This window comes from Neoarius graeffei, chromosome 11 (genome assembly GCF_027579695.1).
Source record: "Neoarius graeffei isolate fNeoGra1 chromosome 11, fNeoGra1.pri, whole genome shotgun sequence".
Taxonomy (NCBI): Eukaryota; Metazoa; Chordata; class Actinopteri; order Siluriformes; family Ariidae; genus Neoarius; species Neoarius graeffei.
Window position 1 is genome coordinate 45,934,833 of NC_083579.1, and position 144,179 is coordinate 46,079,011.

Below are 144,179 nucleotides of genomic sequence, written 5' to 3' on the forward strand. Positions count from 1 at the left end.
CACATAGCCTAGCTGCTGGTAGGCTGATAACTGATAAGTAGCTGATATTCTGAACAGATTAGTGATCCTTACCTTAAAAAGTCTGTGACTTTAGGCAACGATTCTATCATTACCTGCATCTCTCTCTTTTTTTTCCTTTTATGCGCCCTGCTAACATGTGAACGCTTCATCTTTCAAAGCCTCTAAATTTGTGTCTCAGTAGTCTGCAGTCTTTGGCGCGCTTTCGTGCGTGACGTTACATTTTGTTACATTTTATTCTGGTACAGTTGTGGGTGTTCGTTTCGCGAACCACATCCACCATGTCTCTTACAGCAGGCTACTGTGCGCTCATTTATTTCTAACCTTATTTCTATCCGTACATTAATGTAGGCCCACGATTCCGACAGTTTATTATTTTATTAATATTACAAGGCCCCTGATTGGCTGTGGTCCAGGGGCTTGAGCCCCCCCCCTTAAAGCGCCGGTGCATGTCCGCCATCGTCTGTGTGAGACTCGCGCGTGCGACAACTGTCCTTCCCGTTATTCATTTCCAGAACGCATTTCCCCTTCTCCGTTTTAGCCTTTTTTAATTTTTTATTTATTTTACTCAGTAACAGTTGTGATGTAAAATGTACCGAAGTACACTACTTAAAAGAAAACTTAAGTAAACTTAAGTAAAAGTACACTCTTTAAAAATTACTTGAAAAAGTATAAGTACACAAAAAAGCTACTCAAGTACAGTAACGCGAGTAATGTAATTCGTTACTTTCCACCTCTGCTGTGCTTGGTGCGGTGCTCCGAGCGATGCTGCCTGGTGGCATTGCAGTGGCTGTGCAGGTGGTTTGGGACATACCAGTGCTCTGTGCGGTGGTACTTCTGTGCTTGCTTTGTGGATTCATGGCGCAATGTTGCCTGGCGCCATCACAGCGGCTATGAGGATGGTGTGGGACATACTTTTGTGCGCCTTTTAGTGGGACTGCGGGTAGCTACGCCATTGGAATTACGTTCTGACCCTCTTTTGGTGGATTTATTTATTTATTTATTGTAATTGTAAAGTGACCTTGGGTGTGAGAAAGGCGCTATATAAGTTGAACTAATTATTATTATTATTATTATTATAGACACATCCACAAAAAAAATATGCAAGTTAATCAAAAGAATTTTAATTTTGAAACGGTCTGCCATTTTGACAACATGCATTGAGTCAGCGGGAAAACACTGGGAGTAACATCATCGGAGTGAAATATCTGGAATTATTATACATCTCATCTCATCTCATTATCTCTAGCCGCTTTATCCTGTTCTACAGGGTCGCAGGCAAGCTGGAGCCTATCCCAGCTGACTACGGGCGAAAGGCGGGGTACACCCTGGACAAGTCACCAGGTCATCGCAGGGCTGACACATAGACACAGACAACCATTCACACTCACACCTACGGTCAATTTAGAGTCACCAGTTAACCTAACCTGCACGTCTTTGGACTGTGGGGGAAACCGGAGCACCCGGAGGAAACCCACACGGACATGGGGAGAACATGCAAACTCCACACAGAAAGGCCCTCGCCGGCCACGGGGCTCGAACCCGGACCTTCTTGCTGTGAGGCGACAGCGCTAACCACTACACCACCGTGCCACCCCAGTGTGCTACCTGTAGTGTTTAATTATTTTTTGCAGTTACTAATGAAAACTTTGACCTGATGCTTTGGTTTACTTGACTTCCACTGAAATTGATCCAAAATACTGTAAATAGCTTCAGCACTAGTTTCTCATGCTGTTTAAACAGGTCTATTATCAGAGCAAACCTAAGTGAGAAAGAAAGAAAGAAAGAAAGAAAGAAAGAAAGAAAGAAAGAAAGAAAGAAAGAAAGAAAGAAAGAAAGAAAGAAAGAAAGAAAGAGCATACTTTTGAACTGAAGCCACTATTAAAATTACTTTGGATGATTTTTTTTCCTACCCATAACCACAAAAACATGTGTGATTCTCCTATTTTAGAATTAAGTGAAGACAACTGTAATTTTGTTAGCAGATGCCAGTATGCAGTAGCGATGGAGAAAAGGAGCATTCCTGTAGGAGCTACATCCCAAACTGTGTTCATGTGCATTCCACTACTGAGGGGTGGAGAGCGCCACCGAAACTGTGGCCAGGACATAGAGTTTAAACATACATTCCAAACAAAAAAAACCAAACATTTTTTTCCCCTGAAATTATTCAGTGACCATGAACATTCTGAATGCTTTCTCCTGTATGCAGTGCAAATCCAAAAGATTTAATCTGATTCATGGCTTTGCATCCAGGTGGAAAATTACAATACAATACAGTATGACACAATACAAAAGTACAATACAAGCATTTTGGCAAATAGAAAGACACAGTCAAAGGCAGGATTTATAAACAGCAAGACTGATATAAAATAGACATCTGTATTTTGCATTATGATGCTGCCTTGTCTTTGTAAAGCAAGTATTTGCAATTTGCATCCAAGATAAACTGCCTCGAAATTATGTTATCCAAATTCTCTCTCTATTGCACTCATCAAGTCTTCCTCTGAAGCATCATATGTCACAGGCAGAGCCATCGAAATGTCATCACAAATGCCAGGAACACTGTAGAAGAAGAAACAGATGGACTTTCAGTGGACTTTATGAATAGTTCAAATTATATCAAAGTGGACAGGATGTAAAGTATGGCGTATTTTGCAAAGGAGTCATTATTAAAAGATCTGAGATTCTTGCAGTGCTGGAATGGAGCCCAGTTTGACTGATATACAGTGGTGCTTGAAGGTTTGTGAGCCCTAGATTTTTTTTAGATTTTTCTATATTTCTGCATAAATATGACCTAAAACATCATCAGATTTTCACACAAGTCCTAAAAGTGGATCAAGAGAACCCAGTTAAACAAATGAGACAAAAATATTATACTTGGTCATTTATTTATTGAGGAAAATGATCCAATATTACATATATGTGAGTGGCAAAAGTATGTGAACCTCTAGGATTAGCAGATAATTTGAAGGTGAAATTAGAGTCAGGTGTTTTCAATCAATGGGATGACAATCAGGTGTGAGTGGGCACCCTGTTTTATTTAAAGAACAGGGATCTATCAAAGTCTGATTTTCACAACACATGTTTGTGGAAGTGTATCATGGCACGAACAAAGGAGATTTCTGAGGACCTCAGCAAAAAGCGTTGTTGATGCTCATCAGGCTGGAAAAGGTTACAAAACCATCTCTAAAGAGTCTGGACTCCACCAATCCACAGCCAGACAGATTGTGTACAAATGGAGGAAATTCAAGACCATTGTTACCCTCCCCAGGAGTGGTTGACCAACAAAGGTCACTCCAAGAGCAAGGCGTATAATAGTTGGTGAGGTCACAAAGGACCCCAGGGTAACTTCTAAGCAACTGAAGGCCTCTCTCACTTTGGCTAATGTTAACGTTCATGAGTCCACCATCAGGAGAACACTGAACAACAATGGTGTGCATAGCAGGGTTGCAAGAAGAAAGCCACTGCTCTCCAAAACGAACATTGCTGCTCATCTGCAGTTTGCTAAAGATCATGTGGACAAGCCAGAAGGCTATTGGAAAAATGTTTTGTGGACGGATGAGACCAAAATAGAACTTTTTGGTTTAAATGAGAAGCATTATGTTTGGAGAAAGGAAAACACTGCATTCCAGCATAAGAACCTTATCCCATCTGTGAAACATAGTGGTGGTAGTATCATGGTTTGGGTCTGTTTTGCTGCATCTGGGCCAGGACAGCTTGCCCAATGGAACAATGATTTCTGAATTATACCAGCAAATTCTAAAGGAAAATGTCAGGACATCTGTCCATGAACTGAATCTCAAGAGAAGGTGGGTCATGCAGCAAGACAACGACCCTAAGCACACAAGTTGTTCTACCAAAGAATGGTTAAAGAAGAATAAAGTTAATGTTTTGGAATGGCCAAGTCAAAGTCCTGACCTTAAGCCAATCGAAATGTTGTGGAAGGACCTGAAGCAACCAGTTCATGTGAGAAAACCCACCAACATCCCAGAGTTGAAGCTGTTCTGTATGGAAGAATGGGCTAAAATTCCTCCAAGCCGGTGTGCAGGACTGATCAACAGTTACGGGAAATGTTTAGTTGCAGTTATTGCTGCACAAGGGGGTCACACCAGATACTGAAAGCAAAGGTTCACATACTTTTGCCACTCACAGATATGTAACATTGGATCATTTTCCTCAATAAATAAATGACCAAGTATAATATTTTTGTCTCATTTGTTTAACTGGGTTCTCTTTATCTACTTTTAGGACTTGTGTGAAAATCTGATGTTATTTTAGGTCATATTTATGCAGAAATATAGAAAATTCTAAAGGGTTCACAAACTTTCAAACACAACTGTAATAATTGTTAATAAAACACCCTGAGTTGTTCAGCTCTATTAGAACCAGGAATCTCCAACTATCTAAATCTATGAGTATCTAGTATGCTTCTAAATCCTTCAGTCTTTTCTGAAAGACAGCACTGAATATCAGGCAAATCGAGCACGTTGGTCCGACCATATCAGACCTGAGGCATCATTATCAATAATTGATGGAAGTGTAAGCTACTTACTCTGTTGTTTTTGTGCACACTCGATCTGCTCTCAGTGAGGTCACTGCAGTCTGTTGAGACAAGCATGATACAAATTTATACAAATGTGTCTTATAACAATCAGCATCAGCTTTTATTTTAAACATTGATCTAGAACGGAACACAGAAAGTTGCTGGGTTTTTTTTTTTAAAGGAACTCCAGCACTGTTCAAATGTAATCTTCATCCACTGCAGTTGGAGCATATGGACAAGTATGTTACAAAAGACAAGTATCTGAATGCTGTTGACCTGATACTCACTTACAATGCATGTGTATGAGCAGCTGTTGGGGCAGGCAATAACTGTCACAAATTATTTCCATTCTGTCTTCTGTATCAATAATCTGCACTCTCAGAAAATTGGGAACTTGAACACACACCTTTTGTAACTTTAGTATGTACCTATAGCTTATCTAACTTTAAATTATTACTCTAAATGGTAATTTATAATCCAAATATGTACCTTATGAAACACTATATTTACACTTATGGGTGAAACACACATACAGTGTCTTGCAAAAGTATTCATCCCCCTTGGTGTTTGTCAATGTTTGTCGAATTACAAGATGGAATTAAAATGGATTTTTGGAGGGTTAGGACCATTTGATTTACACAACGTGCCTACAACTTTAAAGGTGAAAATTGTTGTTTTATTGTGACACAAACAATAATTAAGATGAAAAAAAAAACAGAAATCTGGAGTGTGCATAGGTATTCAACCAGCAAAGTCAATACTTTGTAGAGCCACCTTTTGCTGCAGTTATAGCTGCAAGTCTCTCAGGGTATGTCTCTATTAGCTTAGCACATCTAGCCACTGGGATTTTTGTCCCTTCCTCAAGGCAAAACCGCTCCAACTCCTTCAAGCCAGATGGGTTGCGTTGGTGTACAGCATCTTTAAGTTATGCCACAGATTCTCAATTGGCTTGAAGTCTGGGCTTTCATTAGGTCATTCCAAGACATTTAAATGTTCCCCTTTAAACCACTCCAGTGTTGCTTTAGCAGGATGTTTAAGGTCATTGTCCTGCTGCAACGTGAACCTTCATCCCAGTCTCAAACCTCTGGCTGACTCAAACAGGTTTTCCTCCAGAATTGCCCTGCATTTAGTGCTATCCATGTTTCCTCCAATCCTGACCAGCTTTCCTGTCCCTGCAGATGAAAAATATCCCCACAGCATGATGCTGCTACCAACATGCTTTACTGTACGAATGGCGTTCTCAGGGTGTTGGGTTTGTGCCACACATGGCATTTCTCATGATGGCCAAAAAGATCAATTTTAGTCTCATTTGACCAGAGAATCTTCTTCCATGTGTTTGGGGAGTCTGCCACATGCTGTTGGGCAAACTCCGGATGTGTTTTCTTAAGCAATGGCTTTTTTTCTGGCCACTCTTCCATAAAGCCCTGCTCTGTGGAGTGTATGGCTTAAAGTGGTCCTATGGACAGATACTCCCATCTCCGCTGTGGATCTTTGCAGCACCTTCAGTATTATCTTTGGTGTCTTTGTTGCATCTCTGATTAACGCCTTCCTTGCCTGGTCTGTGAGTTTTGGTGAGCGGTCTTCTCTTGTCAGGTTTGTAGTGGTGCCATATTCTTTCCATTTTGCTCTAATGGATTTAATGGTGCTCCTTGGGATATTCAAAGTTTGGGATATTTTTTATGACCCAACCCTGATCTATACTTCTCCACAACTTTGTCTCTGACCTGTTTGGAGTGCTCCTTGGTTTTCATGTTGCTTGCTTAGTAATGTTGCAGAGTCAGGGTCCTTCCAGAACAGGTTGATTTATACAGACATCATGTGACAGATCATGTGACACTTTGATTGCACACAGGTGGATCTTAATCAATTAATTATGGGACTTATTAAGTGAATTGGTTGGATCAGCTCTTATTTAGGGGTTTCATATGAAAGAGGGTGAATACTTATGCATACTCCAGATTTGGGTTTTTTTTCATCTTAATTATTGTTTGTGCCACAATTAAAAAAAAAAAATCACATTTAAAGTGGGGGCGGCATGGTGGTGTAGTGATTAGCGCTGTCGCCTCACAGCAAGAAGGTCCAGGTTTGAGCCCCGTGGCCGGCGAGGGCCTTTCTGTGTGGAGTTTGCATGTTCTCCCCGTGTCCGTGTGGATTTCCTCCGGGTGCTCCGGTTTCCCCCACAGTCCAAAGACATGCAGGTTAGGTTAACTGGTGACTCTAAATTGACCGTAGGTGTGAATGTGAGTGTGAATGGTTGTCTGTGTCTATGTGTCAGCCCTGCGATGACCTGGCGACTTGTCCAGGGTGTACCCCGCCTTTCGCCCGTAGTCAGCTGGGATAGGCTCCAGCTTGCCTGCGACCCTGTAGAACAGGATAAAGCGGCTAGAGATAATTAGATGAGACATTTAAAGTGGTAGGCATGTTGTGTAAATCAAATGGTGCTTACCCCCCAAAAAAATCCATTTTAATTCCAGCTTGTAATGCAACAAAACAGGACAAACACCAAGGGGGATGAACACTTTTGCAAGACACTGTATTAAAAGGTACAAAAGATAAGTTTATCACCAGAGTGACAAGAACTGGGACAGTTTAGTACCTTTTTTCTGAGTGTGCATGCAAAAATTCTCATCCTTGGAAATTGCACTTACATAATAGCTTTTGGGAAACTTAGCACTGAAATTAGGATTTTTTCACCTTTCAAAGAACCACTGCAACAAGTTTCACTTTCAAGGTTCCCACCAGACAGACAATGCAAAGTATCCCTTTGTCTCACAGACTTATTTAGAATTACAAGTTGAAAAAAATAAAATGCTCAGGACTATTATGTCCCACTGTGTTATTCCTCCTAATGCAGGGATATCCAACATTTCTGTCAGCCTTAAGTAGGTGAACCTGAAGTGAAACTTTTGTAATAAATGGCACGTGCAATTTTCTTTCCACTTTGTGAAATACATAATCATTATTTTTTCAGATTTGTATTAGTGCAACCTTAACTTGGAGAATCGTTTTTGAAAATTTATCCTGGTATAATGACATTGTCAGCCTCACGAAACCCATGTTGAGAGTTAACTCCACTGAACAGTGAGAACATAATTAATAAAAACAAGATGTTTACAAATTAAAGTCACCTGTTTCTGGAGCTTGTTTAGTTTATTGAAGGTACAGATGTCCTTTTTGTCTTCAGATCCACCAGGCTTGAGTAGATCAGTGTGTAGAATAACATCAGCAGTGTGTGCACGCTCGGTATCTGTGTCATGTTGATCTCTTAGATTGTAACAGAAGGCATAATTTTCACACATATATAGTGGACTTTTTGGAAAACCCCTCTTCCTGTCCTCTGTGTTCTTGCATGCCTTGAGAATCTGGTCCACTTCCTCTGCCAGGCTTCTATCATCTGCTGAAAACTGCGTAGCTTGCCTGTTGCTGAGATGATCCTTCTGAGTGCTTTTCTGAGAAACACTAACGCTGAAGGTTTGATACCCGAGTGTTTGAGTGCTTGGGTCTTCTTCTGCCACAGACACAGGTGCCACTTTCTTCCCTTTGCACCCAGAGATCCCCATGGTTGTGTTAATGTTAGACTACAGAGCGGAGCATTGCTGGCATTTTTAGCTTGGCCACGCACACAGACAGTTACACTTTAACCGCTCCATGCAAACCCCAAAACACGTCCAGGACTCAAGAGAACTGTCACAAAGCTGAACTCAAACTTCAACTGAAATCATTCAGATACTTAGACATCAGACATCCAAGAAAATGTGCACATGATGTATTCTCAGAAGTGGCATTTCTTCTCTAGCCTTCCTCTCTCAGTCATCTGGATGCGTGCTTGTGAACAGGATCTGTGTGTGTGTGCGTGCGTGTGCAAGAGCAGCTGTGCACAACATTATAGTTACACAACACCAGACTTCACATAAAACTCTAAAGTGTAATGCGGAAGGATGGAAAACACTCAAAATCCTGATATGTTCTGTGAAAATACTGTCACGGTATTAAAACATCACCAAATATAAAAAATTTAAAGGCTCCAACATACTATAATCCCATAAACTGTAGCATGTGTTTGGCTACAAAACCTTGGCATCCAGAGACTTAAAACTCATGCAGTTAGAGAAAACAAAATCCTGGTCTTCAGATATTAAGCACATGAGCAAATGTGTGCAATCATTTATTTATTGAAGCCATTCGCTTTATTTATTTATTTTTACTTTTTACTTGCTAACCCACAGAACCAAACCACTTTCACTGTGTCAAAACACTCAAAACCTTGCGCTTAATGTTACACGCACTTACTGTATGGTGCTGCTACATGTTTATTTCACATTTCTGTAAGGAGGCTCTTATGTCAGTGTTTTGTAACCATCCGATAAAGCTGTTGCTTAGTGTCCACCATGGGAATGTCTTTCAGACAGGGCATGGGAAGCATTTCTCATCTCATGAACTTCAGAAAAAACATGAAGTGCGGCTGGTGAAGGAACAACTGTTTATAACTACTTAAGCAATATCGTGCGGGCAAGAGTACAGTTATACTAAAGACACAAACATTTGGTCATACTGGATATTGGCAGAGATGTGATTAGCTCATACCTACACCAAATCACAGCTCAGCTTCAGTAGAACCACATGATTAATATGTGAGTGCAATATTGCTTTTATACAATAATTCTATCCACAAGAAATTAAATATAGGGTAAATCAGGGGTTCTCAACCTTTTCTGATTTACGGCCCACCTGTTCATACTTATAACGATCAGGGCCCATTAAAAAAAGATCCCCAATTATTTTGGCTCATCTATTCTATTAGAATCTAATAATCTATTGTAAAGTATTAATGGGATGCAACATCACTCCCTGCTACTGATGGGAGCCTAGGAATTAAATAAATGCAATAAAAACTTTTTTTTTTTTTTATATATATGTTGGTATTGTATTTAAAACTGTATGGATGTGCCAGAAGTCAAACCTTGCATGCAGGGCATTCTCAGTCAAAAGGGATAAAAGATTTTAAAGTGGGTTTTTTTAAAGATTGTGTATATTTTTAGTCTTTTGTATTTGTAATTATTTGTATCTGTACATGCACAACCCCACCAGCTCTGCTGATCAACTTATCATGTTTAAATAAATTCATTCATTCATTCATTCATTCATTATGAGTTGGAAAATTATCCATCCGTTGAGTTTCATGACATCTCAAACTACCTGGTGCTGCAAACATCATTCTACACAGACAAACAGATGAAAATCTGGAAGAGCATAGAGGCGTACAGCTTTTTATATGTGGCTGGGTTAAAGATCTGGGAACCAAGAGACAACAAGATAAATCCTGTATTGTTTATGCCTGGCTAAGGAGGAATTTCCGGTCTTTTTTTATGTGCCTTTGAGAAGGTTGCTACTAGGACACTACAGGTTTTAGTATCAGGTGTAAACAAACCACAGCCACTCGCTTTTCAATCCTCCCTGTTCTTCTCTTCCAGCAGGCATCACAGAGCCATATAATTTACCCACAAATGTATTCATTTATTCTGCCTACTGTGCGCGCGCTCTGTGTGCGTGTGCGCGCACTCTCTCTCTCTCTCTCTCTCTCTCTCTGTATGCGTGGGTTAAATGCAGAGGAGGAATGTGACAAAAATAAAGGCTTGTTCTTCTTAATTTACCCACAACTGTATTTATTCCACTTGAAAAGTGTTCGGCAAACCAGCTACCAGATTTGGGACACTATGACATCTTAAACTATTTAGTATTTGGCTTCAAACTTGAAAAAAAATCGCGGCCCACTAGATGGCGCCACACGACCCATTAATGGGCCGCAGCTCAGTGGTTGAGAAACACTGGTGTAAATGACATTTCAGACACAATATGGGCAAATGTTCTGTTAATTTTTGCTCTGCTAGTGGAAATAGATCCCAAAGAAGATGCACTCACTTACAGCACATGAGCTGTCTAGCTGATACTGTTTTGTACATTCCCGTTACAGGTACTTCTGGTGAAATTGGCTTCCCTTTGTCCTTTTTCTCTTCATCTGACATGCTTTCATATTTTAAGTCAAAAGTTATATTTGTGAAAATTGTATTGTTTGGGATGTCTGCTGATGATGTCATTAACTCTATTGTTACATTTCTGTCACAAAATGCACTGGAGTAGGATGCAAGTGCAGTTTGCCAGTTTAATAAGAACACAGGGTAAACTGTTCCAAATCATCTGGCAAAAATCAGGGTGAGAAACAGGCAAAGAGTCAGGTGATCTGCAAACAACACTTCAAGGGCAAAAGGCAAAAGAGCAAAGTCCAGAAAACTGAGTCTAAAACCAGAGTAGCAAACACACAAGTAAGGCTTGGTAATGTTAGGTAAGAACAAACTGAACCGTCTCATTACTGGCAATTTATTTATGTGCATCTCTTGTATTCTTGAAAGGAGAAGCTGGTAACTAGAGAGCAGGGGCAATTTCTCAGCGACAACAAGGGAAGCCGAGCTTCCCCTAAAATTCTCTCCCCAAACTGCGGCATCTACGATGTTGAATTCTCATTAAAACAATAACTTGCATAACATAATATATGCCCAAGATTGTATTTACGTTCATAACTATCCTGTAACTTATTTGAGTGATGTCTGACGAACTTGCAGTTCGCTATGAGAATCACCTTTGCTGCCAGGCTGTAACCAGCGTTGCCAGATACTGCTGACGTTTTCCAGCCAAAATATGTTCAAAACCCGCCAAAATCCACTTAAAACCGCCCAATCTGGCAACACTGGCTGTAACCTTTCTTATTTCAATGGGCTCTATGGCTGGCAGCCGGGTATCCGTTGCAGTCTATGAGAGGGCTCTGAACAGCCAATTTCGGCTAGTTGTTATTGGTTAAAATCGACAAAATCATCACTTCCAGGGAAGCCGGGCTTCTCTGGGACTAAACAAGACAGTGGGAGGGGCGAGAAGCCGGGCTGATGAAGGATTATTGGAGGTAGTGTTTGAAAGACATGAGGAGGGTGGGCTCTGTACTTCAGCGTCGGCGAGGAACACGGAAGTATGATCAGTCAGTCCCTAGCGGATGTCGAGAAAGTGTAGTCGTGTGCCAAAGTGCTGTCCGAATTTCTTTTCATATAAACGTTTCTTCTCATTGATGTCTCTGTACATTACTCTGTAAATAAATGTAAATATTACTCGTTGTGCTCCGTTAACTTTCATCCATTCTATCAGTTTGATCATTCGTGAATTCACTCGTTTATTTCATTTGTAGTTCAATCTGGTTGTAGGCTAGCTTGAGCCTTATTGGGATCTGCAGTGCTAGCTGCTAACAGAAATTGGTGAAGTCTCTGGAAAGCACAACCAGCTAGTATGACAGGGTCACAGACCATTTTCTGGAAAAGGAGCGGAGGGCAGAATTTGTGTATAAATAGTGTGCATCATATAATGTTCATGAATCTTAAGTGTGTATATTGTTCAGTAATGTTAAGAGAATGGTGGGCTCTGTGTTATAGGTTATACCTGGGTATAATATTCAAGGTTCTGTGTGTTGCATAGCCTACCTGGTTATGGATTTCCAGACTGTGTTGCAGAAGATGTTCAAGGATGTGTTGCACAGCTGGGTGCTGTGTTAAAGACTCTGTGTTGCATATCAGGGTATGATGTTCAAGGCTCTTCGTTGAATAGCCAGTGATTTTTGGATGTTTGATATTTTTGATTAAGGATATGAGGCACTAGCCTGGCAAGCCAGACTATAACATGAAATGTACAATCAAAAATACTTTCTGCCACTAGGTAGGGTTGTCTAGTTCACTATGCTAATGGGGCACACCTTTCTATGCTTTGATATCCGGCCTACAGGTTTTACGATGAATGCGTAAAATGGGCTTCCCCTGTTTTAAAAACCAGCAGCCACCACTGCTAGAGAGAGCTGAGCAACCCAGCACCATAGTTTGTGCATGTGGGTGTACCTAGACAGCAGCATAAAGTGAACTTGAAATGGAGGGGGAGGGGGGGGAAGCACTGAGTTTTCAAGCCTATCTTCCACTTCCTCATTACCCAAGAGCCTTGAGTGTTACAAAACACCTCACAGAAAACATTGTATCAAAAACTACACTTTTGCATCCTTTTATTTGGAGAATCCACAACACAATTCCCTATGTAAGCTATTACTACACTACCGTTCAAAAGTTTGGGGTCACCCAGACAATTTTGTGTTTTCCATGTAAAGTCACACTTTTATTTACCACCATAAGTTGTAAAATGAATAGAAAATATAGTCAAGACATTTTTCTGGCCATTTTGAGCATTTAATCGACCCCACAAATGTGATGCTCCAGAAACTCAATCTGCTCAAAGGAAGGTCAGTTTTATAGCTTCTCTAAAGAGCTCAACTGTTTTCAGCTGTGCTAACATGATTGTACAAGGGTTTTCTAATCATCCATTAGCCTTCTGAGGCAATGAGCAAACACATTGTACCATTAGAACACTGGAGTGAGAGTTGCTGGAAATGGGCCTCTATACACCTATGGAGATATTGCACCAAAAACCAGACATTTACAGCTAGAATAGTCATTTACCACATTAGCAATGTATAGAGTGGATTTCTGATTAGTTTAAAGTGATCTTCATTGAAAAGAACACTGCTTTTCTTTCAAAAATAAGGAAATTTCAAAGTGACCCCAAACTTTTGAACGGTGGTGCATTTATTCTATCCACATTCACTGAATATGAGCAATATTGCGCGCTCTGATTGGCTACTCTACTACTAGGATATCAACTCATATACCATGAGCAGAGAGAAAAATGGTGCAGCGTATCAAATCAGATATTTCACTTTATCATCAAGTATTTAAAAGAAACAGAAATAGCTGAAAGAATAGTCATCCCCCCCCAATATCTCCTGTTCCACACTCCAGCCCAGCCGGTGGTGGTAATGCACCTTTAAGTTGGTTTGCCAATGGGCAAAAAAAACCCTAACGAAGAAGAAAATGGCAGCGCGTGTTGATGAACCAACGAGGACGAAATAAAACCTCTCCTCAAAACCCCCCAAAATAAAAAGCTACAAAATATGGAATAAAAGCATTTGATGGTAAGAACATATATTTTATTTTTTAGGAATTATTATTATAGCATTTTTCATAAATTGCTACTGTCATTTCGCCGGTTTGTTTACATTCTAAGTGGAAATGATTGACGGACATTTTGTATGAAGTTTTTATTTATCGAATTTGCAAAAAAAAAAAAGCTTCATTTCTCAAAAGCCAGTGAATGTGGATAGAATAAAACAGTTATTTCACTCAATCTCGTCGTACATGACTTATAGCCAACTCAATGTTACGCGCCTCATCGGCTATCAGCTCATGTACGACTCGATTTTGTGGAATAACTTAAATAAACATATAAATAAACACAGTACCATATTAGAACGAGCACATGAATATAAATCTGGTATTTGTACGACAGCTGGCACTAATGTCAAAGCTGCTGTTATATAAAATTAATCAACACCTTCTGATCAGAACTGAGAACTCCACAGCACTGTGGTATAAACTGGTTTATTAGTGTAGGTAATCGTATGGGGCCAAGTAAAATTAAGGATTCATTTCACGAGTGATTTCGAAGTTTTGAAAATTGCCTGAGTCACAAAGCGAAAACTTCAAAATCACGAGTGAAATTGATCCTTAATTTTACGAGGAACCATATGATTACTTGTTTACAATATATAGGGCCAAATTCATACTTCGGAAGCCATTCAAGTTCACAACATTTGTCATTCACATTTTCTGAACCAATCAGGGCGCAAGACTATCTTGCACGTTTGAATCAGTTTCTAAAGCGTCTTTCATCATGACACGGCGACACGACACGAGAATTTTGGACAGGATTTTAACATCTTTCAGGACTGATCCTGGATATTTCTCTTGTCTCAGATGCTGATCCAATGCTGCCTGCATTACTTTAAGAGAGTCTGGTTCGTAGTTTTCCCCCATTTTCTTTCCTCACTTCTGCAAAAAACTGCGATAGCACCTTGTCTAACTCATAGCATTCATATGCCACTAGAGAGTCGTTTATTTGTCTTTCTGCGGCCCATTTCTTAAACACGGAAAGCCAAAAATTCTTACTTTTTTTGGTATTTTCATTTTCGCTTGCAGCTCGCAATTGGTTTATCATTTCTTCATCAAATATAGCGAAATGCGGCATTGCTGAGTCAGCAGAGCCAGCCATTTTGTTGACAAAATTTGCTAATTTTTGTAGCCGTAACCAAGCAACGAACTAGCCAATAGCATTTCAGAAATACGGCCCGTGTTAAGGAAAAAAGCCCTCCTTGATTGACCAATCAGAATTGAGTAATTTGGCGCTATGTATTATAATCAGAGTAAACAAACATGCATTAGCTGAGCAGATAAATACATAAACACGTTGGTTGACAGAATATATGACACACATAATAGTTAAATCAATTAATTAAACTCTAACATTTTTCGTGTATCTTTGACAAGAAACAATGCATCTAATGCTGTAGACAGGAATACTGCAGGTTTTATTCAAAAAGAGCACTCAAAAGCTAACTAGCAGCTACAGTTACTGAGGGACAACTGAGTCCAGACACTAGAGTTTCACATACAGCTGAACAGCTGCAGTTACTGCACAGCAGTCTTCAAATATATGTTGCTTATATTTACTTCTTAAACCCACAGCATTATGTTTAACTAAGATGCTGTTCCTAGAGGTACATTATTATTATAATATTATAGCTTCAGACCACCTTCAGTACAGCCGTATACTGTCCTGCATCACGGCACAACTGATTAAACCCTGTTCATTTTTTACTGTGTTTTTGAAGCTATGATGTGAATTACCATGCTCACTGTATGATACAGCGTTCGTAGGACTGCTCTTCACTCACGCTGCCGTTGAGTGTCTGCACTTTACTCTTGCTCTCACCCTGTGCTGCTGAGCCATGCTTTAGAACACACTGCAGTATGTCTTTACTCTCACTAGGGGGCAGATTGTAGAAGAAGTACTGAGGAGTCATCTGGATGAACCTGGTCATGAAGAAAAAAAAAATCTAAACCTTTAAGGAGATTATGCACATTAGGCATGCAATGATTCATCAAATTCATGATTTGATTCGATTTAAGATATTGGGTTCATGATTTGATTTTCCTTCAATACAGGGTGTTTCAGAAAATTTGATATCATTTTACAATCTGATAACTGTCAATTCCCATTCAACTGACCTCAAATTTTAACAGCATGCATGGGAACAAGTAAAAATTTTATGTTTTTTGTTTTTATCTTTTTAGGTATAGAAATGCCATTCAGTGGAAAAGAAAAGGCGTTTTGTGTGTTAGGGTGTTTTCACACCTGGTCCGCTTTAAAGGACCCAGACTCAGTCCTCTTTAAGTGGACCAAAAAGTGGACCAACAGAAAAAGAACCCAGTTATTTTTGTGTTCACACTGTGAATTTATTACAAAGAGGACTGGGTTCTCTTTCTGGTCCAGTTAAGCTTTGATGGGGCCTCAGTCCTCTTTCTGTTCACACCAGGTCCTCTAGAGCCCTCAGACCCCCAGTGCACGGAATTCTGGGTAATTTTCTCGAGTCAAAATGTCTGCTGCCATGCTTGCCCTGCTGTATTCTTTGATCAAAATAGTGCGGATTAAGGAAAATAAATTTATTTATTTATTAAATTTATCACTTTTTTATTGTGGCCGACTCATCAGTCAGTAAGTTCAGAGAACTGTAAAGCATCTGTGGTAAGTTCCAAAAGGAAGTTGAGTTTCCCTGCTACAGTCACGTGACCAACTACGGCAAACGAAGAAGGTTAAACTACAGTGAAAAAGGCGAAGTGAACCCGGTGCGCTTTTTGTTCACAATGCGCAGATTAGGCGAACTGTACTGTTTATTTTTAGCGAACCCTACTGAGACCACCTCCTGAGGTGGTCTCAGTTCAGTTCGCTTTAAAGGGGTCTGGGTACGGTTGGAGTGTTCACATATGCGCAAAAAATGCTGAGTCATCGATCTGAGTTCGGTTAGATGGCTGAAAGGGACCAAGTGTGAAAACACCCTTATGGCCCTTTTCCACTACCCTTTTTCAGCTCACTTCAGCTCGCTTCAGCTCACTTCAGCCCGACACGGCTCGCGTTTCGACTACCAAAGAACAGCACGACTCGGCTCGCTTCAGCCCTGCTTAGCCCCTAAAACTCGCACCGTTTTGGAGTGGGGCTGAAGCAAGCCAAAGCGAGCCAAGTGAGGCTGGGGGCGTGAGCAGACACTCCCCTGTGCACTGATTGGTGAGGAGGAGTGTCCTCACATGCCCACACACGCCCCGCGAGCACGCTGGGATCTGTAAACACCGTAAACCCGGAAGAAGAAGAATTACGAATTACAAGAATTTCTGAAGCCTTATGCGCCTCGCCTCATCTATACGCTCTTGCCAGTATCTGTTGGCGTTGTCGGTGACAACAAGCCACAGAACCAAGACCAGCAACACTAACGACTCCATGTCCTCAATGTTTATTGTTTACTCTCCGGGTCGTGAGACTACCGCTTAAAAGATCACTGATGTCACTGTTTGCGCTGCTTAACGACATCACGTGACGTCCACCCACTTTCGCTAACTCCACCCAATGTGTCCACCCACTTCCAGCCAGCACGGTTCAGCGCGGTTGTAGTCGAAATGCAACTCCAACAGCCCCGCTCAGCTCGACTCAGCCCGGCACGGCTCAGCCCGACTCAGCCACGTTTGTAGTGGAAAAGCGGCATTAGAGTACGCTCGAACACAGTCGAACAAGACTGCAGCGTGCATTTATGAGAGAATTCTCTAAAAATGCACCAACTGCAATGCAGATTTGGACATGACACAAAAAGTTCAAAGACGAAGGCTGTCTGCGTGTCATGTTTCAGGCGGCATGCATATTGAAAATTTGTGAAATTGTTCATGGAATCGACATACCTTTGAATTTCTCATTCAAATTTTGAGGAAAAATCTTATATTGCTCATCATTAAACATTTTCAGTTTCATTTGCCTAGACTATGTAGTTTCTGGGATATTTACATCTCAAAAAATATCTAAATTTTTGAAAACACCCTGTATTTTTTGAAAAACAAACAAACAAACAAACAAACACAAAAACACAAAAAAACAAAAATTAAGAAAAAACATTAAATTAAGAAAATGTTATTCCCCCCCCAAAATTGCAACATTTGCCTATTCTTTATTAACTTAAATATTCCTTTGGGGGAGGAAAAAAACGAACGAGCAAAAAAACCAACCAACCAACCAACCAACCAACCAACCAACCAACCAACCAAACAAACAAACAAACAAACAAACAAACAAACAAACAAACAAGCCAAAAAACAACAAAAAACCTATTTGTTTCATTTTCTTAATAAGCAAGAATAATTATTTACTGACTTTTGTCAAGGTTGGAGTAAACTATAATACCCTATGAACTAAAATATTCCTTTTATTAAAAACAAAAAAGTTAATAAGAATAGGCCTTTTCCTATTAAACTTTTATGAACACTTATACTACCTCAATTCGCTTCTCTTTTCTTTAGTATTCAGCAGTCAGTAAAAAGAAAAAAAGTAATGCAGACAAACAACAAAATTCCAATTTTTCTCTTGCAACACTCGACTAGACTAAACTACGCTATACACTAAAACATAATCAGTTTTTATACTACCTGTGCAATACTTACACGTGCAATTCCACCTGTGTAATACACTTATGTTAACTGTATAACTGCAAACCTGTTAATTTATGCAAATTTGTTAATTTTTATCTTTAAATGTGTAGTTTATTTCTTATATAAAGAAATAAACTACACACACACACACACACACACACACACACACACACACACACACACTTTTTTGTATACTTAGTACTTTTGCACTACTCCTTCACTGCCTTATCTTTTTATCTTTCTATATTTTGCTGCTGTAACAATGTAAATTTCCCCTTGTGGGATAATAAAAGGCCATCTTATTTTAGACCTTTTTGACACAATTTTCGAAAAGGCTGAATGTTTACCTCTTTTTCCCTAAATCTAAGTTTCCCCACACTAAGCATTTTCTGTGTAAACAGGGTGACCTCCACTACGCTAAGCTTCTTTTCTTTCATTGCCGGTGCAGTGGGGTATTTTCCTTATCCCACTGCAATATTTCTGGCTACAGATGGCAGGAATGCTCAAATAATACATTAAGTTCTGTAATACAGAGCATGTGGTATGTGCTTAAGAAATTAAATATTAATTCAGCTGTCAAAGTCACAAAGCTATAAAAACAGTGAAAAAGTGGGCGTCGGGAACAAACTTGATTGTTGCAAGTACTAGCTAGGAATAAAGCAAGTAAAGGTCCTATGGGTTCTGAAAATTTCCAAGAGTTTATAAGAACACAGGCACAACAGCAAACACTGCATGTAAAAAGATTAATTAAGTTATTAATAGCTGAAATGCAAACAGGAATAAAGTTTCATTTAAAGACTTACTCGTGTGCTGAAATCTGGGTGACAGTTGTGATGCAGTTATTCTCAGACAGTGTGTGTTCATGATATAAAACCCACTCAGGAAGCTTCTGCTTGGGAAACTCAGTTCCATAGACAGAGAGAGGATGGATCTGAGCAACGTGCTTATGGGTAAGGATGAAGTAATTCCCAGTTCCATCAATGTCCCTGGCCACCTGAGATATCAGACAGTACAGAGGGTAAGTGCAAAACAATCATTCAGCTGTGGGTGAGAAACCTTTGACCAGAAAGTCATACTGGCAAACAAGATCAAATACTAAGTTGCTACCTTAAATTTTCATACATTAGTCTGTGATTTAAAAAAAAAAAAAAATACTGGTTTATTTGGAAAGAAAAGCTCAGCATCAAAGGCAGGCATGTGGTTGGTTAAATTTAAGCTTTTTATTTTTTGGCTGAATTCTTTTTTTTTTTTTTTCAAAAAGACAATGACAAAAATTTTCCATGAACTTTAAATAAAACAATGTACAATGGTAAAAACGCAACTAAATGAAATTATTGCCACTGAAATAAATTAAATTAAACAACAAGCAGATGGGAGCAGCACGGTGGTGTAGTGGTTAGCGCTGTCGCCTCACAGCAAGAAGGTCCGGGTTCAAGCCCCTTGGCCGGCGAGGGCCTTTCTGTGCGGAGTTTGCTTGTTCTCCCCGTGTCCGCGTGGGTTTCCTCCGGGTGCTCCGGTTTCCCCCACAGTCCAAAGACATGCAGGTTAGGTTAACTGGTGACTCTAAGGCTATGTTTACATTAGACCGTATCTGTCTCGTTTTCTTCGCGGATGCACTGTCCGTTTACATTAAACCGCCTGGAAACGGGAATCCGCCAGCGTCCACATATTCAATCCAGATCATGTCAGCTCCGGTGCTGTGTAAACATTCAGAATACGCGGATACGCTGTGCTGAGCTCTAGCTGGCGTCTCATTGGACAACGTCACTGTGACATCCACCTTCCTGATTCACTGGCATTGGTCATGTGACGCGACTGCTGAAAAATGGCGCGGACTTCCACCTTGTATCACCTTTCATTAAAGAGTATAAAAGTATGAAAATACTGCAAATACTGATGCAAATACTGCCCATTGTGTAGTTATGATTGTCTTTAGGCTTGCCATCCTTCCACTTGCAAGTGGTAAGTGATGTGCGCTGGGATCACACACACAGCGGCTCAGTCCCGAATCACAGCTTGTTCACTTCACTCACGTGCTCTGTGAGCTGCGCAGGGCCGGAGTGCGCACCCTCCAGAGGGCACTCGCTGTTCAGGGTGGAGTGATTTGGAGCGCAGGATGCCTGCAGAGCTGAGCGTATCTGTGTATTGGTATTGCTGTGTGCACGCAAATCGTGTATTGGTGTTGCTGTGTGCACACTAATCGTTTTAAAAACGTTAATCTGATGATCTGCTGATACGGTCTAATGTAAACATGGGCTATATTGACCGTAGGTGTGAATGTGAGTGTGAATGGTTGTCTGTGTCTATGTGTTAGCCCTGTGATGACCTGGCGACTTGTCCAGGGTGTACCCCGCCTTTCGCCCGTAGTCAGCTGGGATAGGCTCCAGCTTGCCTGCGACCCTGTAGAACAGGATAAAGCGGCTACAGATAATGAGATGAGAATGAACAAGCAGATGCAATTCGTTTGTTTTCACTTTCTAAGTAACATTTGTTACTTAGTAGGCATGTAATGATTCACCCAATTCACAAGTTGATTTGATTTATGATTTTGGGTTCAAGATTTTATTTTCTCATTATATTTTTGAAAAAAAAACAACAACAACAACAACAACCCTAATAAAGAAAATTGTATTTCCAAAACATTTGCAACATTTATTTTCCTATTCTTTATCAATTTAAATATCCCATTTGTTAAATAAATAAACAAAACATTTTGTTTCATTTCCTTAATAACCAACAATAATTATTTGCCCACAACTGTAAAGGCTGGAGTGAAATATAATAGCCTATAAACTATTCATTATATTAAAAATGAAAAAGTTAACAAATAGGCCTTTTCTTATTAAACTTTTATGAACATTTACTACCTCCATTTTTTTCTCTTTTCTTTAGCTTTCAGCAGTCTGTAAAAAGATTCGCACTCCATTGATAAGCTCTGATTTCTTCTTAAAGTTATTTGTACAGCCAATCACAACAGCTCTTTCCTATTTTAGATGTGTGTGTGCTCGCGTGCGTTTGTTCTCGCATTGTGTTACTTCTGCAGAGGGTGAACTCTCCGCTATTTTACGTTATTTCTCCCTCTGCTGTCTGAACAACGCAATTACAGCTAGGAAAAACTAAGATTACAGCCTTTTAATAACCGCAATTTATTTTTTTTATTTCATTGAATCATAAATTTGTACTGCAACAACAACATTTAAATCCAAGTTAAAAACCTCACTACTTTTTCAAGTAAACATTTTTAATAAAACATGAAAAAATCTATATCTATATTACAGTGGTGCATGAAAGTTTGTGAACCCTTTAGAATTTTCTATATTCATCTCATCTCATTATCTCTAGCCGCTTTATCCTGTTCTACAGGGTCGCAGGCAAGCTGGAGCCCATCCCAGCTGACTACGGGCGAAAGGCGGGGTACACCCTGGACAAGTCGCCAGGTCATCACAGGGCTGACACATAGACACAGACAACCATTCACACTCACATTCACACCTACGGTCAATTTAGAGTCACCAGTTAACCTAACCTGCATGTCTTTGGACTGTGGGGGAAACCGGAGCACCCGGAGGAAACCCACGCGGACACGGGGAGAACATGCAAACTCCACACAGAAAGGCCCTCGCCGGCCCCGGGGCTCGAACCCAGGACCTTCTTGCTGTGAGGCGACAGCGCTAACCACTACACCACCGTGCCGCCCAATTTTCTATATTTCTGCATAAATATGACCTAAAACATCATCAGATTTTCACACAACTCCTAAAAGTAGATAAAGAGAACCCAGTTAAACAAATGAGACAAAAATATACTTGGTCATTTATTTATTGAGGAAAATGATCCAATATTACATATCTGTGAACCTTTGCTTTCAGTATCTGGTGTGACCCCCTTGTGCAGCAATAACTGCAACTAAACGTTTCCAGTAACTGTTGATCAGTCCTGCACACCGGCTTGGAGGAATTTTAGCCCATTCTTCCATACAGAACAGCTTCAAATCTGGGATGTTGGTGGGTTTCCTCACATGAACTGCTCACTTCAGGTCCTTCCACAACATTTCGATTGGATTAAGGTCAGGACTTTGACTTGGCCATTCCAAAACATTAATTTTATTCTTCTTTAACCATTCTTTGGTAGAACGACTTGTGTGCTTAGGGTCGTTGTCTTGCTGCATGACCCACCTTCTCTTGAAATTCAGTTCTTGGATAGATGTTCTGACATTTTCCTTTAGAATTCGCTGGTATAATTCAGAATTTATTTGTTCCATCAGTGATGGCAAGCTGTCCTGGCCCAGATGCAGCAAAACAGGCCCAAACCATGATACTACCATCACAATGTTTCACAGATGGGATAAGGTTCTTATGCTGGAATGCAACGTTTTCCTTTCTCCAAACATAACGCTTCTCATTTAAACCAAAGAGTTCTATTTTGGTCTCATCCGTCCACAAGACATTTTTCCACTAGTCTTCTGGTTTGTCCACACGATCTTTAGCAAACTGCAGACGAGCAGTAATGTTCTTTTTGGAGAGCAGTGGCTTTCTCCTTGCAACCCTGCCATGCACACCATTGTTGTTCAGTGTTCTCCTGATGGTGGACTCATGAACATTGAACATTAGCCAATATGAGAGAGGCCTTCAGTTGCTAAGAAGTTACCCTGGGGTCCTTTGCGACCTTGCCGACTATTACATGCCTTGCTCTTCGAGTGACCTTTGTTGGTTGACCACTCCTGGGGAGGGTAACAATGGTCTTGAATTTCCTCCATTTGTACACAATCTGTCTGACTATGGATTGGTGGAGTCCAAACTCTTTAGAGATGGTTTTGTAACCTTTTCCAGCCTGATGAGCATCAACAATGCTTTTTCTAAGGTCCTCAGAAATCTCCTTTGTTCGTGCCATGATACACTTCCACAAACATGTGTTGTGAAGATCAGACTTTGATATATCCCTGTTCTTTAAATAAAACAGGGTGCCCACTCACACCTGATTGTCATCCCATTGATTGAAAACACCTGACTCTAATTTCACCTTCAAATTAACTGCTAATCCTAGAGGTTCACATACTTTTGCCACTCACAGATATGTAATATTGGATTATTTTCCTCAATAAATAAATGACCAAGTATAATATTTTTGTCTCATTTGTTTAACTGGGTTCTCTTGATCTACTTTTAGGACTTGTGTGAAAATCTGATGATGTTTTAGGTCATATTTATGCAGAAATATAGAAAATCCTAAAGGGTTCACAAACTTTCAAGCACCACTGTAAAATGGAAATACTTTTCTTGTCTAAGTTCTCTTGGAATTGATCATGTTTCGAATTTCACTTCACTTCGCTTGTTGTTAATTGCAGCCTTGTCTTGTTCTCCAGAATCTCACATCACACTTGACTAAAATTCCACACCACTTCCATCATGAATAAGGAAATTCCTAGTAGCTTCATGTCAGCTACTGTGAAGCTATTATCTTTATCTTTATTAGCATTAAAATATTACCACAATGATCAGTCAAAAGACCCTGTTATATCTTCAAACAGCAAGAAATGTTAAAATTAGAGAGCTGGTACTGGACCTAATCAGAGCCAGGCTGATCCTGAAGGCTGTACCTGCATGAAGAAGCCAGCCAGCAGAGCCAGTTTGATGTTCAGAGTGTTTGTCTTGGAGCCAAAGGCTGGACAGGACACTGGCAGCTCTAAACGTTTCAGGATCTCAGTGAGCTCTGCTCGAACTGCATCGGCCATCCGAAGGGCACGTAAACTCAGGAAATGCTCATCACACCAGCGCTCGATGCTGCAATCTGAGAGACAAATCAAACAGGTTAGAGATAACTCCAAATGACTCAGCAGTGAATCATACTGCTCAGTGTTTGCAAAAGCCAGTAAGAAAATATCAGTCTTCGAAAAGATGTGTTCAAACTGACAAACTGTACTAAATTCTTACACATCAATGGATGACTTTTGGGACATCACTTGTTGGGTTAATTTTGATACATTCTCTGTGTAAATGATTTTAACACAGTGTAAACATGTAATATTAACACATTATGTGCTGTCCTTGGCTCCACACATTGTGTTAAAAAACATGCCTAAAACCCAACACAAAAAAGTGTTATTTGACACAAAGTAAGTTAATGACAATACTACACTATTTATGACTTCAACACATTTATTATCATGAAGTATTAACAATAAGATTCACAGAAATCAAACTGCAGAATACAACAATAGAAATTCAGAGAATAGAATTTCATAGAATTTCGGCAGTAATATAGGAAAATGTCCAACATAGGAAAAAAAAAGTTCTTTTTCCAATTTCATTAGCCAACATGACACATAATCACACCTTCTACATTTCACAACTTTGTAGATTTATGTAAATTTTCTACACATTCCTTCTAAGAATGTACTTACATAAAATCTGTTTATTCAATAGTTGAAGTCTCAAATCTGACTGGTCAGAAGGTATGCATTATTTTTGTATAACCGCATGGCTCAGACAGTAGCTCAAGCTGTAACATTAATTATATGTTTATATTAATGCACTTGCTTAACAAATAAAAACGGCATAATCATTGATGTGGTGATGCTTTGTTGTTGGGAGACATTTATGAGGAGTCTCTAGTGTAAGTGCTTTGTAACCGTCATGGTGCTTTGCAGTTTTCCAGCATTGGGAAGTGATCAGAACAAGTTCACACTTTCTGGTTTTTCAGCAAAATGACAAGCTGCAGTTTTTGACTGAGACAGCATGAAAGAAAACGAGAGAGAGAGAGAGAGAGAGAGAGAGAAAGAGAGAGAGAGATATGCTGGTGAAGGAGTGATATAGCATATGTCTAAGTGATAACAGGAACCAACTTTTTTTTCTCAATTTAACTGTAGGAAAAGCGCTGGGGTATAATTGGAATAACACTCCAGATGATGCTGTTAATTAACAATTATGATCTAAAGGCGAAGTGAATATTGGTGATTATTATACATATGGGCCACTTTTTCCATGGAATAAAAACATGTATTCTACTCCCTTCTAGCGGGTTTATTGATGGCATGCAATATTATCATATCGCTTATCCTCCATGTATTACGCCACTCTCCCCAATGGAGAATGAGCATGCAATACCGTTATAATATTGCACCAGGGTTTCCCCAGGTTTGACCACCATAAATTTAAGACTTTTTTAAGACCTTTTTAAGACCACTTAAATGAGAATTAAGACCTACACCGCACCCATTATGCGGTCGTAGAACACCAGATCAAATTCACAATAATGACAAATGTTTCAAGTAAAAATACTTTTATTATAAAAGTTATATACTTAAAAGTCATTATGTGCATTGCTTGTCGAATCTTCACATTCAAGACAAAGAAACAAGTCTAAACCTGGAAGAAAGGAGCACAACGTAGGGTCCACGTCATGGCCTTGAGTATGAAGTTCTTCATACTCATATAATGTATGTAGCCTCGAAAAATAAGTCTACCCAGTTAATTCCATTGCTTATTATTTACAAGCCCCCGGGGCCATATTCTGAGTTTCTTTCTGAATTTGCAGATTTTATCTCAGATCTGGTTATTTCCTTAGACAAAGCTTTAGTTGTCGGAGATTTTAATATTCACTTCGATAACCCAGAAGACCCTTTAAAAACAGCATTTGTGTCCATCTTAGATTCAGTCGGGATTAAGCAGAATGTCATAGGACCGACTCATAATGGTGGTCACACCCTTGATCTAATACTAACATTCAGATTAAACATAGACAATATAGTCATACTTCCACAGTCTGAAGTTATCTCAGATCATTGTCTCATCTCATTCAAAATATGTCTGAGTAATAATATATGCACCTCACCACGCTACTGTATTAAACGTACTTTCACGTCAACTACTGCACAGAGCTTTATAAATGATCTCCCAGAGCTGTCAACTTTGATTGGGTCACTGTCAGCCCCTGCAGAACTTGATCAGGCAACTGAATGCTTAGAGTCAACATTCCGCTATACTTTAGATAATGTAGCTCCTCTAAAAAGGAAAATGGTCAGAGACAAAAAATTAGCACCCTGGTATAATGATGACACTCGCACATTAAAACAGACCACTCGAAAATTGGAACGTAAATGGCGTCAAACAAAATTGGTAGTGTTCAAATTAGCTTGGAAGGAGAGCTTCCTGAAGTATAGAAAAGCTCTTAGTGCTGCGAGATCAACATATTTCTCCTCCCTAATAGAAGATAACAAAAATAATCCTAGATTCCTATTTAATACTGTAGCAAAATTAACCAGGAATAAGTCCACTATCAACACATGCACACCTGCAGTATGTAGTAGCAACGACTTCATGAATTTTTTTAATGACAAAATTGAGAATATCCGACAAAAAATTCAAACTACTAATTTAAGGTTAGACAATGAAAGTGACCTTGTAGTTAACAATATAATTGTATCAGATCATCAGTTAGAATGTTTTACTCCCCTAAAAGAAACTGAATTACTTTCATTAATCTCTACATCAAAAGCCTCAACTTGTGTACTAGATCCCTTACCGACACATCTATTCAAACAGATAATGCCTGGAGTAATTGAACTGCTTCTAAAAATAATAAATTCTTCTCTTATGATTGGCTATGTACCCAAATCCTTTAAACTAGCAGTTATCAAACCCCTGATTAAAAAACCTGACCTTGATCCCTGTCAGCTGTCCAATTATCGGCCAATATCAAACCTCCCCTTTATCTCCAAGATCCTTGAAAAAGCTGTGGCACAGCAGTTATGCTCATATTTACATAGGAATAACATCCATGAAATGTATCAGTCAGGATTTAGACCTCATCATAGCACAGAGACAGCACTGGTTAAAGTAGTAAATGACCTACTGTTGGCGTCTGATCAGGGCTGTGTCTCGCTACTTGTGTTGCTTAACCTTAGTGCAGCATTTGATACCATTGATCATTCCATTCTTCTGGATAGACTAGAAAATGTTGTGGGTGTTAAGGGAATGGCCCTCTCCTGGCTCAGGTCTTATCTAACTGATCGTTATCAGTATGTTGATATAAATGGTGATATTTCTAGACGTACCGAGGTAAAGTTTGGTGTTCCACAAGGTTCTGTCTTGGGTCCACTGCTTTTTTCTCTATATATGTTACCTTTGGGCGATATTATTCGTAAACATTGTATTAGTTTCCACTGTTATGCTGATGACACACAGTTGTATGTCTCTGCAAAACCTGATGAGAGACACCAGCTTAATAGAATTGAGGAATGTGTTAAGGACATTAGACACTGGATGCTTATTAATTTCCTTCTGCTTAACTCTGACAAGACTGAAGTACTTGTACTAGGACCACATACAGCTAGAAGTAAGTTTTCTGATTACACAGTAACTCTGGATGGCCTTTCTGTTTCTTCACGTGCAGCAGTAAAAGACCTCGGAGTGATTATTGACCCCAGTCTTTCATTCGAAACTCACACTGATAACATCACCCAGATAACTTTCTTTCATCTCAGAAATATTGCAAAGATAAGAAATTTAATGTCATTGCATGATGCAGAAAAACTAGTCCATGCTTTCGTTACCTCCAGGTTGGATTATTGTAATGCCTTACTGTCTGGATGTTCCAATAAGTGCATAAACAAGCTCCAGTTAGTTCAAAATGCAGCAGCAAGAGTCCTTACTAGAACTAGAAAATATGACCACATCACGCCTGTCTTATCCACACTGCATTGGCTCCCAATCAAATTTCGTATTGATTATAAAATACTACTATTGACCTTTAAAGCACTAAATGGTCTCGCACCACAGTACCTGAGTGAACTTCTGCTCCTCTATGACCCGCCACGCCTACTTAGATCAAAAGGTGCAGGCTATCTGCTGGTACCTCGTATAGTGAAGGCTACATCAGGGGGCAGAGCCTTTTCTTACAAAGCCCCACTGTTATGGAACAGCCTTCCAAGTAATGTTCGGGAATCAGACACAGTCTCAGCATTTAAGTCTAGGCTGAAAACATATCTGTTTAGTCAAGCCTTTTGTTAATGGTGTTTATGAGGTAAAGGAGTAGATCTGGAGGGTCCTCAGACATAGAGTGTTTTGGTAAACTGGGATGTATGGATGCTGTCAGTCCCCACTCGCTTGCTCACTCGAGTTTGTTGACGGTGTAGTGGCTGGCTGCTTTATGTCCCGGGGCTCCCTCATGCCTGTGTTACCTTCTGGCTCTCTCCTTTTAGTTATGCTGTCATAGTTAGTTGCCGGAGTCCCTGCTTGTACTCGGTGCAATATGTATACTGTTCCTACTTATTCAGGTGACATTGGGCATACCTAACCACCTGTGTTTTCTTTCCCTCCCCCCCACCCCAAATCTGTCCCTCTGAGTTACATGGAGTCAACAGGAAATCTTTTGGTGGAGAGGGTGGAGACCTCGACTGGCTATCGTAGCCTGCAGGGAATCGGCCGTCAGACATTCTGTCGCATGTCCCAGACCCGGTGAAATGTAACTGAATTGTCTTGGCCAGCCCTAAGGGTCCCATCTGCATCTCATCATTGCTGAGGAGTGTGCTCCCATCACCCAATCAAGCATCCAGCCAGAGCAGGTCATGATATATTTTACCATATTAACATGCCATTGTTGTGTGTTATGCCTGATGTAAAGACTCTCGTCTCTGCGAGCCTACCACACAGATTTAATACTTGTCATTTTTAGGGCATACCTAACAACATGTTTTCTTTCTCCCCCCCCAATCTGTCCCTCTGAGTTACATGTTGATCCTGGGATTGAGATGCTGGCCTCTTCTGCCCCTCGTACCTGCTTGATCCATCCTGGTGCCCTGTGTCTGGTTGGAGTTTTATCGCACCGCTCCTGTGAAGGACGACCCCATGAGGACAGTTGAGGGTTATACCTGTTAAAACTGTTAATATTATAGTCAGGCTGTCTGTTGTTGCCCAAATGAGGATGGGTTCCCTTTTGAGTCTGGTTCCTCTCGAGGTTTCTTCCTCATGTCGTCTGAGGGAGTTTTTCCTTGCCACCGTCGCCACAGGCTTGCTCATTGGGGATAGATTAGGGATAAAATTAGCTCATGTTTTAAGTCGTTCAAATTCTGTAAAGCTGCTTTGCGACAATGTTTATTGTTAAAAGCGCTATACAAATAAACTTGATTTGATTTGATTTAAAGGTACACAAAAATGCAATAGGCATACCAACACATTAATGCCAAAGGTGTGCACTCACCAGTCAGAAAGCCAAACTGAGGGCCTCACTTGAGGCCTAAAGAACTGTCTCTGAACTAATTATGACCATGCACGCAGAGATGATACTTAAAATAAAAAAGTGATGTGGGTGTATTTTTTTTAAAATAAAATATCAAAACATTCACAACACTCTAAACAGACAAACTCTTTGTCTTAGTTTCCCAGCACTTGCTTCAACCATTTTACATTCTGTACCCTTGTAAATGAGGGAGGGAGAGAGATACAGAGGGGCATAGATAGATAAGAGATGAGGGGGAGAGATGGGAAGAGAGATGGAGATAGATAGATCGATAGAAAAGAGGTAAGCCTAAAGTCTCTTAAAGGTGCACAAAAATGCAATTGGCATACCAATACATTGGTACAATGGTGTGCACTCACCAGCCAAAAAGCCAAACTGAGGGCCCAACTCAAGGCCTAAAGAACGGTCTCTAAACTAATTATGACCAGAGATGATAAACAGACAAACTCTTTGTCTTAGTTTCCCAGCATTCAACTTGCTTCAACCATTTTACATTTTGAAGAATAAAAAGAAATGTAAATACTCCTAGTAAACAAGGGAGGGAGGGAAGACATAGATGTGGAGGTGGATAGATAAGAGACATAATGAGAAATCCACCACTTGTCTCATTAACGTCTTTGACCAACTCCTTCGTTATATAAGGAGCAAGACCGAATTTTGTTATGTAAGACGTTTTGTTTTTTCCACAGGAGAATGTTGTAGCAACTTCTGAGTCTGGGAACATAGCCTTAAAGAGTTCGCTTATGCCCTCATTCGAGCTGTACGAGTGGTGTTCCGTAATTGTTTTTAAAATCCAGAGCACCTCTGCCTGAAGTGTCGGGGTTCCACCGACACCCATCATGCCACTGCTCGGCCCTTGTGTTGTTGCTAGCCTTGCCGATGATGTCTGGCTTGGCTGATGCTGCTGACGTTCGACAGTGGTGCTAGTGCCAACTCCAGGTGCATTCGGAGATTGAACCATGCAGAACTGAGCGATGGGCTGGTGGCGGTGGAGGGCAGATACAATGCGCTTTGAGCTCTTCATGTGAGACTCTAAAGCAAAATGACCTATAGTGGACAACTTGAAGGTCTTTCGACAAACACAGCATCTTGCTTCAACGTCGCTTCCAGGAACCTCCCTCACCCAATCACGATATCTTTCATCTGAAAGCCACTGCTGATTAAAACGACACTTCCCCATGCTGCGATTCGCGGAGTCTCCTCTCCACCACGGACTCCGACGATTGCGCCGGCGCGAAAATGTATCACTATTGTTCCTTTCTTTGCGCATACTCCAAGAAATTCACTGATGTTACGCAAAACCCATGTTTTCACATTGTAGAATAGTATGAGTAAATTTAAGACCTTTGTTTAAAAAATTAAGACTTGGGCAAAGCAATTTAAGACTTTTTACTATATTGATCAAGCCAAAGACTATTGTTCCTAATCTAGTCTCTTCTGTCAATACCATCGTTAAAAGGGACCTTCGGCCCAGTAGGGTCCATGATTTTGGCAGCTGGATTACACGGTATGACTGGTCTGGTGTACTGAGCCATACACATGTCCAGGAAAAATATGACTTGTTTATTTCCACCTTGACATAGGCAGTTAACTACTACCTGCCCTTACAGCGTACCAAGTGCTGCACATCAGATAAACCCTGGATCACTCACAAGTTAAAAGCTCTTATTATTAAATGTCAAAGAGCTCTCGCAGTTTATGGGAAAAACTCACAGCACTATAAAGAACTGCAGAATAAGGTGCAAAGGGTGTGTGCAGAATGTAAACAAAAGTTCTATGAGGGCAAGGTGGCCGCTCTTAAAGGAAGTAACATCAGCCGTTGGTGGCGTGAGGTAAAGGGTCTTACTGGACAGAGAACTAAAACGGACTGGGTGACCCAGCTACTCGATGAAGATACTCCAACACCAACTGCTCTAGGGGAGAAATTCAACTCTTTTTTAGCTGATCTTACATCACACTTCACCCCCCTTGACATTATACCCACTGCTTTTGACCCTAACCTGGATGTCCCAAGGGAGTTTCTTGTTGATGTCGTGTCTTGCTATAAAGCCTTGCGTCAAGTTAAGAACAATAAGTCACCTGGGCCCTCAGTGGTGCCCAACAAGATCTGGAAAGAGTTTGCTTGTGAACTTGCCCCTATAGTTACAGATATTTATAATGCTTCACTTAAGCAAGCGTTCATTCCTGTCCAGATCAAGGAATCTATAGTTACACCTTTGCCCAAATGTTCTCCACCTAAGTGTATTAAAAACGATTTAAGGCCAATTACCTTGACCTCCCAAATAGCAAAAATACTGGAGGGTTTTACTTTAGAGTCACTTTTTAGACAAGTCTCCAATAAAATTGATCTAAAGCAGTTTGCACTACCAGGTAGATCAACCACGTATGCGCTTGTATATTTGCTACATTGTATTCTCGAGGCTCTGGACAGTGGTCATTGCTATGCGCGTATACTGTTTACTGATTTTAGTAAAGGATTTGATCTGGTGGATCATTCTGTTTTAGTATCTGAGCTTCGCAATTTGGGAGTACATGAGATCTTAATTAGATGGATTGGGGCCTTTCTGACTGAAAGGTCTCAGCAGGTCAAAATTGGTAACACTCTATCGAGTTGTGTTGTCCCAAGGGGAGGTATTCCTCAGGGGACAAAGCTGGCTCCCCTGTTGTTTGCAGTCCTAGTTAATAATCTGGTTAGTGACTGGAAAACAAGGGTAAAATATGTAGATGACCTTTCCATATTTGAAATTATTCCTAGATGTTCGACCAGCTTGCTGCCCTTGGTTGCAAGGGATATCTGTACATTTGCTTGTAGTCATGGAATGAGGTTGAACCCTACCAAATGTAAAGAACTGTGTATAGACTTTTTACAGTATAGGCCCTCTTATTTACCTCCCTTGCAAATGTCAGGTCAAGTTATTGAGCAAGTATCTTCTTATAAGTTGCTTGGTGTATACATTTCAGACAATTTGTCATGGTCTACCCACTGTGATTTTATTGTAAAGAGAGCTCGGAAACGCCTATATGCTTTGCGCGTGTTGAAGAAATCTGGTGTTTCGTCATCTGACCTTATTCAAGTTTATTGTAGCCTGGTTAGGCCCATCCTAGAATATGCATCTCCTGTGTGGGCTGGACTACCAGCTTGTCAAGGTCAGCTGGTGGAGGGTATTCAGAGGGCTGCACTTAAAAGTATATTTCCCGAGCGATCATATGAGTCGGCACTCGCGGGTTGTGGTTTGTCTATGTTGGCAGCGCGCCGTGATGGGGCTTGCAGAAAATTTATTGCTAACATCAGGGAGTCTGGTTTCCTAGCACATATGCTACCACAGGCCGTGAGGGTCGCTCATGGCTATGGTTTGAGGTCTGGCCTGTTCCGTGCTGACTATCGTGTAACAAGGACCAACCGACTTAGCAACTTTGTGACCTATAAGTTCAGTAGGGACTAAATATGTTTTTTGTGTGTGTTATTGTATTGTATTTGTATTTGGCCTCCCTTGTAATTTAGTGTTATCACTACCAAAGGGTTAAATAAACTGAAATTGACTGAATTGATTTTTAAGGCCTTAATTTTGGAATATTAAATTTAAGACTTTTTTAAGACTTTTAAGACCCCGTGGCTACCATGTGCACGTTGTCTTGACAACACAACGTCACATTTCAGAGCCCATGCGAAGATCCAATGACAAAACTTCTGCTGCGCATGCGCACATCACTTCTTTGTCAGTCGGGAGAGAAAAGAGGCAGGGTTAATTCAGTGCTCGGATTAAGCACCAAGTAAATAAACTGAAACTAAAGACGCGCTGAACGCCCGAAAGTCTACCAAAACTTCGCTGGATATTCTTCACGCATATTTACAAGAGAAAAACAGATCAATGGACATTGAAAAACTGGAAAAGAGAGCAATAGTGGAAATATAAAGTTCTACTTGGAGGTGAGGAAAAGTGATGGAGACTTTTACAAGAGGACTTCACTCATGGACTGCACTCAGCAAAGCCCTTTTGTTTTGAACAACTGGAATGGAACAATTAACTACTACCAAAAGTAACTTTGAACTTGAACTGTCAACCTGGATACACAGTGGCATGCAAATGTTTGTGCACCCTTGCTGAAAATGTCTGTTACTGTGAATAGTTAAGTGAGCAGAGGATGAACTGATCACCAAAAGGCATAAAGGTAAAGATGACACATTTCTTTAATATTTTCTGCAAGATTACATTTTTATTTCCATCATTTACAGGCGTAAAATACCAAAAAAATGAAAAGGACCTGAAGCAAAAGTTTGAGCACCTGACATGGTCAGTACTTAGTGGCACACCCTTTGGCAAGTATCACAGCTTGTAAACACTTTTTGTAGCCAGCTAATAATCTTTCAGTTCTTACCTGGGGGATTTTCGCACATTCATCCTTGCAAAAGGCTTCCAGTTCTACAAGTTTCTTGGGCTGTCTTGCATGCACTGCTCTTTTGAGATCTACCCACAGATTTTCAATGATGTTTAGGTCAGGGGACTGTGAGGGCCAGGGCAAAACCTTCAGCTTGTGCCTCTTGAGGTATTCCATTGTAGATTTTGAGGTGTGTTTTGGATCATCATCTTATTGTAGGACCCATCCTCTTTTTAACTTCAACTTTTTTACAGATGGTGTAATGTTTGCTTCCAGAATTTGCTGGTATTCATTCGAATCCATGCTTGTCTCGCCCAGTGAAATGTGCCCTGTGCCACTGGCTGCAACACAACCTCAAAGCATGATCAAGCCACCCCCATGCTTCAGAGTTGGAGAGGTGTTCTTTTCCTGAAATTTGGCACCCTTTTTTCTCCAAACATACCTTTGCACATTGTGGCCAAAAAGTTCTATTTTGATTTCATCAGTCCACAGGACTTGTTTCCAAAATGCATCAGGCTTGCTTAGATGTTCATTTGCAAACTTCAGACGCTGAATTTTGTGACTAGGACACAGGAAAGATTTTCTTCTGATGACTCTCTCATGAAGGTCATATTTGTTCAGGTGTCGCTGCATAGTAGAACAGTGCACCACCACTCCAGGGTCTGCTAAATCTTTCTGAAAGTCTTTTGCAGTCAAACAGGGGTTTTTATTTGCCTTTCTAGCAATCTAACGAGCAGTTCTTTCAGAAAGTTTTCTTCATCTTGCAGACCTCACCTTGATCTCCACTGTTTCTGTTAACTGCCATTTCTTATTAACATTACGATCTGAGGAAACAGCTACCTGAAAACACTTTGCTACGTTCTTGTAGCCTTCTCCTGCTTTGTGAGCATCAATTATTTTATTTTTTCAGAATGCTAGGGAGTTGCTTAGAGGAGCCCATGGCTGTTGATTTTAGGGACAAGTTTGAGGAGTCAGAGAATTTTTACAGCTTTGAAATCTGCATCATCTGACCTTTCCTAATGAAGAATTTGAACAAGCTACAGCTCAATAAGCTAATTAAGGTCTGGAACCTTGGTAAAAGTTACCTGAGAACTCAAATGCAGGGATCGAAATGGGCGGTCGCCCACTCGCCAATGCGAGTTGGAAAGGGTACGGGCGACTAGTGACAACATGTACTCGACCGAGTGGGCGACTGGCTCGCCACGCTATATATCAAACTACTCACTGCCTCGATGGTTTCTATCAACGATTCTCGCCCATTTTAAGCAGAACTTGGTCTATTTTACCGTTTTTTATGATAATTTCAATAGATTTTGTGAGACATTTGTCAAGTTGGCATAGACGCAGACGCCGCCATATTGTTTACGTGCGCAGTATACACCGCTACATGCAGCATGGCTGCGCGAAGTTTCGTTTCTTCCCGTTCATTTTTGTTGCTGCCCGTGAAGACAAATGTAACTTGAACCGTTATTGGTCAGATAGATTAGAACCCCGCGAAGTTTAAAACTCCTTGGCTTGACATTTCTGACAGCTATCAAAACAAACGGATATCGCTCAACAAGTATGATGAGCCAGAGCAGCCTGCAGGTGATGAGAGGGAGTATGTGGCAGGAGATGTAGAGCCCCAGGAGAGACAGAATGAGGAGGTGGAAGATGAAGATGACGAGGAGGCGCAGCATGATGTGGTGTATGACCCGATAGATGATGATGATGATCTGAATGGGGGTTTCGAAGATTGTGATGATAATGAGATGACTGAGAAAGAAGTTTATAGACAGTTGAAATTGATCACTCATGTATAATATGGTTGTATTATATAAATAAATATATAAAATCGGCTTGAAATTTGTAATTATAAATACGGACCAGTGCTACTCCATTCGGACCAGTACCTCTGAGAGGCACTGGTCCAAATGGACCAGTGCTCCCAAATTCCCGTTTCGATCCCTGCAAATGTATTGGGGTGCCCAAACTTTCACATGGTGTTCCTTTTCTTTTTTCACTCTCCAATTGTACAAAACAAAAATAATACACACATCCTGCATAAAACGCTGAAAAGAAATGTCTCGTCTTTACCTTTATGCCTTTTGGTGATCAGTTCATCTTCTGCTCACTTAACTATTCACAGTAACAGACATTTTCAGCAAGGGTGCACAAACTTTTGCATGCCACTGTAGCTTGTATACAAGTTGGGTTGTTGTTCAGGCTTTTTGGACTTGTACCATTTTTATTGTTAGAACTTTGACTTTGTACATGTACATTGGATTGACAGAACATTGAATTACATTTGATTAGCATTCAATATTGGCAAGTTACCCCCCTGTTCTTAACTTTCTGTAAAATCTATAATTGTTCCATCGAATGTATAATAATAATAATAATAATAATAATATTGACTGACTTTTTTCGTGGCATATCAGATATAGTCCATTCAGCTACTCGTCTTTGACTCGTTCAGTATCATGCTAGCTGAATGGAATATATCTGATATACCACGATAAAAGCCAGCCGATATTATTTCAATAATAACTGAGTTGAAGTCAGTTATTATTCATTGATATTCACTGAGCCTGAGGCAGATAATTGTTTTAGGATAAATATGCAGGTGATATTTAAAAAAATTATCTTAAAAAATTATTTCAAACTTCAAAAATGGCATGCAAACGTAATGTGCACAGACTTGCGTCATTTATCTATGCTGACTCACAGAAAATACTTTGTTTTGAAATAGATAAAATAAATCACAATTCCACCTTACCTTTGAATAGTTTTAGACCAAACTTCGTAGCATCTTTAGTGCTTTTAGGAACAGCATTTTCTTTCATAATTTGTAATTCTTCCTCATTTATGGTGACAAAGCTATTGGCCGCCATTTTGCCGAGTCGCTCGAGGTGACTATTGAGAAATAGTCCGAATTTCTGGACCAAGTAAAGGTTGGATTTTTGTCATTTTTTTCAGTGTGAGATGAAGCTGCATCACGAAAAGGTGGATTTTTTCTAACCCTTTTTTTCCATCTTTATGAGGGGTGCCAATAATCATGGATGGCACTGTATGTACCATAGATGATGCGATCCCCAAATTCTTTGCAATTTTACATTGAGGAACATTATTTTTAAATTGTTGCACTGTTTGCCCATGCAGTCTTTCACAGAGTTGTGAACCCCTCCCTATCTTTACTTCTGAGAGACTCAGCCTCTCTGGGATGCTCTTTTTTATATCCAATCATATGACTAATTAACTTAATTAGTTGTGAGATGTTCCATTTTTTTAAGCATTATACAGCTTTTCTAGTCTTTTGAATTTGAACAACTTTTTTGAAAAGTGTTGCTGGCATTAAATTCAAAATGAGCAAATATTTTTCAACAACCTATAGCAGTTTCAACATTAGATATGTTGTCTTTGTACCATTTTCAATGAAATATAGAGTTTCCAGGATTTACAAATCATTACATTATGGTTTTACTTACAGTTTACACAGCATCCCAACTTTTTTGGAAATGGGATTGTATAAACTGGAGTGTATTATTCCTTACATAAAATTTATGTCAACATGACCAGACCTTTTTATCAAAATTTTGTGAATGAACCATTCGCTATGTCAAGATCCTGACATAGAGAACAATGCTATCTGTGGCCAAGTTTACATTAGACCGTATCTGTCTCGTTTTCTTCGCGGATGCACTGTCCGTTTACATTAAAACGCCTGGAAACGCCGGGAAACGGGAATCCGCCAGGGTCCACGTATTCAATCCAGATCGTGTCTGGTCCGGTGCTGTGTAAACATTGAGAATACGCGGATACGCTGTGCTGAGCTCTAGCTGGCGTCGTCATTGGACAACGTCACTGTGACATCCACCTTCCTGATTCGCTGGCATTGGTCATGTGATGCAACTGCTGAAAAACGGCGCGGACTTCTGCCTTGTATCACCTTTCATTAAAGAGTATAAAAGTATGAAAATACTGCAAATACTGATGCAAATACTGCCCATTGTGTAGTTATGATGGTCTTTAGGCTTGCCATCCTTCCACTTGCAAGTGGTAAGTGACGCGCATGCCCGATATGCACTGGGATCACACACACAGCGGCTCAGTCCCGAATCACTGCTCGTGCGCTTCACTCGCGCGCTCTGTGAGCTGCGCAGGGCCGGAGTGCGCACCCTCCAGAGGGCACTCGCTGTTCAGGGCGGAGTGATTTGGAGCGCAGGATGCCTGCGGAGCCGAGCGTATCCGTGTATTGGCGTTGCTGTGTGCACGCGAATCGTGTATTGGCGTTGCTGTGTGCACGCGAATCATTTTAAAAACGTTAATCTGATGATCCGCTGATACGGTCTAATGTAAACCCCACCTGAGTCTCTACTACCTGATTTCGTCTGAAGTTTCGAACAGTTTATACATATTCACATTTACATTGCTGTTTTGATCCGTGACTTACCCAAGCTGTGCTGGCTGTGTTTGTAGGCATTGTACACATTGACGAGGGTGAAGTGGTCTCCTTCAGAGTGATGGAAACTCTGATAGCACTTTAAGGCCTGCTGTTTGAACTCCACAGGAGGGACCAGGAAACAACTTGGAGCTGAAACAGACACACATACCCCTTTTCATCGGCTTTCATTGATCTGGAAAGTTTTCCAGAGCTACTTGTTGGAGGAGCAGCAGCTCTCTATGGATTACGCTGAGGATGCCGGAGACACCGGGGGAAGTGAGCCGGCGCGCTCGTCAGGCTGAGGCAGCGGGGGTTTCGCACTGCGCTCCCGTCTATTCACCTGGCTAACGTCCGCTATCTGGCCAATAAGATGGACGAACTGCTGCTCCTCAACACAATTAACACGGATTTTAACAAATTTGCTGCCTTGTGCTTCACCGAAACCTGGCTTGGTGAGCACATCCCGGACACTTCTCTCCACCTGCCTGGATTTCACCTGCACCAAGCGGACCGCGAAACGGAGCTCACGGGGAAAACGAGGTGAGGCGGAGTCTGCTTTTACATTAACGAAGGTTGGTGTACTGATGTCACAGTTCTAAACAAATCATGCAGTCCTCATCTGGAGACATTATTCATAAACTGCAAACCGTTTCATGCTCCGCGAGTTTTCCTCATTTATTCTGGTTGGAGTTTACATCCCCCCCCAGGCATGTATTAATGAGGCATTACAACACATGGCTGACCAGATAAACAATGTGGAGAAAAAACACCCGGACTCTTTGCTCATTGTTTTGGGGGACTTTAACAGAGCAAACCTCAGCCACGAACTGTCAAAATATAAACAGCACATCAAGTGTCCCACCAGGGACACAAACATTCTGGACCATTGTTACACTGTTTTAAAGGACTCATACCACTCTGTCCCCTGTGCAGCCTTGGGACTATTACCCCTTTTCCACCCCTTTTCCATGGGCCTCATCGGACCATCTCCTCACCATCTTAACTACAGGCTTAGCAGATTTCAGCTTCTGCCTGTAGGACGGGATAAGATGAACCATACAGTGATCAGATATGCCCCTTTTCCACCAAAGCAGTTCCAGGGCTGGTTCGGGGCCAGTGCTGGTTCACAACTCGTTCAACTTGCGAGCCAGCTGAGAACCAGTTTGCTTTTCCATAGCTCGCGGTGCCACGTCATTACGTCGCTGTATACGTCAGTTACGTCGCTGTATACGTCATTACGTCGCTGTATATGTCAGTTACGTCGCTACGTTTACATAAACCTTGGCGCGAATATCGAAGCAAAAACAACGTGGAAGAAGCAGCAGCAGCAACAACAACAACAATAATAATTAAAGCCGCTAGCGGCCTCGACGGGCCCTCGCGCCAGCGGCCAAGGGGGGGCGGGGGCATGCGTCCCCGCGAAAAACCTTCCACAGCTTCCTCGGCAAGAGACATTACTCCCACAATGGCGACAAAGCACAGAATTGGACACATGGTAACAAAAGGGTCTCGCACTGCACGGTGCTCGGGGGGCGCTATAGAGGCCCTGAGGCCCGCCTGGATCTGGGCTTCTGGTTCTCAGTAGCGGTGGCAGTCTAAGAAAAAGGAGCCAAATATCGTGCGTTGTCGACCATGGCAAGCACCCCAATAAGGGTCTTGTAAAGAGTTTGCTTGCCAAGTTTGACAAGTCAGAAGCTGCAATATCATTTGTGCCATAACCAGCACCCCCAGGGGCGAAAGAGCACAAAATTTGGCGTATGTGTCAGGTGAGCTATGAAGAGTTTGCGTATTAAGTTTGATGACAATTGAGTAAATAGAAGATGAGATATAGATTTTTGAAGAATACATTTTTTGGTTTTTCCCATGTCAGTAGGTGGCGCTATGCCGTACATGAGCGATTATGAGTTGGAAAAATAAGAGTCTACAACAGCAACGTACTATCACAAGGTAGTGGGTTGAAGGAAAAGCATTATGGAATAATTTACCAAAAACCCGTGTTGGAGCAATTGCGTCGGCCAAAAACAGCGCCCCCCATGGACGAAAATTCCCAAAATGTGGTATACATGACATGGGAGGTAGTAAGAGGGTGGCCGTGATGTTTGACCAAATTTGAGGAAAGATAGGATTTTTTGCCCAAAAATAGCGCCCCCAGTGGCGAAAGTGCACAAAATTTGGCGTATATGTCAGGTGAGCTATGAAGAGTTTGCGTATGAAGTTTGATGACAATTGAGTAAATAGAAGATGAGATATAGATTTTTGAAGAATAAATTTTTTGGTTTTTCCCATGTCAGAAGGTGGCGCTATGCTGTACATGAGCGATTATGAGTTGGAAAAATAAGCGTCTACAACAGCAACGTACTGTCACAAGGTAGTGGAGTGAAGGAAAAGCAGTATGGAATAATTGACCAAAAACCCGTTTTGGAGCAATTGCGTCGGCCAAAAACAGCGCCCCCCATGGACGAAAATTCCCAAAATGTGGTATACATGACAAGGGAGGTAGTAAGAGGGTGGCCGTGAATTTTGACCAAATTTGAGGAAAGATTGGAATTTTTGCCCAAAAATAGCGCCCCCAGTGGCGAAATATCACAGAAATTGGGTAACATGTCAGAAGCCCAATGAGTGATGTGCGTGTGAAGTATGAGCCGTTTTGAGCAATCAGAAGATTTGTTATGAATTTTTAAGCATGTAAAATTTTGCATCGAAAATTGATTGACGTATAACTTCTGAACGGTTTATCCTACGTGAAACGTATTTAGTAACTTTTGTCAGCCATGTCTGTAGATGATGTGTATCAATTTTGGTGACATTCCTATGAACGGTCTAGGAGGAGTTGAGCCATCTTCGTGGCCATGCATTTCGCACAAAAGTGAAATTACCTCACTTCCTGTTGGGCGTGGCTAATGCATTGGCATTACATTTTTGTCCGGCTTAGTGCGATACATATGCGTACCAAATGGCATGCCACTACTACAAACTACATGGCACCCAGGCACCTTAATGCGGGAGGCCAAAATCACAACGACTTAGGGGGCGCTATAGAGGCCCTGAGCCCCGGCCAAGTTTGGGCTTCTGGTTCTGAGTAGCGGTGGCAATTCTCGGAACTGGTGCCAAATTTCGTGCGTTTTCGCCCATGGCAAGCGCCCCGAAAATGGCCCAACAGCGGAGAAAAATAAAGAAGAAGAAGAAGACGGAAGAAGAAGAATAATAATAATAGTGAACTCTTACAAGAACAATAGGGCCTTCGCCCTATAGGGCTCGGGCCCTAATAATGGATGACTTCGTGTTTGTACAGCTGCTGCTTCTCATCGCTTAAAAATGGCGATCTTTCGCAGTCTTGTTATTGTTGTTGGTCTTAACAACTCCGCCCCCCGCTGACATAAGTGGTTCTTTCCTCTGGCCCAGCAGAGAGTTGGTGCTAGCCTGGAACCGGTTTTTCTGGCCCAGAGCCAGTTCTTTGTCAGCAGAAACAGAAAACCCGGTTCCAAACTAAGCACTGGCCCTGAACCAGCCCTGGAACTGCTTTGGTGGAAAAGGGGCATATCTGATCACTGTATGGTTCATCTTATCCCGTCCTACAGGCAGAAGCTGAAATCTGCTAAGCCTGTAATTAAGATGGTGAGGAGATGGTCCGATGAGGCCAAAGTGGAACTACAAGCCTGCTTTGACTGCACTGATTGGAGTGTTTTTGAGGCTGCAGCCTCAGACCTGCATGAACTGACTGATACTGTGACATCTTACATCAGTTTTTGTGAGGATATGTGTGTGCCTACCAAAACCTTCCGCATATACAACAATAAACCCTGGTTCACTGCAAAACTCAGGCAACTTCGTCAGAACAAAGAAGAGGCCTACAAAAGTGGAGACAGAGTTCTGTATAATCAGACCAGAAACACACTGACAATGGAGGTGAAAGCAGCTAAGAGGAGCTATGCTGATAAGATTAAAAACAGCCTTTCAGCAAACGATCCGACGTCAGTGTGGAGAAGCCTGCAGAACATTACTAACTATAGGAGACCATCCCCCAACACTGCAGTGAACCATCAACTGGCTGACGAGCTGAATGTGTTTTACTGCAGATTCAACACATTCACACCTCTCCCCCCTTCAGTCATTAAAGACCCATTTACACCCCCTGCCATTCTGCCACCCCCCGCCTCTGATCCCCCACCAGCACTTAAGATCTGTGAAGAGGATGTCTGTCAGCTTTTCCGCAGACAAAAGATCAGGAAGGCACCTGGCCCAGATGGTGTGTCACCCTCTTGTCTGAAGGTCTGTGCTGACCAGCTGGCTCCCATCTTCACCCAGATCTTTAAAGGTCTGATGACACGAACATGACTCTATGCAATTTCTTAAATAAACTATACAACATGGCAAACATGTTAAATTTTTGTTATAATTACGTGAAAAGAAGCTGTTGTTACACGAATATCCAACTTTTAATTGCACAGCGCAAGAAAACTGGGTCCGTGGCTCGCGGCCATGCTGTGACGTCAGCGGAAGAACACGCTGCGGTTCACTGGCTGTTCTACTCAATGGAAATGGCGCATGAAAACGCCGGTGAACTCTCTAGTGCTAGCTCTTCCTCTGAACAAAAGAACAACCAAATACTGGTACTTTAAGCAGTGATCATGATGGCATGATTTTATCTGATTTTAAATAAATGAGATTGATAATAATGTGAATGTTCACAACTAGTACATACAAACTCTGCAGCTTTTGATTCAGCAGCTGCGTCATACTCCGCAAAAACATCAGCAAGAACCTACAATATAAATGGAAATGCAATACACTAAGCTCAAATGACTTTTGGAAAGTATAATTTCTAAATTTTTTCTACATATTCTTGAAGTCGGTCATCGGGGTACTTGCTACCGTTCCCTAACAACGCATGGCAAAGGGTAAAATGTAGTGTTGCTACGAGTACTTGCTAAAGCCTCCGGTGGAAGATCCTCGATGTGCTGATAAGACATACAGTTCTATATAACACACAAGTGTCACGATAATCACAAAACAGATGCAAATTGTTAAAATACCTAATTTTTAAGCAATCATGTGTTGATCTCTTCCGAATAGAATCTATGATAGCCTACCCTCTTTACCCTTTGCCTCTCGTTGCTAGGCGGCAGTTACATGAAAGCCGCAAGCTTTCACAAGCAAATACATGACTGATATCACGCCGACTTTATGATTACATTTATGATTATCATGAATGTGTACTCTATGATGTGTACTCTATGAGCACTCTGGAGCGAGTCACTTCCAAGATGGCCGCGCAGACCGCAGTGTTACTATTTTTAGCATCATGTCGGAGCACTCTATAGCTCTACGTACCTTTATCTTATGTCGTTTCTCAACACATGTTCTGACAGGAGGACTGTCTTTGGAGGAGTCGCCTTGTCCCAGGCGACTGCTGGATCCGGCATAGCTACTAGTAGACCCCCTCCGGAATACTGTAGGCACTGCTGATGGTAGCAACACACGTTTGTGCTGAACTGCACACCCAAGAGATTCTTTTAAGCTGGGAAGGGTGTCAAAACAATCCAAATCGAAGTGTTCAGAGCACAGGACGGATGTTGGTGAGGGCTCCCACTTGTCACGAGTGCGCCTGACTTGCTTCACCCACTTCGCATGCAGCTCGGGATCTCTGGGAAACTTGAATAAACTTACCCCATCCTTGTGGGTTTTGAAGCAAAAGCCGGCAAGACAACGCGAAGGCATAATAACTATATATATATATAAAATAATAATGTATAATTAAAGCCGCAAGCGGCCTTGACGGGCCCTCGCGCCAGCGGCCAAGGGGGGCGGGGGCATGCGTCCCCGCGAAATACCTTCCACAGCTTCTTCGGCAAGAGACATTACTCCCACAATGGCGACAAAGCACAGAATTGGACACATGGCAACAACAGGGTCTCGCACTGGACGGTGCTCGGGGGGCGCTATAGAGGCCCTGAGGCCCGCCTGGATCTGGGCTTCTGGCTCTCAGTAGCGGTGGCAGTCTAAGAAAAAGGAGCCAAATTTCGTGCGTTGTCGACCATGGCAAGCGCCCCAATAAGGGTCTTGTAAAGAGTTTGCTTGCCAAGTTTGACAAATCAGAAGCTGCAATATCATTTCCGCCATAACCAGCACCCCCAGGGGCGAAAGTGCACAAAATTTGGCGTACATGTCAGGTGAGATATGAAGAGTTTGCCTATGAAGTTTGATGACAATTGAGTAAATAGAAGATGAGATATAGATTTTTGAAGAATAAATTTTTTGGTTTTTCCCATGTCAGTAGGTGGTGCTATGCTGTACATGTGCGATTATGAGTTGGAAAAATAAGTGACTACAACAGCAACGCACTATCACAAGGTAGTGGTGTGAAGGAAAAGCAATATGGAATTATTTACCAAAACCCCGTTTTGGAGCAATTGCGTCGGCCAAAAACAGCGCCCCCCATGGACGAAAATTCCCAAAATGTGGTATACATGACAAGGGAGGTAGTAAGAGGGTGGCCGTGAAGTTTGACCAAATTTGAGGAAAGATTGGATTTTTTGCCCAAAAATAGCGCCCCCAGTGGCGAAATATCACAGAAATTGGGTAACATGTCAGAAGCCCAATGACTGATGTGGGTGCAAAGTATGAGCAGTTTTGAGCAATTAGAAGATTTGTTATGAATTTTTAAGCATGTAAAATTTTGCATTGAAAATTGATTGACGTATAACTTCTGAACGGTTCATCCAACGTGAAACCTATTTAGTAACTTTTGTCAGACATGTCTGTAGATGATGTGTATCAAGTTTGGTGACATTCCTATGAACGGTCTAGGAGGAGTTGCGCCGTCTTCGTGGCCATGCATTTTGCACAAAAGTGAAATTACCTCACTTCCTGTTGGGCGTGGCTAATGCATTGGCATTAGATTTTTGTCCGGCTTAGTGAGATACATATGCGTACCAAATTGCATGCCACTACTACAAACTACATGGCAACCAGGCACCTTAATGCGGGAGGCCAAAATCACAACGACTTAGGGGGCGCTATAGAGGCCCTGAGCCCCGGCCAAGTTTGGGCTTTTGGTTCTGAGTAGCGGTGGCAATTCTCGGAACTGGTGCCAAATTTCATGCGTTTTCGCCCATGGCAAGCGCCCCGAAAATGGCCCAACAGCGGAGAAAAATAAAGAAGAAGAAGAAGACGGAAGAATAACAAGAACACAATAGGGCCTTCGCCCAGTAGGGCTCGGGCCCTAATAAAGCCGCAAGCGGCCTCGACGGGCCCTCGCGCCAGCGGCCAAGGGGGGCGGGGGCATGCATCCCCGCGAAATACCTTCCACAGCTTCTTCGGCAAGAGACATTACTCCCGCAATGGCGACAAAGCACAGAATTGGACACATGGCAACGATAGGGTCTCGCACTGAACGGTGCTCGGGCCCTAATAATAATAGCGCCCCAATAAGGGTCTTGTAAAGAGTTTGCTTGCCAAGTTTGACAAATCAGAAGCTGCAATATCATTTCTGCCATAACCAGCACCCCCAGGGGCGAAAGTGCACAAAATTTGGCGTACATGTCAGGTGAGCTATGAAGAGTTTGCGTATCAAGTTTGATGACAATTGAGTAAACAGAAGATGAGATATAGATTTTTGAAGAATAAAATTTTTGGTTTTTCCCATGTCAGTAGGTGGCGCTATGCTGTACATGAGCGATTATGAGTTGGAGAAATAAGTGTCTACAACAGCAACGCACTAGCACAAGGTAGTGGTGTGAAGGAAAAGCATTATGGAATAATTTACCAAAAGCCCGTTTTGGAGCAAATGCGTTGGCCAAAAACAGCGCCCCCCATGGACGAAAATTCCCAAAAGGTGGTATACATGACATGGGAGGTAGTAAGAGGGTGGCCGTGTAGTTTGACCAAGTTTGAGGAAAGATTGGAATTTTTGCCCAAAAATAGCGCCCCCAGTGGCGAAATAGCACAGAAAATGGGTAACATGTCAGAAGCCCAATGACTGATCTGCGTGTGAAGTATGAGCAGTTTTGAGCAAGTAGAAGATTTGTTATGAATTTTTAAGCATGTAAAATGTTGCATCGAAAATTGATTGACGTATAACTTCTGAACGGTTTATGCTACGTGAAACCTATTTAGTAACTTTTGTCAGCCATGTCTGTAGATGATGTGTATCAATTTTGGTGACATTCCTATGAACGGTCTAGGAGGAGTTGCGCCGTCTTCGTGGCCATGCACTTCGCACAAAAGTGAAATTACCTCACTTTCTGTTGGGCGTGGCTAATGCATTGGCATGACATTTTTGTCCGGCGTAGTGAGATACATATGCCTACCAAATGGCATGCCACTACTACAAACTACGTGGCAACCAGGAACCTTAAGGCGGGAGGCCAAAATCACAACGAGTTAGGGGGCGCTATAGAGGCCCTGAGGCCCGCCTGGATCTGGGCTTCTGGTTCTCAGTAGCGGAGGCAGTCTAAGAAAAAGGAGCCAAATTTCGTGCGTTGTCGACCAGGGCAAGCGCCCCAAAAAGGGTCTTGTAAAGAGTTTGCTTGGCAAGTTTGAGAAATCAGAAGCTGCAATATCATTTCTGCCATAACCAGCACCCCCAGGGGCGAAAGTGCACAAAATTTGGCGTAGACGTCAGGTGAGCTATGAAGAGTTTGCGTATGAAGTTTGATGACAATTGAGTAAATAGAAGATGAGATATAGATTTTTGAAGAATAAATTTTTTGGTTTTTCCCATGTCAGAAGGTGGCGCTATGCTGTACATGAGCGATTATGAGTTGGAAAAATAAGTGTCTACAACAGCAACGTACTATCACAAGGTAGTGGTGTGAAGGAAAAGCATAATGGAATTATTTACCAAAAACCCGTTTTGGAGCAATTGCGTTGGCCAAAAACAGCGCCCCCCATGGACGAAAATTTCCAAAATGTGGTGTACATGACATGGGAGGTAGTAAGAGGGTGGCCGTGAATTTTGACCAAATTTGAGGAAAGATTGGAATTTTTGCCCAAAAATAGCGCCCCCAGTGGCGAAATGTGACAGAAATTGGGTAACATGTCAGAAGCCTCATGAGTGATCTGCGTGTGAAGTATGAGCAGTTTTGAGCAATTAGAAGATTTGTTATGAATTTTTAAGCATGTAAAATTTTGAAGTGAAAATTGATTGACGCATAACTTCTGAACGGTTTATCCAACGTGAAACGTATTTAGTAACTTTTGTCAGCCATGTGTGTAGATGATGTCTATCAATTTTGGTGACATTCCTATGAACGGTCTAGGAGGAGTTGCGCCGTCTTCGTGGCCATGCATTTCGCACAAAAGTGAAATTACCTCACTTCCTGTTGGGCGTGGCTAATGCATTGGCATTACATTTTTGTCCGGCTTAGTGAGATACATATGCCTACCAAATGGCATGCCAGTACTACAAACTATATGGCAACCAGGCACCGTAATGCGGGAGGCCAAAATCACAACGACTTAGGGGGCGCTATAGAGGCCCTGAGCCCCGGCCAAGTTTGGGCTTTTGGTTCTGAGTAGCGGTGGCAATTCTCGGAACTGGTGCCAAATTTCGTGCGTTTTCGCCCATGGCAAGCGCCCCGAAAATGGCCCAACAGCGGAGAAAAATAAAGAAGAAGAAGAAGACGGAAGAAGAAGAATAATTAAAGCCGCAAGCGGCCTCGACGGGCCCTCGCGCCAGCGGCCAAGGGGGGCGGGGGCATGCGTCCCCGCGAAATACCTTCCACAGCTTCTTTGGCAAGAGACATTACTCCCACAATGGTGACAAAGCACAGAATTGGACACAGAGTACACGGTGCGCTGAGATGTTGTCATGGACAGAACATTTTATGCCATGGCTTCCCAACCAAATTAATGTATTTACCTCATCAGTCACCAAGCTATAGCTACAAAGGATTGTCTTCTGTTAGACATCTATTAGTCTGTATGTAACGCTACAACACTTGCTCCCGACTGCCTACCCATTCCCCACAAGTCATGTGTGTTTAAGGCAACCAAAGCAACATTCTCCTGGTGCCTCATGATTGTAAACACCTCTCTTGCAACTGCTACAGTGCAATGAGCGCCCCCAGTGGTCCACAAGTCATGTGTGTTTAAGGCAACCAAAACAACATACTCCTGGTGCCTCATGATTGTAAACACCTCTCCTGCAACTGCTACAGCGCAATGAGCGCCCCCAGTGGTGAAAGTTCACCAAATTTGGTATACATGTCAAGGGACCTATGAAGAGTTGTTTGGTAAAGTTTGATCAAGTTTGACCAATCAGAAGCCGAGATATAAATTGTTGCCTGAAAACAGCGCCCCCAGTGGCAAAAGTTCACAAAATTTGGCACATATGTCAGGTGACCTGTTAAGAGTGTGCGTATCAAGTTTGATCAAGATTGAGAAAATAGAAGATGAGATATTGATTTTTGAAGAATAAATTTTTTGGTTTCTCCCATGTCAGTAGGGGGCGCTATGCTACAACACTTGCTCCCGACTGCCTACCCATTCCCCACAAGTCGTGTGTGTTTAAGGCAACCAAAACAACATACTCCTGGTGCCTCATGATTGTAAACACCTCTCCTGCAACTGCTACAGTGCAATGAGCGCCCCCAGTGGTCCACAAGTCATGTGTGTTTAAGGCAACCAAAACAACATACTCCTGGTGCCTCATGATTGTAAACACCTCTCCTGCAACTGCTACAGCGCAATGAGCGCCCCCAGTGGTGAAAGTTCACCAAATTTGGTATACATGTCAAGGGACCTATGAAGAGTTGTTTTGTAAAGTTTGATCAAGTTTGACCAATCAGAAGCCGAGATATAAATTGTTGCCTGAAAACAGCGCCCCCAGTGGCAAAAGATCACAAAATTTGGCACATATGTCAGGTGACTTGTTAAGAGTGTGCGTATCAAGTTTGATCAAGATTGAGAAAATAGAAGATGAGATATTGATTTTTGAAGAATAAATTTTTTGGTTTCTCCCATGTCAGTAGGTGGCGCTATGCTACAACACTTGCTCCCGACTGCCTACCCATTCCCCACAAGTCATGTGTGTTTAAGGCAACCAAAACAACATACTCCTGGTGCCTCATGATTGTAAACACCTCTCCTGGAACTGATACAGCGCAATGAGCGCCCCCAGTGGTCCACAAGTCATGTGTGTTTAAGGCAACCAAAACAACATACTCCTGGTGCCTCATGATTGTAAACACCTCTCCTGCAACTGCTACAGCACAATGAGCGCCCCCAGTGGTGAAAGTTCACCAAATTTGGTATACATGTCAAGGGACCTATGAAGAGTTGTTTTGTAAAGTTTGATCAAGTTTGACCAATCAGAAGCCGAGATATTAATTGTTGCCTGAAAACAGCGCCCCCAGTGGCAAAAGTTCACAAAATTTGGCACATATGTCAGGTGACCTGTTAAGAGTGTGCGTATCAAGTTTGATCAAGATTGAGAAAATAGAAGATGAGATATTGATTTTTGAAGAATAAATTTTTTGGTTTCTCCCATGTCAGTAGGTGGCGCTATGCTGCACATGAGCGATTATGAGTTGGAAAAATAAGTGTCTACAGCAGCAACGTACTATCACAAGGTAGTGGTGTGAAGGAGAAGCATTATGGAATTATTTACCAAAAACCTGTTTTGGAGCAATTGCGTTGGCCAAAAACAGTGCCCCCCATGGACGAAAATTCCCAAAATGAGGTGTACATGACATGGGAGGTATTAAGAGGGTGGCCGTGAAGTTTGACCAAATTTGAGGAAAGATTGGATTTTTTGCCCAAAAATAGCGCCCCCAGTGGCGAAATATCACAGAAATTGGGTAACATGTCAGATGCCCAATGAGTGATTTGCGTGTGAAGTATGAGCAGTTTTGAGCAATTTGAAGATATGTTATGAATTTTTAAGCATGTAAAATTTTGCATTGAAAATTGATTGACGTATAACTTCTGAACGGTTTATTCTACGTGAAACGTATTTAGGAACTTTTGTCAGCCATGTCTGTAGATGATGTGTATCAATTTTGGTGACATTCCTATGAACGGTCTAGGAGGAGTTGCGCCGTTTTTGTGGCCATGCATATCGCACAAAAGTGAAATTACCTTACTTCCTGTTGGGCATGGCGAATGCATTGGCATTACATTTTTGTCCGGCTTAGTGAGATACATATGCGTACCAAATGGCATGCCACTACTACAAACTACATGGCAACCAGGCACCTTAATGCGGGAGGCCAAAATCACAATGAGTTAGGGGGCGCTATAGAGGCCCTGAGGCCCGCCTGGATCTGGGCTTCTGGTTCTCAGTAGCGGTGGGAGTCTAAGAAAAAGGAGCCAAATTTCGTGCGATGTCGACCATGGCAAGCGCCCCAAAAAGGGTCTTGTAAAGACTTTGCTTGCCAAGTTTGACAAATCAGAAGCTGCAATATCATTTCTGCCATAACCCGCACCCCCAGGGGCGAAAGTGCACAAAATTTGGCGTACATGTCAGGTGAGCTATGAAGAGTTTGCGTATGAAGTTTGATGACAATTGAGTAAACAGAAGATGAGATATAGATTTTTGAAGAATAAATGTTTTGGTTTTTCCCATGTCAGTAGGTGGCGCTATGCTGTACATGAGTGATTATGAGATGGAAAAATAAGTGTCCACAACAGCAACGCACTATCACAAGGTAGTGGTGTAAAGGAAAAGCATTATGGAATAATTTACCAAAAACCCGTTTTGGAGAAATTGCGTCGGCCAAAAACAGCGCCCCCCATGGACGAAAATTCCCAAAATGTGGTATACATGACATGGGAGGTAGTAAGAGGGTGGCCGTGAAGTTTGACCAAATTTGAGGAAAGATTGGATTTTTTGCCCAAAAATAGCGCCCCCAGTGGCGAAATATCACTGAAATTGGGTAACATGTCAGAAGCCCAATGAGTGATTAGCGTGTGAAGTATGAGCAGTGTTGAGCAATTAGAAGATTTGTTATGAATTTTTGAGCATGTAAAATTTTGAAGTGAAAATTGATTGACGTATAACTTCTGAACGGTTAATGCAACGTGAAAGGTATTTAGTAACTTTTGTCAGCCATGTCTGTAGATGATGTGTATCAATTTTGGTGACATTCCTATGAACGGTCTAGGAGGAGTTGCGCCGTCTTCGTGGCCATGCATTTCACACAAAAGTGAAATTACCTCACTTCCTGTTGGGCGTGGCTAATGCATTGGCATTACATTTTTGTCCGGCTTAGTGAGATACATATGCATACCAAATGGCATGCCACTACTACAAACTATATGGCAACCAGGCACCTTAATGCGGGAGGCCAAAATCACAACGACTTAGGGGGCGCTATAGAGGCCCTGAGCCCCGGCCAAGTGTGGGCTTTTGGTTCTGAGTAGCGGTGGCAATTCTCGGAAGTGGCGCCAAATTTCGCGCGTTTTCGCCCATGGCAAGCGCCCCGAAAATGGCCCAACAGCGGAGAAAAATAAAGAAGAAGAAGAAGACGGAAGAATAAATAATAGTGAACTCTTACAAGAACAATAGGGCCTTCGCCCTATAGGGCTCGGGCCCTAATTAAAGCCGCAAGCGGCCTCGACGGGCCCTCGCGCCAGCGGCCAAGGGGGGCGGGGGCATGCGTCCCCGCGAAATACCTTCCACAGCTTCTTTGGCAAGAGACATTACTCCCACAATGGTGACAAAGCACAGAATTGGACACAGAGTACACGGTGCGCTGAGATGTTGTCATGGACAGAACATTTTATGCCATGGCTTCCCAACCAAATTAATGTATTTACCTCATCAGTCACCAAGCTATAGCTACATAGGATTGTCTTCTGTTAGACATCTATTAGTCTGTATGTAACGCTACAACGCTTGCTCCCGACTGCCTACCCATTCCCCACAAGTCATGTGTGTTTAAGGCAACCAAAACAACATACTCCTGGTGCCTCATGATTGTAAACACCTCTCCTGCAACTGCTACAGCGCAATGAGCGCCCCCAGTGGTCCACATGTCATGTGTGTTTAAGGCAACCAAAACAACATACTCCTGGTGCCTCATGATTGTAAACACCTCTCCTGCAGCTGCTACAGCGCAATGAGCGCCCCCAGTGGTGAAAGTTCACTAAATTTGGTACACATGTCAAGGGACCTATGAAGAGGTGTTGTGTCAAGTTTGACCAAGTTTGACCAATCAGAAGCCGAGATATAAATTGTTGCCTGAAAACAGCGCCCCCAGTGGCAAAAGGTCACAAAATTTGGGAGATATGTCAGGTGACCTGTTAAGAGTGTGCGTATCAAGTTTGATCAAGATTGACTAAATAGAAGATGAGATATTGATTTTTGAAGAATAAATGTTTTGGTTTCTCCCATGTCAGTAGGTGGCGCTATGCTGTACATGAGCGATTATGAGTTGGAAAAATAAGTGTCTACAACAGCAACGTACTATCACAAGGTAGTGGTGTGAAGGAAAAGCATTATGGAATTATTGACCAAAAACCAGTTTTGGAGCAATTGCGTCGGCCAAAAACAGCGCCTCCCATGGACGAAAATTCCCAAAATGTGGTATACATGACATGGGACGTAGTAAGAGGGTGGCCGTGAAGTTCGACCAAATTTGAGGAAAGATTGGATTTTTTGCCCAAAAATAGCGCCCCCAGTGGCGAAAAATCACAGAAATTGGTTAACATGTCAGAAGCCCAGTGAGTGATTAGCGTGTGAAGTATGAGCAGTTTTGAGCAATCAGAAGATTTGTTATGAATTTTTAAGCATGTAAAATTTTGCATTGAAAATTGATTGACGTATAACTTCTGAACGGTTTATTCTACGTGAAACGTATTTAGTAACTTTTGTCAGCCGTGTCTGTAGATGATGAGTATCAATTTTGGTGACATTCCTATGAACGGTCTAGGAGGAGTTGCGCCGTCTTCGTGGCCATGCATTTCGCACAAAAGTGAAATTACCTCACTTCCTGTTGGGCGTGGCTAATGCATTGGCATTACATTTTTGTCCGGCTTAGTGAGATACATATGCGTACCAAATGGCATGCCACTACTACAAACTACATGGCACCCAGGCACCTTAATGCGGGAGGCCAAAATCACAATGACTTAGGGGGCGCTATAGAGGCCCGGAGCCCCGGCCAAGTTTGGGCTTCTGTGTCTGAGTAGCGGTGGCAATTCTCGGAACTGGCGCCAAATTTTGTGCGTTTTCGCCCATGGCAAGCGCCCCGAAAATGGCCCAACAGCGGAGAAAAATAAAGAAGAAGAAGAAGACGGAAGAAGAAGAAGAAGAAGACGGAAGAATAATAATAGTGAACTCTTACAAGAACAATAGGGCCTTCGCCCTATAGGGCTCGGGCCCTAATTAAAGCCGCAAGCGGCCTCGACGGGCCCTCGCGCCAGCGGCCAAGGGGGGCGGGGGCATGCGTCCCCGCGAAATACCTTCCACAGCTTCTTTGGCAAGAGACATTACTCCCACAATGGTGACAAAGCACAGAATTGGACACAGAGTACACGGTGCGCTGAGATGTTGTCATGGACAGAACATTTTATGCCATGGCTTCCCAACCAAATTAATGTATTTACCTCATCAGTCACCAAGCTATAGCTACATAGGATTGTCTTCTGTTAGACATCTATTAGTCTGTATGTAACGCTACAACACTTGCTCCCGACTGCCTACCCATTCCCCACAAGTCATGTGTGTTTAAGGCAACCAAAACAACATACTCCTGGCGCCTCATGATTGTAAACACCTCTCCTGGAACTGCTACAGCGCAATGAGCGCCCCCAGTGGTCCACAAGTCATGTGTGTTTAAGGCAACCAAAACAACATACTCCTGGTGCCTCATGATTGTAAACACCTCTCCTGCAACTGCTACAGCGCAATGAGCGCCCCCAGTGGTGAAAGTTCACCAAATTTGGTATACATGTCAAGGGACCTATGAAGAGTTGTTTTGTAAAGTTTGATCAAGTTTGACCAATCAGAAGCCGAGATATAAATTGTTGCCTGAAAACAGCGCCCCCAGTGGCAAAAGTTCACAAAATTTGGCACATATGTCAGGTGACCTGTTAAGAGTGTGCGTATCAAGTTTGATCAAGATTGAGAAAATAGAAGATGAGATATTGATTTTTGAAGAATAAATTTTCTGGTTTCTCCCATGTCAGTAGGTGGCGCTATGCTGCACATGAGCGATTATGAGTTGGAAAAATAAGTGTCTACAACAGCAACGTACTATCACAAGGTAGTGGTGTGAAGGAGAAGCGTTATGGAATTATTTACCAAAAACCTGTTTCGGAGCAATTGCGTTGGCCAAAAACAGCGCCCCCCATGGACGAAAATTCCCAAAATGTGGTGTCCATGACATGGGAGGTAGTAAGAGGGTGGCCGTGAAGTTTGACCAAATTTGAGGAAAGATTGGATTTTTTGCCCAAAAATAGCGCCCCCAGTGGCGAAAAATCACAGAAATTGGGTAACATGTCAGATGCCCAATGAGTGATTTACGTCTGAAGTATGAGCAGTTTTGAGCAATTTGAAGATATGTTATGAATTTTTAAGCATGTAAAATTTTGCATTGAAAATTGATTGACGTATAACTTCTGAACGGTTTATTCTACGTGAAACGTATTTAGGAACTTTTGTCAGCCGTGTCTGTAGATGATGTGTATCAATTTTGGTGACATTCCTATGAACGGTCTAGGAGGAGTTGCGCCGTCTTCGTGGCCATGCATTTCGCACAAAAGTGAAATTACCTCACTTCCTGTAGGGCGTGGCTAATGCATAGGCATTACATTTTTGTCCGGCTTAGTGAGATACATATGCGTACCAAATGGCATGCCACTACTACAAACTACATGGCAACCAGGCACCTTAATGCGGGAGGCCAAAATCACAATGAGTTAGGGGGCGCTAAAGAGGCCCTGAGGCCCGCCTGGATCTGGGCTTCTGGTTCTCAGTAGCGGTGGGAGTCTAAGAAAAAGGAGCCAAATTTCGTGCGATGTCGACCATGGCAAGCGCCCCAAAAAGGGTCTTGTAAAGAGTTTGCTTGCCAAGTTTGACAAATCAGAAGCTGCAATATCATTTCTGCCATAACCAGCACCCCCAGGGGCGAAAGTGCACAAAATTTGGCGTACATGTCAGGTGAGCTATGAAGAGTTTGTGTATGAAGTTTGATGACAATTGAGTAAACAGAAGATGAGATATAGATTTTTGAAGAATAACTTTTTTGGTTTTTCCCATGTCAGTAGGTGGCGCTATGCTGTACATGAGTGATTATGAGATGGAAAAATAAGGGTCCACAACAGCAACGCACTATCACAAGGTAGTGGTGTGAAGGAAAAGCATTATGGAATTATTGACCAAAAACCCGTTTTGGAGAAATTGCGTCGGCCAAAAACAGCGCCCCCCATGGACGAAAATTCCCAAAATGTGGTATACATGACATGGGAGGTAGTAAGAGGCTGGCCGTGAAGTTTGACCAAATTTGAGGAAAGATTGGATTTTTTGCCCAAAAATAGCGCCCCCAGTGGCGAAATATCACAGAAATTGGGTAACATGTCAGAAGCCCAATGAGTGATTAGCGTGTGAAGTATGAGCAGTGTTGAGCAATTAGAAGATTTGTTATGAATTTTTTAGCATGTAAAATTTTGAAGTGAAAATTGATTGACGTATAACTTCTGAACGGTTTATCCTACGTGAAACGTATTTAGTAACTTTTGTCAGCCATGTCTGTAGATGATGTGTATCAATTTTGGTGACATTCCTATGAACGGTCTAGGAGGAGTTGCGCCATCTTCGTGGCCATGCATTTCACACAAAAGTGAAATTACCTCACTTCCTGTTGGGCGTGGCTAATGCATTGGCATTACATTTTTGTCCGGCTTAGTGAGATACATATGCATACCAAATGGCATGCCACTACTACAAACTAAATGGCAACCAGGCACCTTAATGCGGGATGCCAAAATCACAGCGACTTAGGGGGCGCTATAGAGGCCCTGAGCCCCGGCCAAGTGTGGGCTTTTGGTTCTGAGTAGCGGTGGCAATTCTCGGAAGTGGCGCCAAATTTCGCGCGTTTTCGCCCATGGCAAGCGCCCCAAAAATGGCCCAACAGCGGAGAAAAATAAAGAAGAATAATAATAGTGAACTCTTACAAGAACAATAGGGCCTTCGCCCTATAGGGCTCGGGCCCTAATAATAGTGAACTCTTACAAGAACAATAGGGCCTTCGCCCTATAGGGCTCGGGCCCTAATAATAGTGAACTCTTACAAGAACAATAGGGCCTTCGCCCATAGGGCTCGGGCCCTAATAATAGTGAACTCTTACAAGAACAATAGGGCCTTCGCCCATAGGGCTCGGGCCCTAATAATGTATAATAATAATACTAATAATGACAAACTGAACACCTGTCGCATCAACAACAAACTGGTAAGTGAGGAGGAAGGTTCTTTCGCTGACGTCATATAGCCCCTCCTCCTCATTCGTCTCCTGGGTGCTGCAGCCCCATCAAATTTGCCCAAATAGCCGCGTTTTTTTATCATAACTTGTAAAATAGGCGCCTTCGTGAATTAATATATGGATCATCGGGAATTACTTTTTATGTTATAAAACATCACCAAAGATGTCAAAAATGTGTCATCAGACCTTTAATAGATCCCTGGAGCTGTGTGAAGTCCCCTCATGCTTCAAACGCTTCACAATAATCCCGGTTCCTAAGAAAACCAATATCACAGGACTGAATGACTACAGGCCTGTTGCCCTCACATCTGTAGTCATGAAGTCCTTCAAGAGACTGGTGTTGTCATACCTGAAGGACATCACAGACCCCCTGCTGGACCCCCTGCAGTTTGCTTACCAGGCAAACAGGTCAGTGGATGATGCAATAAATATGGGTCTACACTACATCCTGCAACACCTTGACACTGCAGGGACGTACGCCAGGATCCTGTTTGTGGACTTCAGTTCGGCATTCAACACCATTGTTCCAGACATCCTCCACACCAAGCTCACCCAGCTAACTGTGCCCTCCTCCACCTGTCAGTGGATTACAAACTTCCTGACTGACAGGAAGCAGCAGGTGAGGATGGGGAGCATCATATCCAGCACTCGGACTTTCGGCACTGGCGCCCCCCCAAGGGTGTGTGCTCTCCCCACTCCCTTTATACCAACGACTGCACCTCAAGAGACTTGTCTGTTAAACTCCTGAAATTTGCGAACGATACAACGGTCATCAGCCTCATCTGAGATGCTGACGAGTCTGCATACAGACGGGAGGTTGAACGGCTGGTCTGTTGGTGCGGTCAGAACAATCTGGAGCTGAACACGCTCAAAACTGTGGAGATGACAGTGGACTTTAGGAGGAGCCCCCCCACTCTGCTGCCCATCACCATCACCAACAACACTGTGACTGCTGTTGAAAGCTTCAGGTTTCTGGGTTCCACAATCTCTCGGGACTTGAAGTTGGAGACCAACACAGTCACTATCATCAAAGGCTCAGCAGAGGTTGTACTTTCTGTGCCAGCTCAGGAAGCTCAATTTGCCTAAGGAGCTGCTGACACAATTCCACTCTGCCATCATTCAGTCTGTTCTTTGCTCTTCCATCACTGTTTGGTTTGGATCTGTCACCAAACAGGAGAAGAACAGACTGCAACGGACAATAAGGTCTGCAGAGAAAATTATTGGTGTCAACCTGCCCTCCATCCAAGACCTAAAGGCGGGGTACAACCTGGACAAGTCGCCAGGTCATCACAGCGCTGACCCATAGACACAGACAACCATTCACACTCACACCTACGGTCAATTTAGAGTCACCAGTCAACCTAACCTGCATGCCTTTAGACTGTGGGGGAAACCGGAGCACCCGGAGGAAACCCACGCAGACACGGGGAGAACATGCAAACTCCACACAGAAAGGCCCTCGCCGGCCACGGGGCTCGAACCCGGACCTTCTTGCTGTGAGGCGACAGCGCTAACCACTACACCACCATGCCGCCGTGATATAAGGGGTGTTCACATGGCAACTTTTACTCCGGTGTAGCACCGGGGCTGCCCCGGTAGAGCGTTCACACGGTACAAAGTTATACCGGTGTAGCCCCTGAAAGCTGCTTAAACCGGTGCAAATCTAACCCTGCTCGGGAGGTGGTTTAAGAAATTTACTCCGGAGTAAATGGTAGTTTGCGGGGCAGCACCAATATAAAATGGGACGTCTGAACGCTACAGGGGTAGACTCGCTACGCGTGAGGAGAGTTGATTACATACGGGCATTGCATAATTTGCATCCTGGTATTTTGCGCTTCCAAAATGGCAAATAACAACAACAAGTGTGAGATAAGAAACGAGCGCAGAGGAGTGAACTGGGGCGACGATGAAATGTCAGCACTGATAACTATTTGGGCTGATGGGACCACCCAAGCCCAACTAGAAGGATCCCGGCGAAATAAAGCGGTATTCCAAAAAATAGGTGAGAAAATAAGGGCAGAAGGATTCAACCGCACCGGCGATCAGTGCCGCCAAAAAATTAAAAGTCTTAAGCAAGATTATAAAAAAGTGACCGATAATAACAACAAATCTGGTAGGGGGAGGAAAACAAGAAAATTTTATGATCAACTACATGATATCCTCGGGCACCGTCCAGCCAGTGTACCGCATCACCTTGTCGGCATTGGCGCTTCCAACTCGCCGTCCCCTAGCCCGAGCACGCTGCCAGAGCCACAGAGTCCGACCCCAGTCGATAGTGACGAGGGGACCAGCGACATGGACGAAGCCCCGGCGTGCGCCCCCGCTCCCAGTACGAGTGTAGCATCGGTAGACGATATAAGCTCCAGTGAAGAAGGTGAGGACAGCGGTCATGATGACCAAGAAAGCATCGGTGATATCAGCCTGGGGAATAGGCCTACTTCAACCCCAAAACCAACCAAAAGAAGGAAAACAAAAGCTGATCAATTCAAAAAATACATGGAGGAAACATTCGAAATGTTTGCGGAGAGCCAGAAAGCAAATATGAAGGTACACACACACACACATACATACATTTTATATATATATATATATATATATATATATATATAGTGATTTTAAAAATGATTTATCATTTATGATGTTATTTTATAAAAGTAGTTCTTAAAATAAGTTTATTATTATTTCAGCTCTTCATTGATAATGAAAATAAAAAGATGACTCTAGAACAAGAGATGGAAATGAAGAGATGGAGGGAAGAAATGGCATGGGAGGAACAGAAAAGGAAAGAGGAGAGAGAGGCAGAAGAGAAGAGACGAAGGGAAGAGAGAGAAGCGGATGACCGGAGGAGGAGAGAAGATCGGGAACACCAGATTCGCATGATGTCCATGCTTCTACAACTGCAAAACCCTGGCAGTCGTGCTGGTACCAGTGCAGGTGGCTACGAGCAGTCACCGAATCATCCAATGACAAGTGCATTGGATATTTTAGACCCTCCCGTGTACCAAGATATATATATGTGTGTGTGTGTGTGTGTGTGCCAAATTTGTATTTTCTTTTGTAATTTTCATGTAGAGATTCGGTTCAAAGGTTATGTTATTAGTGTGTAATGTTTACATGAATAGTATCTGAAAGTGCTAAAATGTAATTAGACTCTAATATAGTTATTTTACAATTCACAAAGTTTTGAAGATTTTTGTGCCAAATTCAAGTGCCAAGTTATAAGCATTTTCTTATCATATTTTTCAAGTTATAGCATGTTTAAAGTTTTAAGGATAAAAACATAAAAATATGCCATTGTCTGAAAATAATAAAAACTATATATTTAAAATGGCAGTATTTTTTCGAGAATTTCAAATCAATGATATATGTGTTCGTATTTGAAAGTACTAAAATGTAATTAATATTATTTTAGAATTCACATAGTATATGAATGTGTAGATGTTTTGAAGATTTCTGTGCCAAATTAAATTTTGTATTCAAGTGCCAAATCACAAGTATTTTCATATACATATGTGTGTTTAAAGTTTCACGGATAAAAGAAACATATCAAATATCATATGCGTTTTTCAGAAAATAAAAATTTTATTTAGTGTAGCAATACTTTTTCTGTTTTGTAAAATCAGCAATACATAATATTTTGTAGCTTATTGAATACACATTACTAGTAATTACATCAATACAGTTAAGGCATTAATTTGTTAAATGCATTAGTAGGGCCTGTCGTATGACTGCTGCACTGTCACATGGTCTTTGGTTGTTTCTCGTTTCATCTCTCGCATCATTGTCAATTTCACAACTTGCTACCATCCATTCATTGTCAAAATTTTCTCCCCATTTCTCGCACAAGTTATGCAGTATACAACATGCTGCAACAATGTTATTGAGGTTCTCCAGGTGTGTTTCCTTTGTTCTGAGCAGAATCCTCCATCGACCTTTTAACCTGCCAAATACATTTTCTACAACCATCCGTGTCTTGCTATGTTTATAGTTGAATTCTTTTTGAGATTGTGTCAGTCTACCATTGTCTGAAAAAGGCTTCATAAGCCACGTTGATAAGGGATATGCTGCATCACCCAACAGCACTAACGGTACTGACACTCCACCAATATCCTGTTTATCTCCCCAAAACAATGAGCCAGATAATATGTTTTGATATAGAGGCGAGTTTGCAAAAACTCGTGCGTCATGTACACTTCCTGGCCAGCTGATAAAAATGTCTATAAATCTATAGCTGCTATCAACAACTGCTTGCATAATAACAGAATAAAATCCTTTTCTGTTGTAGTAGTCAGTATGATAATCATGTGGTCAAATAATAGGAATATGTGTACCATCGATCGCACCCAGAACTTGAGGAAAGCCCCAGTGCTGTTCAAAATTTCGGACATTTTCAATCATCAGTTCACCAACAGGCCATTTAATAAAATCTTGGCTCATTTCCGAAACAATGGCAGAACAAGTCTGGTGAACGATGACACAGACTGTGTTTTTAGTAACACCGAAAAGATGTCCTATCGTTCTATAGCACGCATTGGTAGCCAGTTTCCATAGGGTGATTGCGACCCGTTTTTCACCGCTGATCGGCACTCGCATGACAGTCGTTACACGTGAGAGGGATGGATGAAGCTTAGCGCACAAATATCCGAATGCTTCCTTGCTCATTCTGAAGTTTGATATCCAGTCTGAATGAGTAAATGATCCGTTGACAATTCTCTCCCACCAAACAGAACTGCGTGTCTTCATCCACGTTGTTTTCCCGGCGCTTGGTGATGCCATGACAACCGTCCACATGGCCATGAACGACACGAAGTCGTCGATTTGTTGCCGAATGAATTGTAGAATGCGTCGTTTTCGTGCTCTCTTGTACTTGCGCAACCTTTCCTTTCTCTCTTTTACCCTTTTACGGTGTCTGATAGACCACAACGTAGAAAGTTTGTCTGGAGAAGTATAAACCATGGTTTTTCGATATATCAATCACAAACAAGGCGGGAAAAGGAAGTACATTTTCATGCATGCGCATATTTCATGTCTGCATTATTACTATCATATAGCACGGTCGCAAAAACTGCCATGTGAACCCAAGTGGGGCTGCACTGGTGCTAACACGCTTCTCTCTAGTAAGCAGGTTTGTGACGTGTGAACGCTCCACAAAATTTACACCGGTGTAAGATATATCGCAACAAAATACATCGGTGCAGCATCGATGCAAATATGTGCCGTGTGAACACCCCTATAGATCACTGTATGCAAAAACAACCAGACACAAGAACAGTTTCTTCCCTCAGGCTGTCTCTGTGATGAACAGCTAAAATCCAGATTCATATATCAGTAATATCACTTGCAAAATATCTGCACACTCATACTGTCATTCTGTGCTCACTGTTACTTATATTATATTTATACTTATTTATATTTATTATTTCATCTTTGCACTATGCACCATATTGCACCAAAAGGGAAAATCCTTTCTGTGATAAACAGCTAAAATCCAGATTCATATATCAGTAATATCACTTGTAAAATATCTGCACACTCATACCGTCATTCTGTGCACACTGTATACTTTATATTTGTGTATCTATTTCATACTTGACTTACCTGGATTACTTTGCATTATGCATCTATTGCACCCCTTTTTTTGTTTGTTTGTTTTGTGTATACACTTTTTATCTGTTTTGTACTATGAGAGCTAAGTGAAACTGGAGTCAAATTCCTCGTGTGTGTCCACATACCTGGCAATAAAGTGTTTCTGATTTCCACCAAATCAGTTCCAGGGCTGGTTCGGGGCCAGTGCTGGTGCTGGTTCACAACTCGTTCAACTTGCGAGCCAGCTGAGAACCAGTTTGCTTTTCCATTAGCCTAGTAAACTAGACCCACCCGCCTAGTGGCCAAAAATATTTTTGCCTAGTGAGTGGGTCTAGCCTCGCACCATATAAACAAAAACACCCCGGGCATCAAATCATGCCCGCCAATCACAACGCAAGGTTTTTGTTTGGATTCTTTGGGCGGGCTTTTGCAGGAGTGACGACAAAGCTGCACGACACTGGAGAAAGCACAGCAGGAAAGATGGCTACGGGCTAGTGAACAGCGCGCGTTTGACTCCGCTTTGGAATCAGTTTTAGAAGAATTAGACTTGGAGTTTTCGTTGAAACATGAGCAGGAAGAGGCTCTCCGCTCATTCCTTTTCAAGACGGACGTTTTCGCTGTTTTGCCGACCGGCTATGGCAAAAGTCTGATCTACCAGCTGGCTCCGCTCGTAGCCAAAAGGATGGGGCTAGTTTGTGCAGTACGAAGAATTAATAAACAGCTTTGAAACATTACTTTTTGATTGTTTCTTATTTTCCCGTTATTTTAAATTTAAGGGAAATTATTTCACCAAACACCACTAAATAAAAACTCTCAAAAACAGTTTAAGCAAACCCTTGAAAAACACTTGGAAAAAAAAAATGAGTGTATGTGGTACAGACTCCAAACTTGTGGTCATTATCTCCAAACTTCTTAATATCTAGAACCTGTTTATTAATTAATACGCATTTTGAAAAATTATTTATTCAAGGTCTCCCCCACTGCTTTCTGTCACTCTGACTACGTCACAGTCACTGTTGCGCTGATTGGTCAGAGCGTTGGCCTATACGCACAGAGACAGTTTGAAAGACAGCGGTTTGTTCCTCCCACCCCCTTTGGAAATGTCTACGGATCGAGGCCAGACTAAATATTCACATTTAGTCTGGCTTGCCAGGCTACTTTTCCATAGCTCGGGGTGCTAAGGGGAGCCACATCATTACGTCACTGTATACGTCAGTTACGTCGCTGCGTTTGCATAAACCTTGGCGCGAACATCGAAGCAACAGCAATAGACCCTTTTCAGTCACGTGACCTTTGTAAACGCGACCACCATTTTGGACATGTAGCGGACTTCGGCTCGAATTGGTTTGAATGCGAGGAAGGCGACAAACGGAGAACATACAAGAAAAAGGAGCGAGATGCAGAAAACACCTTTGCTATCCAGCGACGTAGGGCATTTACAGGGCGAGCAGAGGGAGAAATAACAACAGTAACGACACATTAGCAACGCGGTACAGAAATAACGGTTTATGGCACAGACCCTTTCGGATCTCGCTCATCTAGCTGCTACAATGACTGCTTAGACTGCAACAATAATACCTAACACACATTTAAGTATCCGTCGTAAAGACGTGAAGCTCGTCGAGTGACGAGTGTGTTCATTGATAAGCTAACACAATCTAAAAGTAGACATACCATCACACTGCCCTGGCGCTGTGTACAGTTTACCTTCTATGGTTTGTGCGCTCACTATTTGCCATTACTTTCTCCAACCGTTGTGACAGATTACAGGGAACGGCCTGGATTTAAGAGACAAATACATGTTCCTCTTATTTTGAACACTTATTTGTAGGCAGTGCTTAATTTGTAAAGTGGGAGGTCCCGGAGCGCAGAGGATGAGCGGCTCCGGTGCGGAAAAAAGAGGGGGGGAGGGGGGCGCGGCGCTGCACTTCTGGGCATGTTTTGTAATAACACTGCAAATTAAGTTCATCTGCAGATATTTTGTGGATGTCGTTTCATGAGAGAAATCACCAACAAGACAGATATCAAAATCAGACATTAACACTAAATAAACTTGCATTTTTTAATTTAATTATTATTATTATTATTTTTTTGTTACATAGTCAAAAGAGGTGTCAGATCACCGGATCCAGTGTAAATAGCTGCCGGAGCCAACGCCCGAGGTTCCGGAGCGCGCTCCGGCTTGCTCCCCCTCAAATTAAGCGCTGTTTGTAGGACACTGCCTCTGATCTGTCCTACAGTCTACCAACAGCAAAGGAACACAACGCTAGCTAATAGCTACTACAGAAGAACAGAGGTTACAATGGGTTATTTTAGCCTATTTGGTTACACACTCGCCACCACAGAATGTTAACAGCAATGTAATGCCTTTTCTGGCTAATTTTATTCGTCTTACCTCCAACAAAGTGGTCACTACACAAGCGTTGGTGTGCCGCTATCCATCTTCTCCGTCGGTCAGCATCTACCGGGATCCGATAAAATGATAACCCTTGCCTTGTTTGTTGATGGTTACTACATCCAGGTGCACAACAATATAGTGGCATGATGGAAGTCTTGCTGAAAATAAACACTTTCTTTGCTGCCGTTCCTCAATGCTGGCTGTGGTAAACTACTGGTAGTACACGTCCAAAATGGCGGCCGCGTTTGTCGTGACGTCATGTGAAAAGGGTCCATACGGAGAAGAAGAAGCAACAACAACAATGGATGACTTCACGGTTGTACAGCTGCTGCTTCTGGCTTTATGGTGGTTCATTGGGATCAGAAAACGGCAGATCCAATATGTTTGTGTTGCTCGACAAGCTTTGATTAGACGGCGATTACACTCTAGGAGACTGGTAATAACCTAATAACGGTTTGACTCTTACTTACACTGAATGTGAGATGGTTATGTTAGCCTTTGTTATGAGCTAACGTTAGCCGGTGTTATGTCCCTGCTGGAATCGTCACAAATTCACAAACATGTCACTGGCGATTTTTAAGTCGCCGCTCATATCTATTACCACAGCGGTAGATATGAGGATGCTTAGCTCTGTAACGAACTTCACTTACTGAAGTGAATGTAAACAAACTGCATGGAAATACAAGTGAATGATTTATGTTTAACCTCGTTTCTTTAACCCTTGTGCCTCACTAAGGACATTTTTGGCTTGTCAGTTGTTAATTTTCTTTATTATTTTGACTGTGTTTATACATATTACGGGTGTAACGATTCATCCACTACATCGATGAATCGATTTATTTACCTTCGTTCCAAATACAACGATCTGTGCTCGGCAAGTTGGCCTTCCGGATGACATACATCGATCTAATATCGTTTTAAAAGGTAATCAATCGATTGTATCGATACTAGGAAATAACGCATTGGATTTAATCACATCAGACTTTATATTGATGTTTTTTTAGCACTTTTAATGATAAAGGCGTTAAACGTTACCCGATTCAGTCTGCCTGTCTGTGACGTCATCGTCACGCGCCAGCAGCAGCACAAATCAAAACATAGCATGATGGCGGATAGCGGAGGAGAAGCCGGTGTTCTGTAAAGTTATCCTACCTTTATTGTCAAGAAAATGTCAAGAAAATGTTAACTCTTTTTAAACCATTATGACAACAAAAAAACTACACAAATGACCCTGATCAAAAGTTTACATACCCCAATTCTTAATACTGTGTATTTCCCCCTTTAACATCAATAACAGCTTGAAGTCTTTTGTGATAATTGTCAATGAGTCTCTTTATCTTTTCAGATGGTAAAGCTGCCCATTCTTCTTGGCAAAAAGCCTCCAGTTCCTGTAAAGTCTGGGGCTGTCTTGCATGGACTGCACGTTTGAGGTCTCCCCAGAGTGGCTCAATAATGTTGAGGTCAGGAGACTGAGATGGCCACTCTAAGGCTTCGTTTACATTAGACCGTATCTGTCTCGTTTTCTTCGTGGATGCACTGTCCGTTTACATTAAAACGCCTGGAAACGCCGGGAAACGGGAATCCGCCAGCGTCCACGTATTCAATCCAGATCGTGTCAGCTCCGGTGCTGTGTAAACATTCAGAATACGCGGATACGCTGTGCTGAGCTCTAGCTGGCGTCGTCATTGGACAACGTCACTGTGACATCCACCTTCCTGATTCGCTGGCGTTGGTCATGTGACGCGACTGCTGAAAAACGGCGCGGACTTCCGCCTTGTATCACCTTTCATTAAAGAGTATAAAAGTATGAAAATACTGCAAATACTGATGCAAATACTGATGCAAATACTGCCCATTGTGTAGTTATGATTGTCTTTAGGCTTGCCATCCTTCCACTTGCAAGTAGTAAGTGATATGCGCTGGGATCACACACACAGCGGCTCAGTCCCGAATCGTGGCTTGTGCACTTCACTCACGCGCTGTGTGAGCTGCGCAGGGCCGGAGTGCGCACCCTCCAGAGGGCACTCGCTGTTCAGGGCGGAGTGATTTGGAGCGCAGGATGCCTGCGGAGCCGAGCGTATCCGTGTATTGGCGTTGCTGTGTGCACGCAAATCGTGTATTGGTGTTGCTGTGTGCACACTAATCGTTTTAAAAACGTTAATCTGATGATCTGCTGATACGGTCTAATGTAAACATGGGCTAAGACCTTCACTTTATGCTGTTGTAGCCACTGACAAGTTGATTTGGCCTTGTGTTTTGGATCATTGTCGTGCTGGAATGTCCAAGTTCGTCCTATGCGCAGCTTCCGGGCTGAGGCGTGTAGATTTTCCTCCAGTATTTTTTGATAAGTGACTGCATTCATCCTGCCATCAACTCTTACCAAATTTCCAGTGCCTTTGTAGTTCACACAGCCCCAAAACATCAGAGATCCACCACCATGTTTCACTGTGGGAATGGTGTACTTTTCATCATAGGCCTTGTTGATTCCTTGCCAGATGTAGCGTTTAGTGTTGTGCCCAAAAAGTTCAATTTTGGTCTCATCACTCCACACAACTTTTTGCCAGAAGGTTTGGGGTGTGTCTCTGTGCAGTCTGGCATATCGTAGACAGGCTTCTTTGTGGCATTTGCGTAGAAGGGGCTTTCTTCTGGCAACTCTCCCATGCAGCCCATTTCTTCTCAAGAGTCTCCTAATTGTACTCTTTGAAACATCCACATCAACTTGTTTCAGAGAATCTCAAAGTTCACCAGATGTTATTTGGGGCTTCTTCTTTACATCACGCACAATTCTTCTAGCAGTGGTGGGTGAAATTTTTCTTGGTCTACCTGAACGGGCTTTGGTGTCTACAGAGCCCCTGACTTTCCACTTCTTGATTATTGTTTGAACAGTGCTGACTGACATTTTTAATTGCTTTGATATTTTCTTATATCCCTTCCCTGATTTATAAAGTTCAACTACCTTTTCACGCAAGTCCTTTGACAATTCCTTTGATTTTCCCATGGCTCAATCTCAAAGATGACGCGCAGCACTGGATGAGGGATAAAAGGTTCTCTCAAAAGTCCAGCAATTTACTGACTTTTATTTTCACCCACTAATTAGAAGAAAACAGATCACAGGTGAAGGTAGTTGCCTTTAATTGCCATTCAGTCCTGTTTGTCAAATTGTGTACAGGTTTTCAGGCCAATTCACAGGGGTATGTAAACTTTTGATCAGGGTCATTTAGGTAGTTTTTATTGTTTTCATGGTTTTCAAAGAGTAAACGCAGTAATGAATGCAATAAATAGCTTCAGCCAACCATTAACCACAAGTGAAATAAAGGTTTTTGTGTATTATCATTCAATTTCTCTTAGAAATAGGCAAGAAACGAAACATTCTGTTGGGGTATGTAAACTTTTGCCCACCACTGTATGTTTCCAACACTCACACATGCACATTTATTTCTCAATACACATCCCACTCTAATCTAAGGGGAAAAAGAGGCACAAGGGTTAAGTACCATGATGAATATTTGTTTGAGTATTGATGACTCTCCACACATCATGTTTATTTACCTATACATTTTTCTCTTTACAGGTGATCTTGCAACTGATGGCAAGGCAGAGATCACACGGCGATAGACCAGCAAATAATGCCACCGGAGCCTTAAATTCAGCGACGGCGATGGTGGACGACACACTGCTGCAATCAGAGCCTGGTAAGTTTCTTTTCAAACATTTTCGCCTTGTATAAAGGTTTTTTTTTAGTGAGTGACCGTTACTAGTTACTTAAATTAATGTTTGTTTGTATAATGTTATAATGAAATCTGACGCATAGTTTCATTCACTAGTTTGTTTTTGTAACTGTGAACTTGGTTCAAAATTTTTCATTATGAACTGAACTAGCTCATTTTAAAATTTGTGAACTGAACTTTGAAATAGTTCATGTAGAAAGTGAACTTTCCCAACACTGGCTGTTTTTATGTGGTTTATAGAGTTGTCCACCATCAGGGACGAGGACCTGATGTCTCCACTCCACTGCAGCTCAGGACAATCGCAGCAGACCAGACCTGGCAAGTTGTTGTGCTGAGAGTATCCAGTAGTCTGTCTCACCGGATACTATGCAAACATGGATATATACCTAATAGTGTGACTTTTTAATATAAATACATGCTGTAATAAGTGACCAATCATTCATATAAAATCCCCTACCAACCGTAAACGGTTAACTAATGCTCTTATTGCTGAGCTGACATGTTTCTTATTGTATTGCTGAACCTGTGTTAATCTACTTATGACTTAATAAAAACTTTTAAACTCATTATTCTGTTCTTGTACACAGCTAAGAGGAAGCGAGACAGCAACACTGAGCTCCTGGACTACCTTGAGCGGGTGGACGAGAGGTTCCTGCAGCACAGCAAGGAAATGAACGATGCCTTGCTGCACAAGCTGGAGGCAGACAACAGTGCGTTCCTCAGTATAATGGAGCGCATGGTGTCTGTAATGGAGGCGCAAGCCAGAAAATAATCATACCACTTGTTTTGCACCGTTCATGTCACTTTATGTCGTGTTTCTACACTATGTAAATAAATGCTTTTTTCTAAAGAGACACGTCTGCTTGTATACGTTTTCACTAATGATGTAAAATTATTTTAACTGTGTAATAAGTACAAGTAAAGCTGGTTAGAGCTTGTGAAAACAAGTAATGAAAGAACTCAACAAGCTACCTTTTATAACACACGTTGTCAGTCACTTTATTTACAAATAAATGACTTATTTCTATGAACTTATTGAACTGAACAATTAAACAACTTTGACAAGAAGTAAATAGCAAAATAACCAAACAAATTACTCATTCCCTCTGTTAAAGTAGGCCATTAAAGCGGCTCTAATGCCAGCCCCTTCTTGACTGCCATGTTCAGGTAATGCCTGAAGAGGAGGCTGGATGTTGGCATGTCTGTCTTGGTGCTCTTCAGTGAAATTGTTGCCATGCTCCTCACAGATGTTATGAAGGACACAGCAGGTCAGTGCCATTTTCTTGCACAGTTCCAGCTTGCAGTCATTTCTTTTTAGTAGGCACCTCCACCGTCCTTTCAATCTCCCAAATGCCATTTCCACAACCAATCGTGCACTCATGGATTAAAGTTTTCCATCGCTACAGCAGATTTCCGTCAATTGGGAGTGCTAAAGGTCAATAATGAGATTGATGCAGTGCTACGTTTGAGTATATGTAAAAGAATAAGTTGTTGCGCTAGATAGGCCTAAATAAATACAGTCTACGCTACTGTCTAGTCCCGGGGAGGCTAGGCGTAGGCCACTGATGAAACAACTTGGCTGTCCTACTACTGGGCAACTACTTGCCTACTACTAATACTAGGCCTATTGTTGTAGTAGTAGTAATAATAATAATGATATTTGCCTATTGAAAGGTGATCAGGTGAAAAATCTAAACAGCCCTGTTGAAGCCGCAGCAAGACCTATGCTATTAAGCCTTTTGTAGGTTAAACGGGCTTCGGCAGACAACGTTCTGGAAAGGCTGTGTTTTTCTTTGGTTTGATTAGCCTACGATTTAATCTTTAAACATTATGGTTTCAGCAGTTCGCTTAAACATTGGAGGCTGCAGAGTCGGGCTGCAAGATTTCCCGACACTTGTTTAAGATGCCAAACTTCATAGTAAGGAGAAAATAATTCCACCGTATTTAGTGCCTCGTCAGTCTCAAAAATTAATAGTGAAGGACCAACGTGAATGAAGTCCCAAAAAACCATGTCGTAGGCCTATATTTTACATTTTCAAAAAAGTCCGGAATTGGAAGTCGTTCAGTGGAGTGTAATGAAGTGTCTCATTCACTAAGCACAAAAGGTCGGAAAACAGTGGAGAAAACAGCTATTGCTTAAATAGGCTACTAATGTTTTACATTAGTAATTTAATGTATGTGACAAATAAATTCATTGATTAAATAGATAAAGAAGCCAATACTCCGAAGCTCAAAATTCAGGAAAGTGGCTCCGGTGTCGCAAGTGCACAAGAACAGTTATTTGAAAGTTAACCTGATGAATTTGTGTGTGCATGTGCAATTTCATGAAGAACCGGGACAATTGGCATTCGGTGAAAGATTCACACCTATGACTCATTATATTCGCGCGTGCCCTCTCGCCCACTGTTGCTTCGTTTTCCCGATTTACATGAGTGTCTGAAGATGGAGTTTTCAGAAATCTCCACTCTGCCCCGATTTTGCGAAAGTAGCTGTTTTCAGTGACTGAAACCTCCGTATAGCTGTGAATGAGAGGTGCAACCGAATAAATAAATATGCGTCTTTTTTATCCAGCTACATGTAGGCTATCACTGCGCAAAGCCTCTACTGTTGAAATGGTAGTAATATTTGTTAAAATAATAGCAGGCTAATTTCCACATTAATTGGTAAAATGGCACAAGGGATGTGATGGGGGGATGGCTGTTTTATGAGGGGAATTGTTTGGTGATTTTTATTTTAGAAGGGGGATGCCATCCCCCCACATCCCCCCCTCAACTCGAGTACTGCGCATAAGGCCATATTTCACCGGACATAGGCCCTTCGATTTCCATCACTAGAGCGCGTCAAATTACTTTCGGTTTTGCCAGCATGGACGCGCTTTTTTTTTAAATGAAGGCACAGATGTGTCAGACATTGACAAAACAGTAAAGAATAAGTGGACATGGGCTTGGCTAAATGAAATGGGCGATAATGGCAAGCCATTTAGTTCATGGTGCAAAAAGATGAAAATGGCAGGTGTGTGCTTTTGTGTAGTTTGCCATAAAAAAATAGTCTATGGAAGCAATGGCAAAAAAGTGCTAGCACGCCACTTGCACTTTTCTCTTAACCACTGTTGTGCATTACTAAAGTATTGTTGAAATAAATTTGTGCTGAAAGCTTGATGTTTCATCATTTATAGCCAGTAATGACAATGGTAAAGTCTTGCCTTAGCTTTAGTCATTGTTAAAATTATGTAAATGTACTATAAGTAGGGGATAATGGACAACACGGCGTTTAAAATTTGACACATCGCTGATGTGGTAGGGGCCAACGACATGGAGCTTTTTTTTTTCAGTCAGATGATTTTTTTTTTTTTGCTTAAATCCATGTGCACTGCCGAGTCTGTAATTGTAGGTGTGTTGTTCAGGGGTCAATCTGCCAGTGTCAGAAAAGGGTTTCATCAGCCAGTTCTGCATGGGGTAGGCTGGATCACCTATCAGGTAATGTCCAACCTCACAGCCAGAGATGGTCACTTTGCTTTGACCTAGAAATTCCCTGTCACTTAGGATTTCCCACAAATGTGACTGTTTTAGGACTCTTGCGTCATGCACACTCCCTGGAAAGCCAACACACACATCCCAGCAAAGACCTCTGCCATCTACAACTGCTTGCAGAACAACCGAATACCATCCCTTCTGGTTGTAGTAGTCTTGGGGATACTCTTCTGGTGCTATAATGGGAATGTGGCTTCCATCTATTGCACCAACACACTGTGGCACTCTCCAACGACTCTGAAAGAGAGCAGCCATTTCCACTAACCTCTCAGCATCAGGGCATGTAATGTGGGCAGGGAGCAGCACCTTGATGACTGTGTTACAGAAATCCTGAACGCAATTAAAGACGGTGCTCACGCCTACTCCAAAAAGATGGCTGATGGTCCTGTATTCACCACCAGTGGCCAGCTTTCAGATGGCAATAGCCACCCGCTTCTGGTTTGGGACACACAAACGGTAATTTGTGTTCCTTCTCCCCAAGACATGCCTCACCCGACTGCAGATATACTCAAACGGCTCTCGGGACACATGGAAATTCTGCATGAACTGGTTTGAGGTGAAATCAGGAACAATTGTGTCCCACCAGTAGCGAGACCTTGGGTGTGCCCAGACAACATGTGATCTCCGCCTTGCCATCAGTCACAAGCTTACCTGTAAAGAGAAAAATGTATAGGTAAATAAAAACATGTTGTGTGGAGAGTCATCAATACTCAAACAAATATTCATCATGGTACTTAACCCTTGTGCCTCTTTTTCCCCTTAGATTAGAGTGGGATGTGTATTGAGAAATAAATGCATGTGTGAGTGTTGGAAACATAAGTGTTACATTTACTTGTGGAGTTAATGTACAGCACATTTGCCATACTTTATATTCTATTGACCTTATTATATTTCTATGTATGAACACAGTTAAAGTAATAAAGAAAATTAACAACTGACAGGACATAAAATGTCCTTAAGCTTCAGTCACAACCAGCCGTACGTGCTCCTACGGCCGGTCTACGTGCAAGAAACGCATGGAGGGCGCGCGTGTGACGTACTGATTTTCGAGCCGTAGACTGGCCGCAGACCGGCCGCAGAGGTTCTTTGTCATGTCAAACAAACTCTACGGGCGCTTACGTTTTTTTCAGGTTGCAAGACAAACTTACGGCCAACGCGCGTCTTTCTCCACGAAAAAAAAACGCAGCGATTTGGGAAACGCCAAAAATCGCACGGCCAAAAAAATCATACGTCTGGTTGTGGCCTAGGCTTTAGTGAGGCATAAGGGTTAAAGAAACGAGGTTAAACATAAATCATTCACTTGTATATATCCATGTTTGCATAGTATCCGGTGAGACAGACTACTGGATACTCAGCACAACAACTTGCCAGGTCTGGTCTGCTGCGATTGTCCTGAGCTGTTGGATGGTGCAGGAGAGCTGCAGTGGAGTGGAGACATCAGGTCCTCATCCCCGATGGTGGACAACTCTATAAACCACATAAAAACAGCCAGTGTTGGGAAAGTTCACTTTCTACATGAACTATTTCAAAGTTCAGTTCACAAATTTTAAAATGAGCTAGTTCAGTTCATAGTTCATAATGAAAAATTTTGAACCAAGTTCACAGTTACAAAAATGAACTAGTGAATGAAACTATGCGTCAGATTTCATTATAACATTACACAAACAAACATTAACTGAAGTAACTAGTAACGGTCACTCACTAAAAAACTTTATTCAAGGCGAAAATGTTTGAAAAGAAATTTACCAGGCTCTGATTGCGGCCATGTGTCATCCACCATTGCCTCCAGCATCACCGTCGCTGAATTTAAGGCTCCGGTGGCGTTATTTGCCAGTCTATCGCCGAGGACCGAGTCCAGAATATCGAAGTGGGGGTTCTGCCTCGGCCGCCCGTTGCCGCTTCAACCGAGGTCCTTTTTTTGGTCCCTGTAGTCTTTCTTCAGTTTCTTTAATTTGTTGCTGATCTGCTCGAGAGTACGTTCGTACCCCGCCGCAGCCATCTCTTTTTGTATTTGGTGTAATAGGGTCCGCGTAGCACCCTCCAGTTTCGCCTGGACTTCATCTGTGGACCATATCGCTAGGAGACAGATTGTTGTCTCCTCCACAGACCACTGCTGCTTTACTGCATCCATGATATCTCATCGCTTTAAAAATGGTGCCCTCTCGCGGTCTTGCTATTGTTGTTGGTCTTAACAACTCCGCCCCCCTGCTGACGTAAGCAGTTCTTTCCTCTAGCCCAGCAAAGAGCTGGTGCTACCCTGGAACCGGTTTTTCTGGCCCAGAGCCAGTTCTTTGTCAGTGGAAACAGAAAACCCAGTTCCAAACTAAGCACTGGCCCTGAACCAGCTCTGGAACTGATTTGGTGGAAAAGGGCTATCAGAGAACTTCACAGTCATGTGAAAGATACACAATGTCACTTATTAATTATTATCAAGACAATCATCTGTGCATCACTACATCTTCAGTATTAGCACTATGTAACCCACAGCACTAAAACTGACTTTACTGAGTTCCACAAGTCACAGCCATAATCCACAATGGGGCTCAAATCACACGGAAATCCAAACTTGTTCTCACAACCATGCAGTCTAGGTTTTGAGTAACAGTTTAGAACCTGAAATGAAAAACTAGGTCATAATAAAAAATAATTTTATTTGATGTTTGTGTGTGTGTTTTTTTAAAGGTAAGAATTTAATGAAGTATTTATATCACAGCACTGTTGAATGCTTAATTGTGATTGGTCAAAGTGTTGACTGATTTTTTTTTTTAGTAACAGTACTCATATTAAAGTATTAATGTACTAACTCAGAAGATTGCAAGTTTGAATCCCAATAATGCCACAACCAGCCCTGTCCGAGTGTCCAAGACAGCAAAATTGGCCATACTCTCAGGTTTTGAGCAACCGTTTAGAACCTGAAATGAAAAACTAGGTCATAATAAGACATAATTTTATCTGATGTTTGTGTGCGTGTGTGTTTTTTTAAAGATAAGAATTTAATGAAGTATTTATATCACAGCACTGCTGAATGCTTAATTGTGATTGGTCAAAGTGTTGACTGATTTTTTTTTAGTAACAGTACTCATATTAAAGTATTAATGTACTAACTCAGAAGATTGCAAGTTTGAATCCCAATAATGCCACAACCAGCCCTGTCCGAGTGTCCAAGACAGCAAAATTGGCCATACTCTCAGGGTGGGAAAAATCACATACTCACTCTCCCATCACTCACAGTGGCACTAATCAGTCGCAAGAGTCTGTGAGCTCCTACATGCAGAATAGGGCAGATATCCCTGCAAATCTTCACATTCTGTTTTTATTTATGTTTTACACAGTGCCCCAACTGTTTTGGAATTGTGGTTACATCACTTAATTAAGATGAAATTACCTGTTAGCATGGCAGCGATGGTGAGCACCTCACTCACACAGTCAAATTCACAGGAAGCCAGAAGTGTCTTCGCCATCTGGGGCTCCAGAGGAAATTCAGACATTATTATTCCAATCTCCGACAGATTACCATCATTATCTAGAGCCGCTAGGTAGTCCAGCTCTTCTAAAGCCTGCATGAGGCCCTCAGGATCTACAAGTGGATTAAAAAATGCTCTATAAATTATGTATATTCAACGTATAATCCTATAGTCCTCAAACAGTGGCGCTACATCTTTATAGAAAATAACTCAATGAGCAACTCTACTGCACTGTGTGTGAGAACGAGAATGAATGAGACCTCATATTATATACATTACAATGACTGCAGCTTTCATACAATGTGTCAATTTTAACTAAAACCACTCCTATACTTCCAGTCCATCAGTACTGCATGCTTTTCGAACAGATTTTCTCCTGTCTCTCTTTCTGCTAATAATGTGCATGCGGATGTTCCTAGAGCTTCAGGCATCCAGAAGCAGGTCAGCTCTGGAACAAAGAGGCCAGTGAGAGTGCTCTTAGCTCAGCAAGCCGCCCAGTAATGCGGCCAATGCCATCTCTGCCTGATCTGTGGGCCAAGAAAAACCTGGCTGTCCTAGCACATACTGAGGGAAAGAATCAGCTTATACTTGTTGAACTCTATTGAACAGAAGCAGCTTGTTTTCAGTAAGTAAACAACATATGCCTTAATGCAGTTTACCCTGCACTAATAACTCTCAGGATGAGAGTATTTTTCTGACAAGCACAAAAGTGGCAATAAAATTCCTGCAGACTGAGGGAAACAAAAGTAAATGTAAACTTCGAAGCAACAAGCTGAGTGTATAAGTTTACTTTACAGAAGTGTCACAAAACTGACATATGTGCATGTCCATACAAAAAACTTTAGCAAAATATATTTACTGATAATATACTGTATATTTATCTGAGCTTGAGTACAGTATAAAATTATTATTATTGTTATGAAGGGGAAATAGCAAATGAATAAAAATCAACATGTCTGCCCAAATAGGGACAAAACATATTCAATATATTAAAACCAATTATGATAGTTCACGCGGCACGGTGGTGTAGTGGTTAGCGCTGTTGCCTCACAGCAAGAAGGTCTGGGTTCGAGCCCCGTGGCCAACGAGGGCCTTTCTGTGTGGAGTTTGCATGTTCTCCCTGTGTCTGGGTGCTCCGGTTTCCCCCACAGTCCAAAGACATGCAGGTTAGGTTAACTGGTGACTCTAAGGCCCTGTCCACACGGCAACGGATTCAGGTGAATCTGATAAAATTGTTTATCGTTTCGGCCTGGTGTCCACACGGCACCGGCGTTTTGGGTGCCCCAAAACGAAATCTTTTGAGAACGGGTTCCAGAGTGGAAAAATCTGGCAACGGAGCCGTTGCGAAGTCGTCTGGATGAGTAGAACGGATTTGTTTACGATGACGTCACAACCACATGTGCTTCACGCCGGGTAGAAGTGTAACGAACTCGATGCGAGTTGTCAACAAATCCTATAACTTGGTTCATGAAACACGCTTACAAAATATTTTCACTGTGAATATTTATTGTGTAATGGTGTAAAGTGTGAGAGAGAGAGAGAGAGAGAGAGAGAGAGAGAGAGAGTGAGAGAATAGCCCTTAGGGCAGAGTCAATCCCGCCAGCAAAAATAGGGAAAAAAAAAAAGGAGCGATCTCACCTCTTCAGATGTTGGTTTAAGTCCGACAATACATTCCTCAAAAAGGGCCGTTCATTCCTCTTTCCGAGTCTCCATTCAAAAAACGACCACGTGATTTAAAGGGACTATATCCATAGGATAGGGAGTGAGAAAGTGTGTGCGTGTGACAGTGACAGGGATAGTCACTGTGCGCATGCACAGTTATGCGCATGCGTCTACTTCTATTGTTCTGGTGTCTCCGATGGGACCGTCTTACAGCGCACCTAGAGGTGTGGCATGTGTATTGCATCGTTTTCAGCAAGCGTTGCGTTGCCATATGGACCTGAAATTTAACTGAGCCGTTGCCCATGTGGACGCGATATTTAAAAAAAAAAAATCTTGTTGCTGTTGTCGTGTGGATGTAGCCTAAATTGACCGTAGGTGTGAATGTGAGTATGAATGGTTGTCTGTGTCTATGTGTCAGCCCTGTGATAACCTGGCGACTTGTCCAGGGTGTACCCTGCCTTTTGCCCGTAGTCAGCTGGGACAGGCTCCAGCTTGCCTGTGACCCTGTAGAACAGGATAAAGTGGCTAGAGATAATGAGATGAGATGAGATGATAGTTCACATACTGAAAAAATATTAAATGGTGAAACGGAGCATGCTTATCATGAACATCCTGCCTGTTGATGCAGCAATGCAAAATAGCCATTTTAATAAAATTAAAAAGCACATTCCACCTTTTTGCATACAGGTCACCTATGTCAATTTCTTCCACTTAGATCCATACAGATTTCTTTGATAGGAGACCAACTGGTCACATGATCCTCATACTGATCATCAACAGTATGTTGGTTAGGACAGGTCTGATTCTGGACAGAATGCAGAAGTAACGTTTTTTTTTCCACAGATGTGCACTGAGCAACTATTAAAAAAAACCAACAACAAAGCCTGGTATAACTGCTGCTTCATTTTTTTTAATCAACTGAAGACACCCCTGTGTTGCCTGTTTGGTTTCTATTGGCTTGAGGTTTGTGAATTCTAGGTTCGTACAGCTAGAAATGTCTTGCACAACTTGTGTCCTTTCTCTTTCAGTAAGTTGGCTTTTCTGTTGAGCTGAGAAAGCAAAAAAGTGATGTTTTCAAAGGTCTCTTGCATCACTATAGCAAAGGGTCAAAAATCGTAAATTCTATGGCTAAACTGTAGGTATTGAAACCTTTGTAGAAAGAATATACTTGACGTATGGATGCATCATGGGCTTTCTTGCTTGCAGGTGTAGAGTGTTTATGAGTGTGTGTGGTTGAGAGTGTGTCTCACCTGGCCTATCGATGAAATCACAGTGACCCAAGCCAGCAATTTCCATCCTCTTAAGGAAAAGCACCGTGGAAGTGATGTCAGACTCCAGGATGTGAGGCACATTCTCATTTGGAAGAGGCGTGTTCTCCAGGTACAAACAGAAACATTTCCCTAAAATCAACACCGCTGTTCATATTACACAGGAATAAGAGCTAAAAAGATATTCACAAAAGTCATTAGAAAACATTCCAGGTTTTGACCTTATTCAGAAAAAGACAATATTCATCCTAAGCAGTTTACATGGCTAATAAAAATAAATATCCACTAATAATGTTTACAGATGGCACAGTGGTGTAGTGGTTTGCACTGTCGCCTCACAGCAAAAAGGTCCTGGGTTCGAGCCCAGTGGCCAATGGGGGTCTTTCTGTGTGGAGTTGCATGTTCTCCCTGTGTCTGTGTGGGTTTCTTCCGGGTGCTCCGGTTTTCCCCACAGTCTAAAGACATGCAGGTTAGACTAATTGGTGGCTCTAAATTGACCATAGGAGTGAGTGTGAATGGTTGTTTGTCTCTTTGGTGGGGTTTACATTAGACCGTATCAGCGGATCATCAGATTAACGTTTTTAAAACGATTAGCGTGCACACAGCAACACCAATACAAGATTCGCGTGCACACAGCAACACCAATACACGGATACGCTCAGCTCCGCAGGCATCCTGCGCTCCAAATCACTCCGCCCTGAACAGCGAGTGCCCTCTGGAGGGTGCGTACTCCGGCCCTGCGCAGCTCACAGAGCGCGCGAGTGAAGTGCATGAGCAGTGATTCGGGACTGAGACGCTGTGTGTGTGATCCCAGCGCATATCACTTACCACTTGCAAGTGGAAGGATGGCAAGCCTAAAGACAATCATAACTACACAATGGGCAGTATTTGCATCAGTATTTGCAGTATTTTCATACTTTTATACTCTTTAATGAAAGGTGATACAAGGCGGAAGTCCGCGCCGTTTTTCAGCAGTCGCGTCACATGACCAACGCCAGCGAATCAGGAAGGTGGATGTCACAGTGATGTTGTCCAATGACGACGCCAGCTAGAGCTCAGCGCAGCGTATCTGCGTATTCTCAATGTTTACACAGCACTGGACCAGACACGATCTGGATTGAATACGTGGACCCTGGCGGATTCCCGTTTCCCAGCGTTTCCAGGCGTTTTAATGTAAACGGACAGTGCATCCGCGAAGAAAACGAGACAGATATGGTCTAATGTAAACTTGGCCTTTGTGTCAGTCCTGCGATGACCTGGCAACTTATCCAGGGTGTACCCCACCCCTCGCCCATAGTCAGCTGGGATTAGCTCCAGCTTGCCCGCAGCCCTGCACAGGATAAGCAGCTACAGATGGATGGATGGATGGATGGATGGATGGATGGATGGATGGATATTCCTGTTTGCATGCATTTACCTTGCAATTGTTGTCTAGCTGGTTTGTATACAACACACAGCTGTAGACCATGAACACTTGAAAGGCTATGTGTCGCAAACTGCCATAAAAACCCCAACTGAGACACATATTCTGAATGCGCTGTATACATGTCCAAAGAATGCTCCTAAAACCTGAATAATATCAGCATATCCCACATCTTAATCGGAAAATGCTCAATTCAGAATAAGGCCAAATTTGGAATATCCAAACGGAATATGCTGTTTGCATGACTTGTATCAAATTCCTAATACTGACATATTCAGAACAGTGGAATATTAGTGTACATGTAAATATACTACTTGTTTTATTCACTTAAGATGAGGTCACATATAGCCAGTAGATCTGTGAGAACCATGGCTGGGGCTACCGTGGCCATTCCGGCAGATTTTGGAGGTGATCCGTTGCATAAATTTGGGAGGAGTAAATATTCAAATGAAGTCACGGCAGCCACGATGGTAACGACAGAAGATGCCGATAAACCAATGGCGGCCGCGACATATAGCAATGTATGGCCTTACGGCAATGACAGCATGTGTACGGTTTTCACGACTGTAATACCGGCATAACCACAACAAGATGAAATATGCCACGCCCCCTTGGCAAACTTTTTACTTTCTGCTGAATGTTGTTCCTTGAACATTTTGAGCTTGATGGTTGCAACGGAATGCTATGGTAACCTCTGATAGCCCATGTTGTTAGGACTTGGACTGTTTTGGCCTCTAGAGGCCGCTGTTATTTCCTTTTCGTGTCTTGTTTATTTTGGCCTCTAGAGGCCGCCACTGTTCCTGTGTTTTGTGTTTTTGTTAATTGCCTGTTAGTCCTAATTATCTTCACCTGTGTGCTTAATTAGTTTGTGTATTTATACCCCTGAGTTCAGTCCTCTTGTCACGGAGTCTTTGTGCTGTTATGTTTATCTCCAGTTTCCTTTGTACTGTGTTTTGTGGATCTTCTGAGCTTTTGCATTTTTGCCTTTTTCTTTTTGAATTATACTCTTTGTTTTTGTTTTTTGTTTTTTTTGTTTTGCCCTGGATTGTATATAGTGTACATAGTATAAATAAACCTTTTGTTACTTTTTCTACTTCCGCCTCACGCCTCTGCATTTGAGTCATTCCCCTGGTGGCCTAGTGGGGGTTTGCTGGATCATCACACCAACGAACCAGGTTCGAATCCCAGCAAAACCCTAACAGAAAGACTCCGTCATGACCGACTCAGCAGAGGCTGCTTCAACTGTCTACCCGGCCAACCTTCAGGGAATTATAGCAGCTTTGACACGCTTCGGAGCGACCATGGACGCTCATGGACGTACGCTCACCAGCCAACGTGAGGCCCTTGCTCGCCACGAGGAACTGCTTCAGCAAATTGGGAAAACCCTGGCACAGCTGACATCTCTGCCTGCATCTCCTGATCCAGTTCCTGCTCCTGATCCAGCTCCCACTCCTGCTCCAGTGCCTCCTGCCATGCTGCCTTCTTCACCTTGCGAACCCAGCCTTCCTGCACCACAGAGGTATGACGGCAAGCACAGTGAGTGCCGAGAGTTCCTTACCCAGTGTCAACTCACCTTTGAGCTTCAGCCTACCACCTACACTACGGATCGCCGCAAGATTGCCTTTGTGATCACCTTATTAGCTGGTAAGGCGCGAGCCTGGGCTACTGCTATCTGGCAAAGACAGGGACCTGAGTGCTTTGATTTCCAGCTGTTTTCTGAAGAGATGCTTCGGGTCTTCGATCAGGCAGACATCAGTACCGACGCAGCCCGAAAGCTCATGTCCATCCGGCAAGGAGGAAGCGTCGCAGATTACGCCATCTCGTTCCGAACACTCGCAGCAGTAAGTGGATGGAACGAGACTGCCCTGGTGTCAGCCTTCCACCATGGTCTGTCTGACCCCATCAAGGACGGTCTGGCCTCTATTGGATGCCCAAGTGACCTCGAAACCCTCATCTCACATGCTATTCGTCTGGACAACAGGATGAGAGAATGCCACCAAGCCTTGAGCCCCCCCAGCCTCCCTACCTCTACCTGGAGACCGTCTACCTCCTTCAGTGACTGTCCAGAACCCATGCAAGTGGGTCGTACTCGCCTCTCCGCATCTGAGAGGGAGCGCAGAAGGAGGGACAAGTGCTGCATCTACTGTGGCAAGCCTGGTCACTTCCGAGCATCATGTCCCGAACTCTTGGGAAAAGGACCGCCCCGTCCAGCCGAGGGAGGGTTGTGACGGGGCCTACCCTCTCTCCCGGACTCCCTGGCCAAGGAATCTACATCCCGGTCTCCATCTCCTGGGGTGAGTCTGTCCACTCTTGTCAAGCTTTGATAGACTCAGGGGCGGCTGGGAACTTTATGGATATTCACTTCGCCCAAAGCATCAATATACCTACTGCACCTCTTGAAGTCCCTCTGTCTGTGTCTGCCCTCGATGGCCAAGCGTTAGGTGATGGAAGAGTCACTCAAGTTACTTCTCCAGTCTTCCTCCAGTCTCAAGGTCACAAGGAAGAAATATCCCTGCACCTGATTCCTTCACCTGAGTTCCCAGTTATTCTAGGCCTTCCTTGGCTTACTCGCCACAACCCTCGCATAGACTGGGTAACAAGCCAGTTTGTGGAATGGGGCCCTGCATGCCATGCCTCTTGTCTGCTCTCTAGCTCTCCTGTGTCTCCTGCCGAGCCCCCTGATCTCACAGAGTTATCTCAAGTTCCCACAGAGTACTGGGATCTCAAGGAGGTATTCAGCAAGAGCAGGGCCGCCGTTCTTCCTCCGCACCGGGCCTACGACTGTGCCATCGACTTGCTCCCTGGGACTACCCCTCCTCGTGGCAGACTGTTTTCCCTCTCTCAGCCAGAACGCAAGGCCATGGAGGAATACCTCAAAGATGCTCTGGTCTCTGGGTTCATTCGACCCTCCACCTCACCTGCTGGTGCCGGCTTCTTTGTCGGCAAGAAGGATGGGGAGCTTCGACCATGTATTGACTACAGGGGCCTGAACAAGATCACTGTGCGCAACCGATATCCCCTTCCGCTGATGTCCACTGCTTTCGACCTGCTCCAAGGCGCCACCGTCTTCACCAAGTTGGACCTACGGAACGCATACCACCTCATCCGTATCCGACAGGGAGACGAGTGGAAGACTGCCTTTAACACCCCGTCTGGGCACTACGAATACCAGGTGATGCCCTTTGGACTCACCAACGCACCAGCTGTTTTTCAGGCCCTAATCAACGACGTCTTAAGGGACATGATTAACCTGTACGTCTTTGTCTACCTTGATAACATCCTTATCTTTTCCAAGACCGTGCAGGAGCACCGCCACCATGTCCGCCAGGTTCTCCAGAGGCTGCTACAGAACAATCTGTTCGCCAAGGCCCAGAAATGCGAATTTCATGTTCCCGAGGTCTCCTTTCTGGGATTTATTGTACGGACAGGCCAACTCCAAATGGACCCTGCCAAGACCCTGGCCGTCCGGGACTGGCCTACTCCCAAGTCCGTTAAGGAGGTTCAGCGGTTCTTAGGATTCGCTAACTTCTACCGCAAGTTCATCAGGAACTTCAGTTCTGTGGCAGCACCCATGTCAGACCTCACCAAAGGGACAGGTGGATCTTATGGCTGGTCTCCTCAGGCAGAAAAGGCGTTCAAAGACCTCAAGGCCCGCTTCTGCACGGCACCCATTCTGGTCCTCCCGGACACCTCCCAACCATTCATCGTGGAGGTGGACGCCTCGGACAGTGGTGTCGGCGCGGTACTCTCTCAACGTTCGGAAGGAAAGCTGCACCCCTGCGCTTACTTCTCCCACCGCTTGAGTCCTGCGGAGTCCCGGTACGATGTGGGGGATCGAGAACTGCTAGCGGTCAAACTGGCCCTTGAGGAGTGGAGGCACTGGCTGGAGGGAGCGCAACATCCATTCCTGGTTTGGACTGACCACAAGAACCTGGAGTACCTCCAGCAAGCCAAGAGACTGAACCCTCGACAGGCTAGGTGGGCCCTGTTTTTCAGTCGGTTTGACTTCACCCTCTTGTACCGTCCCGGCTCCAAGAACACCAAACCTGACGCACTGTCCAGGCTGTTCTCTGCCACTAACAGGGAGAATGAAGTCGGGCCTATTATCCCGGTGTCCCGGATTGTGGCCCCTGTCCGCTGGGGTATTGAGGAGGCTGTTCGACTAGCCCAACGCCAGGACCCCGGTCCTGGGACGGGGCCACCGGGCCTCTTGTACGTCCCACATCAAGCCCGGGCCAAGGTTCTCCAGTGGGGTCACTCTTCCCCTCTCACCGCCCACCCGGGAGCTCGGAGGACCCTGGACTTCCTGAAAAGACGCTTCTGGTGGCCTAACATGGAGCAGGAAGTAAGGTCATTTGTCCTGTCCTGTGAGGTTTGCACCAGAACCAAGAACCCACGACAGCGTCCCCAGGGTCTCCTGCATCCTCTGACCATTCCCCGGCGTCCCTGGTCCCACGTGGCAGTCGACTTCATCACGGGTCTCCCTGAGTCACAAGGTAACATGGTCATTTTGGTCATTGTTGACAGATTCTCCAAGGCCTGCCGCTTCATACCTCTGTGCAAACTCCCCTCTGCTCTTGAAACAGCGAAACTTATATTTAATCATGTCTTCCGAGTCTTTGGTCTTCCACAGGACATCGTCTCAGACCGAGGGCCCCAGTTCTCCTCCCGAGTGTGGCACGGGTTCTGCAAGGTCATCGGAGCCACTGCCAGCCTCTCCTCTGGGTTTCACCCACAGTCCAATGGTCAGACGGAGAGGCTCAACCAGGACCTGGAAACCACCCTGCGAGGCCTGGCTATGGATAACCCGACATCGTGGAGCACCTGGCTGCCATGGGCAGAGTACGCCCACAACACCCTGCAGTCATCGGCCACCAAGCTGTCGCCATTCCAGTGCCAATTCGGGTTCCAGCCACCTCTGTTCCCGGACCAGGAGGAGGACGCGGGGGTGCCCTCGGTCAACCAATATGTGAGACGGTGTCGCAAGACCTGGAGCAAGGTCAGGGAGACCCTCATACAGACCTCCAAAACCAACCAGACTCAGGCCAACCGCCACAGAAGACCTGCACACACTTTCCGCCCTGGGCAGCGGGTTTGGCTGTCCACTAAGGACCTTCCGCTGCGGGTGGAGAACCGCAAGCTTGCTCCTCGCTACATTGGCCCCTTCAAGGTGGTGCGCAGGGTGAACCCTGTCTCCTACCGTCTCCAGTTGCCCCGGACTCTGAGGATCAACCCCACTTTCCATGTTTCCCTGTTGCGGCCTGTACTGACGTCTACGTATGCCCCTGCCCCTAGGAACCCCCCACCCCCCCGCATCTTCCAGGGGCAGACTGTGTTCACTGTGCATCGCCTGCTTGACTCCCGCCGGGTCCGCGGCGGGTTGCAATATCTGGTGGACTGGGAGGGCTATGGTCCTGAGGAGCGCTGCTGGGTTCCTGCTCGGGATGTCCTAGATAAAGAACTGTGTCGGGACTTCCATTCGGCCCATCCGGATCGCCCTGGGAACGTCAGGAGACGCTCCTAGAGGGGGGGGTCCTGTTAGGACTTGGACTGTTTTGGCCTCTAGAGGCCGCTGTTATTTCCTTTTCGTGTCTTGTTTATTTTGGCCTCTAGAGGCCGCCACTGTTCCTGTGTTTTGTGTTTTTGTTAATTGCCTGTTAGTCCTAATTATCTTCACCTGTGTGCTTAATTAGTTTGTGTATTTATACCCCTGAGTTCAGTCCTCTTGTCACGGAGTCTTTGTGCTGTTATGTTTATCTCCAGTTTCCTTTGTACTGTGTTTTGTGGATCTTCTGAGCTTTTGCATTTTTGCCTTTTTCTTTTTGAATTATACTCTTTGTTTTTGTTTTTTGTTTTTTTTGTTTTGCCCTGGATTGTATATAGTGTACATAGTATAAATAAACCTTTTGTTACTTTTTCTACTTCCGCCTCACGCCTCTGCATTTGAGTCATTCCCCTGGTGGCCTAGTGGGGGTTTGCTGGATCATCACACCAACGAACCAGGTTCGAATCCCAGCAAAACCCTAACACATGTAAGTCTCACATATGCCTCAAGGACGCCTTCATGGTTGCAACGGATGAATTAATCCGGTGCTTGACTCATGTCAAGTTTCAACATGACCAAACTTTCTGGGGATGGAAACCACGACCTTCTGGTTGTCAAGGCAGCTCCCCGGCTCTCACATATTCCTAGGGAAGGGTCCGGAATGTGTGCCAGTTGACCCCCAGAAGGCCAAAAATCATCTACCGGTGTCTACTGTGAAGTGATTTCGGCTATGTGAGACTGTTGCATTACCTGTTGGACCAATCAGCTGTTTGCGGCATTCGGCTTGGCTTTTGCTGATTGGTTTAATAACAATAGAGCTGGCTCTGATTCGAGGGTTGTACACCTGTGAAATATAATGTCTTTAGACCTCAAGAATCAATCAAATATCAACCAACTCAATATACAATCATCATTACCAAAGTCAATAATTTAATTGTAATATTACCACATACATATCTTTTTTGCACTCCAGCATCAATGATGTAACGAATGCTATGCATGGCCCAGAATAAGTCTTCAGTTGGACCGCAAGTGAGGAAGACTCTCCTGCACCTCCCCTCCTCTTCTGTAAGCACAGGGACACTGTGCTCCTGCTCTGGATAGACAGACACAGGCATGAGCTCACCTAGCGATGAAGCCACACCGGCCCCTTCCCTTCGTAAGATGGCATGAGCACATTCAATCTCCTTTGAGAAAGAGAAGGAGGAATGATGGAGTGAGGAGACATTGACATGAAAATATGACCATTTGCACCCAAGGCACAAGAAGTCACTTGCAGTCATTTGTATAGGTGCACAGAAGCTTAAAGAAAAACTTATAAAAACAGACAGGCAATCTGCTCCACTACAACTTTCAAAACTCATCATTCAACTAAAACTCAAATAAATATCCAAGCTCTTTTATCACTACTAGAGCTTCTAAATAAATTTGTCAACATCATCTTACTTGTTCAGTAGCCAGAAACACAATAATATCTCCATGCTCTTGAGACTGATGGATTTCCATAGCCAGTTGGAGAGAGGCATACAAATAGTCTTTCACACCTCTCCTCCCAGTGCCATACACCATTTCAGAGGGTCCTTCTGTTGCAAGCTGGATCAGAGGAACGTTTCTGTAGTGGTGCAGCAGCTTGTCGGAGGAGTGAGGTGCAGTGAGGATGACCAGACGCAGCTCAGGTCGCGCTACCAACACATCTTTGAGCAGGCCGAGTAGGAGGTCCGTGCTGACTGTGCGCTCCTGAGCCTGATCGATCAACACCACACCATACTGCTCCAACAGAGGGTCTGACATCATCTCACAAAGCAGCATGTCATCAGTGCAGTACCTGAAAAGGGTCAATTAACAAAATTATCATACAATGCATATACTGATTATTTTTAATATTGATGTGACAAGAGCAAATGATATATTGGTGTCAATCCACACTGTGGTACCATTTAATGTCTTCTTTTCATTATCCTGTGCAGGGTTGCGGGCAAGCTGGAGCCTATCCCAGCTGACTATGGGCGAGAGGCGGGGTACACCCTGGACAAGTCGCCAGATCATCGCAGGGCTGATACATAGAGACAAACAACCATTCACACTCACATTCACACCTACGGTCAATTTAGGCTACATCCACACGACAACGGCAACGAGATGTTATTTAAAAATATATCGCGTCCAAATGGGCAACAATCAGTAAAATATCGGGTCCATATGGCAACGCAACGCTTGCTGAAAACGATGCAATACACATGCCACACCTCTAGGGGCGCTGTAAGACGGTCCCTTCGGAGACACCAGAACAACCCATACGAAAAAGAACAGTAAAGAACTTATAAGAGTTTACCACTGTCTTAGTAGTAAATCCTTATAAGGATTTATAAATAAATATGCCATGTATGATTTACTCCTGAAAGTGGCCCATTTTGCATTTTCCTCATACAAATTTTTTATGAAAATCTAGTATGTATGAAGTGAACATTGTGCATGGTTTTTACAGATAATGTGTATGATGAATTACACCGTCTTTGTATGCTTCACGTAATGTTTGTAGTTTTAAATTATATTTTACAGTTTAAAATGTATATGCCTTTTATATGTAAATCCAACACAAACATATGTGGATTTACATATAAAAGGCATATGCATTTTAAACTGTAAAATATAATTTAAAACTACAAACATTACATGAAGCATACAAAGACGGTGTAATTCATCATACACATTATCTGTAAAAACCATGCACAATGTTCACTTCATACATACTAGATTTTCATAAAAAATTTGTATGAGGAAAATGCAAAATGAGCCACTTTCAGGAGTAAATCATACATGGCATATATATTTATTTATAAATCCTTATAAGGATGTATCCTTATATTTATAAGGATTTACTACTAAGACAGTGGTAAACTCTTATAAGTTCTTTACTGTTCTTTTTCGTATGGGAATAGAAGAAGTAAGGACGCATGCGCATAAACTATTATGCGCGAGACTTCATATTAGCCACAAAGTCAGGAAAATCTGTTCGGAAAATTACATTATAATGACCAAATACAATGAAAAGTATTTTTCCAGTCTCACCTGTAAGGTAATCCCATGTGATCTCGTTTGGACGGTAAACCTGTTGGTACAGTTAAACGCAGCTAATCTTTATTCTCCGCTTTGACCTTTCCAATATGGCGGCGAGGATGACGTACGCGGAAGGCGGAGTCTTTAATGGTCTGGAATAAATTGAATACTACACGTTGATGGATTAATTTGTTGTTTCTCACCTGTGAAAGGTAATCCCATGTGATCTCGTTTGGACGGTAAACCTGTTGGTATAGTTAAACGCAGCTAATCTTTATTCTCTACTTTGACCTTTCCAATATGGCGGCGAGGATGACGTACGCGGAAGGCGGCGTCTTTAATGGTCCGGAATGAATTGAATGATATACACGTTGATGGATTAATTTGCTTTTTTGAGGAATGTATTCTAGGACTTAAACCATCATCTGAAGAGGTGAGATCGCTCTTTTTTCCCCCTAGTTTTGCTGGTGGGATTGACTCTGCCCTAAGGGCTATTCTCTCTCTCTCTCTCTCTCTCTCTCTCACTTTGCACCATTACATAATAAATATTCACAGTGAAAATATTTTGTAAGCGCGTTTCATGAATCAAGTTATAGGATTTGTTGACAACTCGCATCGCAATGAGATCATTGGCACTACTGGTGTTAAGAATCAGACCATTTCATAAATGAATATTTTGCTGTAGAGCTGCAGTGTTTGTACAATTGCATGTTTTTGCTTCACTATTACTGTCACTATTCTGCTTCTTGCATTACTACTGTGAACTAACACTGAACATAATAATAATAATAATAATAATAATAATAATAATAATAATAATAATATCCAAGCTCGTGTTTCACTCTCACTAGTGCTCTGTAAGGCTTTTTCCTGGTGATATTCGTTACACTTCTACCCGGCATGAAGCACTCACAGTCATGTGGTTGTGACGTCATCGTAAACAAATCCGTTTTACTCATCCAGACAACTTCACAACGGCAACGTTGCCAGATCTTTCCACTCTGGAACCCGTTCTCAAAAAGATTGCGTTTTGGGCACCCAAAACGCCGGTGCCGTGTGGACGCCAGGCCTAAACGATAAGCAATTGTATCGGAGTCACCTGAATCCGTTGCCGTGTGGACAGGGCCTTAGAGTCACCAGTTAACCTAACCTGCATGTCTTTGGACTGTGGGGGAAACTGGAGCACCCGGAGGAAACCCACGTGGCCACAGGGAGAACATGCAAACTCCGCACAGAAAGGCCCCCATCAGCCACTGGGCTCAAACCCAGGACCTTGCTGTGAGGCGACAGTGCTAACCACTACACCACTGTGCCACCCCATTATTTCAATACTAATTTACTAAAACTGAACATATTTTCACAACAGCATCAACCTCAGCAAAGCATAACATTAAAAATTTAAGTCATAAAAAGGGAAGCCATTTATGTGTAATTATGCAAACCCTAATCTATAACTCACATATAAACAAAAATTAAAAAGCAAAAATTAAAACCATGCAAAGTAAAGGAAAAAAAAATGCAAAGTATCTGGCCCGCCAGGCACTTGACATTTAAATGAGCTTAATGATGTCAGACAGGGAATACTCTGATGGTAATTTACTCATGTAATTACCGAGGACAGTGTTTTCATTAAGTCTGATCCTCTCCGCTGTTCTAATCAGAGTCTTTGTATGCCAGGCTGACTAATGGCTACTCTAAAGGCATCTCAGGAGCATATGGATTGTGTTGGGGTAAGGCAGCTGTTAGTTAAAGAGGACTCCAAAATCAAGCCTGTGGGCCTTTTGTTATCTTTTCTTAGCAAGGCAGACAGCTTTGAAAACCCCCCCTGTGTGTGTAGGGGGGAAGGGATGCTGCTGAAGAAATTCAGGGGGAAGTGTTCTGAATACAAAAGAAAAGTGACCATGTTGAGTGAGCAAAAGAAAGTTTAGGTCAAAAGCACCTCAGCACAGTGTCGGCAGAGGAGCAGTTCTGGAAAGGGATGATGTATCCTACTTCATGGCCAATGTTCACATCCATTTCATCGGCCACACGCAGGGCGAGATCTACTATGCACTGCCGGTGGAACTGAGTGCACACCACCGTCCCGTGCCGGTACTGCACAGACAGACAGAACTCTGCACACCACTGTGGGACCTGCAGGAGGAATATGGAGGACACACGCAATCACAATCCCAGCTTACTGGCGAACATTTAGCTCACATGGACGGCTTAGTCTGATTTACTGAACAGGAATTACATGGTGCTTTCAAGTCAAATGATTTCTGAGAGCAATAATAGCTCTGTGTGGCTCTGACCTTTGAGATATTCTGAAGATTAAATGCTTAAGACTATCTTATAAATAGATGCAGGCTACAAGTTGTTTTTAAGTTATATTAAAAAAAATTATATATACACATACACACACATACACACACACATATATATATATATATATATATATATATATATATATATATATATATATATATATATATATATACACACACATACTAGGGTGTAATTTTGGGTAGGGACGCTAGGGACGTGTCCCTACCAATATTCAGCCGCTACTGTGTAATCACGATCAATAAAACCGATGTCCTAACCTGAGCAATGATTATATGGCACACAAAGGGTTAAATGTATGACACTGCTAATAGACCTCTTGCAGTCACGTGACCGAATCCCGGCTGGAATGTAAACAGCCGCCATCTTGTCAGTCAACAACACAGCTGAATATTGTTGCACTCGTATACAAAATGGATCAATTTCAACCGACGGACTACACGGCTTATTTTTCTAATGAACAGATAACTAGATATATGTCTAAAATAAACGACCTACAGATTAGTGACCCTTATCGATTAACCCTACAGTTTTTGAATGCGAAGCCTGAAAGTAAGGAGAGGACAGGCGCACTTCCCCATAGACTCCCATTATAAATGTGGCAGTGCTTGTACTGCAAAATCAGAAAAGTCACTCGTTTTTAACTCGCTCTAGCGTCCTCATTTTTTACACTACAGACAAAAAAATTACATCAACGTGTTCAGGAGAGCCTTGTGGCACTCAATATATCCCCCCTCTAACGTAGATATCATTCTCTGATTAGCTACCTGTTTCTCGCTAACTTACATGATTGGCTATCCCAGCTGTCACTCCATCTGCTGTAAAAGCAGCACACTTCCCACAGCAGCCGTGACTACCCGCCCATCAACCCCCTGTATCTCACACGTACACACCTGACCTACCCCATGCACCCCCCACTCTCCGTCAGCCTACAAATTGAGCTGGACTTCGATGTCCATGCATGCTTGCCCTAAGACTCGCATGCTGACTTGAGTATCATGGATGACGGCCCCCCTCCCAAGAAACGAGGCATTCGTTCATTCTTCTTCAAAGTCAAGAATGTAAGTGCAGGGTTTCCGTCGAGCTTTAAAAACTCAACAAAATCCTTTTGATGTATGGAAACCCTTCATAAAAGTATTGCTGCGACTTCTTAGGCAGGTTTAGCAACGTGACAGGATGCATCAGAGCTAGGCTACTGCATAGCTGCAGAGAAAAGGAATGCTGGAGCAATGTAACTTGGTGTTAGATAATATCCTCGATGAATGAATGTTAAATTTATAGACCTAATGGTTTTACAGAATGTAAGTAGTCAGATGTAGGCTACTGCATGGCCATGCAGATGTGCGACTTGCATTTCAGAATCAACAGCGTGACAGCCGCTGAGTCTGCTGCATTCACCGTTTTACAGAGACCTCTTTCTACTGCTACTAGGCTAGGCTAGATACAACAAATCCATGGTCCTTTACTGCCACCTACAGATGAATATTGGTAACTGCAGCATGAACATAAAATAAGTCACAAGCACATCTGCAGTGAAAATCATAACACACGTTACGAACACAGAAACAGGCAACAAAAAGACATAATATGGAAAATGGAGGGGCAACAAAAAGACAAAAAAAATGGGGGGTATACTACAAATGCAATACTAATGTAATCATAATCATGCTATAATAGGCAATCACTAAATTATATATCCAAATATCATTTTAACTAAATTTGAGCTTAATTACAGAATACAAAATGCCACCAGTAGCACCTATTTATGAGTGTCTCAATAAGGCAGTCAGTGAATTTTGAGACACCCCCCCTCCAATGTCAAACAATACAGATATTGAATTAAAAAAAACAACAACAATATTTACAACCCTGGGATCCAAAGACCAACTCCCTAACCATTAGGCCACAGCTGCCCTCGTTAACCTATAAGATCTGCATGACATTACATTATGATTGCTAATGGAAAAAAAACACCTTTCAGAAGTTCTGCCTTGGATCACTTTTGTGTCCCCACCAATGTCAAAATCAAAGTTACTCCCTTGTATGTATATATATATATATATATATATATATATATATATATATATATATATATATATATGAGTGATTCCACGCTTATGGGTACTGAAATGGGGACATGAACTTATTTTTAAAAATTCACCTAAAACCATTTCTTTTTTTTTACCATCAGGTCACAAAACATGTAATCTTTAATGAATGATATGTTAAAAGATAACTTTAATTTTCTGAGATGTAATAAAAACATATTTATATGCCAAAGCCAGAACGTAACAGAAGTGTTGTGGACATATATATTCTCAATTTTAACAATGTAGAATTACTTTCTGAAACATAGGAAGGTGATGTTTTAGCAAATATAATTAATAAACATGTGTAGTAGAATAAACATACACATTCTTTCAGTAAGATTAACATGGTATATAGCTAGATTGTAATTAATTTGTAACAGACGCGAGATGGACAATCGTAACATAAGTAATGTAACAGACATCATTTTGGAACTAATAGGCTTGACTTTGGCATATAAATATGTTTTTATTACATCTCAGAAAATTAAAGTTATCTTTTAACATATCATTCATTAAAGATTACATGTTTTGTGACCTGATGGTAAAAAAAGAAATGGTTTTAGGTGAATAAGTTCATGTCCCCATTTCAGTACCCATAAGCGTGGAATCACTCATATATATATATATATATATATATATATATATATATATATATATATATATATATATATATATTAAAATGAAAAGGGGAAACACTGACCTGAGTGCTTTGTCCAGTTTTTGCTGTGCCACTTATAATAACAAGCTGGTTGTTGGAGATGTAGTCCATGAACTCACACTTGGCTCCCCAAACTGGAAGAGCTTTTCTCTCCTTGAGCAGTTTATAATACCGTGAGGAAAAGGGAAGACCGTCGAATTGGTTGAACTCGAGATCATCACCATCATCATCATCACCATCACAGTCCAAGTCTTGAACCAAGTCCGCACTTTTCTCCATATTTACCACCTTAAATCTTCTTCACGCACCGTTATGGTTAAAACCAGATGAAAGAAAGAAGCTGAACAATTATGACCAACTATAACCTAACCCTGATTTACAATGATAAATAATAAATATAATAGACTTATATATCCTGCCGAAACGCTCGCGGCACCTCAGCACAGTGAAGCGGAGAATGCAGTGAAGCGGACAGACTCGGTCACGTGACCTCTTCATCCTCTGAGAGCTCCATCACAGCAGGATGGGGGCGCCAGAAGAGTTTTCTTCACTTCCAAGTTCACTTTCTGAAAACTCTTTCCCCTAACACACATCTTTCTACACAAGCACGCAAACACTCAGCTTGGCATGACCAGTATTTGGTGTGATGACCCTTTGCTTAAAAAATAGTAGTCTCAGGTACGTGTGCAGTTTTATAAGGAAATGAGCTGTGTAGGTTTTACTGAGTATAAAAACACCTTTTGGTGCAGTAGCTTCATCAAATACCAATAAATACATGAATAAATAAATATAATAATTAAAAAAATCCAAGCTACTTCACCAAAAGGTGTATTTGTTCTAAACCTTTTTAAAATTTATTTATTTATTTTTACTGTACTAATCTTTACAAGGGGTGCCAATAACTGTGGATAGAACTTTCCTCTCTCTCTCACACACACACACATTTCCATCCATCCATTATCTGTAGCCACTTATCCTGTTCTACAGGGCAGCAGGCAAGCTGGAGCCTATCCCAGCTGACCATGGGCGAGAGGCGGGGTACACTCTGGACAAGTCGCCAGGTCATCGCAGGGCTGACAAAGAGACAAACAACCATTCACACCTACGGTTAATTTAGAGCCACCAATTAACTTAACTTGCATGTCTTTGGACTGTGGGGTAAACCGGAGCACCCGGAGGAAACCCACGCAGGCACGGGGAGAACATGCAAACTCAAAAGGCCCTCACTGGCTACTGGACTCGAACCCAGGACCTTCTTGCTGTGAGGCAACAGTGCTAACCACTACACCACCATGCCGCCCATATATATATATATATATACACACACACACACAGTATATAGCTAGATAGAAAGAAAGAAAGAAAGAAAGAAAGAAAGAAAGAAAGAAAGAAAGAAAGAAAGAAAGAGATGAGCATTTTACCAGGAAATACGCCACTTGTATTTTTCATACCAACTAAATCTGGGACATTGAGTAGCATATACAATTTCAGTTGCTTAACAGTTCAGAATCTCCTTTGTTGTATTTTGCGCAGGCTTGTAGTACTCGAGTCCGACTTGTGCCCTAAGTTTAAGGACTCGTGATTTGACTTGGACTTGAGCACTGATGACTTGGACTCGGACTCGTGCATTAACCGCATTCTGACTCGCAAACTGGAGAAGAAAACTGATTTTTTCTTTATTTTTTGTAACATGCCATAATAATTTGGCACAAGATATTCATATCTACATTAATTTTGATACTAATTTTGTGCAAGAGAATGCACATTCACCTGTTCATATATCATGTTCAGGAACAAACTAGCATTAATGGTTCTAAAATGCCTGGAGAGAATGCGCCCCTAGGACTGTCCGCTTTGCTTATACAAACGTCTCATGCAGTGGGGAAAAATGCACTGCTGTGTGTTCTATATGTAGAAGAACTATCGAGGAGACGACGGGGACAACCTCGAACTTCAATCGTCATTTGGCAAGACTCCACCCAGAGAAGTGAGTGACATGCTATGTTCATTGCTCTGTTGATGGGGCTTGCTTGCTGATCAATGAACTAGCTAGTGTTAACCCTCTTTTGTTATTTTCCCTGTTGATAGCAGGGCTTGCTGAGCAATGAATATTTTATCTGCTTTTTATCTGTAGCCTATTAACTAAAATGAGGCAGTCAAGTAGTAACGTTAGTCCAACACAGTAGCAGAGACAGTTTCACATAAAGGCAGGAACAGCCACGGTCAAATCGTACAGTTGGAGTCTCATTCTTGGGCTACATCCACACGACAACGGCAACGAGATTTTATTAAAAAAAATATCGCGTCCACATGGGCAACGGATCAGTAAAATATCAGGTACATATGGCAACGCAACGCTTGCTGAAAACGATGCAATACACATGCCACACCTCTACGTGCGCTGTAAGACGGTCCCATCGGAGACACCAGAACAATAGAAGAAGTAGGATGCATGCGCATAAACCCCTTCTTCTACCCGGTGTGAAGCACTCACAGGAACACACAACAACAACAAGAAGATGGCTGCGACTACGCGAGGAAATCGTGCCTTCTGTGTGTACAAATTAGTTTTATTAGTGTGCATAGTTTTATATAACTTAATTTTCTTATTGTGTGTGAACATTTTGAAAAGCAGTCTTATCCAATAAAAAAAGAAATTCAAGAAATGGTTCAGTTACTTGTTTATTTAAAAGAAAAGCTGTATACAAAAGTGAATGCAATGCAGTAGGGCTGTAACGACACACCCAACTCACGATTCGATTCGTATCGCGATTTTTGACCCACGATTCGATACGCCCACGATTTTTTTAAAAATGTTTTTTTAAAGTAGTAAATTTGACTTATTAACATTTACTTACTTACATTAACTATTTAATAACAAATAATTCAGACCACTGCAGAGAATGAGTAATATGTATGCAAAAATGAACAAATGTATATCCAAAGATTGTTTTATTTCTCAAAATAATACTGTTGAGCCGGAAGCTCTGTTTTTTTCGGTTCTGAAAAAGTCATTTTTCCAAATCGTGTAAATCCGTTAAGATTTTTTTTTTTGGGGGGGGTGGCTCTCTCACTGTCTCACTCTCATAGGGCCAATGATTTTCTGTGATCGCGGAAAACAGATGGAAATTACGGAATTTTTATGGTGAAACATTGCTCGCGTGTCAAAATGTAACTGCCGCAGAAGGCTTCCGCCCAAGCAGACATGCCTTCAGTGTTGCCAGATATTGCTAACGTTTTCCACCCCAAAATATGTTCAAAACCAGCCAAAAAGCACCTAAACCTGCCCAATCTGGCAACACTGCATGCCTTTCCGGTCAAGTGATTGTGATTGGCTTGTGGCACACCTAGCCAGCCAATGAGCTGCTTGTTTACAGATTCGCTCCCCGCGTCACAATCAGAATGGCGACCGCTTAAAAGAAATGAATGCTCTGTCAGTGGCGAGTGTGGACGTTGCGTGACTCGCAGAAGATTGTCGCAGGTCGGCGAAAAAACGACTTACTAATAGATATAAAAAAAAAAAGTAATTTAAGTAAGTTTAAAATGTCATTTAAATAAAAAGTAAAGTATTCATAAATTGAAGTTTGGAAGCGCCTCTGTTTTTGGGCTGAGGAGAAGTTTGAAAGGGTGTACCGCGATTCTGCCTTCTTGTATCGCGATACGGATCGTGGCTCTGCGTATCGCGATTTCGATTTCGATACGCATATCGTTACAGCCCTACAATGCAGTGGTTCATACAAAACAGCGAGAGTGCTGCTTGTTCTAGTCATGTGGTTGTGACGTCATCATAAACAAATCCATTCTACTCATCCAGACGACTTTGCAATGGCGCCGTTGCCAGATTTTTCCACTCTGGAACCCGTTCTCAAAAAATATCGTTTTGGGGCACCCAAAACGCCGGTGCTGTGTAGACGCCAGGCCGAAACGATAAACAATTTTATCAGATTCACCTGAATCCATTGCCATGTGGACAGCCTCTTGGATTTGACTCAGACTCGACTTGGATCAATAGTGGACTCGACTTGGACTCAACTCTAAATTTTCTTTAATGACTTGGACTTGACTCGGACTTGAACACTGGGGACTCGAGACTAGACTTGGACTTGAGGTTGAGTGACTCGATTACAATACTGATTTTGTGTTTCATAATGCACCAAATGTTTTAAATGGGAGACAGGTCTGGACTGCAGGCAGGCCAGTCTAGCACCTGGACTCTTTTACTATGGAGCCATGCAGTTTTAATATGTGCAGAAAGTGGTTTTGGCATTGTCTTGCTGAAAGAAGGAAGGCCTTTCCTGAAAAAGACTTTGTCTAAATGGCAGCATATTGCTCTGAAGCGTGTATATATCCATCCATCCATCCATCCATCCATCCATCCATCCATCTGTAGCCATTTATCCTGTTCTACAGGGTCGTAGGCAAGCTGGAGCCTATCCCAGCTGACTATGGGCGAGAGGCAGGGTACACCCTGGACAAGTCGCCAGGTTATCGCAGGGCTGATACAGAGACAAACAACCATTCACACTCACATTCACACCTACGGTCAATTTAGAGCCACCAATTAACCTAACCTGCATGTCTTTGGACTGTGGGGGAAACTGGAGCACCCGGAGGAAACCCACGCAGACACGGGGAGAACATGCAAACTCCACACAGAAAGGCCTTCGCCGGCCACTGGGCTCGAACACAGGACGTTCTTACTGAGGCGATAGTGCTAATCATTACACCACCGTGCCGCCCACGTGTACAGTGCCTTGAAAAAGTATTCATACCCCCTTGAACTTTTTCACATTTTTCCACCTTACAACCACAAACTTAAAAGTTTTTTATTGAGATTTTATGTGATAGACCAACACAGAGTAGCACATAATTGTGAAGTGAAACTAAAATGATAAATGGTCTTCAAAATTTTAAACAAATAAAAATCTGAAAAATGTGGTGTGCGTTAGTATTCAGCCCCCTGTACTCTGATACCTCTAAATACAATCCAGTGCAATCAATTGCCTTCAGAAGTCATCTAATTAGTTAATAGAGTCCTACTGTGTGTAATTTACTCTCAGCATAAATACACTTGTTCTGTGAAGGCCTCAGTGGTTTGTTAGAGAACACTGAAGAACAAACAGCATCATGAAGACCAAAGAACTCACCAGACAGATCAGGGATAAAGTTCTGGAGAAGTTTAAAGCAGGGTTAGGTTATAAAAAAATATCCCAAGCTCTGAACATCTCAAGAAGCACTGTTCAATCCATCATTCAAAAATGGAAAAAGTATGGCACAACTACAAACCAACCAAGACATGGCCGTCCACCTAAACTGACAGAGCGAGCAAGGAGAGCACTGGTCAGAGAAGCAGCCAAGAGGCCCATGATCACTCTGGAGGAGCTGCAGAAATCCACAGCTCAGGTGGGAGAATCTGTGCACAGGAGAACTATAAGTCGCACACTCCACAAATCTGGCCTTTTTGGAAGAGTGGCAAGAAGAAAGCCATTGTTGAAAGACAGGCATAAGAAGTCCCGTTTGCAGTTTGCCAGAAGCCATCCATGTAAGGGACACAGCAAACATGTGGAAGAAGGTGCTTTGGTCAGATGAGACCAAAGTTTAACTTTTTGGCCTAAATGCAAAGTGCTATGTGTGGCAGAAAACTAACACTGCTCATCACCCTGCACACACCATCCCCACTGTGAAACATGGTGGTGGCAGCATCATGCTATGGGGATGCTTTTCTTCAGCAGGGACAGGGAAGCTGGTCAGAGTTGATGGGAAGATGGATGGAGCCAAATACAGGTCAATCCTGGAAGAAAACCTGTTGGAGGCTGCAAAAGACTTGAGACTGGGAAGGAGATTCACCTTCCAGCAAGACAATGACCCTAAATATACAGCCAGAGCTACAATGGAATGGTTTAGATCAAAGAATATTCATGTGTTAGAATGGCCCAGTCAAAGTCCAGACCTAAATCCCACTGAGCATCTGTGGCAAGACTTGAAAATTGCTGTTCACAGACGCTCTCCATCCAATCTGGCTGAGCTTGAGCTATTTTGCAAAGAAGAATGGGCAAAAATTTCAGTGTCTAGATGTGCAAAGCTGGTAGAGACATACCACAAAAGACTTGCAGCTGTAATTGCAGCAAAAGGTGGCTCTACAAAGTATTGACGCAGGGGGGCCGAATACTAACGCACACCACATTTTTCAGATTTTTATTTGTTTAAAATTTTGAAGACCATTTATCATTTTCGTTTCACTACACAATTATGTGCTACTCTGTGTTGGTCTCTCACATAAAATCTCAATAAAAAGCTTTTAAGTTCGTGGTTGAAAGGTGGAAAAATGTGAAAAAGTTCAAGGGGTATGAATACTTTTTCAAGGCACTGTATATATCATTCAGCATTAATGATTCAGTTGAGTCAGTTTTCAGCCTTGTCTCTTGCATACAGAGATTTCTGTAGATTCTCTGAATCTTTTAATGATATTATGTACCACAGATGATGTGATCCCCAAATTCTTTGCAATTTTACATTGAGGAACATTATTCTTAAATTGTTGCACTCTTTGCCCACACAGTCTTTCACGGAGCGGTGAAACCCTCCCCATCTTTACTGCTGAGAGACTCAGCCTCTCTGGGATGCTCTTTTTATACCCAATCATGTTACTGACGTGTTGCCAATTAACCTAATTTTTTTTTAGCATTACACAACTTTTTCAGTTTTTCGTTGCCCTGTCCCAACTTTTCTGAAATGTGTTACTGACATCAAATTCAAAATGAGCATATATTTTTCAAAAAAAACAAATTTCTCAGTTTCAACATTTGATATGTTGTCTCTGTACTACTTTCAATGAAATATAGGGTTTCCATATAGGGTTACAGAAGTAATTCTATTTGGAAAAAAAGATGAAAGACTCAGGATTACCACTATTCTTGACACAAAAGGGATTAAAACTAAAGAAATGGTTAAAAATCTTGGTGTTTTCATTGACAGCAAGCTAAACTTTGACAGTCACATGAAAGCAATCACTAAAACGGCATTTTATCACCTAAAAAACATTTCCAAACTAAGAGGACTTATGTCAAAAAATGATCTGGAAAAACTAATAAATGCCTTCATCTCTAGTAGGGTTGATTACTGCAATGGCCTTTTCACAGGCCTGCCAAAAAAGACCATCAAACGACTTCAGCTGGTTCAAAATGCAGCGGCTAGGGTTCTCACACAAACAAAAAGAACAGAGCACATTACTCCAATTCTAAGGTCCCTTCACTGGCTTCCAGTAAGCTACAGAATTGACTTTACAGTATTGCTGCTGGTATACAAATCGCTAAATGGTACAGGGCCCAATTACCTCTCTGATATGTTGCAGCGGCCTAACCCAATCAGATCTACCAGATCAAAACAGAAAAATTTACTATTAAAACCAGTTGTTAAAACAAAGTATGGTGAAGCAGCTTTTAGCTACTATGCAGTACAGCTATGGAACCAACTGCCAGAGGACATTAAAAATGCTCCTGCTGTTGGCAGTTTCAAATCTAGGTTAAAGACCAAGCTGTTTTCAGATGCTTTCTGTTAAATAATTAATATTGTCTTCTTTACATTTTTTATAATCTTTACTTTCTCTGCATGTTTTAAATTTACTTTAACTTTATTCTATTTTATTCTTTATTCTATTCTGCTGGTTTCTTTTTTCTCCTCCTATTTGAACTACTACTTCATTGTATTATTTTATTTCTACTATTGTTTAATTCTTATTGTAACCCAGGTGAAAATTACCCTTGGTTGATAAATAGTAAATAAATAACAATAAATATTGTGCAGAAATTCATTACTTAAATAAGTCACATTTAGGATATAAAACCATTTAAAATAGATGAAAAGAGTTTAAAAAAAAACATTATTTCATGTATTTGGTAATTTGCTATGTCATTGGTTGAGAGTTGAAAAGTCAAATGTGTCAGCCAATCGCGTTGCTGATAGTCGTTCTCCCCGGAAGATTTCGGGCGGAATCAAAAAAACATTCAGAGAGTGAAGCCACGCATTTTTGTTGCTCCAGCGAGTAAAACAAAGGAGCAGAGATTCAAGTTGTAATTAACCTTTATTTTCCTTCTGTAAGTGTTTTATTTTACCCTTCAGTTTATGTTGATAGACGGTAGTTTTGCTTAACAGTTTTATTTTTGAGTTATTATCGAGTGAACGACGAGGAAAAGTTCTAGCTTTTGAAGCCACGCATCCCACGCGTGGACACGAGCTAGATGGTGAGCTAACCCAAAGGAGCTTCGAACTGTGAGTCTGAACATCGAAAGAAACGTCTTTTCCCTTCGTCGACGAAAGAGGACAACGCGCTGGAAAGCTGACTGTTTCAGCTTTTCTTTCCTTTCCGTGACGAGAAGCAGCTTCAATCGCGGTAAGACTGTTACAGTTTAAACCGCGAACCTCTTCGATTTCCCTCTGGATTACCTTACCAACACGTGCGCGGCCGAGCAAGCTTGGCACAGCGCAAGCTTTCTGAGGAACTATTAACCCCTTCGCTGTTAAAAGGACTGTTTAACAGTAAGAACTTTGATTAACGGACATTGAACAGTTAAGGCATTCATTGTTGACTTTGTGTTGCCTATGTTGAAAACTGTCACGTTGATTCCTACTGCATTTAATGGTGTTAACCTCTTGTTTGAGTTTATTAAGATGCTCAGTGGTTGGTTGTAATAACCTGGTAATAGAAGGGCAATGCCCAATGCGTCTGATTCCCATTAGGGTAAAAATAACCTAGGTTTATCTTTACGTTAATGTTGATTATCAACAGCTTAAAGATGGATAATTAGAATGTAATTAGTTATACCAAAATAACTAAAAATAACTGGATAACTGCAAACTAAAATTAGATTACAAGGTGTTGGTGCCTATCAAGAGTTTGGATAGTGTATTTGATCTTGTATCCGGGACAACTAATGCAAGTGTGGACACTGAGATTTTAGATCCAAAGCAGGACTTTGGGAAGGTGATGTCAACTTCAATGAAGCCTAAATAGGGTACAGATTGACCATTCGCAGCCTCAACTTCCAACAGTTCGCTCAGGGGGTGGATTTTCAAATGAGCAAGGTTGCTCTCATAGAATGATTGCGACACTGTAGTCACTTGAGATCCTGTGTCAAGTAGACAGTTACAGGACTGCTCATTAATGAATACATGAGCAGTGTATTTAACTCCGATCAATCCTTTTGGAATTCCCACTGCACTAGTTCTTGTGTGTCTGCAGTCAATGTTAGAGGTGGGACTGTCATTATTGGTTTCAGCTCTCATTTTCCCCACAATGAGGGCTGAATTCAGTTTAAATGCTGAGAAGAGGTTGGGTCATGCTGACTGTCCCAGAGAGACTGTTTATCTTTTAGCTGGACCTTCTTTGTGGCTACTAATGCTGGATTTGGTTCATTGGGACACAGAGAGGCAATATGGCCATCTTCGCCACACTGAAAGCAATACCATGGCCTTGGCCTGTTGCTAGGCCTCTGGTTAACAGCTGGGGGACCGTCAGGCTGTTTGTTCTTTGGTTGGCGCTTTGCACCCGGCTTTGATGCATTGGCCTTTTTCTTTCCTGGTACTGGGGCTCTTCTGCCCATAAGCTGACTCTGGAGCTCAGCTACCTGTTTCTTTAGTTCTGTAATAGCAGGGTCAGAAAAGGACGCACTTGACTCAGCATTCTGTGTCCTCATTCGAGTTAGTTGACTCTGCAGCTCAGATACTAGTTTTCTCATTTCACTCACATCATTCTCCGGTGTTGGGGCGCTTTCAACAGAGCTTGCAGCGAACAGATGTGCACTGGCTTTCTGCTTCGCTGCGCTAAGATGCTTCTTCTTGCGAGATTCTTTAGCACTCTGCTTATCTTCTTCAACACGAAGCTGCAACAGCAACTCAGAGAATTGAGGGGGTTTGTCTCTCCTACGCTCAAGCTGGAGGTCAGCAATCAACACATCGTCCCAGCACCCGTGACAGAACTGACGCAGCAGGTGCTTCTCAGCTTCATCAGCCGCTACACCTCCACGTTTCAGTGCTTTGGCAAGAGCTGTCTGAAGTCTGTGTAGATACTGGGATGGTTTTTCTCCAGAATCTTGGAACGTACTGAGAAATACAGCAAAAAGCTCGTCTCCATCTTCAACTGCTCCAAAAGCTGACTCTAAGATATTAAGGTAGGCGGCTGGTAAGGCATTTGGACCCAAGGGCTTCACTACATTAGCCGCCGGTGGCACCAAGCTGTCTAATATCTTCCTAGAGCGCTGTAAGTCAGACATAGCTGGATCCTTGAGAATGAGTTCAACGCTGTTACGCCATGAGTCAAAGTCAGTTTCATGACTTGGGCAAGGGGTTTTGCCAGAAAATTGTCTCAGTCGGAATGATGCATTCATCATTGATCCTGGTGCTTCGCTTCTCACCACATGCTCGACGACCATTCGTTGCACCGCTGGTGGATTAGCGTAGCTCATGGCAGCAATGGGAACTTCATTCTCTTTAGCATCACCGAATATGATTGACTTTGTGGGGCTCTGAGGGGATTCAGCTTGCTTCACTGTCTCAACAAGAGAAACACATTCAGCTGGCTTTGACTGGATCGCTGCTGGTTGCGTTTCATCTTGAGCCTCCGTGCTGGATGACTCTGTGCTGGCATCAATCACAGGCTCTGGGCTCACAGCTGCTCTGCTTTCGCTCCATTTCGATAGCTGTTCCTTCAGGATATCTTCAAAGGATGTTCCACTTAATTTTGCCACTTTTTGCAATTCACTCAAGAAACTCTGGGTGGCGCTCTCAGTCACAGTGGGGATGTATTCGCTTGACAGGTCTTTGATGAGATAAGTGACTCCACTCGGGCTCCATAGCTCAGTGGTAGAGCATTTGACTGCAGATCAAGAGGCTCGCCACTGATTATGTAACACTTTGCTATAAGTATTAAGTTGTTATTGTTGGGCCAGGACTAGGCTCGTAAGGGAGTAGTTAATTGGCTAAAAGTAAATGACAAGGAACAAAGACCACAGACCAAAAGTTAGATTTATATGCCGGCTTTACCAAAAGTTAGATTTAGAAGTAGTAATTAGAAAATGGTACCTTTTAAAACATACATAGACATATAACACAACATCCAAAACCCACTGCATGAATGCAGGGTGAATCAAAACGAATTGGGAATCTTACTTAGTATCCCTTTAACATAAAGAAAAGAATTATTAGTTCTTAATTCTTTAGTTCACTTCAACCCATTTAGTTTCAGTAGTTTAGTGGTTATTTCAGTTGAGCTCTTATCTTAATCTAATTTTAGTTTGCAGTTATCCAGTTATTTTTAGTTATTTTGGTATAACTAATTACATTCTAATTATCCATCTTTAAGCTGTTGATAATCAACATTAACGTAAAGATAAACCTAGGTTATTTTTACCCTAATGGGAATCAGACGCATTGGGCATTGCCCTTCTATTACCAGGTTATTACAACCAACCACTGAGCATCTTAATAAACTCAAACAAGAGGTTAACACCATTAAATGCAGTAGGAATCAACGTGACAGTTTTCAACATAGGCAACACAAAGTCAACAATAAATGCCTTAACTGTTCAATGTCCGTTAATCAAAGTTCTTACTGTTAAACAGTCCTTTTAACAGCGAAGGGGTTAATAGTTCCTCAGAAAGCTTGCGCTGTGCCAAGCTTGCTCGGCCGTGCACGTGTTGGTAAGGTAATCCAGAGGGAAATCGAAGAGGTTCGCGGTTTAAACTGTAACAGTCTTACCGCGATTGAAGCTGCTTCTCGTCACGGAAAGGAAAGAAAAGCTGAAACAGTCAGCTTTCCAGCGCGTTGTCCTCTTTCGTCGACGAAGGGAAAAGACATTTCTTTCGATGTTCAGACTCACAGTTCGAAGCTCCTTTGGGTTAGCTCACCATCTAGCTCGTGTCCACGCGTGGGATGCGTGGCTTCAAAAGCTAGAACTTTTCCTCGTCGTTCACTCGATAATAACTCAAAAATAAAACTGTTAAGCAAAACTACCGTCTATCAACATAAACTGAAGGGTAAAATAAAACACTTACAGAAGGAAAATAAAGGTTAATTACAACTTGAATCTCTGCTCCTTTGTTTTACTCGCTGGAGCAACAAAAATGCGTGGCTTCACTCTCTGAATGTTTTTTTGATTCCGCCCGAAATCTTCCGGGGAGAACGACTATCAGCAACGCGATTGGCTGACACATTTGACTTTTCAACTCTCAACCAATGACATAGCAAATTACCAAATACATGAAATAATGTTTTTTTTAAACTCTTTTCATCTATTTTAAATGGTTTTATATCCTAAATGTGACTTATTTAAGTAATGAATTTCTGCACAATATTTATTGTTATTTATTTACTATTTATCAACCAAGGGTAATTTTCACCTGGGTTACATTATTATTTTCTTTTAATTTCTTTTAATTGTTTTAGAATAAAAATAAAATTATTTTATGTAATTTTATTTCTCTATTGTTTACTGTTTTTTTTACTTCTGTAAAGCACATTGAACTGCCATTGTGTATGAAATGTGCTATATAAATAAACTTGCCTTGCCTTCCATGATTTGCAAATCTTCACATTCTGTTTTGATTTATGTTGTACACAGTGTCCCAACTTTTTTGGCATTGGAGTTGTACATGTATGGCAGTGGTTAAACAATGAAGTTATCTGCTGATAATTCAGTTTACTGAACTGTTATTTTTTTTATTTTGCATGCAATATAGTAAGAATGTATGATAATACCCTTTAAAGAATTATGGTGTGAATGTGGAAAAACTGAAAATGGTTGATTTTGCCAATATTATGATGCACATTTTAGAAATATTTTAACAGCATTAAAATATTTTACCAGCTTGGTTTTCTATAGGACAGTGTTCTGTTGAAATAACATGGTTTTCCATAGAAAAAAAAGTTCCCTAAAAATCATGGTTTTCTGTCAAACTTTTCCATCAAACCATTTGCTATTCTGTAGAATGTTGTTTTTTTTTAGACATTCTAATAGAATGTTTTTTAAAAGGGTTCCCATAGCAACTGTACACTCAACAACCAGCAGCTCTGGGGGTGGAACCACACGTTTGTAAGGAAACATCTGTACACGAAAGTTTCCCAACTGTTGGGTCACTTTAGCTCGCAAAAAAGCTGAGGAAAACATCTGATTTCATATTGTATCAACAATATAAAGAATCAACGATGAACCCAGGTAAAGATTATTTCTTATTTCTTCATTCCACAGAAATCTGTTAGCCTAATAACTTCTTCAGTGATAGCCTGTAACTTGTTGTAAGTTATTATAACAGTTATTATAACAGTAATAAACAGCATAAACTGTAAGGAGGTCAAGTTAGTTAGCCAATGTTAAATACTATAATATATTATATCCTAAGCTATACATTGAGAGATCACAATCATTGATGAAAACCCATCATGCACTGCGGCACACAGCTCGGGTCAACAGGTGTCTGGTTCTGAATCATGAAGTTCGGTTCAAATATCAGAATCATGTTTATTAGCAAAGTATGTTGACATACACAAGGAACTTGGTTCCGGCAATTGGTGTCTCTCGAGCGATACAGAATTAAAAAGAAAGAAAAGAAAAAAAGAAAAATATTCGGACGAGTCTTGCTCTATACCCACCCCAGCAAACAGCAGTAAACACAAAGCACCTCTCTCTCTCTCTTCCTTGTGTTGGTGTATAAGCCACCAATCACAGGTGAGCATGTCACCCCCACGTGATAGCGGTTTCTATTGTGACACGTCTCAAATTGCACTGACCGGACTCGATACCGTGCCAAATTGTGAAGTACACCACCAAATGATTCCTGAACATACTATTTAGTAAGGTAGTGTGCGGATTGAGACACCTCCTGTGCATGATACAGACCAAGTATGGGAAGTGAAGTGAGGAGAGTTTTCTCAGTTACAGCTACTTTTAAAACAGAAATAGGTATTAAATATACAACTTCATCTGTTTTATGCATATATTGGCTTATAGTAGACACGGTGAATAAACAGTAAGCTGTTTTTTGATGGATTTGTTTGTGTTCCACAAAGCCAGAACTCATAGTTCAATCAGTACTTACAGAGCTAAGCCTATAAAGCTCATCTCATCTCATCTCATCTCATTATCTCTAGCCGCTTTATCCTGTTCTACAGGGTCGCAGGCAAGCTGGAGCCTATCCCAGCTGACTACGGGCGAAGGGCGGGGTACACCCTGGACAAGTCGCCAGGTCATCACAGGGCTGACACATAGACAACCATTCACACTCACACTTACGGTCAATTTAGAGTCACCAGTTAACCTAACCTGCATGTCTTTGGACTGTGGGGGAAACCGGAGCACCCGGAGGAAACCCACGCGGACACGGGGAGAACATGCAAACTCCACACAGAAGGGCCCTCGCCGGCCACGGGGCTCGAACCCGGACCTTCTTGCTGTGAGGCGACAGCGCTAACCACTACACCACCGTGCCGCCCCCCTATAAAGCTCATTATAGAAAATAAAAAATGTAAAAATAAGCTACATTAATAAGCACACACACACAGTTCTCATCCTGTCTTGTCTTCTCTCTACAGTATGTAGTAAGCCATAGTTCTCTCTCTTTCTCCAACACACCCTGTCCCTCTTTTGTCCTTACCATGGAAGAAGAAGAAGAAACCTTTATTCGTCACAGTGAAATTCATCCTCTGCATTTAACCCATCTGAAGCAGTGAACACACGCACACAGAGCAGTGGGCAGCCACACCAAAGTGCCCGGGGAGCAGTCAGGGGTCAGGTACCTTGCTCAAGGGCACCTCAGCCCAAGGCCGCCCCACATTAACCTAACTGCATGTCTTTGGACTGTGGGGGAAACCGGAGCACCCGGAGGAAACCCACGCAGACACGGGGAGAACATGCAAACTCCACACAGAAAGGCCCTCGCCGACCGCTGGGTTCAAACCCAGAACCTTCTTGCTGTGAGGCGACCGTGCTAACCACTACACCACCATGCCACCCGCTATTAAAATATATTTTAGGAAGTATATTTTATGGTCCACTACATCAATATTGTGAAAATCATTGGAATATGAAATAAATTGCCATACTAAAGGTATATATGAGTTTGTTTATTTATTTATTTATTTATTTGAGAACCAGTGCCTATTAATAAATCTCTGTGATATTAGAAATGAAAGTGTGGGGGTGTTATTGACTCCTTAAACTCCCAGGCTGGCTGTTTATCATTCATTCATTCATTCATTCATTCCTCTCAAAGCATATAAATCGGTAACTGCTATGAAACAAACAGGAAACCTACCAGCTCAGAAAACAGGTTCTTTGCATACTACAGTCTTGAGTTGGAGCCTTTTAGAATAAGGAGACTGTTTAGTGTAGGGTTCTGCAAAGAATCATTAAAAGGTTCTCATGTGGATATAAGAGTGAGGAATGTAAGTCTGGACCTGGGGGTTTGTGAAGGTTACACGTTTTTCACTGATCATGTCACTGTGTTTATATGCATTTTCAGTCAGTGAAGACTACATGTTTCCTGAAGTACTCATGGTTGATAAGGTCAGTCACTACAATATTGAGCTGAGCTGGAAAATGGCACAGGATACCCACAGCGACTCTACTGAAACACGGTCTTGCTTTGCTCTGGAACAGATGGATCCCAATGGACACACATATGACACCATATACACGTGAGTATGTTCTGTTATATGCACTAAATTCTATATTTAAAAAGACAGTTTACACACACCTATTTTTTTTGGCCTACACTGTTTCCATGAGGGAAAGAATAACAGTTACTGCACATTGGTTCCTTTTAATTTATAAATTTTCAAAAACAAAAAGTTTTTGAGTCTCCTGAAAAGTGAACAAAGAAGATATACTGCATAAAAAATGAACAATAAGTGATTGTCATGACCTGATCCTTTGAACAAGAATTTGAGAAAAAGTTTTTCTGCAGACTTTAAAACTTTTACCATGTGCTCATAATTACCTTGTTGATACAGAGCAGCGGACCGGTATTCACCTGTCTTAAAGCACTTATAGATAGATAGAAATCTTTATTGTCATTGTAACATATACAACCCCGATTCCAAAAAAGTTGGGACAAAGTACAAATTGTAAATAAAAACGGAATGCAATAATTTACAAATCTCAAAAACTGATCTTGTATTCACAATAGAACATAGACAACATATCAAATGTCAAAAGTGAGACATTTTGAAATTTCATGCCAAATATTGGCTCATTTGAAATTTCATGACAGCAACACATCTCAAAAAAGTTGGGACAGGGGCAATAAGAGGCTGGAAAAGTTAAAGGTACAAAAAAGGAACAGCTGGAGGACCAAATTGCAACTCATTAGGTCAATTGGCAATAGGTCATTAACATGGCTGGGTATAAAAAGAGCATCTTGGAGTGGCAGTGGCTCTTAGAAGTAAAGATGGGAAGAGGATCACCAATCCCCCTAATTCTGCGCCGACAAATAGTGGAGCAATATCAGAAAGGAGTTCGGCAGTGTAAAATTGCAAAGAGTTTGAAGTATCATCATCTACAGTGCATAATATCATCAAAAGATTCAGAGAATCTGGAAGAATCTCTGTGCGTAAGGGTCAAGGCCGGAAAACCATACTGGGTGCCCGTGATCTTCGGGCCCTTAGACGGCACTGCATCACATACAGGCATGCTTCTATATTGGAAATCACAAAATGGGCTCAGGAATATTTCCAGAGAACATTATCTGTGAACACAATTCACCGTGCCATCCGCCGTTGCCAGCTAAAACTCTATAGTTCAAAGAAGAAGCCGTATCTAAACATGATCCAGAAGCGCAGACATCTTCTCTGGGCCAAGGCTCATTTAAAATGGACTGTGGCAAAGTGGAAAACTGTTTTGTGGTCAGACGAATCAAAATTTGAAGTTCTTTATGGAAATCAGGGATGCCGTGTCATTCGGACTAAAGAGGAGAAGGACGACCCAAGTTGTTATCAGCGCTCAGTTCAGAAGCCTGCATCTCTGATGGTATGGGGTTGCATTAGTGCATGTGGCATGGGCAGCTTATACATCTGGAAAGACACGATCAATGCTGAAAGGTATATCCAGGTTCTAGAGCAACATATGCTCCCATCCAGACGACGTCTCTTTCAGGGAAGACCTTGCATTTTCCAACATGACAATGCCAAACCACATACTGCATCAATTACAGCATCATGGCTGCGTAGAAGAAGGATCCGGGTACTGAACTGGCCAGCCTGCAGTCCAGATCTTTCACCCATAGAAAACATTTGGCGCATCATAAAATGGAAGATACGACAAAAAAGACCTAAGAGAGTTGAGCAACTAGAATCCTACATTGGACAAGAATGGGTTAACATTCCTATCCCTAAACTTGAGCAACTTGTCTCCTCAGTCCTCAGACATTTACATATTGTTGTAAAGAGAAAAGGGGATGTCTCACAGTGGTAAACATGGCCTTGTCCCAACTTTTTTGAGATGTGTTGCTGTCATGAAATTTAAAATCACCTAACTTTTGTCTTTAAATGATACTGTGGCAGCGGGGGCGTGGTCAAGCGCCGGTCTGTGACAGGAGGGCGGAGTCAGGGAAGGTAAGTGGCAGAATCACTACACCTGACGTCAATTAACCTGTGTTTGTGTGTCTTCCCAGTGACTGCGCCCTATTTAAAGAGGGAGAGCAGAGAGCAGAGGAGAGCTCATCCATGAACAAGACGCCAGTTGTGTGTGTTTAGTGGGAAAAGTTGTTAGACTGAAAAGTGTGGCAAATAAAGCCCTATTTTGACCCTGATCTCTGTCCTGCCATCTTCTGTGCTCCACCCTTCCACACGAACCGCTACAGTGGTGCCGAAACCCGGGAGTGGAGCACCAACACCGAACCGCCCCATGGAGTCTTCCCCGTTCGCCGACCTGGTCCACGCTCTCGCCACAGCCCAGCAAAGCCAGCACCAGGCGCTAGTCATGCTCTGTAAGGAGCAGGAGCAGTGCTTCGAGGCCCTGGTGTTGGCCCAGCAAGAGGACCGACAGGCGTTCCGGCACCTCCTTGCGTCAGCAGGGACAACCGACGCTTCCACCGTGGGCCCGTCCTCCCTCACCCTGACAAAGATGGGCCTGCAGGATGACCCCGAGGCTTTCATCACGCTCTTTGAGCAAGTCGCGGAGACCTTGGGGTGGCCAATGGACCAGCGCGCAGCGCGCCTCCTCCCCCTGCTAACGGGAGAGGCACAGCTGGCCGCGCTACAGCTCCCTGCCGATCGCCGGCTGGCCTACGCGGACCTTCGCCGGGCCATCCTCCAGCATGTGGGGTGCACACCTGAACAGCAGCGCCAGCGCTTCCGCGCTCTGCGCTTGGAGGAAGTCGGCCGGCCGTTCGCGTTTGGCCAGCAACTCCGGGATGCCTGCTGGCGGTGGCTGAGGGCCAACAACCGCGACGCCGAAGGGATCATCGATCAGGTGGTGCTGGAGCAGTTCATCGCACGCTTGCCGATAGGAACCGCAGAGTGGGTCCAGTGCCACCGCCCGGCGTCGCTGGATAAGGCCATCGAGCTGGCGGAGGACCATTTGGCGGCTGTTCCGGTGGCAGGACAGCAGACCGCCTCTTCTCTTCTCTCCTCTTCTCTCTCTCTCTCTCTCTCCCCCTCCTCCTGTGTCCCGTCCTCGCTCCATTCCCCCACCGCGGAGGCGGGGGCCGGCACCACCCCAGCAGGCCTGCCGCACCCGCGGTGCCCTCCCGTTTCTCCCTTCTGTGTCTGTCTCTCCCCCCCTCAGGTGAGTGAGCCCTAGAACACTGGTGCAGAGAGGAAGCTCGGGCCGGTTTCCTGGCGCTGCGGGGAACCAGGCCACCTCCAACAGCAGTGCACAGCAATGGAGGTGGGCGTGGTGGTTCGGATCCCCGACGCACCAGAAGCCGCCCTCGATCGGGCCGGAGCGTATCGCATACCGGTGAGTATCCAAGGGGATACATATCAGGCATTGGTGGATTCTGGTTGTAATCAGAACTCAATTCACCAAAGCCTGGTGCAAAATGAGGCATTGGGGGGTGCACAGGGGGTGAAGGTGTTGTGTGTGCACGGGGATGTTCACAGCTACCCTTTGGTGTCAGTCCACATTTTTTTCCAAGGGGAAAAATTTATAGTGAAGGCGGCGGTTAATCCTCGCCTTACCCATTCTTTAATTTTGGGGACTGATTGGCCGGGATTTCGGGGTTTAATGGCACACTTAGTAGAGAGTGGGTCCTGCATTTAACAGGGGGAGGTCCCGGTGTCGCTTTGGCGGGAGCAGCTGTCACAGAGCCGTCTACGTCATCTCCGCGTCAGAGTGAGGAGCCGCCAGCCCCTCCTCTCTCTATTGGGGAATCCCTCGCAGATTTCCCATTAGAGCAGTCGCGAGACGAGACTCTGCGACACGCGTTTGACCAAGTGAGAGTAATCGATGGTCAAACGCTCCAGCTGAACGCCACCCCATCCTTCCCTTACTTCGCGATTATGAAGGATAGATTATACCAAGTGACGCAGGACACTCAGACAAAAGAGCGAGTCACACAACTTTTAATTCCAAAGAGCCGCTGGGAATTGGTATTCCAGGCGGCTCACTTTAATCCCATGGCTGGACACCTAGGGCAGGACAAGACACTAGCCCGAATAATGGCCCGATTCTATTGGCCGGGGATTCACGGCGACGTTCGTAGGTGGTGTACGGCGTGCCGCGAATGCCAATTAGTAAATCCAGCGGCCATTCCAAAAGCGCCTTTGCGCCCTCCACCTTTAATTGAGACCCCGTTTGAAAGAGTTGGGATGGATCTCGTCGGGCCATTAGATCGGTCAGCACGAGGGTACCGCTTTATATTAGTTCTGGTGGACTATGCAACGCGATACCTGGAAGCAGTGCCTCTCCGCAATATCTCAGCACACAGTATTGCGGAGGCGCTCTTCCGCGTTATCTCCCGAGTTGGAATCCCGAAAGAGATTCTGACTGATCAAGGCACCATGTTTATGTCACGGACACTGCGCGAACTGTATGGATTATTGGGGATTAAGCCGATCCGCACCAGTGTGTATCACCCACAAACGGATGGTTTAGTTGAACGGTTCAACCGGACCCTCAAGAATATCATTAAAAAATTCGTAAGTGAGGACGCACGTAATTGGGATAAGTGGCTCGAGCCCTTGTTGTTTTCAGTGCAAGAGGTCCCCCAAGCCTCCACGGGGTTCTCCCCATTCGAATTATTACCGGTATATGGGCGTAAGTCGTGCGGCATTCTAGACGTGCTGCGGGAAAATTGGGAGGAGGGACCTTCACAAAGTAAGAACGAAATTCAATACGTTATGGACCTGCGCGCAAAACTCCACACGCTGACCCACCTAACCCAGGAGAATTTGCGGCAGGCCCAGGAATGGCAAGCCCGCCTGTACAACAAGGGTACGCGCCTTAGGGAGTTCACACCGGGAGATAAGGTACTCGTACTGTTGCCCACGTCGAGCTCCAACTTAATCGCCAAGTGGCAAGGACCCTTTGAGGTCACACAGCGAGTCAGGGACGTCGACTACGAGGTGAGGCGAACGGACAGGGGTGGTACAGATTTACCACCTCAATCTGCTTAAACTCTGGAATGAGGAGGTCCCCGTGGCATTGGTGTCGGTGGTTCTGGAGAAGGTGGAGCTGGGGCCGGAGATTCAAAAAGGGGCATTGGCATCACGTACCTCTCCGGTCCCCTGTGGAGACCACCTCTCCCTGACCCAACTCATAGAGGTCGCCCAGTTGCAGACCGAGTTTTCGGATGTGTTCTCGCCCCTGCCTGGTTTCACTAACCTCATAGAGCACCACATAGAGACGCCCCCGGGGGTGGTAGTGCGTAGCCGCCCTTACAGGCTACCCGAACACAAAAAAAAGGTGGTTCGGGAAGAACTTGAGACCATGCTCGAAATGGGCATCGTTGAGGAGCAGCCCGGTGGTCTTGGTACCCAAGGCAGACGGGTCGGTCTGGTTCTGAGTGGACTATAGAAAAGTCAACGCGGTGTCTAAATTTGACGCGTACCCAATGCCTCGTATTGATGAGTTGCTCGATCGACTCGGCACTGCTCGCTTTTATTCGACACTGGATTTGACGAAGGGATATTGGCAGATCCCCTTGACTCCACTATCCCGAGAAAAAACGGCCTTTTCCACACCGTTTGGTTTACACCAATTCGTCACACTTCCGTTTGGGCTGTTTGGGGCGCCCGCTATGTTTCAGCGGCTGATGGACAGGGTCCTCCGCCCCCACGCCACCTATGTGGCCGCTTATCTCGACAACATCATCGTCTATAGCAATGACTGGCCGAGGCACCTTGAACATCTAAGGGCCGTCCTTAGGTCGCTGAGGCGAGTGGGTCTCACAGCCAACCCGAAGAAGTGTGCGATTGGGCGGGTGGAAGTATGGTATCTGGGCTTCCACTTGGGCAACGGGCAGGTGTGTCCCCAAATTAACAAGACCGCAGCAATTGCGGCCTGCCCGAGGCCCAAGACCAAAAAGGGGGTGAGACAGTTCCTGGGGCTGGCTGGCTATTATCGTAGGTTTATACCTAATTATTCGGACGTCACCAGCCCGCTGACTGATCTCACTAAAAAGGGGGCACCAGATCCGGTCCAGTGGACGGAGCAATGCCAGCGGGCTTTTTCTGAGGTAAAGGCTGCACTGTGTGGGGGGCCACTTTTACACTCCCCTGACTTTTCGCTCCCTTTTATGTTGCAGACCGATGCGTCGGACAGAGGGCTGGGGGCGGTTTTGTCCCAGGAGGTGGAGGGGGAGGACCGCCCCGTCCTGTATATAAGCAGGAAACTGTCAGTGCGTGAGGGGCGCTACAGCACCATAGAGAAAGAGTGTCTGGCCATCAAGTGGGCGGTCCTCACCCTCCGGTACTACCTGCTGGGGCGCCCTTTCACCCTCTGTTCGGACCACGCGCCCCTCCAGTGGCTCCACCGCATGAAGGATGCCAACGCGCGGATCACCCGTTGGTATCTGGCACTCCAACCCTTTAATTTCAAGGTGGTCCACAGGCCGGGGGCGCAGATGGTCGTGGCGGACTTCCTCTCCCGGGAGTCAGCTGCAGGCCGGACGGCCGCCCGGCCTGAGTCGGGCGGTGGGGATATGTGGCAGCGGGGGCGTGGTCAAGCGCCGGTCTGTGACAGGAGGGCGGAGTCAGGGAAGGTAAGTGGCAGAATCACTACACCTGATGTCAATTAACCTGTGTTTGTGTGTCTTCCCAGTGACCGTGCCCTATTTAAAGAGGGAGAGCAGAGAGCAGAGGAGAGCTCATCCCCGAACAAGACGCCAGTCGTGTGTGTGTGTGTGTGTGTTTAGTGGGAAAAGTTAGACTGAAAAGTGTGGCAATAAAGCCCTATTTTGACCCTGATCTCTGTCCTGCCGTCTTCTGTGCTCCACCCTTCCACACGAACCGCTACAGATACATTTTTTCAGTTTAAACATTTGATATGTCATCTGTGTTCTATTCTGAATAAAATATGGAATTTTGAAACTTCCACATCATTGCATTCCGTTTTTATTTACAATTTGCACTTTGTCCCAACTTTTTTGGAATCGGGGTTGCATAACAAAATTCAATTAAAGGTGCAAACCTTAATCAGTGCAACATAAAAGGGGAAAATTATAAAATATATACAAAATATAAAATAATATATACAAAAATATAAAATACTTTAAAAAGAAAGAATAAAAAAAAAACACAGCCACACAATACAAAACATCTAGACACTTGCAGCATTCAGTGTGCTGACAGCTACTGGGAAGAAGCTGTTTCTCAGTCTGTTTGTCCTTGTTTTAAGTGTTCTGTATCGTCTGCCTGATGGCAGCAGATCAAACAGTTTATGACCCGGATGTGGTGAGTCTTGCAGAATGTGTTGAGCTTTCCTGAGGCAACTTGAACTGTGTAGTTCTTCCAATGGGGGGAGAGGGCAGCCTACTATTTTCTGGGCATCCTTTATGACCCCCTGGAGCGCCTTCATCTGTGCCATCATGCAGCTGGTGTACCACACACAGAGACAGTTAGAAAGAATGCTCTCAATGGAGCAGCGGTAGAAAGACACCAGCAGTTTTTGGGAGATGTTGTTTTTCCTGAGGACCCTCAGGAAGTAAAGTCTCTTCTGGGCCTTCTTTACCAGTACTGTTGTCATGGTGCCCCAAGTCAGGTCCTCTGAGATGTGAACACCCAGGAAGCAGAAGTCAGAAACCCTCTCCACACTGTCCCCGTTGATGAATAAAGGCTGAATTGTTGTTTTCTTCTTCCTAAAGTCCACAATTAGCTCCTTGGTCTTTGTTGTGTTTAGGAGCAGGTTGTTGTCACTGGACCATGTCATCAGCTGCCCCACCTTGTCTCTGTAGGCGGACTCATCCCCTCCAGAGATGAGCCCCACCACTGTGGTGCCATCTGCAAATTTGACTAAGATGTTGTTGTATCAGAACCCAGTCTGCACCACACTTTTCCCACCTCTAGCACTGCTCAATTGGGTACACTATCTCTCAGGGTACAAGGAAGATATGTACTGTATCAAGCCTTTTCTCCATTTTGGTAGAGAAGCTGAGTCAGTGGCTGTCTTTAAATGAAGAATAAAGACCTACCTCTTCACCAAACACTAAAATTAACACTGTACTTAAAAAAAGTTATGCCACTATTTTCTAATCTAACATGATGACCATTGTGAAAGACAAAAATATCATGTGGTCTGATCTTATCTTGCTGTTATTCCACAGCCACAGCACAGCTGTGATTTGGCTTTAAGTAATTGCAGGTAATCACTGCTGAAGTGATATTCAGTACAACAGCACAGTTGTAAGTGTGCTTTTATAAAAATTGCTTTTATACAACAGTTGTCTGGAAATTAATATTTAGTCACGGACATTTCAGAATATGCCCATGCTATTACTGTTTACTGTTTGATCTCAAACACATTAAGAAGTCAGGAAATTGCACTAATTAACTGTTGATGAGGCACATCTGTTAATTGAAAAGCATTCCAGGTGACTACCTCATGAAACTGGTTAAGATAATGCCAATAGTGTGTAAAGCTTCATCAAGGTAAACGCTGGCTACTTTGAAGAATCTACAATATGAAACATATATTTTTAACGCTTTTTGTTTCCCAAGTCAAGTCAAGTCAAGTTTATTTGTATAGCGCTTTTAACAATAAACATTGTCGCAAAGCAGCTTTACAGAATTTGAACGACTTAAAACATGGGCTAATTTTATCCCTAATCTATCCCTAATGAGCAAGCCTGTGGCGACGGTGGCAAGGAAGAACTCCCTCAGATGACATGAGGAAGAAACCTCGAGAGGAACCAGACTCAAAAGAGAACCCATCCTCATTTGGGCAACAACAGACAGCATAACTATAATATTAACAGTTTTAACATGAAGTCAGTTTCGTTGATGTTATAAACTCTTCATTGATGGAAACTTGAGTGCAAAACTGTTCATGACAACTGCAGTCCTAAAGTTAGCAAGCCAACTGTAGTCCTCAGCCATAAAAGCATTACTGTAAGAGTCCAGAGCGTCCTCCAGGTGTAACTTTCAACTGTCCTCATGGGGCCGTCCTCCACAGGAGCGATGCGATGAGACTCCAACCAGACACAGGGCACCAGGATGGATCAAGCAGGTCCGAGGAGCAGAAGAGGTCAGGATCTTGATCCCAGGACCAACATGTAACTCAGAGGGACAGATTTGGGGGGGGGGGAGAAAACACAGGTTGTTAGGTATGCCCAATGTCACCTGTATAAGTAGGAACAGTATACATATTGCATTTAGTACAAGCAGGGACTCCAGCAACTAACTATGACAGCATAACTAAAAGGGGAGAGCCAGAAGGTAATACAGGCATGAGGGAGCCCTAGGACATAAAGCAGCCAGCCACTACACCGTCAACAAACTCGAGTGAGCAAGCGAGTGGGGATTGACAGCATCCATACATCCCAGTTTACCAAAACACTCTATGTCTGAGGACCCTCCAGATCTACACCTTTACCTCATAAACACCATTAACAAAAGGCTTGACTAAACAGATATGTTTTCAGCCTAGACTATGTTTACCACATAATTCCGTATATGTTCCATTTGTTACTTCATAGTTTTGATGTCTTCAGTATTGTTCTACAGTGTAGAAAATAGTCAAAATACAGAACAACTTATAAATAAGTAGATGTGTAGTAACAATTCAAGTGTGAAGAACTATTGCTAGAATTTTATGTAGCGAACAGACAAGTGGAGTGATACAAACATTGAGATGTACCAGTGCTAAATATCAGCACTCTTGGAACGCTGCTTGTCCAATCAAATTAGTGGACAGGAACTAACTATTGTATAAATGTAATGATTCTATCCACATTCACTGGATATGAGCAATCACACACTCTGATTGGCTACTCTACTACTTGGCTATCAGCTCATATACTGTGAGTAGAGTAAAACAAAATGGAAGAACGTGTTGCTGAATCAATCAAGGACGAAATAAAAACTCTACTTGAAAACAAAGCCCTCAGAAATACAAAAAAGCAAAAAAAAAAACAGAATAAAAGTATTTGATGGTAAGAATGTATCTTTTTTATTTTGCAAGAATTATTATAGCATTTGTCACAAATTGCTACTGTCATTTCAACGGTTTGTTTACATTCTTCATCTTTAAGCATTAAAATTTGTTGAAATTTTTTGACTGTTTACATTTGAAACAGTGCAGTTGTATCATAAACATTTAGCCTCTGCACTAATTCATTATGTGTAGCAGTTTTCTGTATTTTTATTTATTTATTTGTCAAATATTTAATTCTGATTATTCTGTATGGTGCTCCAGAGGATACAGCACTGAGTATATTGTGGGGGAATTAGAGCCATGTACACGGTATCAGTTCAGACTGCGGATCAGTAAACCAAACGGGCAGTGCTGTCTCACCCCAGCTGTCTCAGTCTCCACAGCTAGTGAGTCTTCTTTTTTCAGTTTAGCATGATGGTTCTGTTTCCAGGTCTGTTACAGATGGAATTAAATTGAAATTAGAGGATCAAACTGTTTAGCAAGCAGAAGCACTGTTGGTGGTTGATGTAAAACAAAGTACTATTAACTAGTATACTGTCATAAAAAGGGTCAAGAAAGTGCCACAATTTTCTTTTGATTGCGATGGTCAGTTATACTTGTTCTTGAGCTATTGTCATGGCCTTAATGTCAATTGTATGGCAAAGCAAACCCATCAGTATTTCCATCATTATTTCATCATTATGTACTTCCCAAGTGAAACCCAGTGCGTCTGTTTCAGGTGAGCCACTGTATGGCAAACACCTGCACCAAGCTGTAAACAGGAATGATGAAGAGGAGCTGATCAAAGTATTGCAGACAGGGTGAGTGGGTAACACCATGTTAATCTAATGGCCTGTTATGAGAACACATCACTGTGAGCTCTAGGATTTAGGTATCTCATCTCATCTCATCTCATCTCATCTCATCTCATCTCATCTCATCTCATCTCATTATCTCTAGCTGCTTTATCCTGTTCTACAGGGTCGCAGGCAAGCTGGAGCCTATCCCAGCTGACTACGGGCGAAAGGCGGGGTACACCCTGGACAAGTTGCCAGGTCATCACAGGGCTGACACATAGACACAGACAACCATTCACACTCACATTCACACCTATGGTCAATTTAGAGCCACCAGTTAACCTAACCTGCATGTCTTTGGACTGTGGGGGAAACCGGAGCACTCGGAGGAAACCCACGCGGACACGGGGAGAACCTGCAAACTCCGCACAGAAAGGCCCTCACCGGCCACAGGGCTCAAACCCGGACCTTCTTGCTGTGAGGCGACAGCGCTAACCACTACACCACCGTGCCGCCCCGGATTTAGGCATTATTTATAATATTCATATTCAGAACACATTAAGTCTATGAATCATACAACCCTAATTCCAAAAAGGTTGGGATGCTGTGTAAACTGGAAAGAAAAACAGAATGCAATAACTTGCAAATCATGGAAACTCTCTCTCATCTCATCTCATTATCTCTAGCCGCTTTATCCTTCTACAGGGTCACAGGCAAGCTGGAGCCTATCCCAGCTGACTACGGGCGAAAGGCGGGGTACACCCTGGACAAGTCGCCAGGTCATCACAGGGCTGACACATAGACACAGACAACCATTCACACTCACATTCACACCTACGGTCAATTTAGAGTCACCAGTTAACCTAACCTGCATGTCTTTGGACTGTGGGGGAAACCGGAGCACCCGGAGGAAACCCACGCGGACACGGGGAGAACATGCAAACTCCACACAGAAAGGCCCTCGCCGGACCCGGGGTTCGAACCCAGGACCTTCTTGCTGTGAGGCGACAGCGCTAACCTGGAAACTCTATATCTCATCTCATCTCATTATCTCTAGCCGCTTTATCCTTCTACAGGGTCGCAGGCAAGCTGGAGCCTATCCCAGCTGACTATGGGCGAAAGGCGGGGTACACCCTGGACAAGTCGCCAGGTCATCACAGGGCTGACACATAGACACAGACAACCATTCACACTCACATTCACACCTACGGTCAATTTAGAGTCACCAGTTAACCTAACCTGCATGTCTTTGGACTGTGGGGGAAACCGGAGCACCCGGAGGAAACCCACGCGGACACGGGGAGAACATGCAAACTCCGCACAGAAAGGCCCTCGCCGGCCCCGGGGCTCGAACCCAGGACCTTCTTGCTGTGAGGCGACAGCGCTAACCACTACACCACCGTGCCGCCCGGAAACTCTATATTTCATTGAAAATAGTACAAATCATATTAATAGTACATATCAAATATTGAAACAGAGAAATGTTATTTTATTTACTTATTTTTTAAATATATGCACATTTTGCATTTGATATCAGCAACACATTTCAAAATAGTTGGGACAGGGGCATGTTTACCACTGTGTTTCATCAGCTCTACTTTTAACAACACTCTGTAAACGTTTGGGAACTGAGGAGACCAATTGCTGTAGTTTTGAAAGAGGAATGTTGTCCCATTCTTGCCTGATATACAATTTTAGTTGCTCACCAGTTTGGGGTCTCCTTTGTCGTATTTTTTGCTTCATAATATGCCAAGTGTTTTAAATGGGAGACAGGTCTGGACTGCAGGCAGGCCAGTTTAGCACCCAGACTCTTTTACTACCTAGCCATGCAGTTGTAATATGTGCAGAAAGCGGCTTGTCATTGTCTTTTTGAAATAAGCAAGGCCTTCCCCGAAAAAGACGTCGTCTGGATGGCAGCATGTTGTTCCAAAGCCTGTATATATCATTCAGCATTAATGATGCCTTCCCAGATGTACAAGCTACCCATACCATGTGCATTAATGCATCCTCCTACCATCACAGATGCTGGGTTTTCAATTGTGCACTGATAACAAGCCAGATGGTTTCCTCTCCTCTTTAGCCTGGCAGAAATGGTGTCCATGATTTCCAAAAATAATTTCAAATTTCATTTCGTCAGATCACAGGACAATTTTCCACTTCGCCTCAGTCCATCATAAATGAACTCAAGCACAGAGAAGGTGGTGGTGTTTCTGGATATTATTTATATATGGTTTTTAAGATGGTTTTCTGAAGTGTTCCTGAACCCTTCAGTGATTTCCACGAGAGAATCATGTCTGTTTTTAATGCAGTGTCACCTGAGGGCCTGAAGATCACAGGCATCCAATGTAAGTTTTCATCCTTGTCCCTTGTGTACAGAGACTTCTCCAGATTCTCTGAATCTTTTAATGATATTATGTACCACAGATGATGTGATCCCCAAATTCTTTGCAATTTTACATTGAGGAACGTTATTCTTAAATTGTTGCACTGTTTGCTCACGCAGTCTTTCACAGAGCGGTGAACCCCTCCCCCAGCTTTACTTCTGAGAGACTCCGCCTCTCTGGGATGCTCTTTTTATACCCAATCATATTACTGACGTGTTGCCAATTAACCAAATTATTATTATTATTATTTAGCATTACAAAATGTTTTCAGCCTTTTGTTGCACCATCCCAACTTTTCTGAAACGTGATGCTGACATCAAATTCAGAATGAGCATATATTTTTTAAGACAATAAACTTTCTCAGTTTCAACATTTGATATGTCATCTTTGTACTATTTTTAATGAAATATAGGGTTTCCATGATTTGCCAATCTTTACATTCTGTTTTTATTTATGTTTTACACAGTGTTCCAACTTTTTTGGAATTGGGGTTGTACACTAAGAAGTCAATTCAATTCAATTCAATTCAATTCAGTGAAAATGTTATTTATATATCACTTAAAGCAGCTTCATGGAAATCTGGATAAGTTTGTCCCATGCCATATTTAAGCAATCTGTCTTGCTAGAGGGTACAGTCAAAGCCTACTGTTTTGTTAAAATGGGGTCTGAAACACAAGTGTCGAAGGAATTGGAAAATAAATTGGTTTAGACACTTCTGATGGAAAATTCTGAATACACTATGTCCAAAAATATGTGGACACCTGACCATCACACCCATATGAAGATCTGCATAAAGCAAGGTCCATAAAGACATGGTTTACCAAGGGAGGTGTCAAAGAACTCAAGTGGCTCAAGTCCTGACTTTGACCCCACTGAACACCTTTGGGATGAATTGGTACTCTGTGTGCCAGGCCTCCTCATTTGACATCGGTGCCTGACCTCACTAATGTGGGGAAGCCTTGGCCTAAAGGTTAGAGAAACAGCTTTGGGACCAGAAGGTCACTCGTTTGATTCCCTGGACCAGCAGGAATGACTGAAGTGCCCTTGAGCAAGGCACCTAACCCCTTACTGATCTGGATAAGAGCATCTGCTAAATGCCTGTAACATAATGTAATGTAATGTAATGTGGTTAAATGTAATTTGCCTGCCATGAACTGACATTCCATCCCGGGTGTATTCCTGCCTCACAACCAATGTTCCAGGGATAGACTCTGGATTTACTGCAACCCTGGCCAGAATAAAATGAACACATAAATTAATGAATGAACAGTGTCAACCATACCAAGCATGTATGATAAAAATGAACACTAAATACATTAAGTATACATGTTTTAAAAAATATTAGAGTAGGGAAGAAACATAATGTAGATTAAACTAGACAGAGACACTCTAACGAGTGCAAACCCCGCCTTTTCCCTATTAAAATACATTGGGCGAAAATTTCGAAGTTCTGCCATGACCTTGACCTTTGACCTTTGACCTCCAAAATTTAATGGTTTCCTTCCTGGGTGATTGGCAACACATGTACAAAATTTGTTCCAAATCGATCCATTGGTTCTTGAGATATCTTGCAGACACACAGACAGACAGACAGACAGATACACACACACACAGACTGACGCAGGTGAAAATAATAACCCCTCCGACTACTGTCGGCGGGGTTAATAAATAAAAAAATGGCTCAAAATACCCTACATTAAGAATAACTTTTTAGAATCACACATTGTTGCACTCTGTATCAACACTGAATCCAATTGTAAGGTGCTAATAGCTTCCTATCCCTATGATATATTTTTAGTAGTATTTTACATAGGCACTAAACTTCTCTTATGCCTTACTTTTATCAGGAAGGTGAACGTGAATATTTGTGACAAAATGGGACTCACACCTCTCATGGTGGCTGCACAGAAAGGTTTTATCAGGTAAATGTATTTTCCCCTGGAAAATTAGTGCAAATGTATCTGATATATTAACCATGTGTCAAATTGTTTTGCGTTAGGAGCAAATATACTGACAGACACTGACTGCATCACTTTCATATGATTATTATGTTTGTAGGATAGTCCATATACTGCTAGAACATGGTGCTGATATTCACATGAAGAATGGCAGTGGTAAAAACTGGTGAGTTTGGATTTGCTGTTTGATTGGAGACCATCTGATAGAGTAGCTGTTCCTTAGTCTTTGAATCTTCAGGAACATCCACATCAGGTTTTTTTTTTAAGTAAATCTTTCTAAAGTTATATTGTGTCTTGTGTCTCGCTGACAGTATGATGCTGGCCTGTTTTGCTGGCCATTTGGATATTGTGAAGCACCTGCACAAGTTTGGGGCTACATGGCAGTCCCGGGACTTGAGTGGCTGCACTCCTCTTCACTGGGCTGCAGACGGGGGTCATCTTCCTATCATAGTCTACATGATTGAGGATGGCTGTGAGGTCAGTATCAATTGATTTCCATTTGTATGCCCATTTACTCTGAGTTTGTGGTAGTTAAATATTTTAAACACTATTTTATCAGCAACTTACAATGTACTGCATTAAAACATATTTTGTACTGAGTTTGTGGTAAATTTTGAAGCTGAAATACAGTAAGGCCAAAAAGTGTCACTACTCTTGATTTGATCAAATTATGTTTGCAGCACCATTCATTAATATGAACCATAGAAGTTGTTATTTACTTAACAGTAGTTAAATAAGCTAATAATATGATTGTGTCTCGCAAAAATATTCATCCCCTTTGGTGTTTGTCCTGTTTTGTCACATTACAAGATGGAATTAAAATGGATTTTTGGAGGGTTAGCAACATTTGATTTACACAACATGCCTACCACTTTAAAGGTGCAAATTTTTGTTTTATTGTGACACAAACAATAATTAATAATAAATCAACCTGTTCTGGAAGGACCCTGACTCTGCAACACTACTAAGCAAGCAACATGAAAACCAAGGAACACTCCAAACAGGCCAGAGACAAAGTTGTGGAGAAATATGGATCAGAGTTGGATTATAAAAAACATCTCAAACTTTGAATATCCCAGGGAGTACCATTAAATCCATTCTAGCAAAATGGAAAGAATATGACACCACTACAAACCTGACAAGAGAAGGCCGCCCACCAAAACTCTCAGATTGGACAAGGAGGGCATTAATCAAAGATGCAACTTTATTAGCTTAGCACATCTAGCCACTGAGATTTTTGCCCATTCCTCAAGGCAAAACTACGCCAAGTCCTTCAAGTTAGATAGGTTGTGTTGGTGTACAGCAATCTTCAAGTTATGCCACAGATTCTCAATTGGATTGAGGTCTGGGCTTTGATTAGGCCATTCCAAGACATTTAAATGTTTCCCTTTAAACCACTTGTTATATCTGACCAGGTGGGTGGAGCACAGAAGCACGGCAGGCCAGAACTGAGTTCTCAAAACTCTTTATTTTCAGCTTTTCAGCTAAGCCTTTCACACTCTCCCAGCCACACACACGCATACACACAAGTCTTCTGGTTCGGGAGAGAGCTCCCTTTCTCTGCTCTCTCTCTCCTTTTAAAGGGCGCGGTCACTGGAGAAGACACACAAACACAGGTTAATTCCCATCAGGTGCAGTGATTCCACCACTTACCTTCCCTGACTCTGCCCTCCATTCACAGACCGATGCTTGGCCACGCCCCCACTGCCACACCACTCCAGTGTAGCTTTAGCAGTGCGTTTAGGATCATTGTCCTGCTGGAATGTGAATCTTCACCCCGGTCTCAAATCTCTGGCTGACTCAAACAGGTTTTCCTCCAGAATTGCCCTGTATTTAGTGCCAGCCATCTTTCCTCCAGTCCTGACCAGCTTTCCTGTCCCTGCAGATGAAAAATATACCCACAGCATGATGCTTCCACCACCATGCTTCACTGTAGGAATGGTGTTCTCAGGGTGTTGGGTTTGTGCCGCACATGGCATTTCCCGTGATGGCCAGAAAGATCAATTTTAGTCTCATTTGACCAGAGAATCTTCTTCCATGTGTTTGGGGAGTCTGCCACATGCTGTTGGGCAAGCTCCAAATGTGTTTTCTTCAGCAATGGCTTTTTTTCTGGGCACTCTTCCATAAAGCCCCACTCTGTGGAGTGTACAGCTTAAAGTGGTCCTATGGACAGATACTCATATCTCCACTGTGGATCTTTGCAGCTCCTTCAGTGTTCTCTTTGGTGTCTTTGTTGCATCTCTGATTAATGCCCTCCTTGCCCGGTCAGTGAGTTTTGGTGGGCGGCCTTCTTTTGTCAGGTTTGTAGTGGTGCCATATTCTTTCCATTTTGCTATAATGGATTTAATGATGCTCCCTTGGATATTCAAAGTTTGGGATATTTTTATAACCCAACTCTGATCCATATTTCTCCACAACTTTGTCTCTGACCAGTTTGGAGGCTCCTTGGGTTTTATGTTGCTTGCTTAGACCCCGTTTACACATAGCCAGGTATCTATAAAAACAGATATTTATTTATGCGATTGCACCCATCATTTACACGCAAACGGAGGTTTCAGTCACTGAAAACGGCTGCTTTCAAAAACTCCGGGCAAAGTGGAGATTTGTGAAAACTCCGTTTTCATGCCTGCGTGTAAATAGTGGAAAACAGAGTTTTCTCCGTGTTATGGGAAAAACAGAGTTTTAGCATTATGATCTGACGGTCCCTCCTCCTTGGCTTTCAGATCTCTGGTTGGCTTTCTGTTTGTTTGACATGTTTTTGACAGCCTTCCCTGGCTGTTTTTGAGCATTGTGTAAACAGAATTTTAGTAGTGTAGCAGAGTCAGGGTCATTCCAGAACAGGTTGATTTATACAGACATCATGTGACAGATCATGTGACACTTTGATTGCACACAGGTGGATCTTAATCAACTAATTATGTGACTTATGAAGTGAATTGGTTGGACCAGCTCTTATTAAGGGGTTTCATATAAAAGGGGGGTGAATACCTATGCACACTCCAGATTTCTGTTTTTTTTTTCATCTTAATTATTGTTTGTGTCATAATAAAACAACAATTTGCACCTTTAAAGTTGTAGGCATGTTGTGTAAATTAAATGGTGCTAACTCTCCAAAAAGCCATTTTAATTCCATCTTGTAATGCAACAAAACAGGACAAACACCAAAGGGGATGAATACTTTTGCAAGACACTGTATATCAGAGTATACAAATTGACAGAATAAGTCTTAAAATGTGTTATAGTGGAACACTTGTACAACTATTGTACGTGTTCTTCCTGTCATCCGGAGATTGCGAGTATGAATCCTGATGATGCCATAGCCATCCATGGCAGGGAGCCCAAGAGAATAAAATTGGCTGTGTTCTCAGGTCTACTTGCTCTTCTTTATGAATCACAGTGACACTAGTAAGCTCATGCACATAGAAGTCGGTAGATAGCACTTTCTTCCAGGTGTGTTATGCCATCCCTGGCTTTGCATGAGCAGCAGTTCAAAAAGATAAAGTCTTCATGTACCTCGTTACCCTCCCTGGAATTGGCCATGATTTAAAAATTAGGAGTAAAGTCAGGAGAAAATAAACTAGTACACTGGATATTTAGACACATTTCATCCATCCATTATCTGTAGCCGCTCATCCTGTTCTACAGGGTCGCAGGCAAGCTGGAGCCTATCCTAGCTGGCTATGGGTGAGAGGCGGGGTACACCCTGGACAAGTCGCCAGGTCATCGCAGGGCTGACACATAGAGACAAACAACCATTCACACTCACATTCACACCTACGGTCAATTTAGAGCCACCAATTAGCCTAACCTGCATGTCTTTGGACTCTGGGGGAAACCGGAGCACCCAGAGGAAACCCACACAGACACGGGGAGAACATGCAAACTCCACACAGAAAGGCCCCCTTTGGCCACTGGGCTCAAACCCAGAATCTTCTTGCTGTGAGGCAACAGTGCTAACCACTTGTAACAGCTCAATACGTGTGGGTGGAGCACAGAGGACGGCAGGACAGAGATCAGGTGTAAACCGAGGCTTTATTGCCACACTTTTCAGTCCAACAATATATCTATTTTAAACACACAGAGACACACACTCCAGCGTCTCATTCAGGGAACAGCCCCTCTGCTCTCGCTCTCCCTCCTTAAATAGGGCGCGGTCACTGGGAAGACACACAAACACAGGTTAATTGCCATCAGGTGTAGTGATTCTGCCACTTATCTTCCCCGACTCCGCCCTCCTGTCACATACCGGCGCTTGACCATGCCCCCGCTGCCACACCACTACACCACCGTGCTGCCCCATCACATTTCAATTCCTACACTTAGTAACTACACTTAAAAATATATCTTTATATATGTTATATATTTTTGTACTGTAGTATTTCTGTAGGCTGTCATGCTCACTGGCTTACATGTTACAAAAATCTTTCTATGTCAGCTAATTGCCTGTGTGTGTGTGTGTGTGTGTGTGTGTGTGTGTGTGTGTGTGCGCACATACATATACATATACACACACGCACACACACGTTCATGTGTGTTGTGTATGCACTATGTCAGGTGGATGTGCGGGACAGTGTGTCTCAGTGGACTCCTCTCATGAGAGTGTCAGCAGTGAGTGGAAACAGCACCGTGGCCTCATTTCTTATCCGGGCTGGAGCTGACGTCAATGTCCGAGACAAGGACGGGAAGACGCCACTTATGGTACCCCGAAATTGCTATATGCAAAAAGCACTGGCTCTCAGAATACACCAAGTAAGATGGGGGAAAAAAAAGAAACAGGCTCTTTGTTAAAGCTCTGTTCTCTCTATTAGATGGCCGTGCTAAACAATTATGAGCAACTGGTGTCACTCCTGCTGAATCATGGCGCTGACCAGGATGTGAAAAATGAGGTAAAATCTACAAGTGTACTACAGTGCCTTTTAGACTATGCACTTTCTCCGTGCTCTTGTGGAAGGCGGTCACATTCTCTCCCTCTCCCTTCCTTTATCTTTCCTGCTTCTGCTTCTGTTGTCTCGTCTGTCTTGTGTCTATATTTTTGAGAGACTCTCTCTGCATTGCTCTCCGAACTAAAAACCATGGAATTGATAAACTGGTCTCCACTCAATTGACACAATCTTCTCGACGAGAAGCCTGGGTTCGGGGGAACCAGCCTGTCCTGCTGGAACGTTCGCAGCCGGCTACATGATGGATGCGTGGGAGCAGTGGCAGGTCGTGTGCCTGGTGGTTCTTTCTGTGGAGGACATTGAAGACATCTACCTTTTCGGAACCATGATAACAGGACTTTTGCTGATTGGATTAGGCATTGCCCTGGTTTATCGAGGAAATCAGAAAACGGTGACAGCTGTTCAAAGCCCCATAAAGCTGCCCGACATGATTGAAGCGGTGGGCAGAGCTGTCGGCACTCAGACTGTGGCTATTCAGAACTTGAACCGCAATGTGGATAACATCATGGAGAAGCTTTTGGCTTTGAAATGGAAATTGGATTGTGTTGGAGACCAAAATGGACAAAGTGGACATACGGACATACGGAGTAGGCGTGCAAAGGAATGCGTCTGCTCGTCAAGACCAAACAAATTCCAATCTTATCTATTTCAGCTCTCTTCGCCAGCACTGGCCTTGGCCAAGGCCGTTGCTGGGACAACAATTCCCCTGGAGAACACTGCTGTTAGACTCTCTCTCGTATTTCCTCCCCCCCCCCTTCCTGCGGTTGCTGCTTCACCCCCAGTGTGACAGGCGGGTGCGTGACCAGCGCCATTATAGCTGCAGGAGCGGACGGCTGCTTGCTGCACTGGGTTACCTCTACCTCCTCCCAAAAACCCCTTCCCCCCCCATTCGCCCCCCCCCCCCCCCAAGTCCCGAGTTTTCATGTTGTAAAGTGTACTTGTGTTATTTTTGTGCTTATGTGCTGAGGTTTTTTAATGTTCCCACACTCTACTCCTCACAGGAGCATAATGTGGGGGTTGCTTTTTTCTCCTCCTCTCTCCTCATGTTACTACTGTGTTTCCTTTTCTTTTATCTCTGTCTTCCTGTCCTGTTCCCCCTCTGTAAGGACAGGTTGATGGTCAATTTCACTGGTACAGTGATAATAAAGGGTTCATTCATTCATTTGATTAAATTATGTAGGAAGAAGTTGATAAATAATAAATAAGCCTTTTTAATATCAATAAACACTTCTTTTATTCTTTTGTAGTATGTTAAGATTGTGTTTTTATCTCATTCCAGTTTGGATCAGGTGCACCAAAAATGGCCAAAGCTTTTGGAAGTCAGGTAATTTAAATGAACAAAATTATTGATTTTTCCCCCTTACTTTTGTATTTTGTTAAGAAGAAATATCCCAAAATTTCTTTTCTAGAACATCAGCGACTTGTTGGAGGACAAGAAGCAGCCTTAGATTTGGCATCAAAAGGAGAACAGTATAAAAGTAGTGATGGCATGATGCCACTTTTTTCCTGATACTGATGCTGAATACCTTGAGTATCAGGTGATATTGATACTTATCCAGTATTTTACTTTTCATAAAAAGTACTAAGCTAGAAAATTATTTTTTAATTGAAGCACTTAAAAAAAATACAGGAAGAAATACATAGCTAATAAAATGACACACAAAACTGCAGCTTTCACACAAAATCACTTACACTGCAAAATAATAAACCATAAAGAATAAATATATATAAGAAAAATCAATCCTAACAAAAATTTAAATAAATTTTTTTATATGTAAACATTTACAGTTCTAGAAATGTACCCCCAAACCCAATTCCAGTATTTTCTGTTTGTTATACGATGAGATGAAATTAAGTATTTTTTTTCTTTGATATCCAATGAACCATTTTGATACCTCTATATAAAAGTAAACAAAACACTAAATAAAGATAAAACTAAATAAACGTGTTGAATAATTTAACAGCACCTCTGACAGGAGTGCCATCTGAAAGACAATGGAGAGGTTTATATTAATGCACTTGGTCTCATGTATTATCATTTCTACACTAACTTACACTAGGACTTGTATGACAGATCCCCACATAAATGGATTATAAAACAATAAAACAGATGAAATGGTTATGTTTTCTGTTTTAGGGCTTTTATTTATTTATTTACTTATTTTTGGTAAAGAGTCTCCAGTGTCAGTACTGGAGAGAAGAAAAGCTGTAAAGACTGAAAATATTTATTTGGAAGTAGGGTTTTGTGGTTTCTTCATTTCTTTCTTTTTTTAGAAGAAAAAAGGCAATTAAGTAAGTGAGAACATGAACTAACTTGTTTTATGGATATACACAACATTAAATGTAACTCCATACAAAAAAAAGTGTTGTGCTTGTAAATAATTAAAATAAGACACTTCATGGTGTGCTGTTGTTATAAGAAAACATAATCCCCTGTCACTGATGATTTTTGTAAAACAGGACTTCCCATCATGGTTTATTGCTTAGATTAAGTAGGATGAACACAATTAGAAATATTGTAGATAAAAATAATTCTTTTGGTTTCATGTGATTCGATTTCTTTGGCTGGGTCATTAAACAACAGTTTACACAGCACACACAAACATAACTCAGTGATGGAAAGTAAAGTCTTTTTTATTTACTTTTTTCTTTCAATCTTTGAATAACCCTAGACACAATTACAATTCAAGTTCACTTGTAATTTCACATCTTCAACACTGATTTGCTTGTGATGTATAAAACAATGACATGAGTGAAACAAATGAAATATCTACATGGCAAAGAAATGGCTTCTTTCATGCGATCTACAGGCTGACAAAAAAGTACCATGGGCTCTTACACAGAAAACAAGCAAACACACACACACACACGTTTTTATTTTTTTGTGAAAATGTGACAAAGTTAAATGCATTTCAATACAGCACTGAGTCTATCAGCAGTGAAGTTAACAGTACTAAAGATTCCAGTAAGATTTATGAATTATCATAGTGAATAATAAACCAGCTTGTAATTAAAAAGTCCTGTTGCCTAAAAAGACTAGCTGTGACTGGTGCCAGTCTTTCTTGAATCAGTATAGGTTAATCATATAGGACAGGAAAAAAATTTGTACTTGTTGACCCACTTCCATTTAAATAATGTTTTGGTGGGACATCAACAGAAGTACTACAGCATTCAGTCAGCATTAGCCAGCTTCACAGCTGAAAACGAAACCGAACAAACTAACATAACCTTTTAATTGTTTCTGTATGTTTTTATTTATCATTCCTTCTTATTGTATCTATAACAACCAATGTTGAGTTTCCCAAAAGCATCCTAGCACAAAGATCATTGTTAAATGGTAGAGTGAGCAACACAATGAATACTTTCTCTTCTAGTTAAGATGATCTTAGCGTGAAGAGGCTTTTGGGAAACCCACCACAAGTAGTTAAAGGTGCACTATGTAGGATTTATTGCCATCTAGTGGAGAGGTTGGAGATTGCAACCAACTGAATACCCCTCCTTCACCCCTCCCTTTCCAAGCATGTATAAAAAGTCACAGTGGCCATCAGATGCAATGATATCTATTTGCAGAACCACAGTTTTACACCAGTAGTTTCATCCTAGTGGCAGTGCATGCATGGCCACACTTTCGATTTATCGTAGTGACTGTTAGGCTAATCAACATTTCAATCATTTTAGGTGGGTTTTTGATAATTTTGTCATATATAACTAAAATAAAACAACACTGATCACCTTTGAACATTTTATGATTTTGTTCTGAAAACTAAAAGCCTGGAATGTGGTTGGTAGGCTGGTGTTTGCTTGGGCTTTATGTGTACATTTTATGTGTACATGTACAGGAATTAAACTTTACTTCAAACAGGCTTAAACTGAGAGCATTATATTTTATCGGAACCACCAAAACACAAGCAAGAGGACAACTTCACTGACATTTACAGTACCAGTCAAAAGTTTGGACACGCCTTCGAATTCGATGTTTTTTCTCTATTTTTATTAATTAAAAGACACTTCATGTCTTAAAGTAATGATGGATGTCGTTTCTCTTTACTTAGCTGAGCAATTCTTGACATAATATGGATTACTACAGTTGTGGAAGAGGGCTATTTACTGCATTTTTATTATTTACTATTTACTTAGTTCAAATGCATTAAAGGTCCCATGGCATGGTGGTTTGTTGATGCTTTAAATGGGTTCGTGGAGGTTTCCGGATGTTATATCCGCAGCCTTTCTCGAAATGAACCCTCAGCACGTAGATATAGCCTCCTGGGAGAAAGCCCCATTTCAGCGCTTTTCCCAGTGCGTCGTTTTGCTAATGAGAAGCAGGAGGCGGGGAAGGGTAGAGGGTGGGGGCGGGTCTTATCATTAATATTCATGACATGTAAATATGTTACCTCTGATTGGCTAACAGCACTGTGATGCTACCTCCAGTGGGTCAGAACAAGCGGATGTGGGTGTCTTACTATGGCGAGAGAGAAGGAACAAACCGCGAAGGGAAAAATACCGTGCGCTGACGTCATTAAGGTGCGACGCGAGCAAATAAAATAAATTCTTCGGCAGGGATGCTTGGTACGGACCCAGGCTTCAGTGACAGTTGATGTGCAAAACCTGCCCTGTACTGTCCCAAGTTGTGGAAACATTCATCAGGAAAATGCTTCCGACAAACATACACCGTCTTAGGTAGACTTGACGGCGTATTATAAAATAAAATAAATTCAACAAATGTTTGGGTTTTTACTGAACAAACAAACAAATAAAATGAATGAGTGACTTAAAAAAAAGAATGTGGGTGTCTTTGTAAAAACTGTTTTGATTGGCTATTATAACAGAGCATGCTGCATGCTTTTTGGTTTTGTAGCGCAGAGTACCTGGCTAACTGCAGGAAGTGGTTAGCTGCACAGCTAATGTAGCCATTGCAAGGCTAACACACCGATATTAAAACACGGCAAACACGGAAAATGCTTCCGACAAACATACACCGTCTTAGGTAGACTCGACGGCGTATTATAAAATAAAATAAATTCAACAAATGTTTGGGTTTTTACTGAACAAACAAACAAATAAAATGAATGAGTGACTTAAAAAAAAGAATGTGGGTGTCTTTGTAAAAACTGTTTTGATTGGCTATTATAACAGAGCATGCTGCATGCTTTTTGGTTTTGTAGCGCAGAGTACCTGGCTAACTGCAGGAAGTGGTTAGCTGCACAGCTAATGTAGCCATTGCAAGGCTAACACACCGATATTAAAACACGGCAAAACATAAGCTCATAAGTTACAGTCAATTTCCAGACTAAACTCAGTTTAACAGAGCATGCTGCATGCTTTTTGGTTTTGTAGCGCAGAGTACCTGGCTAACTGCAGGAAGCGTTTAGCTGCACAGCTAATGTAGCCATTGCAAGGCTAACGTGGCACCGATTTTAAAACACGGCAAAACGACTTAACAGTTATACACTTACTTGTTCGCTGTTTGTGGCTGATGCGGCAGGGATGCTTGGTACGGACCCAGGCTTCAGTGACAGTTGATGTGCAAAACCTGCCCTGTACTGTCCCAAGTTGTGGAAACATTCCTCAGGAAAATGCTTCCGACAAACATACACCGTCTTAGGTAGACTCGACGGCGTATTATTGAAGTAAATAAAATTAAGCCACTGCGTCTTCAGGGGCTCTCCCGTCGGCAGTAAAAACAGACTCTTTTCTGTGTTGTCACATCCATGTACAGCGCAATTTCCATGTTTCGCTCGCTTAGGTGATGCCATGTTGTGTCCTCCCTCTATGGTCTCCTCACTACAACTGGGCGGGCAATTCATACAGTGGGTGGGAATCCAGAGGGGGGGCGTGGGGATCATCTCCCTTGCTGACGTAGTAAAGGGAAGAGTTTATCAACGCGCCGTTTTGATGCGCCATTCTCAAATGTTGGGCATAGTTTGGTTTACACATTATGAAATTTCTAGCCACTGGGGTGACTTAAGAAAGTCAGAGGAACTCATTTTAACATTAAAAAACCTCAGAAAGTGAAAATTTCATGCCATGGGACCTTTAAGAAGTCAAGAAATTGCACTAATTAACTGTTGAAGAGGCACACCTGATAATTGAAAAGCATTCCAGGTGACTACCTCATGAAGCTGGTTAAGATAGTGCCAATAGTGTGCAAAGCGTCATCAAGGTAAACGCTGGCTACATGATTCCATTTCATAGTTTTGATGTCTTCAGTATTGTTCTATCCATCCGTTATCCATAACTGCTTATCCTGTGTAGGGTCACGGGCAAGCTGGAGCCTGTCCCAGCTGACTATGGCCGAGAGGCGGGGTACACCCTGGACAAGTCGCCAGATCATTGCAGGGCTGACACATAGAGAAAAACAACCATTCACACTCACATTCACACCTACGGTCAATTTAGAGCCACCAATTAACCTAACCTGCATGTCTTTGGACTGTGGAGGAAACTGGAGCACCTGGAGGAAACCCACGCAGACACGAGGAGAACATGCAAACTCCAAACAGAAAGGCCCCCATCGGCCACTGGGCTCGAACCCAGAACCTTCTTGCTGTGAGGCGACAGTGCTAACCACTATGCCACCAGTATTGTTCTACAATGTAGAAAATAGTCAAAATACAGAAAAAGCTATGAACGAGTAGGTGTGTCCAAACTTTTGATTGGTACGATAGCCTCTTCTTTTTTTTCTTCATCTTTCTTCTAGCATTGGATTCAAACTGCCACTTGTAAATACGTGAAAGTGAAATGTGCTCTCTCGATCCAGTGTTTGGTTTGTCCATTCTGGGCTGCTGTAGAAACATGGCGGCTCCTTGGAAGAGGACCTGCTCCCTATGTACATATGAAAAGCTAATTCTAAGCTTACGAAAATGCAGTGATTTAGAGTTAAAGGTGATTATACACGAATGAAAACATAATGGTGAATACTATCCCACTAAATCCTACAGAATGCACCTTTCATTATACTGCAGGTTTGTTGATACAGTGACTAAAATGTCTGTCAAAGTTTTACCTGCAGTTAAGTTTTCATTAAAATATGCCTCATGAGAAATAAGTTTTATGTTTGAAATCTCTGTTGAATGAAACACCTTCAACCTGCAAGTATGTTGTGTTCAGACTCCAGTTTCTATGCCACACAGAAGAGCATACATAGGTCTAGTACTTTTACAACACCCATTCATATTTTATTTACAGGAACATGACAGATTTTTGCCCCAGTACAGACTAACTTGAAGAAAAGCAAACAGTCTCTTGATTCGAAATCAATAATGATGTAGTAAAAAGGTCACAATAACAGCCACCATAGAAAAAAGTGTTGACCACAGTGCATTGTGTTCTTCTGACAATAAATATACATCTCATTTCTACAGTACCTGAGTGAGGACGCTGAGCATGTGTGCGGCACAGCACCAAGAAGTTAGCACAGTTCCCTTCCTTCTCAAAGATACTCTAAGGAGTTCCACAGGGATGTGCAATGGGTCCACTAGAGTTTTCATAGTGCAAATAAGTGTCCATTCGCTGGTGGAATTCGTCTTTGATTTTATCAGGAGCTTGTATCAGCGTTCATATAGAGATGGTGGTAGCCTTGGTGTTGGTCTGAAGTATAACCCAAAAAAGTCATTTGTTAATTTTGAGTATATATTCTGAAGGACTTAAAATAAAAACCTAGACAACTTCTTACTGACCTTGTTGGCAGTGGTATAGCAGGCGGAGGCCGTGGTGCAGTTGGGACTGAAATAGAAAGAGCACCAGTGCCTGATGTGTGCACTCCAACTGCTGATGTGCTTCGTGCCAATCTGCAGCCTCTCACTGGGGGGTCTGCAGGCAGTGGCTTTTGGGGAGGACTGGGCTTTTCTTGGTCCTGTGTTCAACACAAAATAATAATGACCTATAATGTTTTGGAGTGCAGTTAAAGCTTAAACAGTACATTTGAAAAGAAAAAAAGGCATACATAAACACTAGATGGTGGTATGTTGCTGTATATTACAGGAACCCTGACTCCTCAGCTTGTGCATTATAATCAAGTTGGAATTGCTGTGTTTGCTTCTTGACCAGGAGTTTTAGGGACATATTTTAAATAAAGAAGTTATCACGTGCAGCTAATTTATTCCAGTGGTGAGGTGATGACAGGTGAGGTAACTGCATAGTGACTTGGAAAGATTCATTTATGCTGACTTGTGTACAGTATATATAATTAGTGCTATAATTTCTGAAACATTCATATAAAATCGGATGTTTTTCTGCCTGTTTTTGTGCGCTCGCTAATGAATTGCTATTTTGGTTGGGCACAAGCCAGTCATTGTTTCCAGTTCTTGCTGAGTTGATATTCTCACAATCACAGATAAAAGCGCCTGTGCCTGAGGCACTACAGGTGCTGTCACACTGGTGTTTTCAAATTTACATTTGTCTAAAATTGCACTTCTGTTGCAGCTGGGTAAAAGTCCATCTTAACACAAACTCTTTTAAAACAAATCTCAAAAACTTATTTTCCTGCATTGTCCCCCACCTTTTTTTTTTTTTGCAACTTACAGTACTGGGCAAAAGTCTTAGGCACCCTATTTTTCTTCCTACAAACTTTGTTATAGATTTCTACTTTATGCCTTCAACATTACTGTGTCAGTACAAAAACATTTTAGAGTCCAAATGTTCGTTTTCCAGCACAAAATTACATGTTACAGAAAAAAACCAAAATGTTTGTATCTGAGCAGCATATTACATAAGAGAGCACTTTTCAGATTAAAAAAGAAAACATAATGAAGGCTGCTGGGTTTTGCTGCAAAAATAAGAAGCAAGTGTGACCGTCAAAGTGTCCAGGAGAACTGTGGCTGGTTCTGTAAGATGCTCAGTAAAACCTACAGCTCATTTCCTTATAAAACTGCACTCATTAGCTGAGACTACTATTTTTTTTTAAAGCAAAGGGTCATCTCACACCAAATACTGAGTTTGTGCCATGTATTATGGCTTACTGCTATTTATAGTCTCATCTCATTATCTCTAGCCGCTTTATCCTTCTACAGGGTCGCAGGCAAGCTGGAGCCTATCCCAGCTGACTACGGGCAAAAGGCGGGGTACATCCTGGACAAGTCGCCAGGTCATCACAGGGCTGACACATAGACACAGACAACCATTCATACCTACGGTCAAGTTAGAGTCACCAGTTAACCTAACCTGCATGTCTTTGGACTGTGGGGGAAACCCACGCAGACAACATGCAAACTCCGCACAGAAAGGCCCTCGCCGGCCACGGGGCTTGAACCCGGACCTTCTTGCTGTGAGGCGACAGCGCTAACCACTACACCACCGTGCCGCCCCTGCTATTTGTAGTATTTTTTTAAATTTTGAAAATTTAATTTCATTATTTTTAACTCTTTACCCCTTAATGACGACATATGACGACCCTGTGTATATCCCATAATGACGACATATGGTGCCTTGTCTAAAACCTTGTCAAAACCTTGTCTTTAGACTTTTTTTCTTGTAAATATGTTCTAAGGGTGAACAGTATACATATACAAGGGTGGCTGTAGCAACTGCTTTAAGGGGTAAAGAGTTAAGCCATTTTTGGTCTACAGCATTTCTTTACATGTGCCTGAGACTTTTGCACAGTACTGGAGATTTGTTGATGTTCACTATTTATGCAACTCCGCTTCAGTATAAAGGCTACTCCACCCAACTATAACTAAATACAATGAACAAAATAATTTCATATATAAACAAATAAAAACAGCTTAATTTTGGCTGCTAAGTGCATTTATTATTAAAAGTTTTGCAAGCCAGCTATTTCCACCATTAAAAAAGTGTAAGTGAAATCTATTTCACTTCTATCTATCTATCTATCTATCTATCTATCTATCTATCTATCTATCTATCTATCTATCTATCTATCTAGATATCTATCTATCTATCTATCTGTCTGTCTGTCTGTCTGTCTGTCTGTCTGTCTGTTTGGACACACCTTCTAATTCAGTGTTGTTTTCTTTATTTTTATTAATTAAAAGATATTTCATGTCTTAAAGTAATGATGGACTGTCATTTCTCTTTACTTAGTTGAGTGGTTCTTCACATAATTAACAGTTACTCCACAAAATCGAGTCATACATGAGCTGATAGGTGATGAGGCGCATAACACCAAGTTGGCTATAAGCCATGTATGATGAGATTGAGTGGAATAACTATTTTATTCTATCCATCTTCAATGGATTTTGAGAAACAGAGCATTTTTATTTGTATTTTTTGCAAATTCGATAAATAATAATTTTGTACAAAACATCAGACAAAATCATTTCCGCTTAGTATGTCAACAAACCGGCGAAATGACAGTAGCAATTTGTGAAAAATGCTATAATAATAATTCTTGAAAAATAAAAAAGGATACTTTCTTACCATCAAATACTTTCATTCCATATTTTGCTGCCCTTTTTTTTGGTATTTTTTGTGGTTTTGTTTTCGAGTAGAGTTTATATTTCGTCTTCAGTTGGTTCAGCAACATGCGCTGCCATTTTGTTTTTCTTCTTTAGAGTTTTTTTGGTGGTTGGCAAACCAACTTAAATGTGCATTACTGCCACCAACTAAGCTGGAGTGTGGAACTGGGGATATTGAAAAAAAAAACCAACAACCCACAACTATATTCTTTTAGCTAATTCTGTTTCTTTTAAGTACTTGATAAAATTATATATGTGACTTGATACGCGCCGCCATTTTATTCTTCTCTACTCACGGTATATGAGCTGATAGCCTAGAACTAGAGCCAATCAGAGCACGCGATTGCTTATATCCAGTGAATGTGGATAGAATAATATAGATTACTACAGTTGTGGAATAGGGCTATTTACTGTATTATTATTATTTACTATTTACTGTTTGATCTCAAACACATTAAGAAGGTAAGAAATTGCACTAATTAACTTTTGAAGAGGCACACCTGTTAATTGAAAAGCATTCCAAGTGACTACCTCATGAAGCTGGTTAAGATAATGTGTAAAGCGTCATCAAGGTAAACGCTGGCTACGCTGAAGAATCTAAAATATGAAACTTTTTAAAAACACTTTTAAAAATACATAATTCCATATTATTCCATATATTATTTAATCATTTTGATGTCTTCAGTATTGTTCTACAATGTAGAATATATTCAAAATAATAGAAAAACTTATGAGTAGGTGTGTCCAAACTTTTAACTGGTACTTTATCTTATAAAGAAAATGTCAATGCACTGAACACTCCGATAAGTATATTTGATTGGATTTGAAATCAGCACACACATTAATTCTACAGCAACCCATTTTGTCACAAAAATACAAAGAATATATCTTTCACACACCAATGCTGTGATCTTGTTCCTTATTTAACGCTTGCGTTATGATCATGAAAATAGTGCCCTAGGTCTTTTTCTGAGCCACTGAGCCTCTCCAGTGTGTGAACATGATTAATATTAACCCTGCCTGAGCAGGTCTCTTGCCCAGAGACTGCAAGGTCACCATAGCATTATGGGAGCGGTTACTCATGTGTGTTGGGCTGTGAGGCCAATTTGTAGCAATGCTTAAGAAATTATCCCATTTTGGGACTCTCACAGTAAATGGTGACTTGATCAACCAGCATTGGCACTCAAGGGTGTAAAGTTAGTAAATGTGCTCGCATCATTGCTTACACAAGTGATTTTGTACTCATGCTAACCATATGATTGTCACAAGATCAATACTGGCCCAGTAGCTTTGCTGATGAGTTTTAGGGCATACTCTTAAAGAAGTGTGTTAGTATGGTGATATGACTGTGTAGAAGAATAATACTGTTTACTAAAATAAGTGACAAACAAATATAGATAAGACATTACTTGAAAAGCACAGAGAGCAGAATTCTGGAGTGTGTAATTTTTTTTATGAGATAAACCTGAAGGCATATTATTATGACTATTGTTTCAATACAGAAAAGCAGAGTCAGATACAGAGCAGTCACCCAACACACACACACACACACACACACACACACACACAGTCTTGGGGAAGATGCTTTCTTTATATCCCTTGAGATGTCTTTTAATAATTTACTTTAAGGCAAGAGTGAGATATTCGATACTAACACAGTCACACACTGACCAGTACTTACAAGTCAATTCTGCAATGAATCTTAAACTCATTGCCATTTCTGGGAACCTACTAGAAAGCCCTTGCTGATATAACTACAAAACTATCTCTGCACAGTCTCTGAAGTCTTTGGAACAATATTAAATCCAGGAATATATGAAACCTCAGCCTGGCTATCAGCCTAGTACCTCTACGGCTCATGCTGCTTGTTTGATTTTTACTTAAAAAAAGTAGAGGCCCCATGGGGTGGGCAGTGGTTACTGCGTCAGCAGGATAATTTGAGTTGGGATGAATGTCCTTTGGACAGTGCTGGTCTCTGTTTCCCACACATACTGAGCACTTAAGAGAGTCACTTTAGCCCTTCTGTCATGGCGTCGCTCTCTGAACCGCTCACGCTGATTTAAGTCTCAATAAGCGCGTGCTCAGAGAATCAGTAGGAGAGACTGAAGTGCCGCAGCAGCACAGCTCATGGGTAAAAACTGTTCAAACTCAGAGATGGTTGTTCTTAAATGTGAGATTCAGGCTATGACCATATGTATGCAATTTAGGACATAACAAAAAAATGAAAACACCAAATTCTTTATTTCCCACTTTGTGTTCATCTTCTGGTTCATACCATGGACCTTCACAAACACATGCCCATGGAATCTCATTATTATGCACTATTATCCCCTATTATTCTTATTTCACCATCTGCTCATATTTTGGTCTGAGTTTGGCTTTCTACATCAACAGCTGTCAGTATTTGAGGAGAAATTTCCGTGTTCCTGATTCTAATCCATGTCTGTTCCCATAGATGGTTTTATCTATGCCTTTAACCAATTCATCCTGTTTTGATATTTTTTTTCAAAAGCCCTACTAAAGCCACTCAGAAATTTTTCACCTCTTGTCTACAGCTCCCACACATTACATTTGCATTCTTCACCCAGGGGAGCCTTGGAGGCTGGCTATGCATTTATGGCTGTGAAATACAGTGTGCGTACCTCATAACACAGCATGCATGTCAATTAGAGACCTACACTCATGCAGAGCCACATCATAGTCAGCCTCAAACATCTGAGGATTAGCTTTACTGTACTGTAAGGTTGCTTTCTGGTTTAAGGATGATGCAACAGAGGTGACCTTCAATTCATGTAAAAGCAACAGGCTGAAAAATGCATGGAGATGAAAATATTTGCCATGTCTCTTTGAGTAATTTTAAAGAGTTTTAACAAAGCTATAATGTACATAAAGGTAACTAGTCAGCTAGATTGTACTAAATATAAAGATGGTATTCTGGCTGTTTGCTCAGTCCTGGCCTGTGAATATTTGCAGTGTTGTCTGTCTGACCATTAACTACTGAAGCTATTGTTGTGGCTAGATAAAGAGAGAAATGTATATAAATAGACTATTTTTTAATTTTGGTATTTTATATCTCATCTCATCTCATTATCTCTAGCTGCTTTATCCTGTTCTACAGGGTCGCAGGCAAGCTGGAGCCTATCCCAGCTGACTACGGGCGAAAGGTGGGGTATACCCTGGACAAGTCGCCAGGTCATCACAGGGCTGACACATAGACACAGACAACCATTCACACCTATGGTCAATTTAGAGTCACCAGTTAACCTAACCTGCATGTCTTTGTACTGTGGGGGAAACCGGAGCACCCGGAGGAAACCCACGCGGACACGGGGAGAACATGCAAACTCCACACAGAAAGGCCCTCACTGGCCACGGGGCTCGAACCCGGACCTTCTTGCTGTGAGGCGACAGCGCTAACCCCGGACCTTCTTGCTGTGAGGCGACAGCGCTAACCACTACACCACCGTGCCGCCGGTATTTTATATATATATCCCATAACCATAAAGACTTAATATGCTGTAGTACTGCTGGGTGTATTAATGCATTCTCAGGTCTATAATACAATTTCAAAATTTCAGTTGCATATAGGGATAAACAGTAACTGTCTGAGACATCCCTCCCTCTGTATCATGGCTGAAGTGCCCTTGGGCAAAGCACCTAACCCCTAACTGATCCCCGGGTGCTGTAGCATAGCTGCCCACTGCTCTGGGTATGTGTTTGTGCTCATTGCTCACTTGTGTGTGCATGCATATGTTCACTGCTTTAAATGGGTTAAATGCAGAGGAGGAATTTTGCTGTGCCTGAGTGTACATGTGACCAAATAAAGGCTTCTGACATTAGACCATAACGTAAAGCAATGGTTTTTCCATGGAGTGAATTCCTTTCAAAAAATTCAAACGAATCTTGTGCTAAAATTTACATATGGTTACCTACATTTTCAGCATTTTAAAGTCCCTATGCATGACAAGTCACAGAAAGGCAACTCAATCTGCTATTGGCTGTGTCTATAGTGCTTCATATAAATATAGAAAGTTCATGCTTCAGTGCATGTGAGAACTCACCTGATTGGCCATGAAGACTGGCTGTCGTGGGAGAGTAAAGAAAGGAGATGCTCTCACAGGAGACTGTGTGTGTCTGGGCAAAGGTCTGTGGGGAGGAACAGGGGGCGGAGCTTGTAGGCCTGCAGACACACCCAGACCCATTGTAATGGGAATGGGGTGGCTGATGTGGAGGGGTTGGCACTGAACAGGGCAATGAGGAAACCGTCGCAGAATGTGAGTGTGGAATGTTGGAGGAGGCAGAAGAGGCTCAGCACTGAGATGACAGGGCTAAAGACAGAGAGAGAGAGAATCTGATGAATGTTATACTTCATGAGTTTTTCTGTTTTGCCCTGTACAGTCATCTCACTGTGTAGTTCATTTGAACTTCGCTTACTGATGCTTAACCTTTGCGTTCGCCTTTGCCACAGTCAATAACACTTTGATGTGCATGGAGTACTTCTGCTTTGTGTGTGAATGAATCTGTAGACATTTTCTCTGTCAGCCAGGCACACATGAATTACGCTCATATTGTTGCAGTTTAATCAAAACATTCCAGGGCAAGAGTATTCAACAGTGACACTATTGAACAGGGACACTAATTAACTTAACCATCAGTGATTAGTTTATGGCTATAAATAAGACAAATTGTAGTGGTTATGCTTGGTTTTGTAGTGATGCT

The 144,179-nt window shown here is 42.5% G+C and overlaps 3 protein-coding genes across 3 annotated transcripts in view; 1 reads left to right on the forward strand and 2 right to left on the reverse strand.

Moving 5' to 3' along the window:
• Positions 1–15,251: 15,251 nt before the first annotated feature.
• On the reverse strand, positions 15,252–93,689 carry dhx32b (DEAH (Asp-Glu-Ala-His) box polypeptide 32b). The gene is made up of 11 exons (XM_060932803.1): positions 93,453–93,689; positions 90,277–90,470; positions 86,727–87,105; positions 86,234–86,467; positions 86,031–86,124; positions 78,295–78,444; positions 75,304–75,495; positions 38,261–38,401; positions 23,813–24,003; positions 19,020–19,210; positions 15,252–15,564 (listed from the first exon to the last, which is right to left on the reverse strand). The coding sequence occupies exons 1-11, from the start codon at positions 93,687–93,689 to the stop codon at positions 15,384–15,386; spliced, it is 2,184 nt and encodes a 727-aa protein (XP_060788786.1). The 3' UTR covers positions 15,252–15,383.
• A 12,878-nt stretch (positions 93,690–106,567) lies between these two features.
• On the forward strand, positions 106,568–130,530 carry fank1 (fibronectin type III and ankyrin repeat domains 1). Its single transcript, XM_060933018.1, has 11 exons — positions 106,568–106,618; positions 108,921–109,095; positions 119,252–119,376; positions 119,709–119,790; positions 123,998–124,072; positions 124,209–124,274; positions 124,420–124,585; positions 128,663–128,806; positions 128,917–128,994; positions 130,328–130,372; positions 130,458–130,530. Exons 1-11 carry the CDS (start codon positions 106,609–106,611, stop codon positions 130,494–130,496), a joined length of 1,005 nt encoding a protein of 334 aa, XP_060789001.1. The 5' UTR covers positions 106,568–106,608; the 3' UTR covers positions 130,497–130,530.
• A 1,190-nt stretch (positions 130,531–131,720) lies between these two features.
• LOC132894337 (disintegrin and metalloproteinase domain-containing protein 12-like) overlaps positions 131,721–144,179 on the reverse strand; it is a 234,502-nt gene continuing 222,043 nt past the window's right edge. The window contains exons 21-23 of the mRNA XM_060934018.1: positions 143,522–143,788; positions 136,725–136,900; positions 131,721–136,635 (exon numbers count right to left, since the gene is read on the reverse strand). Of these exons, the coding sequence (XP_060790001.1) occupies positions 136,596–136,635; positions 136,725–136,900; positions 143,522–143,788 (483 nt within the window). The 3' untranslated portion in view covers positions 131,721–136,595. The remainder of the gene's footprint in view (positions 136,636–136,724; positions 136,901–143,521; positions 143,789–144,179) is intronic.

Excerpts from the sequence above, each read along its gene's own strand:
- dhx32b (XM_060932803.1), bottom strand. The coding sequence starts at position 93,689 with ATGGAGAAAAGTGCGGACTTGGTTCAAGACTTGGACTGTGATGGTGAT. Across the intron at positions 86,468-86,726 it reads TGTTTCTGGCTACTGAACAA|GAGATTGAATGTGCTCATGC; the intron begins GTAAGATGATGT and ends TCTTTCTCAAAG. Across the intron at positions 15,565-19,019 it reads ACCCAGATTTCAGCACACGA|GTTCATCCAGATGACTCCTC; the intron begins GTAAGTCTTTAA and ends CTTCATGACCAG.
- fank1 (XM_060933018.1), top strand. Across the intron at positions 128,807-128,916 it reads ACGGGAAGACGCCACTTATG|ATGGCCGTGCTAAACAATTA; the intron begins GTACCCCGAAAT and ends TCTCTCTATTAG. Across the intron at positions 128,995-130,327 it reads ACCAGGATGTGAAAAATGAG|TTTGGATCAGGTGCACCAAA; the intron begins GTAAAATCTACA and ends ATCTCATTCCAG.